Source organism: Danio rerio, chromosome 15 (assembly GCF_049306965.1).
Source record: "Danio rerio strain Tuebingen ecotype United States chromosome 15, GRCz12tu, whole genome shotgun sequence".
Lineage (NCBI taxonomy): Eukaryota > Metazoa > Chordata > Actinopteri > Cypriniformes > Danionidae > Danio > Danio rerio.
This window is the reverse complement of record NC_133190.1, coordinates 38,815,671-38,959,849: the sequence shown is the minus strand read 5'-3', so window position 1 is coordinate 38,959,849 and position 144,179 is coordinate 38,815,671. Positions and strand designations below refer to the sequence as shown.

Sequence of the window (144,179 nt, the reverse complement as noted above, 5' to 3'; positions counted from 1 at the left end):
TGTTTACGGTATTCTGGGGCGTCAAACAGTATTCAGGCACAGCAATTGCTTAATCCGATGTAAAATAACACTGTATAGTCTTCACTGTTTAATAAAATAAATCTATATTAAAGTTACAAATTGTGTAATTGTTTGTGCTTGAACACAATAAACTCTCCTGAAATCCTTACACAGGATTGAAAACACATGCACATAATAGACTTTGGTTAAACTTTGCACATATGACTATTGCAAATGTGCACATTAATATTCAACACAGTCTTATTATGCAGCCGTATCACCCTGCAGCCCAAGACCGGTTACTCACTGTAGCTAAGCAGGGGTTAGCCTGGTAAGTACCTGGATGGAAGACCACTTGGGAAAACCGCTGTTTAATGTGTTGCTAGTGAGGCCAGCAGGGGGTGCTCAACCCGAAGTCTGTTTGGGTCCTTACGCCCCAGTATAGCGAAGGGAGCGCTCTACTGTTCAGTGAGCAAAATCTTTTAGATGCGATATTAAATCAAGATTGTGCCTCTCTGTGGTCATCAAAAAATCCCAAGGCACTTATGTAAAATCATCCAAGTGGCAGACCTCCTATTTTTTTAATTTTGCTCTTTTGTGATCGCTGAATTCAATTAACAACAACAACAACCACAATAATAATAACAATAATAATAATAATAATAATTACGTACATTTTTATAGATCTTTTCTGGACACTCAAAGCACTTTACACATTTTTGGAGGGAATCTCCTCTTCCACCACCAGTGTGCAGCATCCAACTGGACGACGCGACGACAGGACCTTAAATGGAATGGTCCATTTGAGTATTAGAATGTCTGCTTAATATCTGCTGATACTGCTTCTTCAACAGACATTTAACCGACTTTAAGAAACTTTGCAGGTACATGTCAACTTACACTAACCATAACCCCAGCCCTAACAGTCTACTTATATTTTTTGAAGGACATACTGAGATTTGTTAATGACCACAGAGAGTCAGGACCTCAGTTTAACATCTCATCTGAAAGACGGCGCTCACTGAGCAGTATACAGTCCTATCAATATACTGGGGCATTAGGACCCACACAGACCACAGGTTGATCGCCCCCTGCTGATCTCACTAACACCACTTCCAGCAGCAACCTAGTTTTCACATGTGGTCTCCCATCCAGGTATTGACCGGGCGCAGACCTGCTTAGAGTTGCAGAGAGCTAGCCGCTAGCCAGAGACTTCGTATCTTTTTTTTTGGTAATTCCTTGCAATCCAACACAATTTAAACGCAAAATGTAAATTATCTCATAAAACATCCAATTAAAACCAATAATCAAATCAGATTTATTTCAGCTTACAGTAAATTGTGATTTATAAACGTTTATAGATGTTGCGTATGCAGCGCATATGATGTATTTGAGTAGCTCTTGTAAAATGGCATTTCTCCTGCCCCTTTACATAACCGTGAAGGACCCGGCAAAGCAATATCCTACATATTACATATAAGTGGAGAGAAATTGTCTTGCAGCATGTGCAATTAGCAGACGCAGATGAAGTGTCAAGCATGAGTGATTTACATGTTAAGTCAGTGCAAAGACATGATTAGACAACCTGCGGCGCTATTCGTTCAAATGACATGGATCGAAGTGAGCGTTTCGGCGTTGATGCACTTCAGACAGCAAAAGAAAGTAAGAACAAACATCTAACAAACGGAGCAGGGGAACAGACAGAAAAGCAAGCAGCTTACAATGATGGAGATTAATTCAAGATGAATTATTTTTGCTTTACATGTATGGCTGGGCACGTCACAGCAAAAAGGTCACTGTGTGGAGTTTGCATGTTCTCCCCGCGTTCGTGTGGGTTTCCTCCGCGTGCTCCGGTTTCCCTATACAGTCAAAAGACGTGCGCTATAGGTGAACTGGATGAGTTATTGGCTGTAGTGCATGAGTGTGTGGGCTGCAGCTGGAAGGGCATCCGCTGTGAGTAAAACATATATAGGAATAGTTGGCAGTTCATTCCGCTGCGGTGACTGCTGAAAAATAAGGGACTCAGCCAAAGAAAAATAAATGAATGTATGTAATTTGCATCAAATCTGTAAAGGATTTCTCTTAATATGCATATTCCATTCCATTCCATCACATCTATACAATGCAATTGAATGCAAACACTGAACAACCCTCTCACTTCACTTCTCTAGCACGAAAAGCTGTAGCTCTTAGCTTCCGGCATGTATAGATGTGTGTGTAGGCTGGGTGTTTTAAGTGCGGAATGTGAGCATTACCGAAACGCAACCCACCCTTGTGCACTGCCTCTGATTATGTGCTTGTGTTTCATTTCTTCTCTTTATTCTAATGAAACTATTAGATGATCAATGAAAGGACAGATTACGGTGGAATGCCTAATACCTTCCCCAGTCTGGCACCTACAACATAAACTTCAACAAGAACTTGCCAGATCTCAGGTGACACCCAGCGCCCAACAACACCTCCGCTCGCCCACACAGTTCCCCTCCCACATAATGGGCCTGCCGCCTCATCATGACCTAATCCCCTTTTCAGCCTCTGATTGGCTGATGGTAAGGTCATGTGATGTATTGAAGATGGGGGAAAGCCGCAGGTTAAATTTTTTAATAGACAAAGTGTTCTACAGGCGCAGCGGAGCGTGAGGAATAAAAGAGTTCCTGGAGGACTTGACAGGCAGCAGAGCACGACCGGAGTGATGTCTTTGTCTTTAATCCACTGCTGAGGGTGTGTGTGTGCCAGTGTGTGTGCGTTTAGGTTACGCTGTTCCCCGTCTAGGGTCATTCACTTGGGTGGTTAGTTAAAAATATGTGGATGCAGGTCTGCCAAATTGAAAAAAATAAATAAATAAATAAATGAGGGAGCATAATGTTCTGAGTGTTGAGAAAATGCTAGGGGAAAACTGACAGGCAGGTCAGCATGAAAAAAAATCTATCACCGTTCATGTCACTTCAGCTGCAAACACACTGAAGGCCTTAGCAGAAGGAAATAATCGAAGGATATAACCAATACAACTGTCAAAAGAGACCGTTAGAACAGTTTATACCTTATTAAAGTGATGAAAAATGAAAAATCTGTAATCTTTAATTTACCCTTCATCTGTTCAACACCTATCTTAGTTTCTTCTGTGAACTCAAAAGAATATATTTTGAAAAATGTTGGTAGCTGGCACCCATTGACTTCCATTGTATTATTGTCCTACTGTAGAAGTCGACAAGTGCTAGCAACCAGCTTCTGTGTTCAACAGAAGAAATAAATTCATTAGGGTTTGAAACCACACAATACAGATTAAATAAAAAAGTTATTTGTATTTATTTGTTTGGGTGAACTATCCTTTTAAGATGCAATTTTGTCAATCTGGGGTTTGTTCTTTGTACCTCGCTTAACTGATCTAAGATGATTTGGCAGATCCTGGATCTTTTAATCTTGATAACTGATCTCTGGCTAATTTGGTTCTTCAAACAAGTTCGCGAATCAGATAAAATGTCTGGATGAACTGATCTGAGATCTGCGTGTGATGTAAAGGACAGATCTATCAATTCCCGAAATCATGATCAGCAATGCAGCCATTGGCTGACGGCACATCAGCGTAATGACATCATCTAATTAATATTCAATTATCCATGCGAGCAAAATGACAACAAATTAGCATTAAACAGTTTGTAAAATATGACACGCAAAAACTTTCCACATTTGTTGTGAGCTGCAGGCTTTACACTTTCATGTGTCAAGACTATTCATCATGTATTTCAATGCATATCAATGTCTTTAGTTCTACATTTAGAGAAGATTTTTTTTATTATAGTAGCCTAGGCCTACTCAAGTGTTTTTAATTGGCGAAAGGAATAATTGTAAAAATTAATTTTGCATTAAAAAAGCATTTTGATATCGGTAAAGGTGTCTGCAACTTTTGCGAAGCATCAAATCACTGGTATATTAGCGGTTAAAAGACGTGGATGACTGCATAAATTATTATCCTTTTTAAAATTCTTTTTAATATTGTGCATGTGTGTGTTGTGTCTAAAAAGTTCATATCAATAAATGCTCTCTTTGAACCACCAGGTGGCAGTCTTTGTACTTTATTTCAGAGTGCAGATGGCATACGTTTTATTAATGTATATAATTTTTACTTTATATATATGTATATAAGGTAAGTATATATATATATAGTTAAAAAATATTTACTATTTTCCCAAGTGTATATAACTACTGTAAGAAAATATCAGCATTTGGTACATACTTTCATTATCTTTGCTTGAAATGACCCGATCTAATCCTGTTTATATGAATGAGCCTGCTCCCGACCAGGTTTGAGCTACCAGAACTGTTGCTATGACGGCAACTATTAGATGTGTTTTGAAGAACTAAACGATCCTGGATCATGTCAGATTGTCAATATCCAAATCCAGCTAATTGAGTAATCCACGTATGAAGAACAGACCCCTGATCACAGGAGAACAAGGCTACAGTAAATTCAGGTTTAAACAAAATGTTTAGACTTAAGACTTTCAGCCACAAGTCTGCTCTTCTTTTGCTGCTTTAAAGGGGTGGTCCAGAATGTATTTTTAAGGCTTTGTTGTGTTTATAGGGTGCAAAGCAATGTGTGCTAATGCTTCATTTGTAAAAAAAAATCGTGTTATTTTTTCATATATCCTACTTTGATTATATACAGCTACTCTGTTATGACATTACAGCGCCTCTGGCCACGCCCCTTCACTGCGCTTGGTGTATGTGCATACCTGAAGGGTTTATGACATCATTAACCAGATGTATTTTTTGTAGGTAGTTCCCAAACTTCATTCACTGTAGGCTTCACTACGTTAATTCTGTAAAAGCCAATGTTTCCCTTTGCATTTAACTATGAGATTATTATATTCAGAGATGTGGATTATGTTCACACAGCTACCTTACACATCAACTAAAGTTTAAAATATGATATCGTAGTGAACCACCCCTTTAAACTTTTACAATAAGCTTCTATTAGTTTAGCACAAATGTATTTACTAACATGAACCATAAGTGAAAAATGCTTGCAAAGCACTATTATTCACAGTTCAGCATTGTTCAAATCAAAAGTTGTGCTTGTTAACATTAAATGAGTTAACAAGAGGGACGTCACAGTGGCGCAGTGGGTAGCATAATAGCCTCACAGCTAAAAAGTCGCTGGTTGGCATTTCTGTGTGGAGTTTGCATGTTCTCCCCATGATTGCGTGGGTTTCCTCCGGGTGCTCCAGTTTCCCCCACAGTCTAGACATGTGCTATAGGTAAAATTGAATAAGCTAAATTGGCCCTATATGAATGTGAAAGCAAGAGTGTATGGGTGTTTCCCAGTGTTGGGTTGAGGCTGGAAGGGCATCCACTGTGTAAAACATATGCTGGATAAGTTGGCGGTTCATTCCGCTGTGGCAACTTATATAATATATCTATAAATTATCAACACTATGATGACCAGTTTTTTCCTGTACGAAACTAGGTTGTGTTTTGCATGATCAGAAAAATATGCAATATAGCAAAACTCAAATTAAATCCTGAGGACAGCTGCAAGACATTAAGCAGACAATAGTCTGACATACAAATTGTTTTTATTGCCATACTTAATAGTTCTATGAAGAGATTCACTGTTAAAAATTCACATATTGTCACAATTCAGAAGAACTGCGTTGTTTTAACTCATTTTTAATGAGTAGTTTAAACAAGCAGAAAAGGCCATTTTTTGTGTTCATATAGCAATCACACAACTCTGTTCTAATCCACAAAAAAATCCGAGAACTCTCAAATCTGCCCTCTTATTAAAATGAGCTGATTCAACACAATTTTCAAGTTTTCTAAGGGGACAACCAAATAGTTTCATGCTTAATCCATTTAAATTTGTAAAAACTAATAAGTTAATTTAATTTCTTCATTTCATGTTGTCCCAACACCAATTGATAGTGTGGAACCGAGCAGTTATTATGTTTATATATATATATATATATATATATATATATATATATATATATATATATATATATATATATATATATATATATATATATATATACATGTATGTATATATATATATATATATATATATATATATATATATATTTTTTTTTTTTTTTTTTTTTTTTTTTTTTTTTTTTTTTACAGTGCAAGTCTTTAAATCTTAAGGTCAGTAAGCTGAAATATCATGGGACTGAAAAAAGTGAACATTTATAACAAAGTGAAAAGTTCTCTTTATAGTGTTTAACAAAAAATTAAGTGATGCTGGAGACAATGAGTTTGTCCTTGTAACTGACAGCAGGTCAGGCTATAGCCGTTACATCACCATGCCAACAAAGACAGACAAACAAGCAGACAATGGCTTGGATAAATGTACAACATATTAAAGTTAAAAACTCAATGTGCAAAGATGGAGCGATATATAAACTGTAAAACCCAACAGTCAACTTTATCAAATAAAATGAGTGTAGTTAACTGAAAATTTACTGAAAGTTAATTCTACTAATTTAAAAAGTTTTACTTGTTGAAAGTAACGAGTTAATTAAATACCTCATTACTTCAACTTAAATGGAGTAAGTTCATAGTGCTCATATAGATTCCTTTTTTAACTCAAATGGTGTGTAGCAATCGGCTTCCACAAACGGTTTGAGTTGCCATAACTTTTTGGGTTTTACACCATATATTTTATATTATAATTATATATAGTATTTATTTATTTGTGTCCTGGTTCATTTATAAATGTGGTTAAGTGCATGTACATATACTCACACACACACACACACACACACACATATGTATATATATATATATATATATATATATATATATATATATATATATATATATATATATATGTATATTTCATCACCTTGGAATTATAAGTTTCTATCTGCGTTCTGAATGATTTTGAGATATTGAGCTTCAAAGTTTCTTCAAAGCTTATAAGTAATGCAAAAACATCAGAGCTTCAAAGTTTTTGCATTACATGTTACACACGTACTGTTTGCAATAGCATACACATACACATGAATACGTATACACATTCACATATAGTCTATAGCTTTGATATAGACTTTTATTTTAACTATACATATTTTAGCTTTAGACTATATGTGAATGTGTATACGTATTCATGTGTATGTATATGTATATATGAATGATTGTGTATGTATACATATGCATGTATGTATATGTTGGCATATATGCGAGAGGAGATCATGTGATCCGGAAGTGTATAAAAAGAAGCACCTGATTGTGATAAACATTGTCTGATGAAGAGCCAGCGGCTCGAAACGTTACACGCTCTGTGTCAGCCTTTTTAATTTAATAAATTTGTATTTTTGGTGCCTTGGTGTTGCCGCCTTTGATTTACATTTAATAACTCAATTTTGACAAAAATGTCAGATAGAACCTTATAATTCTAAGGTGACGATATATATATATATATATATATATATATATATATATATATATATATATATATATATATATATATATATATATATATATATATATATATTCAAAGATGATTCCTTGAATTTACTAATTTTTTTTACGTTAAGTGGTTGTAAACAATTTATTTGGGCTGAATTTAAACAAAAAAATTAAGCTGAACATTATTAAACTTAATTTGTTTGTTTAAATTCAACACAAAAAAATAGTTTGCAACAGTTCTGCGTGCAACACTTTTTTCAGTACATATATATATATATATATATATATATATATATATATATATATATATATATATATATATGAAAACGGTGAAAATCACTAAATCAGATAAGTTAGTTTAACTTGCAATTAAAAAAGTTACTTTTTTTACAAAATCAATTACAAAAGTTGATTTAATAAAAATAGTTATGACAACTCATAAACTGATTATATCAAGCAGAAATCAAGTGAATGAATTTTGAATTAAATAATTAAACTTTTTCGTGTTAATAATTTTAATTCTAGAAGCAATACCAAACCATTTGAGGAGCTACAGCATTTAGTTGTTTGGACTCAATGACATTTAGTTTCTGTAAATCATTGTAAAATGTATGATAGTATTTCTGTATGTGGAAAAAAAATACATTTAAAGTAATGTATATTTTTTAGTGCATTTATTGTGTATGGCCATACACCCAAAGCGCTTCACAATCATGTAGGGGTCTCTTCACACCACTACCAGTGTGCAGCATCCACTTGGATAATGCGATGGCAGCCACAGGACAATGGCACCAGTGAGCTCATCACCCACCAGCTATTGGTGGAGTGGAGAGACAGTGATAGAGCCAATTCAGTGGAGGGGGAGTGGGAGGCCATGATCAGTAAGAGCCGATGGAGAAAATTTGGCCAGGACACCGGGTTTAAACCCCTACTCTTTTCAAGTGCCATGGGATTTTAATGACCGCACAGAGTCAGGACCTCGGTTTAACGTCTCATCCGAAAGACGGCACCCACTGACAGTATAGCATCACCTTCACTTGACTGGGGCATTAGGACTCACACAGACCACAGGTTGAGCGGCCCCTGCTGGCCTCACTAACACCACTTCCAACAGGAATGTGATGGGAGTGAGAGTAGCTCCAAGACAAAGCAAATAACAGTTTTATAAATAACTATACATAAGCATTCCCACATTTAAAATACTATAATAATATGTAATAAATACTGCAACGTTTTGAATCATATAGCAAAGTGCATTATACTTTAAAACTTGTAATACAAGACTTTAATAATGAATACTACAGCATACTATAGTGGGAAAAAAGTACCGTGGTATACAAGCTTTTACCACAGTAACTTTGGTGTATATAATATACCCTATACAGTTAGTTAAAACTTGGTACAGTATTGAGTAATTTGTTTACTGCAGCTGTTTTGTTACCATAGCAACTCAAGAATCAACAAAACCGTACAAGGTAGAAACGTATAAAAATACAGACGCACAGATGACTGATGAAATCCAGCAAACAATAACATTAATTTCTTATTGATAAATTACTGCTATTGCACTTATATAGAACATTTAGGAGCCGTGTTACAGTGTACTTACCAAGAAGTGGCATATGCAAACTGCAGTAAATATCGCGATGGTTTGCAAACGAGAAGAAAAAAACCCATGAGATGGTTTGAATATAGTGGCTAAATCGTACGAATTCATACGATTTATTCACCGCCTTTAGATCACCTGTAAATTCATAGTAATTTGTACGAATTTACAAGTGATCTAAAGACGGTGAATAAATCGTACGAATTCGTACAACCCAGCTCGTACGACTTAGTACGATTTAGCCACTTGGTTACGTACGAATTTGTACGATTTCGCTTTTAGATAAGGTTGAGTTTTCCGATGTGGTCTCCCATGCTGGGACTGACCAAGCTCAGCCCTGCTTAGCTTCAGTGAGTAACGAGACTTGGGCTGCAGGGTGATTTAGCTGTAGGTTCAACCAAAAATGAAAATGACCTCATCATTTGTTCTCCTTTATGTGCTTTTACAAGTTTTTTTTCTTCTGTTGATCACAAATAAATATATTTTAAAGAATGCTTAAAAAAATTACTATGGAAGTTAATGGTTGCTGGTTACATTTAATTTTGTTAGAACTATCTCTTTAAACTTTCAAATAAAATAAAAATATTGCTGTAAAATATGTTGTCTGTCTTTGAGATAAAAGGTATTTATTGTTATGTTTCAAAATATCCCGATAGTAGGACTTGAACTGCATCTGAGGTTGATTTTTTATTATTATTATTTTTTTATGTTAACCTTTTAACAACCCTTACCAATTGAGCAACTTGTTGAATAGTCTGTTTTTCCTGAATGGTCTCGGGACGTGAGCATTAAGGATGATCTCCTGTCATTTATATGATCCGCAGGAGTGTCTCCAACACCTAATGACAGAGCAATTCTTCAGTCGGATAATCTGACATGACAAAAGAGTCCAGACTGCATGTATTAAAAGTCCTGGAGAACACGTGATCGCATAATTGATAGCTTGTAAGTCCTACACACTTGTTCTAAACGCAAAACAAATGGTGCCGAATGTGCCTTGACAGGGGGAGGATGAAGGTTTAACTGTCTCATCTTTCTAATCTTCCAGCATCATCCCTCTTGGCTCACCTCGCCTCTCTTTCTCCTCTCCATCCATTTCTAAACTCTTAACTCCTTCGTTAAATGCTATGCTGGAGAACTGGAATTGAGCTTTCACATTGTGGTGTCCACGGTTAAACGACACACACTTTCATGTAATTCTGAAAGGGCTCCACCCTGATGTTTGAAATATAAAACTCATTCTCAAGTGTTGGGTTACACCTTTTATGGATCATATGTTTCAATGATTTGTTGGCATAACAGAAAAATGTTTTGAGATGCAAAGGATTTGGAAGAAAGTAGAGCAATGTTGTTTTGTAAGTTCTATTATCAAAATGATGTTCTAAAAGGACTTAAGTTTAATGGGCTTTAGTAAACAAGCGCTGACCCAGAGTCAGATGACTTGTGGGAAATGTAGGCTTTTTAAGGGGCCTATTTATGGTGCTGAATAATTTGTTGAAGGATCTCCTAAGTTTTTTTTTTTTTTTTTATTTCATAAGGATTAAAAAAAAAAGATCTGTGGTACACATTCCCACAAGGACTGCAGATTCATCCGGAAAACACTATACAATTCTGTGTGTGCTTCCAACAGGTGAGTGAGCTTGACAAACCACCTGTAGAAAACACACATTTTCATCTCTCTGACACTTTAACCAAAGCATGCACCAGATATTACACATTTGCACCACACACTTTCTTACAATCACAAAAATGTACACTATACCTGACAAAAGTCTTGTCATCTATCTACGTTTTAGGAACATCCAATAATAACTTGACTTCTAGTCTAGCCAGAAGTGGCTTATATAAAAGGCAAAGGCCTCTAGATTACACTTATTTAACCAAAATAAAATCTGATCATGCCTTGATTTTTATTATTTTATTAGGACAGTAAGGTCTGACTTTGCTTAGACAAAAATCTTGTCACTTAACAGAAATAACGTACAGTATAGAGTATGAAGTCATGAGGCAGTGGAAAAATAATTAATATTGTGTTTGACTCCCATGAGCCTGGAGTATTGCATCCATACATCTCTGCAATGACTCTGTTACGAGTAGTGTAGTGTAGTCTACGCAACTCTCTTTTATTCCCTGGCACTGGGAATTCCACAATAGACGCAATTTTTGCATCAACTGGACACACATGTCCCTGACCTACCTTTTTTCCTATAGGTACACTACGGTGGCCTTGGCGAATTCACATTTAGCTAGATTTAAAGTTAGATAGGCATTTACCAGAGTTCATGGTGCTAAAGTTGAGGTTTAAGTTAGGTGGGTAGATACAAACTGCTTGTTTGCATCTTTTTGGTAGGGAGGTGTTACGAGTAGTGTAGTGTAGGCTTGTGTGTGGTTTCTTTCTCTCGCTCTCGCTCTCTCTCTCTTTCTCGCTCTAAGTATTGGCAGGTGAAGCGGATTACGTTGGGACGGACCATGATTGGCGCTTGGATTGGCGGCGGCTATAAAAACCTGCAGAGAACATGGGTTCGATGGCTCCCCGCTCTCTCTCGATTTCCCCGCTTGTACTCAGTGGAGAACGTGATCCAATGAGTGTTTGCTTGTATATCTTTGTGGCTTTGTGAGATGCGGTTGTGTTAATTTTTAACCGGCGATTGAAGCACGGTTTTCTGTCTCCCTGTCGGGCTTGGAGCATGTAGGGAGGTTTGGTGCCTTATTTGTTATTTTCGCTTTCTCCTGTGTTTGTTAGTAGGGAGGTAAGTTTTCTGTATTTTATTTTATTTGTTTTCTAGGGAAGTTTAATCTAATTTAGTTAGCTTGGTTTATTGTCATTTATTTTGGCTGAACCCCTCCTGATGTTATTTTTGCTCCTTATTTCTGTAAATAAATCATACTTTCTTGTTAATTCTTAGTGGTTGTGTTTTTGGTATATATTTTGGGTAGAGAGCGCGGGGGCACCAGGGATTATATTTTTAATGCCTGTTATTTTGTTACGTTTTGGTTAAATCTATTTTTGATTAAGGATTTTTAATTTAATTCGTAACAACTCAAATAACTTATTAATAAAGTCATCTGGAATTGCAAAGAAAGCGTTCTTGCAGGACTCCTAGAGTTCATCAAGATCCTTTGGATTCATCTGCAATGCCTCCTCCATTTTACCCCACACATGCTCAATGTTCATATCTGGTGACTGGGCTGGCCAATCCTGGATCACCTTGACCTTCTTTGTTTTCAGGAACTTTGATGTGGAGGCTAAAGTATGAGAACGAGTGCTATCCTGCTGAAGAATTTACCCTCTCCTGTGGTTTGTAATGTAAATCTCTCACATACCCCCATACTGAATGTAACCCTAAACCATGATTTTTCCTTTACCAAACTTGACTGATTTCTATGAGAATATTGGGTCCATTCGGGTTCCAATAGGTCTTCTGCAGTGTTTGTGATGATTGGGATGCAGCTCAACAGATGATTCATCGGAAAAGCCTATCTTCTGCCACTTTTCCAAATGATCAACTCTTTGTCACTGCAAGTCGCTTTGGACAAAAATGTCTGCTAAATGACTAAGTGATATTTAGTTTTAAAACAAAATGCTTAAAGTGCAAATTCGTATTTTCAGTATGTGTGGTGTAGATCACACTATAAGAGCTTTAATTTACCCTTCAATTGGAAAGATTGATGATGCTAACCTATTATTCTTTTGGGTTTTGTCAGATAAAACTACACTCACTGCAGGACTTATAATTGATTGTGACGGGCCTTAAACCTTTTAACCATAGAACATTTTCCCATTTAGACCTTTTTTTTTCAGTTGTGCAAACTAAAAAGTTTTGGGTTCATGTTCAAAACCGTAAATATTCTCATTCTTTCCTTTAATATTCATAAATATTAACTATTACATACTTAGTTGAGTTTGAGTAATATATAATTATTATTAATTAATAATATTAAAGGTTTTGATTGTAGGGATTTTTAAAGATTGTTGAAAGTCTGTTATGCTCACCAAAGTGACATTTATTAAAAAATTAGGCATTGAAACTGTAATATTTTTAAACATTTGTATGTATTTTAATGTGTATATGTAATTTGTTCATGCAATAACAAACCAAATATTTTCAGCATCGTAAGTCCTTTAGAAAGCATTCTAATATGCTAGTTTGCTTCTCATTCAATTTTATATTTGTTCCACTAAATATGGATACATTAATATTTTATTCAGAAATTAACAACATTTAGGCATATTACTTAAAAAAGACATGTAAACTGTAGTATAACCATGTATATTTAAGGAATAAAACAATGAATTAATTTAGGTTACAGCATTGCCATGTGATGTGACTTTGACACCATGTCATCTTCACTTAAAGCATATGCATGTATGATTAACATGTAATCATTAACATTTTGAATTATTGGGTATACTGCTTCTTCTCCACTAATAACAGGTGACAGGTTGATGTTTGTACACGTGTATCCATGTGTGTAGGTTTGTGTGTGTGTCTGTGTGTTTGTGTGTGTGTGTGTGTGTGTGTGTTTGCTTATTGGAAAGTAGCAGAAAGGGAGGGGGAGAAAGTTGAGGGAGTTCAGACTATTGGGGGTCTTTTAAGGGGGTCTATACCCCTTTTGTAAGAACACCCACAAACACATTTCGGTAGTTGGAATGCATTTTCACCCACACAATTATCTATGTGTTTTATGAATTCAGCTATTCCTAAAGCCCCTAACACAAAAATAAGAACACTTTTTATTAATACTCATAATATTTCACCTAAATGGATATTTAGTGTGCATTTTGTCTATGATTAAAAAAAAAAAAGAGCAGGACGCAAGCGAGATTGAGTTTGTGTGTGTGTGGCTCTATGCCGGCTGTCAGCGTCGCTCGGATGATGAATCTATTCTCCAATCAGAGCTCTTGATTGTTGTGCACTTCTTGCTTTGAGGGGGCCCTGGCATGGAGTCCAGCTGCACCCCATTTACCCCAAAACATACACCCCTCTCCAGTCCATAATGACACCCCAAACTAGGCTTTACCCTTTGTTTTTAATCATTAGAATGCTAATAAAATGTTGCATGATTACTTGGTGTTTAAAATATTTTAATTATGCCAGAATGTTATTTATGCTTTTTACATTATTAAGTGTCTGTTACGCTTATTGACAATGTTACGTCACTCATATTGACATTTTATTCTAACAAAAGTTGTGCAAAAAATAACAGATCATTTTATTTCATCCTATACTCCCAAGTGAATTTGATGTAGATACCAAAATGGGGCAACTTTTCATTGATGCATATTTAAGGCTAAATGAACATTTATGCATGGCTTTGTTTTCAGACTGGTTAACGTGCTTATTGTAGCTCATTATTATTTCATAGATTATTTCTGATTGTTTAAAGAGTCAGAAACACACACTGTAAAGGTAATCTTGTTACTGTTTAGCTAAACTTGGACCAAAGTTCACTACAATAAGTTAATTTCACATTTCACTTTTATTAAATCTTGTTTTCCAATACAAATATTTAAATTCAACATTCCTAATACTTAATTAAAAATGACTTATTAAATAATTTTTTATAATAAAATTCAATTGAGTCTAGTTTTCTGAAAAAGCAATATTAATTTAACATTATTTCTATTATTTATTATTTATCTTACATCATTTTGCTTGTCAAGTAAATGTATCTTGTTTTTGGATCTCAGGTTTAAAAAGAAAAAAGACAAAAATATTAAGGTATTATAGAAATGAAGTGTTATCGTTTAAGCTATTTTTCTAGTGCTATGTGTCTAAAGCAAAAATGTATGTGTGCGTGTGTGTGTGCGTGTCTGTCTTGGACAGCAAGTGTGCCAGTTTAAAAAGGGTGAGGGTCTGGAGAAGAGCCAAGCCTGAAGGGGTGACATTAGAAAGAGAAGGACAAAAAAAGATTCAAAGGAGAAAAAGGAACCAATCCAGAAATTACAAGCCTTTTGCGAACCTTATTGGAAAAGTTCCCGACGTATGCACGCGTTCACACACTCACGGGGCTTGAATGAAATGCCATTATAATGAGGTCGCGATGGTATGGCGTCATCTGCTGGTGGAAACAAGTTCTGCGTCAAACACCCTGACATCAATCGCTTGTGTCAAAATATATTTGCACAGAATAGCACGCCTTATTTGTTGATTTAAACCAAGTCGCTGTTATTGCGAATAGGCCTACATTAATTGAACATTTGGAAGAAGTCAATACTTTAGCACAAGTTACCCACTCGAAAGTTGTAGTTTTTACTGTTCTTGTTTGTTTAGGGTTTAAATAGTTGGCTAACTAGTATGATCTAGTGAATGAAATGGCGTGAGTAATCGCATAGCAACAGCTGACGACTTTCAAAAATAAACCATGGTTTTACTGCAAACAAAACCTAATTAATAATATTGTTTTTGTTGCCACAAAATGACCACGATTTTGCATCAATTAAGTGTTAAATCGTGCTAGTCGTCTAACACAGTGATTACACAAACAGTAAATAGGCTATACTAAAAAACAACATTCATTCATTTTCTTTTCGGCTAAGTCCCTTTTACTAAAAAAACAGGGTTGGCAAATTTACAGGCCTATGAATAACAACTTTACAAAATTGTGTAAACCCATTATTGTACACCTAAACATGTTTAAAATATTTGTATTGTTTTTGTCAGAAAAAAAGAAAAGAAAAGAAAAGAACAGATAGCAGACATAGAGTCTTAACAAACCCCACAAATTTGGACAAATTTCAATATCCTGGATCTAACTGTCATAGTTATTACCACTAGAGGGTGCCAAATATCATTTTCTAACTTGAACGGTGTAGGAAGTGATTATACAAATTGTCAGTTTGTATATATATATATATATATATATATATATATATATATATATATATATATATATATATATATATATATATATATATATATATATATATATATATATATATATAGATAAATATATATATATATATATATATATATATATATATATAGATAAATATATATATATATATATATATATATATATATATATATATATATATATATATATATATATATATATATATATATATGTGTGTGTGTGTGTGTGTGTGGTCTGTGTGTATGTGTGTGTGTGTGTGTGTGTGTGTGTGTCTGTGTGTGTGTGTGTGTGTGTGTGTGTGTGTGTGTGTGTGTGTGTGTGTGTGTGTGTGAGAAAGAGAAATTCCAGCATTATGGATGTGACAAAAAATGTAGAAGTGGTTTCTCTATTTTGGTGAAAAAAAAAAAAAACATTTTCCTGGCAAGGTTGACATTTGCATGGAATTTTATATATATATCAATATATATATATCAATATCAATATCAATATATATATATATATATATATATATATATATATATATATATATATATATATATATATATATATATATATATATATATATATATATATATAAGTCAAATGTATTAGCCCCCCTTTGAATTTTTTTCTTTTTTTAAACATTTGTACAATATTTACCCTATCCTAACATCATTAAACAATATTTACCCTAATTACCCTAACCTGCCTAGTTAACCTAATTAGGCCTTTAAATGTCACTTTAAGCTGTATAGAAGTGTCTTGAAGAACATCTAGTCAAATATTATTTACTGTCATCACGGCAAAAATAAAATAAATTAGTTATTAGAAATTAGTTATTAAAACTATTATAATTAGAAATGTGTTAAAAAATATATTCCCTCCGTTAAACAGAAAATGGGGGTGTAATAATTCAGGGGGGCTAATAATTCTGACTTCAACAATTTTTTATTTTATTTTTTTTATTATTTTTTTATTTTTATATGTATTTAGCCTTCTAAATTCATGATATCACATGGGCATGGTGGTTCACTGTTGTCTCACAGCAAGAAGGTCCTGGCTCGAGTCTCGGCTGGGTCAATGGCATTTCTGAGTGGAGTTTGCATGTTCTCCCCATGTTCGCGTGGGTTTCCTGCGTGTGCCCCGGTTTCCCCCACAGTCCAAATACATGCGTTATAGGTGAATTGAATAAGCGAAATTGTCCCCAGTACTGGGTTGCAGCTGGAAGACCAATCACTGCGCAAAACATATGCTGGATAAGTTTGCAGTTCATTCGAATGTGGCAACACCTGATGAATAAAAGGAGTAAGCCGAAAAAAAATGAATCAATGAACATAGGCTATTTATGTCCTGCAGTGTTTTTTTTTTATATTGCTTTCTATATGCAGTTTTTTAAAAATATCACTTCCTTGTTGTACAATATTACATTGATTTATATATCAGTTTTGTAGTTAAATTGAGGGTTCACAGAAGACAATGCAGGTTGTTTCAGTGCAGCTTTACAGAAATGAACGGGCAAAAGACGTTTCATACTTTAATTGTGAATCAGGTTCATTACATCAAGCACATTTAGTTCAGCAGAATGAAAGTTTTAGTTTGTACATTAATCTTCAGTTCAATATGAATGTCCCAGTTGAGGTACTCTATGTGATATTTAAAATTAGCTGAAACAACACAATTCTTGAGGGTTTTTTTGGGATAACTTAATGCTTTTACATTCAATCCACCAAAATTTGTAAGAACTAATATTCATTCATTTTCTTGTCGGCTTAGTCCCTTTATTAATCCGGGGTCGCCACAGCGGAATAAACCGCCAATTTATCCAGCAAGTTTTTACGCAGCAGATGCCCTTCCAGCCGCAACCCATCTCTGGGAAACATCCACACACACATTCACACACACACTCATACACTACGGACAATTTAGCCTACCCAATTCACCTGTACCACATGTCTTTTGACTGTGGGGGAAACCGGAGCACCCAAAGGAAACCCACGCGAAGGCAGGGAGAACCTGCAAACTCCACACAGAAACGCCAACTGAGCCGAGGTTCGAACCAGCAACCCAGTGACCTTCTTGCTGTGAGGCGACAGCACTACCTACTGCGCCACTGCCTCGCCTTAAGAACTAATAACATAACTTAATTATTTTGTGTTGTCCCAACACAAATCTCTGGAACCCAGCACTTTTTTACAGTATTGGGAGAAACCTCAATGTAAACAAATCGTGGTTGCCTTAAATTTTTAGGCTGAATCAAATTAACCTTATGCGTCCATTGATCTTATATTGTTAAACTGAATTAAAACGGCTTGTGTAACTTATAAACCGAAGTTAGAACATAATTAACTTAGTTTAATGTTACAATGACCTAAAAACATATGCTCAGGGCTAGTCTATCATAGAATTTTTTAACAGTGCAGGTCATAGTCACAGGACCAGTTCTCCTGTCGAAAACATATGCATTTATTAAGAAATTTGCTTTGACATGTATGTTTTTCATTCTAATATATGTTTGAGTGTATCTTCTGCACATACTGTAAGTGTGTGTGACAGTGAGCTTGAGTGCGTGTGAGCAATAGAATGATTGGCAGCGCTGAGGGCTTTAACACACTTCATAAATTAAGCCGTGTGTCAGTAAAGCTGTTTACAGCTGATTGTGGCTGTGATTCAGAGAGCTGCCCTGCGGCATCTCACTGTTTGCAATGCAAATCCATCCTGCCAGTAAAGAGCCAACAGGAAGCTTATACAGACCATCAAAACTGATGCGCATGTTGATTTAAGACATGCTTATGAACACACACACACTTATAAACTACTGCCTGGCCTTTAAACGGAGATGCACTCACAGAAAATGTCAAGAGCAAGGTGATTTAGCATGCTTTTTGGTAATTCTGGCTTAGAGCCTTAAAAATAACTGGTTTAAAAAAGAAAGAAGGTGACAAGGTGGCGCCGTCGTTAACATTGTCGCCTTACAGCAAGAAGGTTGCTGGTTCGAGTCCCAGCTGAGTCAGTTGGCATTTGTAAAGTTTCCATGTTCTCCACCGTGTTGGCATGGGTTTCCTCAAGGTGCTACAGTTTCCCCCACAGTCCAAAGACATGTCCTATGGATGAATTAAATAAACTAATGGCTTTATGTGTGTGAATGAGTGTGTATTGAATTTTTCCAGTACTGGGTTGCAGCTGGAAGGGTATCCGCTGCGTAAAACATATGCTGGATTAATTGGCATGAATGAATGAATGAATGACTGAATGAAAGAAAGAAAGAAAGAAAGAAAGAAAGAAAGAAAGAAAGAAAGAAAGAAAGAAAGAAAGAAGAGTTTATGGTTCCACTAAATAGGGTTTTCGTGGGGTGGTAAAAAGTCTTAAATTCACTGAATTAGTGTCTTGTAGGTCTTAAATCATTTTAAACAGGTCTTAATTGTCCTATGTCCATGTAAAGCTACAGCTGGGCTAACCCATTCAATCAACAACAATCTTTAAAATCAACAACAATTAAAATATGTGGCTAAGAAATAACTAATTATATTGTTTTAAAGGGGCAAGTAAAAAAAAACCGGTCCATTAGAAAAAAAAAAATATGTATATGTTTATGTATATTATATGTATAAGTAGGGCTGGGCGATATGGCAAAAAAAAATGATCACAGTAATTTTTTCATATCAATAATTATAACGATAAATGTCAAATCTTTATCAACTTTAAAGGCTTTGCCAATCCCTTTGTGCAGCTGATTTAGCACATTTTGCAAAATGCTTTAGCTTTCTGACAATAATAAAAATAAAACAAAAATACACAAAATAACAATCTTAACCATATTTCAGCATTTACTGTTCAAGTTTTCAACAAATAAAGACATTACCTACAAGTTATTGTATATTATTGCTCAACATTAGAAAAAAAAAAGTAAAACTTGGTTTGGACCAAGTAAAAGGTGAGCTAATGGTGATAGAATGGTATGGTAAATTTAGGGTGAAATATGCGGTCATATATTTTATTTAGGGATGCTAACGATTACTTGATCGATTGATTGTCGATAACCCTTTAATCGATATACCTTATTGATGACTGATTAAGCATTTAAATTTAAAGGTTATGCTTTGCACTGTGAGATGCACATTACACATTATAATCTGGAGTCACTCTCTTGATATTGCGAGACGCATAAAACCCTGTTTTGCGCAGAACTCTGTTATATCCGCGGATGATTAAACCAAATTGTATCTGACAGAATGGCACGAATATAGGCCTATGCAGACTCTAATTTAAAAAAAAATTGTGCATCACAGCCAGATGTGCAGAGAGCATCTCCATTCACACAACGAGTAATTATCACTATCAAATTATCGCCCAGCCCTATGTATAAGTCTGACATTTTTATTTATAATGGTCCTAAAAAGGTCTTTAAAAATCTTGCTAAACCCTAAACATTTTTTTTTATCTAAAGCAGAGATGCCCGAACTAGGGCCCGTGGGCCAAAGTTGGCCTATGATAACCTTTGATTTGGCAAGCCATCCCATCTGAGAAGAGAGGGAGAATGATAGAGATGGTTTCGAGATTGTCAATTCAAATTTAATGTAAATCTTTGTTTGTTTGTATTATTTTTAAAAACTAACTGAAATTAAATGTTTAAATTGAATAGTGTAAATGAATCAAATTTTGTTTAAATGAAGATACTGTCACTGGACAATGCAGAGAATTTGACAAATAAATCAAGACAAAGGCAGATTCAGCTTGACTAGTGTTTTCAGCATTAAACCCCACTGTCTGATGTGAATGTTTTTATTGCAACAAGTTATCATTTTATTATTAAGTTATCATAGATACAATAAATTATATAAAATTTATAGTAATGTTTTCTATTTATTCTGAAATATTATGAAATAAATTACTCATGGCCACTTCAAATGTAAAATAGTTTGGTATGTTTACCTTCGCGACTCTCAACATTATCTCAAATTGATATTTGGTTTTTGGCCCTTCATATGAAAAAGTTTGGGCAGCCCTGATCTAAAGAATCTTTTCCATTTTTAAAAAGGCTTTTTTGGAAAATAAAATGTATGTTAACAGATAAATGTAAAAATTAAACAACATCATTATTCTGACTTGTTATATATATATATATATATATATATATATATATATATATATATATATATATATATATATATATATATATATATATATATATATATATATATATGTTTTCTCTAGGATTTTTTCCAGCTGTGGCAGCAGACCTTTTTTACACAGATCTACCAACTGCCTGTGGCGTTATTTCAATGACAAATGTCGTGAGCGCAGTATTACAAGTCGAGATCGCATTCATGTAATAGCCTACGAGCATGCAAATCTCTTTGCTTGCGCGGCGATTTCCTTTGCTTATGCAAAAAAAACTTCTTGTACGCCTTCGTAAATATACATTGCTCAAGCACAGATCTTCTTGTGCGCTCTCAAATAAATGCTGCTGAAATGGAATTTAGTGCGTATATGTAACAAGTATGTCTCCAACATTTATTAGATTGGAATATTTATGAAGATCTAAAGAGCAGTACTAATGCGTACTGAAGTGAAACGGCTACACGTCGTGTTTGCTGGCCTCACGTATCAGTCAGCACGTACCCTAAAGGGTTAAATGAATGATGCATAGCACTACTGCGGTTATAAAAAAGTTTGCGCTGTTATATTTCACTTACCTTTTAATACGTTTTGGTGCAATTATAATTCACTATTAGAAAAAAAGAATGTTTTAACGTTTTGAATGTTTTAAATTAGGTGCTATGTAGTCGTGGCGGGAACAATTTTGGTGTTTGTTATATATATATATATGAATAAGTGCTTAAATGATAAAAACAAAACCACATGGTTGTTTGAGAGACAGTGACAAAGTATAAAGATGTAAACTAAGCATCAATGTGTATACTTTTATACTTATTTTAAACATTAAATAGTCTACTCAGTGCTATTTCAGTCTCCAATCACCCCAAAGCAATAACTCTTGTCTTTTAATCTCACAATCTCATATCTGTACTCTATAATCTTATTACATATTAAAATTTCCGTTATCATCTTCATCTATTGCAGACGTAGTCTGTGTGCATTATCACCTCCGCTATAATAATCAGCTCTAGTCATTAGTTTCAGCTCTTGTGGGAAACTATTTCCCTTTCACACAGTCCCACAAGTCGATCATCTTCATCCTGAAATTCTACTCAAAATCCGCCTCACACATTGCGAGTTATCTGATTGGCTCTGCAGCCACACGCTGCGGTCCATCCGTGTTTTTGAGGAGCCCTAGTGGGTTTCTGGGAAAGAGGAAGTATTACTGTTTTCCTTGTCAGCCGATGTTTACCCAACAATGAGCGCAATCACATGCCTCAGTGGCTCTACAAACTTCAGGAGCAGGACTGTACCTTCAGCTCTCTCAGTCCCTCTTTCATTACAATAAAGCACTATGACATTTTCATGATGAAAAAACTGTCAGATAAGTACCTCAAGATGTAAATGAATGTTTTTGATCTATCCTTTTGTGGTCGACAAATGAACCAGTGTGTTTTCTGTTGTTGTTTTTTTCTCTAATGGCATAGCAAAGACCTTAAATGCTGTCATTTTTGGAAATACAAATACAAGGCATTGTTCAAAAACCTAAATGGTCTAGGTTTATTTGCCTGTGTACAATCAAATCAAAAAGACATGCTTTGCAAAATAAAGCAAATAGTGTGTTTTCTGACATCTCAGTCTGTCAACTTACTTCTAAATCTAATATTTGACAAAACACAACTGAATTTATATAGAAATTGGGGGATTTCTATAAAAAATGGTGATTTTTAAAATAAATAATCTGTGGATATATAAACAGACACAATTTTTAATAAGATAAATTCAAGGCTCACATTGTGTAGTAAAATCTCCAGCTTTCCTCATTGAGTAAACCAAAGCTTTGAGTAATAATATTTACTTTTATTACCCTGGACTTATATCAGACTTGTAGTATACAGTACACATATACATACAGTTGAATTTTCTAATATTTGCCAAGTGCTGTTTAAAATAGAGATTAGTTTTTTCAACACATTTTAAATTTATTAGTTTAATAACTTATTCCTATATTAAGAATTCCTATTCAAATTTTAAGATATTCTTTATTAAAATAAATAATTAACTTACTACTTTGCAACACACTGGTATTTACCCTAGAATGCAATTAGGATAATTAGGTTAAGGAAAGTTAGTATATTTAGGCATGTCACTGGACAACAGTGGTTTGTTTTGTTATATATATATATATATATATATATATATATATATATATATATATATATATATATATATATATATATATATATACACACACACACACACACACACATACAGTTGAAGTCCGAAATATTAGCCCCCTTTGAATTTTTTGTTTTCTTTTCTTTTCTTATTATATTTCCCAGATGATGTTTAACATTGCAAGGAAATTTTCACAGTACTGTATGACTGATAATATTTTTCCTTCTTGAGAAGGAAAGTTTTATTTGTTTTATTTTGGCTAGAATAAAAGCAGCATTGAATTTTTTTTTTTTTACAATTTTAGGGTTAATAAAATGATTAGCCCCTTTAAGCTATATACTTTGTTTTGATAGTCTACAGAACAAACCATCGTTATACAAAACCTTGCCTAATTACCCTAACCTAACCTTGTTAAGCCTTTAAATGTCACTTTAAGCTGTATGGAAGTGTCTTGTAAAATATCTAGTAAAAATATTTACTGTCATCAAGGCAAAGATAAAATAAATCAGTGATTAGAGATGAGTTATTAAACTATTATGTTTAGAAATGTGTTGAAAAGATCTCTGTTAAACAGAAATTGAGGAAAAAAATGAACATGGGGGGCTAATAATTCTGACTTCAACTGTATATACATCTGCAGGGTGATTCAAGAAGAATACACAGCTATGAAAATCTGTATGGACCCTTTTCACAAGCTAAAAGTTTTTAATATTTAGATTTTTTTAAATGTATGAACATTTATAAATGTATTATCTCATCTTTGCGTCTATTTGCATTTGCGTTTATTTGCATTTGCATCTTTGCAAATTACCCCTTATGCAGGGTGTTTGTAACGCAGTGTCTATGGGGCTGTGAGTAAATTTGACATTATTTACCCCTCTGGCTGCGGTTATCAGTCTCACACTATTTTTTTTTTCCTTTTTCTGAAAGACTTTATAACGTCATGGTGGAGTTTTTCTTTTATTATTTTAGCAAATAAGATTGTAAAAGAAATATTTGTTGTGCTCTCCCATTCACTGCGCTCTAAGTTTACCCAGCTACGATGTTTTCCGCAACTAAAAAACCCGGAAATCTATTTAATCAAGGAAACACGATGGAAGCTTGGCTAATTAATCAATATGAAGACTACTTAAAGTTTTTTTTTTTTTCAGTAATTAAACAAGTTCATAGATGTTCAATATGACCCCCTCTGGACACTCGGGTGACATCAACCCAATACTCAAACTCGTTCCACACTCTCTGTAGCATCTCGGGTGTAACACTTTGGATAGCTGCTGTCATTCCTTCATTTAGTTCCACAATGTGAAACTTCAGAGCTTCCCTAAATCCTAAAATTTTTCGTCATTAAATAAATAGCTTTGCCATATTTATACATAAATGACACTAGTTTTGTACTAAAAACCCTTAAATTTTTCCATCTATTTTTTTCTCCCTTCTTCACCCTTTGCTTCATCCTCACTTCTCTCAGTGTGTCTTTCTCTCAGTGTGAGCCGTAACCTGAGGCACGGTGCTGGCTGTGCTTCCCCTCAGAATAAATGTGGGGAAACTTTAGATTTGGCCCTCTGGTGAGAGCGTAACCCCAATTTCCTCCCAGAGAAGCGGAGAGATGGAGCGCGGAGGTGGCCGGACGGGAAGTTTACCTTAAACTGGGGTAACCACTGCCCGTTTCCAGGGCGACAAGCCTCATCATCATTTCTCTCCATCTCTCTCACTCTGTGAGGTGGATTCAGTCCCCAGTGGTTTGGAGCAAGCGATTATGAGCTCGGATTGGGGGAAAAATGTGTCACGCTTAATTGCTCGCTTCTTTTTTTCCCATTCTAGTCAATTCATGTGTATTCGTATTCAACTCTGTCCTTCTGAAATAGTATTATTGACACTCACTATGCACACTTCATTCACTTAAATACTTTTTTCTGTTTTGCTTTTAGTTCTTCAGCAGCAATACATCAGTATTAGAGTTCACACTGGTGACGAGTGTATTCAATAAATAAGGCTAGACGACTAAAGCTAATTTATTATTATTTTAAAGCATCAGGATCTCTACACTATGCTAGTTTTGCATCAGAAGCCATATTTAACATTCAGAATCAAATAGGGCCCCAATTAGATGTGGGACGATAACCGTTTTCAAAGTATACCAAGGTTTGGAAAAGTCAAGGTTTTAAAATGACAAACAATTTCTGCTATACTGTTCCTAAGGTATCATTCATTCATGCATTCATTTTGTTTTCACCTTAGTCCCTTTATTAATCTAGGGTCGCCACAGCGGAATGAACTGCCAACTTATACATCATATGTTTTACGCAGCGGATGCCCTACCAGCTGCAATCCAACACTGGGAAACACCCATGCACTCCTGCATTCACACATATACACTACGTCTAATTTAGTTTATTTAATTCCCCTGTACCGCATGTCTTTGGACTGTGGGGGAAACCAGAACACCCAGAGGAAACCCACGCAAACACGGGGAGAACATGCACACTCCACACAAAAATGCCAACTGACCCAACCTAGGCTTGAACCAGCGACCTTCTTGCTGTGAGGCGAATGTTCGTAAGGTTTATATGTAAGATTTTTATTTTTTTTATTATTATTTTTTTTTGGACAGCAGTATCTCCAGCGAAAAGATCTCCAAAGATAAAGTTTTAAAATGTAATAAAACCTGTGTTTTTGAAACTAATGAAGACAGCAGAAGTCAATGATTCATTTGAATTGTTTAGCCTCACTGTTCCAAATATTTTAAATGTTTCTCAAAATAAAATATATTGTGCTCCTTTTTAACGATATAGGCACCAAATCTAAAGCGCAGGGCGCAAAAGCATTATGGACGTGTCTGAATCTACTTTTGCTATTTGCTATCTGCGTCGCAGCCCCTCGAGATGAAGGCATAAAGGCAGAGGTTTTTATGTTTATGTAGAAAGTAATAGTTTTTGGGTCCCACTTTATATTAAGTGTCCTTAACTACTATGTACTTACCTCAAAAAAATAAATACAATGTACTTACTGTGTTTATAATGTATTTGAGAACACTTGTGGTGCTTTTGATTTGGGATAGAGGTTGGGTTATGGACAGGTTTGGTGGTATGGGTAGGTTTAAGGGTGGGTTAAGGTGTAAGGGATGGCCAACAGTGTATTTACAAATCTAATTACAAAAGTTAGTTACAGATGTAATTACATACATGTATTTAATCAAGCATAAATACGAAGTAAATACATGTATTTACGCAATAAGTACATTGTAACAAACTATTAATTGCTGTGCAAGTACATATTAATTAAGGCCACTTAATATAAAGTGGGACCAGTTTTTGTAATATTTTATTTCTTTTAATTATTTTACATTTTCACATAAACTAAGTGCCAGATTGGGCAGCACTGTGGCTCAGTGGTTAGCAGTCATCTCACAGCAAGAAGGTTGCTGGTTCGAGTCCCGACTGGGCGAGTTGGCATTTCTGTGTGGAGTTTGCATGTTCTCCCCATGTTCGTGTGGGTTTCCTCTGGGTGTTCTGGTTTCCCCCATAATTCAAAGGCAATCGCTATAGGTGAACTGAAGAAACTAAATTGGCCTAAGTGTATGTGCATGTGAGAGTGAATGGATGTTTCTCACTACTGGGTTGTGGCTGGAAGAGCATCCACTGTGTAAAACTTATGCTGGAATAGTTGGCGGTTCAATCCACTGTGGTGACCCCTATGAATAAGTGACTAAGCCAAAAGAAAATGAATAAATGAATGAATAAAGGGCAGATTGATGCAAGAATGTTGACAACAAAAAAAAAATGGGAAGTCCTTTTATATCAATGTCATGTTTAGTTGCTTGTTACATTGAACATTGTTTTATATTCCTCTAAACAGTCCCATGTGCCACCAGCTGAGGACTGTTGTTCTACACCATCACATTTTCTTGTATCTAGAGCTTCTGACAGGTGCACAGAACCCAGCGACCGGCAAATTGACAAGTCAAGTCTCATCATACAAAGGTATTAAGTCAAGACTGGGAATGTCTCCGCTTCTCAGGGTCTTCTCACACAAAAATGAAAAAAAAAAAAAAAACACACACATGGTTTTTCTCTCAGTGGCTAAAACAACAGCCTGAGAAAACTATCTTGCAGTATCTGAGCACTGAAAAAAAAAAGCGGCTGCTTTCTCTGATTTTCGCCACCCTTACACCCTGTTTCGTCTTCTGTCCGGACTTCTCATCCGATCAGGTTTCCCTCCCAGAGTCGCTCTGCACAGCTGCACACTTCTTTTAATCCACCTCTCGCTCGTCTCTTGCACACACACACACACACACACACACCTCTATCAAAAGCATTTTAAAGCATCGCCAGGAAAACACAGAGCATATTTTAATAGAGAATCCCATAGATCCAATCCAAAAACGGCAATTGAAATCAAGGGAAAAATGTCTGTGATTGTAAACACGAGGGCGGAATTGCCATAGAAACTAGCTAGTCGCATTAGCGCTAACATCCTGACAGTTGCCACAATTACAGAGTGAACTCTGAAAGAAACTTGCCCCGAAAGTGACTCAAATATACCACCGAGGCCTTTCTTACAAGGTTGCTAAAGAGTGCATCCAAGTGACGGGCTCTTAATAGTTTTTAAAGCTGAGGTTATGTTCATACGAGTGCGTCCGGCTAGGCTATCAAGCGTAGCACATAAAACATAATGGCCCGCCAGCAGGAAACTAAATTTAGATGGTGTTTTGATTACGTGAAAATTGACATTTCAAAGGAGATTAGAATCAGGCCACTGAAACAACACAGAGCGAAGAGCCGGGAGGCAGAGAAGCCACCTTTACAGGCTTAGCATAGCATGGGCACACGCTCACTTTTTCCAGCTTGGGCTACTGTGAGTGTGTTTGTGTGTGGGAACGTCACTCCGGTGACAAGCTTGGCTACTCTCTTTCACGCGATCTCTAAGTGGTTGACCCTGTGACCCGCGTCTCCTTGGAGCGCACGGAAGTCCTTGGTTTGCTACGGCAGGTGGGACAGATGACATCACCATCGGAGAGGGTCCTGTTAATGACGAGTTAGGGGATTGGCTGTTTTTTCCGACATTATTCTGACATTACTCTTACATTATTGTTGTATTAGCAGTGTCATTATTAGGCCAGGTGTGTTTTCACAGTGAGCAAACCCTCTGAATGGACACAATGTGGGCCAAGATTGAGATGAGAAAGGGCGCCGGAGAGCCGACACGAGTCTTCTCACACGCACCATGATGCCACAAAAGTCAAACGGAGTTCATCAATGCATCATCTAATGGCCATGCATATGCATAATTGGGCATTCATGAATGTATGTATGTAACCCAGTTTTGGGTTGCAGCTAGAAGGGCAAAACATACGCTGGATAGGTTGTCGGTTCATTCCACTGTGGCGACCCCATGATGATTAAAAGGACTAAGCTGAAGGAAAATAAATGAAGATGATAAAAACTTTTTACTAAACTAAACCAAATATTCAACATTTTTATATATTAAACATGTAATGAAATTATGACACGTTGCTTATGATGATTAAGATTTTACTGTATTATTTTTAACATTATTTACACACAAACACGTTCATAAACCCGCAAAACTCAAACTGAGTTCATCAATGTAAAAAAGTGCTTAGGGGTACTTTAAATAATGTGTTGGTGTTCTTTGGACAAGGGATTCATCAGAATAAACGGCGAAAAATCAGTCCAAGGCACTCAAAAAATGTGAAAATGATATTAAAAAGCCTTTGTTTTGACATGGCTATTCCTTAAAACTGCACCTACACGTTTCGGCAAACACATGCCTTCATCAGGATACCTCGAGTTACTCATCAGAGTTCATCAATGCATCATCTAATGGCCATGCATATGCATAATTGGGCATTCATGAATTTATGCCTGTATTTAACTTTGTGTGCTGCTAAAAATTGTCTATGTCTAATTTTGTCATGTTATATTTATTAATTTCACTCTTTTTAAAATAGGAACATTTTGACTATTTAAAACAAATGACTTATTGATTATGATGATTAAGCTTTTACTGCATTATTATTTTTAATATTACTTACGCATGCACACAAGTACCATGAAGCCACAAAAGTCAAACTGAGTTAATCAATGGCCATGGGTATGCATAACTGGGCATTCATGAATGTACTGTATGTATGTATGTATGCATGTAACCCAGTATTGGGTTGCAGCTAGAAGGGCAAAACATATGCTGGATAGGTTGGCAGTTCATTCCACTGTGGCGACCCCATGATGATTAAAGAGACTAAGCTGAAGGAAAATAAATGAAGATGATAAAAACATATTTTACTTAACAAGAAAGTGCTAAACTAAACCAAATATTCAACATTTTGATATATTAAACATTTTATAAGCATGTAATAAAATTATGACTTAATTATGATGATTAATATTTACTGTATTATTTTTAATATTATTTACACACGCACTTGTTCATGAACCCGCAAAAGTCAAACTGATTTTATCAATGTAAAAAAGTTAGGGCAAGGGATTCATCAGAATAAGCAGCGAAAATCAGTCCAAGGCATTTAAAAAATGTGGAAAAAATAATTTGACATGGATATTCCTTAAAACTGCACCTATGTGTTTCGGCAAGCACATGCCTTCATCAGGGTACCCTGAATTACCAATGCATCATCTAATGGCCTTGCATATGCATAATTAGGCATTCATGAATGTTTGCCTGTATTCAACTTTGTGTGTTGGTGAAAATGGCCTTTATGTTTAATTTTGTCATGTTATATTTATTAATTTCACTCTTACAAAAAATAGGTATTCATTAGAGGATAAAAAAATATTTTACTTAACAAGTAAGTGCAAAATTAAATCAAATATTCAACATTGACTATTTTAAACATATTATATAAACATATTTTAAGCATGTTGGAAAATTATGACTTTCTCATGATATTATGATGATTAAGCTTTTACTGTATCATTATTCATTCATTCATTCATTTTCTTTTTGGCTTAGTCCTTTTATTAATCCGGGGTCGCTACAGCGGTATGAACTGCCAACTTATCCAGCACGTTTTACACAGCGGATGCCTTTTCAGCTGCAACCCATCTCTGGGAAACATCCACACACTCATTCACACTCATAAACTACAGACAATTAAGCCTTACCCAATTCACCTGTACCGCATGTCTTTGGACTGTGGGGGAAACTGGAGCACCTGGAGGAAACCCACACGAACGCAGGGAGAACATGCAAACTCCACATAGAAACGACAACTGACCCAGCCGAGGCTCGAACCAGCGACCTTCTTGCTGTGAGGCGACTGTATTATTATTTTTAATATTATTTTCGCATGCACACAAGTAACATGAAGCCACAAAAGTCAAACTGAGTTCATCAATGCATCATCAAATGGCCATGCATAAGCATAATTGGGCATTCATGAATCTATGCCTGTATTAATTTTTGTGTGCTGGTGATTTATATATAATTTGTCATGTTATGTTTATTAATTTTACTCTTACTAAAATAGGAACTCATTAGATGATGAAAAAATATTTTACTTAACGAGAAAGACAAAATGTTGAATAATTGGTTTAATTTTGCACTTTTTAAACATTATAAGTAAAGGAAATTCTGACTTATTGATTATGATAATTCGGATTTTACAGTATTATTCTTTTAAACATTATTTACACTATTATTATTTACGCATGCACACGTACCATGAAGCCACAAAAGTCAATCTGAGTTTATCAAAGCTTCATCTATTTGCCATGCATATGCATAATTGGGCATTGATGAATTTATGTCTGTATTCATTTTTGTGTGTTGGTGAAAATGGCCTTTATGTCTAATTTTGTCATGTTATATTTATTAATTTTACTCTTACTAAAATAGGAACTCATTAACTGATGAAAAAAATACTTGACTTAACATGAAAGTGCAAAATTAAACGAAATCTTTATTTTGATGTACTATTTTAAACATTTTACAAGCATTTAGTGAAATTCTGACTTATCAACTATATATTAATTATTTACATTGTTCATTTTTTTTACCATCTTATGTTCAATATCAACAAAATATAACGTGCATTCATGCATACATTGTTCTTAAATTTAATTTTCATCCTTTTTTATTCAAAATCAATCATAAAATCCATTTTAAAATAAAACAAAATTGTATTAACTTATATGAAACCATACACTACCTGACAAAAGTCTTGTCACCTATCTAAGTTTTAGGAGCTAAAATAATAACTTGACTTCTTGTTGATGATTTGGTATCAGATGCGGCTGATATGAAAGGCAAAGGCCTCTAGATTTCACTTATTTTTATTCTAACTATTTAATTAGGACAGTAAGGTCTGACTTTGCTTAGACAAAAGTCTTGTCACTTAACAGAAATAATGTACAGTACAGAACAAAGTCATGGTGCAGAGGAAAAAGAATGCATATTGTGTATGACTCCCATGAGCTTGGAGGACTGCATCCATACATCTCTGCAATGACTAAATAGTTTATTAATAAAGTCATCTGGAATGGCAAAGAAAGCGTTCTTGCAGGACTCCCGGAGTTTATCAAGACTCTTTGGATTCATCTTTAATGTCTCCTCCATCTTACCCCAGACATTCTCTATAATGTTCATGTCTGGTGACTGGGCTGGCCAATCCCGGAGCACCTTGACCTTCTTTGCTTTCAGGAACTTTAATGTGGAGGCTGAAGTATGAGAAGGAGCGCTATCCTGCTGAAGGTCTTTCCCTCTCCTGTGGTTTGTAATACTGAATGTAAGCCAAACCATGAGTTTTCCTTCACCAAATTTGACAGATTTCTATGAGAATCTTGGGTCCAGGTGGGTTCCAATAGATCTTCTGCAGGATTGGTGATATAGTTTAACAAATAATTCATCAGAAAAATCTACCTTCTGCCACTTTTCCAAATGATCAACTAAAAGTCAAGTTATTATATGTTGCTCTAACAACTAGGATCAACGACAAGACTTCTGTCAGGTAGTGTTTTCTTACCAGATTATTCATCAAAATAAAACATATGTTTTTTTTTTAAATCTTGCTGTTATTTTTGCAATATTTAGTAAACAATTAAATGTAAATTGATGCACAGCATTATTAAGAATTATTATTGATCAATCAATTCATAATGGTACATCATTACAATGAGCATTTATCCATGAACTGCAGTCACTTTTGTTTATGAAATGAATTGGGGAAAAAATCCACAAGACTGTGTAACTACATATTTTCGTCAAAGAATGTTATCAAGAATTTCTTGCATTAAGTCGCTCTCATTTTCATTTTTGTTGACATTTTTGTAAGAAATGTAGTTATGTTCATCGGTGCACGCGAGGCTTATCTAATTCTGGGTGCGTTCATAACTCCCCAAGTCTCTTGCACTCTCATGCGATGCCTGGATCACTGTGAAAGCTATCATGTTCAAGAGAGCATGGGGATCCTGAGAGCCGGGGCCAGACATGACGGTCTTCCTCTTTTAAAAGAGCATCGTCATGGAGACGCTTCCGACACCACACAACGTTCAATGGCAGAGATATTCACACACACGCAACTGCAAATGCCTGCAATTAAAAAGATGTTCTTCATTTCACATCCACCTGGACGCAAGACGATGGACTTGAAGATAAGCGATCGAAAACACTGATAGGATCTCACGCACACACACATCTTCATGTCTGATTATAGTTAAATGGGCTTGTGTTGAGTCTGGTCGCTATACACACAGATCTGGCCTCACCCAGAGGATTTTGGGTAACGGAACACTGCAGATCCACATCTCAATAAGTGTAGAAACAGGCTTCCTCTCTCTCGTTTCATCCCGCGTCTTTCTTTCAGTCCCTCACTCTTACTTTCTCATGCCATCATAATATATTTCTCTCTTCTTTCCTGTATCGTGACCAGAAGAGTAAAAACAAACGATTGATATGTTTTAACTAAAGAAAACAAGATATTATGAGCAGCTGATCCATAACATGAAGATACTTTTAGGATGCATGTAAATTAAATGTGATTTAAACTGTTTGCTTTTTGTGAATCTCTTTAAAGCACAGAGAGATTTCAATGTGTTGGTTGCTTTTTAAATGCAATTGTAGACTGATCAGACCTGATCAAAGGTGAATGATGCTAATTGGTGTAAATGGAGTTTAAATATTTCAGGTTTGATCACTTTTTAATACTTCTAGCGGCAGTTGAAAACACACTGGAACACATTGCTTTCACAGTATTAAGCTAGAGTAATCAAATGCATCAGGAAATACAGCTGAAGGTATGTCAATAGCAAATTCAAGAATTCACACTTAGCTGATAATCAATAAAGCGTATTTGGCATGCTGTCCTGGGAGAAAGCCCTGAGTTCGTAATATCCTTGAGTCCGGGGCTTCCTCCCAATAGAAGGGCGAGAGTGGAGTTGGAGCTCAGGTTGGTCTCTAAAACTCCCCTGCTTGTCGCAGTGTGAGAAGTGTAAACTAAGGTTGTCTTAGGTGATTATTTGGTTTAGTTAATTGGCTATGGTTTATGTTTATGGACTGTGGGAGGAAACTGGGGAACCTGGAGGAAACCCATGCAAACACGGGGAGAATATGTAAACTCCGCACAGAAACACCAACCAGCCCGATAGAAGGTTGGACCAGCGGTGTTCTTGCTGTGAGGCAACAGTCTAAGCCACTGGGCCATTGTGTCGCCCTATCGAAAAAGAGGGAGGAAGTAGGGGTGGAAGGGGGGGTTAAGCTTCAAGATAAAGATAACTGGAGTGGAAAAACACTGGTTATTTATATTGCTTCCTTAATCATCTGATAGGGTATATTACGGAGCTAATGAGGAGCCAGCCTTGTTGATCATAAGCACGTAATCCTCTTGAAATTAGTTTAGAAATAAACCACACTTAATGAATCACAACTGACCCCTTGTGACCTACAGTATATTAAATGCATGATAATACTAGGAATATGGTCATAAGTTTTGCAAACCAGTTCAAACATTTCACCTTAAAGCTCTCTTTAAAAATAAAAACGCTCGAATTGGTTCTACTAGACATTTATTATGTTTACATGGACACCAATCATCCGATTTTCATATGATTACGACAATACTCTGATTAGGAGTCTATGATGTAAACAGCAATTTTTGAGGACCTTAATCCGACTAAAGTCATAATCGAACAAAACAGAAATGGAGTTAAGACATGTAGAGTATGCGGATTTTCATTGCATTATTGAAGTGCAGTACAGACATGTAAACAGCGCATTCAAACTATTACATTAATGTAGGATAAGTATGTAATAAGATTTTCGCCGCATTTTGCTACAGGATAGTCTATACACACACGGCTGTTTGACACTATTCTCTGCACCTACTGAATCACTCAAGGACCACAGACATATGCATCGCAAGTTGCGGAGGGTTTTTTTCTATACAGTGTGCGGTATTAAATTCCATCAAAACAACACTCTTCCAGCAGTTTATACTTGCATCCAATATCTCGTTTGTCATGAGGGCATGCATGAAATGTTCTTAAATGAAAGTGAAAGTGCTAAACTACATGTAAAGTCAACAAAATAAAACTGAAACAAGCTAATTTACATAAAACTTTGGAGGAAATGTGGATATCGTGGTGAGGCAATGATGTTAATCGATCTATGTGCTATAACCTGTAAAATGGGATCATAAAAGAAACATTCAAAAAACATCTCATGTAAACACCTTAATCATATTATTGTCTTATTCAGATTAAGGCAAATAGTTAATTACTGATACCCATGTAAACGTAGTCATTGGTTCTTATAGACATCAAGTGGATTAGATGGGTTTGACAAATTTACATAAGTTAACCCTGTCTATTTTCTAAATTCATGTTACTGATTTCACAGTGAACAATTTATCCATGCATGTTGTATCTTTTGAAGGTTTGATTAAGAAATATATGTTTAAACTTTGCAACTTCTCCAGTAATTGTAGAACCTAGAATTCATTCATTAATTTTCCTTCGGCTTAGTCTCTGATTTATCAGAGGTCGCCACAGGGAAAAGAACCACCAACTATTTCAGCATATGTTTTACGCAGCGGATGCTTTTTCAGCCTCAACCCAGTACTGGGAAAACAATATACTACGGCCAATTTAATTTATTCAATTCACCAACAATGCATGTCTTTGGACTGTGTAAGAAAACGGAGCGCCCGGAGAAAACCCATGCCAACACGGGGAGAATATGCAAACTCCACACAGAAATGCCAAATGGCTGGGACTAGAACCAGCGACCTTCTTGTTGTGAGGCAACCATTGTGCCACCCCTACACCTTGAATGGCTAAATTAAAATTGCTCTGCTAGTTTGGTGATTTAAATAAGTGCCAATGCTGACACACAAATATTGGTGTGAACCACACGTGGACCAAGATGTCTAAATAGATGATCTCATTTCTCCTCCAAACAGACTCTGAATGGGTTTGAGTGAAACACTTGAATTTTTGTTCAAAAAAGTCTAAATGAACCAAAGACTAGTGCTGTAATGATGTCACAAGATGTGACCATGAAGAAGAATGTTTAAGCAAACTTGGGTTCTCAAGTAATGGTCACAATGTTGCTAATTACATTAACATACATGTGTTGACTGTTTCACATTCTTGACTAAGTACATGGTACTTTTTTAATACCACCTCAGATGAGGTTCCAAGTGAGACATTGCATGACACATTCACTCTGCTGGTCACTGATTTATCCAAGAGAACTAAACCATCAACACGACACAAGACAACAAACCCACTAAATAGTCAAGTAGTCTGCAACAGCCACTGCTATATCATTGGTTCGCATGACTACACAAAGAAAAAGACATCTGAAATGGCAGCATCATGATCAATAAAAGTCCAATGAAAAAGTTTTCAGGAAGTAGAGGCAGCACAACTATAGTGATCCCACACACTTTAAGAGGTACTAAACTGCAGTAGACATGCAAACCAAGCGGCGCTAAACCAAACCGAGTCATGTTGTGCTAAACTATACTGTACTGAGCAGTGGAAAGGTGGCTTAAGAGAACTAAAGTTGTGTCACTTTCCTATTTGAAGTGTTTCACATAAAACATTCTTTAACATCATGCATCACCAATATTTGTTTCCTAAGAAAAGATGAGTTACTCTACAAATGTCTGATCTTTAGAAGACATTTTAAACTGAAGTTTTTTTATGTTTGTTTTTTTTCTGGAATTTTTAAAAAATCCCAAAGTCTTTAATAAAAACTAAAATATTTCAGTTTGAGCTCGAATACAATTCAAATTAAATTAAGGCAAAACCAAATGAAAAAGGCATCTGAAATGGCAGCATCATGGTCAGTAAAAGTCCAGCAAAAAAGCTTTCAGGAAGTAGAGGCAGCACAACTATAGTGATCCCACACACTTTAAGAGGTACTAAACTGCAGTGGAAATGCAAATCAAGCTGAGCTAAACCAAACCGAGTCATCTTGTGCTGAACGGTACTATACCGAGCAATGGAAAAGTAGCTTAAGAGAACTAAAGTTGTGTTACTTTCATTTACAGTCCATACCAAATGATCCTTGAAAATGGAATTACAAGTGTGAATACTCCCTTAATCGTCAAAACCAGGGGTCACCAACCTCAGTCCTGGAGGGCCGGGTGTCTCTGCAGGGTTTAGCTCCAACTTGCCTCAATGCTCCAGCCTGGGTGTTTCAAGTATACTTAGCAAGACCTTGATTAGCTTGTTTAGGTGTGTTTGATTAGGGTTGGAGCTAAAATCTGCAGGACAACGGCCCTCCAAGAACATGTGAGGTGACCCCTGGTCTAAACCTTACAAACAAGCCGAAATTTGCTTCTGTTCAGTGAAATACTGCACTGTTACGATTTAAATACTATTTTCAATAATCAATTTCGAGTCTTTCACATAACACATTTCTTTACATCATGCATCTCCTATATTTATTTCCTAAGAATAGATGAGTTATCTCACAAATGTCTGATCTTTAGAAGACATCTTGAACTGTTTTTTTTTTTTTTTTTTTTTTGAGTTTTAAAAAAATCCCAAAGTCTTCAATGAAAACTAAAAGATTTCAGTTTGAGCTGGAATACAATTTGAATAAAATTAAGGCTAAAGCAAAGAATCAAAGCAGAGCAAGTCACGTTTATTTCAGCTCTACACAGTAGGCCTAAGGACTCCTTAGAAGATTAACTGAACATTCTACATCTATGAAAGAGCAATAAAATATTTCTGAGGTACAGGCGCATCTGATTGTATCTGTACACACACACACACACACACATGCACGTCTCCTGGCTTCCCCTCTTGGTGTCCTCTGATTTTCCAAAACATTTTACTGAGAGAGAGAGAGAGAGAGAGAGAGAGAGAGAGAGAGAGAGAGAGAAGGAAAAGTGAAAGAGAGAGAGGGATCATCGTAGGGTCTCTGTGGAAATTTTGGTGTGGTAGACAGGCCTGGCCGCTCTGCTCTTTATTTAACAGTGGGAGTAAAGAGAGATGAGCTCTGTGTGTGCAGATAAATATAGTGTGAGAACAGGCAGTCTGCTGGGGAACTCTTCACAAGTCAACGCCACCTGACTTTCTCAGACCGACAGAGACCTGAGCTCCCTTTTCCCCTGTTAGCGATCAAATGCAAGATGCAGGAGACCATCCATAAGCACGCAGAGGTTGCCAGATGCTCATAGTTTATATACATGCCAAAGAGACGGAGATAACTCCAATGTTTCTTATTAAACCTATGGAGTTTAAAGGTTAGAAGCTGACCTTCCAGGCACCTTTGGCCATCATTTCTGTGTGTGTGAGCCAAGAAAGAAGGACAGAAAGAGACACACATTCAAACGTGTCCAGCTGCTCCCTTGGGTAGCTATTTAGTTTGTAATGGTAATGAGGATGAGAGGGCTGGGGAGAGACGGCTTCAGGGCGAGCCACAGTGGAAAACCTGCACAAATGATGTCAGAGCAATCGCGACCACCGATTGGAGTGGAGATTCCCGGCGAGAGCCTATAAAACCCGGGAAAGACAACAGCAGGAACCAGCAAAGGCAGAGAACGTGAGAAATTCCAGGAACTGCACCGTGTCCATCTGTCCGTCCCCCTGTGTGACTGAAACCGAATCAGATTAAGGGTAAGGAGGCTTGGAGTAAAAAACAGACCGCATGTTCCTGTGAGTATATGTGTGTGTTTGGTGGAAAGGTGAGGGACAGGTGTATCTGAAGACATTTGAGGAAGAAGAATAACGCTGGTTGGTTGGTAGATAATCTGCGGTGTTTGATCTGAATTTGTTTGAGCTCCAGGGTTACAGATGAACAGTATCGGAAACATCCTGTTGAGGGGTTGCATTGCTGCAATAGTGACACAGAGGTGTGAAATCATGTCTGGTGTCAAGAGAGTGTCTTTCAGTGTATGTGTGTGTGTGCAGGGTGTCCAGTGAAGTGTGTGTGGGCAACGGGAGATGGCTGGAGTTGTTTATTTTTGGGGACGGAAAATGCTAAAGTTAGCCCATGTTGCTGGACAATGCATTTCCCCAGTCGTGGGGCAGGAGAGGAGACGCATCTGGTGCTCAGCAGACCTGTGAAGCTCCAAGGACGGGTCAAATGCACTTTGAAGTGCATTAAGGAATGATAATCTACTATTGTTACAAAGATATTTTAAGTGTTTAAAAATTTTTAGCAGGAATTTTTGGATTTTTTCTAAAAATTACAACTGACAAATCATGACAACAGACACTTTTATAGATTATAAAATCTGTAATCTGTAAGAAATCTTCTAAAATTTGTTGAACATAATTTTTTTTACCGATAGTTAGATTTTATTATGACTTATTAGTCAACTTGCAATAAATTATAATAACAAAACCAATAATAGGAATTTGGATTAATAAAACATAAGCACATACATGAAGAATAATATAGGAAGATTGAAATAAAACTCATAACGTCAATTTTAAAGCGAGTTCAAAAGTTTTAATATGGATAAGTTCAAGGTTTTATAATGGTGTGTTTTTCCATTGGTGATCTTACTCCCTCATTTTCTTTAATATATGAATGAGATATTTATGAGATCTATCTGATATTTATGAGATACATTTAAAATACATGAGATATCGGATTTATAGCAGTTTTATTATACTCCCTCAGTTGCTTTAATATACTGATAAATCTTAAACATTTGTCAAATTTGATCACTGACATACTGTACATGACTGAGATATTTATGAGATATATATGATATTTATTCAAAATAAATATTTATAAGATATATCGGTTTTAAAGCAGTTTAATTATACTCCCACAGTTGATTTAATATATTGATAAATCCAAACATTTGTCAATTTTGATCACTGACATACTGTACATGACATATTTATTAGATATATCTGATATTTATGATATATATTTATAATAGATATTTATAAGATATATCTCTTGTTATGAGGGAATAGTTCTTATTCCCTCAGTTAATTTAATGTACTGATAAATCTTAAAATTTGTTAAATTTGACCACTGACATGTTGTATATGAATGAGATATTTATGAGATATATGATATACTGTATATTTATAATAGATATTTATGAGATATATCTGTTTTATGGTAGTTTTATAATAGTTCTTATTCCCCCAGTTGATTTAATATACCGATAAATCTTAAACACTTGTATTTGATGATGTTTCATCACTGACATGCTGTAAATGAATGAGATATTTATGAGACATATTTACAACAGATATTTTTAAAATATATCTGTTTGATGAGGGAATAGTTCTTATTCCTTCAGTTGATTTAATAAACTAATAAGTCTTAAATATTTGCCAATTTTGACCACTAAAATACTGTACATAACTGGGTTATTTATGAGTTATGCCTGATATTTATGAGATATATCTGATATATATGAAATATATTTATGAATGATATTGTTTTATAGTAGTTTTATGATTTGATTTGTGATTATGATGAGTTGATTTAATATATTGATAAATCTTAAACAAATTTGACCACTGACATGTTGTATATGAATGAGATATTTATGATATATGATATTTATGATTTACTGTATATTTATAATAGATATTTATGAGATATATCTGTTTTATAGTAGTTTTCTAATAGTTTTTACTCCCTCAGTAAATGTAATATACTGATAAATCTTACACATTTTTCAAATTTGACCACTGACAATGTAAGTGACTGAGATATTATAAGATATACCTGATATTTATGAGATATATTTATGATAGATATTACTGAGATTATTCTTTAGTATTTTTCTAGTAGTTTTATGATTTTCTTTTTTAAGGTTCATCACAATGATAAACGTAAATCCAAAAATAATGTAATTGGACTTTGAATTTAAATAAAAAAAATAAATAAATAAAATTAAAAAAAACAATATATATATATATATATATATATATATATATATATATATATATATATATATATATATATATATATATATATATATATATATATTAGTTAAAGTGAAAATTATTGACCCTCCAGTGATTTTATTGTATTTATTTTTTTTATTTAAAAAAAATTCCAAATGATGTTTAAAATATCAAGGTATTTTTTTTACAGTATTTCCTTTTTTTTCTGGAGAAAGTCTTATTTGTTTTATTTTGGCTAGAATAAATGCAGTTTTTACTTTTTTTAAACCATATAAAGTCAATATTATTAGCTCTATTTTTTGTTTTTTCTACAGAACAAACCATCAAGATACAATGACTACCTATTTACCCTAACTTGCCTAATTACCCTAGTTAAGCCTTTTAGTAGGCCTGTCACGATAGGAATTTTTATTGTACAATATATTGTCACAGAAATTGTTGCGATAAGCAATATTATTGTCATTTTTGAGATTATTTTGTCATTTTTTATATAGTGATTATATAACAGCATAATAATGCAAACACCCATAATCACTTTACAATATTTATCAATCTTAAGGTTATTTATATTCTATAACTTAATGTTTAAAAGGTAAACATTCGATTATATGTACTATCAATTGTACTATTAGGTAAATAGCCAACTGTAAACTTTGATGATGAGGTCGATTGTAGAATAATGATGAGGTAGAATTTAAATGTCATTGTAAAACGGCTTTAACGTTAGTTGTGACTTTTTAAATTGCATCTGCAAAAATTTTTGAGGTCGATATATTGATTATTGTGATTTTTAAATGTCATCTTGAACATTATCTAGTAAAACATTATGTACTGTCATCATGGCAAAGATAGACAAAGGAAGTTATTAGAAATTAGTTATTAAAACTGTCATCTTGTAGTGGGTAGCACAGCAAGAAGGTCTCTGGTTTAAGCTCCGGCTGGGTCAGTTGGCATTTCTGTGTGGAGTTTGCATGTTCTCCCCATGTTCGCGTGGGTTTTCCTCCGGGTGTTCAAGTGTCCCCCACAAGTTCAAAGACATGTGGTGTAAGTGAATTGGGTAGGCTAAAATGTCTGTAGTGTATGTGTGTGAATGAGTGTGTATGGATGTTTCCCAGTGATGGGTTGCAGCTAGAAGGGCTGCGTAGAACATATGCTTGAAAAGTTGGTGGTTTATTCAGCTATGGCGACCCCAGACTAATAATGGTACTAAGCCGAAAAGAAAATGAATGAATAAAACTGTTTTCTTTAGAAATGTGTTAAACAGAAATTGAGAGAAAAATATAAAGGGGGGGTAATAACTCAAGTGGGCGAACAATTTTGACTTCAACTGTATGTGTGTGTATCTAAATAATATTTAAAGTAAAGTAGCACTAGTTTAAGTGCATTTTCTAGTTTAGGTCTATTGAAATTCCATTTACAGTAGTTCCTGGTGCACTGCAATTCAACACAACTGCCAGCAGACGGCAGTCAAAATGTAGATTTTACTGCAACATCACAAAGCTGATTGTGAAAAATAAAGACCTAAAACAATACTGTAGCCTTCTCTTAAATACAGTATTTACCTAAATAAACCGACCAGCACATTCACTCAAGCTTTGAGAGTCAACACTAGCGCACAGTCCCGCCATGAGGATGTTTTTTTGTGCAAGTGTGCTTAAGAGTGTTTTGGGGACACACAGGTAGGGGTGCAGGTCAGAGTGTGTGTTTGGGCTGAGTTCATGTGTTTGTGTAGAGGGTGTGTGTTAGAAGCATTCTCACACTCTCGCGGCTGCCGGACCGCCCAGTCAGAGTGTATTTTCACAGATGGAGTCTGGATGAATGTAAACACCGCCCTGTATCACAGTAATTCAACACGGTGCTGAAGCTGGAGTGTGTGTGTGCATGTTCAATTGACAATGCACTGAACACAGAGACGTGAAGACTGCAATCACTATAATTATCGATATATTTGGGATTTTGACATGCATTACGTTTAAAGGTTTTTTGGGTCTGTTCGATATTTGAGGTCCATCCAAGATTTGAAAGTATAATTTCAGTTGCTGGCGGCATGGTGGCTCAGTGGTTAGCATTGTGGCTTCAAATCAAGAAGGTCGCTGGTTCGAGTCCTGGCTGGGTCAGTTGGCATTTCTGTGTGGAGTTTGCATGTTCTTTCCTTGTTCACTCTGAGTGCTCCGGTTTCCCCACAGTCCAAAGACATGCGGAATAGATGAATTAAATAAGCTTAATTGGGAGTAGTGTATGTGTGCGAATGAGTGTGTATGGGGGTTTCCCAGTACTGGGTTGCAGCTAAAAGGGCATCCGCATATCCGCATATGTTTTTTCTAATGTAAAGCATATGCTGGATAAGTTGGTGGTTCATTCCACTGTGGTGACCCCTGATTAATAAAGCGACTAAGCCGAAAAGAAAATGAATGAATTCAGTTGTTCAGTAGGGACAGTAAATGTGTTTAAATTTTACATTTATTTTCAATAATTTTTACTAAAGAACCCTAAATACTATTTTTAGTTATAAAAATCTTGTATTATATTTTTATTTTTAGGATTATTTCATATAATTTAAATATTATTCAATCATTTTGATTTTTCAGTAATGTTGTTGTGTGTTTTTGTATTGTGTCTTTAATGTGACAATGTAGTTTATTAAAGTTTAGTTAACCTTAATTTTGGTTTTTGCAAATATTTTTAAATAATGGTGCTTTACAAACTACTAGAGATTACAATGTGTTAAAGCTGATATAAACTGTATTTCTTTTATTTAATTTTTGCTTTATGTAACAAAAGTGTTTTTATGCTATTAGTTTGTTTTTTTAACTACAACAACCGTGGTTTCCACAGCAATAAAAAGCAGAACGACTATATCAAATATAATCAATAGAACCAAAACATCAATAGAGCCACATTTTCATGTAAGAATTATTTATCAAAAAGCATTTTCTAGACAAGGTATAAACTATTTTGTTTTAAAAATAATAAGTGAAACTTAAGTGAGTTTTCCCACAAAACGACATAAATAATTTGTCATTTGGGGTATGTAAAATATTCTTATTTAAATTGAACTATAAAATTGTTAAAAAAAAAAATGAAAAACTCGCTTCATTTTGACTTATTACTTTTGAATACAACTTCTGAAAACTTTAGTTGTCTCTGACTTGGTATTTGGACTATTTTATCTGACAAAAGTCAGATAATAAAGAATAAAAACTAATAACATGACTTGTAGTTGATCATTTGGAAAAGTGGCAGAAGGTCGATTTTTCTGATGAATCATCTGTTGAACTGCATTCCAATCATCACAAACACTGCAGAACACCTATTGGAACCCACGTGGACAAAAAATTCTCACAGAGATCAGTCAAGTTTGGCAAACGAAAAATCATGGTTTGGGGTAACATCCAGTATGGGGGTTTGCAAGAGCTCTGCAGAGTGGATGGCAACATCAACAGCCTGAGGTATCAAGACATTTGAGCTGCCCATTACATTACAAACCACAGGACAAATTCTTCAGCAGGATAGCGCTCCTTCTCATACTTCAGCCTTCACATCAAAGTTCCTGAAAGCAAAGAAGGTTGAGGTGCTCCAGAATAGGCTAGCCCAGTCACCACACATGAACATTATTGAGCATGTCTAGGGTAAGAAAGAGGAGGCATTAAAGATGAATCCAAAGAATCTTGATGAACTCTAGCAAGAACGCTTTCTTTGCCATTCAAGATTACTTTATTATTAAACTACTTGAGTCATTGCAGAGATGTATGGATGCAGTCCTCCAAGCTCATGGGAGTCATACAAAATTCTACACTGTACATTATTTCTGTTAAGTGACAAGACTTTTGTCTAAGCAAAGTCAACCTTACTGTCTTAATTAAATAATTAAAAATTAAGGCGTAATCATATTTTATTTCGGTAAAATAAGTCAAATCTAGAGGGCTTTGCCTTTCATATAAGCCACTTCTGATACCAAATGATCAACTAGAGGTCAAGTTATTATTTGCTGTTTCTAATAGGTTTCTAATTGGATAGGCAACAAGACACACATACATACAAATACATGTACTGTATGTATTTATATATATATATATATATATATATATATATATATATATATATATATATATATATATATATATATATATATATATATATATATATATATATATATATACTGATTGTCAAAATGGCTTTGTTAATGTAATGCAGATGCTGGGCTGTGGATGTGTGCTGCTCTCTTGTCTGCTGACACTGACCTTGTTCCACTGCAGTGCCGAAAGCCTTCACATACCGCAAGGAAGACCAGAGGTAAGTTCAGGTCTCGCTCTGATATAAATATGTACTGTATGAGAGAGAGAATAAGGTTAGATTATGTGTTCATTTACACTCGGCCTGTCTTTAAAATCACAAACACATTTCACGTATGTTTTTGGATTAACTGAACGAAGTGACAGATGATAAACTGTCATCAGTCCCACTGCTCTATAAATACGGTGGGGTTTCCCCTAGAGAGCCTCTGCAGGAGGTTAGTATACTGTTATGAATATGAGCTACCTGTTAGCCCGTCTGAGAACTGACCCGCTGGATCACCCTGTCTGCCTGTCTTGTCATTATCCATATGTAATTGAAGGAAACAAATTCAGTTTTGCATCTGAAATGGTCTACAGTTGGCTTCAAAGGTGGTAAAGTTCAGTGCTCAGTAATATGGAATGCTATCGGGGTCAAAAGTCTTCAAGTGAAATTTGATAATGTCAACACAGAGTTTGAGCGCATCAATGTGTCAACAAGCAAAACAGCCAATGAAATTGCTGTATATGATGCAATGGCATGATCAAACTTAGCATGCATGGTGACAAACTAATTTTATGGTTTTTGTCCTCGATGGCCTTCCATATTGAGTGAAGTCTCTGCCTTCCTGTTGGTAAAATATGTGCCAGAGTAATTGCCGGTTCATTCAGCAATGTTGACCCCTAATAAAAAAAGGAAATATGCCAAAGCAAAGTGAGTAAGAGTGACCTTCCATACCATAATAAGGACTGCTCAATGACACTGATAAGAATTTATCGACACTTTAAAGGTGCAGTATGTAAGTTTGATGCCTAGTGGTTGAACTAGGTATTGCATTCCTGGATCAAAACAAACGCAAGAGTAGGTTGCCAGATTGGTGACCAATATGAGCGATTGAGTCTGATGATTGAGCCAAAAGGCTGATTTATATCGCGTTCTAAATAAAAGCAATGTTGATAGAAGGAATATTTTCTATATTAAAAGGAGTTTTTGTCCTAACTAATACCTCAAATTGATATATTAGATACGGCTTCTATTTCTTGCAGCTGTAAGAACAACTGAAAACTGACAATGATCACTTCAGGTACACCTCGTGTGCTTTATTCAGTGTTAAATGCTAATAATGCAAGTTTGAATGCCATTTTACATTACATTTATCGCCATACTACTGAAACCAGCAGCAGATAGTTCACCTCAGACCTTGAAAATAGTGGAACTTTATAACTGTGACTCAAAACCAGAACATATCAGTGATTCAGCATATACATTTAATAATGTTAAAGAGGCTTAATGTGTATTAATCAGATTATAAAGCTTACCATTTCTTTATTGAGTGGATATTCTGTCCTTCTAAATGGCTGTATTTAAATTTTGTGTTTCATTTTCGTGTTTCGTCTGGTGCAAACAGTCAAAATGCTTATCAACGCAAATCTCATCATGTAGCACGGGGTTACAATGTAATCTGCTCATCTAATGTTTACGGTTATACTTTTTCTCATAATAATAACCACCTCATGTGGAACTCTGAATCTGCGTCTAATTTCGGAGTCTGCTACTGTCCACCGGAGATCCCATTTCAGTCACGGATGCATGCTTTGAGAGTCTTTTCTGAATGAGTTAATTAATTAATTAATTTTCCAACAAGGCTGTGTTAAAATATAATTGGCTAAACTGACATTGGGTTGGTTAAAAAAAAACAATACAAAGACAGCCGTTCCAGCACGTAACAGTCATTTTTAAGACTTCATCATCGTTTTTCAGGCCGAACTCACACTATGTACAGTTGCCATGAACCGAAGCCGAAGCACGCTTGTCCCCCCTCCCGTCTTCCCCAATGTCCTGCACTCACATTACATTCAGCCCTGAGCACGCTGACTTCATCGATGATACGCTGTTCAATAAGAAGCGCTCTTGCTCAGCACAGTGGAGATTTCTTTAGTAACATTGTTTTAGTCTTTTGGGATGCAGTGACACAAAATTTTTCGTCGAACTGATCAACCACTTTTGACGCTCATAAACAATCATTAAGTCCTCGTGCTGCAGGAATTAGGAGGTTTGCTGAAGGTGCAGCTGTCGTGCAGTGAGGGGTTTACGTCTTTAATAATCTACAACAGTTTCTGTTTTATGCTTTAGAAGAGTCAAAAACTTCTAGTTTTATTATTCGACTTGCACTTGAATTGACATAAAAAAAATTGACATTAGCAAATTTAACATTGTGTGTATTAATTTCAAATACTAGTCTTATGCCTAGTTCAGACTGTGTGATTTTAGCCCAGATTTTGGCTCGCCGACAGGTTTTGAGAAATTGCAGACAAATGCCTGAAATCACAGGCAAATCGCTGCTCGTGCACCTGAGTGACAATCACACAGTATGAACTATTAAAGACGCGATCTGAGAGAATCGTTGATGAGTTGCTGATTCCTGTGAGATATTTGGCATGCTTAATATCTGGAGCTGTCAGCTATTCAAATCATGCCGTGTGAATTAAGTTTTGACTGAAAATAACATCGGCGATCGCCTACAGCCAATGAGAGAGCAGCATTCACTTGTGTGTGCAAGTGTATACCTGCTGCAGGCCAGTGGGAGGCTGGGGGAGAAGTTAAAAGCGCTTATTTTCGGTTTATTTGGACCCAAGAAATGGAGGAAAAACTAGTGGAGGTTTGACAGACTCAGGAGCAACTGTGTCTGTTTGACGTTTCATACAGAAATAAATTACTTTATTATCAACATTGAGGAGAAATGGCTAATTCCCTTTAAACCCAGGTGAGCAAATATTTATATTTTCTACCCCATTAAAGGCTTCTTTCTCATTATGCAGTTAATAACAAAAGATATACAACGTGTTTTTGGCTGTGAGACATAGTTTGGATGAACTTGTCGGCGATTCTTCCTATAGTAAAGTCATGCAATGTGAAAGCCCCTGTCGCCGATCCATCTTGGAGTGTAAACAAAGCAGCGACAAAACGCTAAATCAGATAGTCATGCAGTGTGAAAACATCTGTGACACGATTACTTTGAAAATCATGCAGTCTGAACTCTGCATTATACAAGCATCCTCATAAGCACAGTCGGGTATGTTTTTAGTGGATGCAAACAGTTGAGAAAAAAAATGTGTATCAGTATGTTGGATCTGTGTATTAAGTCTTAAAGTGGCAGCAGCCTAAAAACCTCTGCTGCTATAAAATTTCTGTTAGACAGTCTAGTAGCTGAAGAAGATGTTTTTTGCGGTAATGATTATTGCAGTTGGGAAAGTTCAATGGTAGCAATTTTTGAGTAATAATAAACCTATTTATTAAGCATTCAAAAGACAAAATCAAATGAAACAATAATTACAGGGTACTGCGCTCATACACTAAAAACAGAGCGGCAGCAATTTAAAACGGCGGCGGTATAAGCTCCGGCGGTAATGGTCACTTTGAACTCTTACCTACTATATTTATAATACTTTTTGTTATGGAGCAAGTGAAAAGGTTTTGAGGACAAGTAAAATAACTAAACTACATAACATTAGGGCTTTATTTTTTATTTATGGGGTGTACTTACTCTTGGCATGGTTGTCTTGAACCATGTCCACACACGATTATCCCCCTCCCCTCTCACCCTCGGCCTGCACTCGCATTTTACTTTCCGAGCCAGAGCACGTCATCGATGATACCACTGTTCAGTTTAACAGGAAAAGAAGCGCACTCGATCCATACAATGGAGATTGCTTTAGTTCTATCGTTTTGTATTATTTTAAGCCATTGGATATGCAGTAACACACAGTTAAATCTTTTGCTGAACAGATCCACCACTTCTGACGCTCATAAATGTTCATGACAATCATCGTGCTGCACGTATTAGGAGGTTTGATGAAGGTGACAGCTGGCGTGCAGCAGGGGGTTTGTATCTTTAATAAACTATGACAGTTCCTATTCATTAAAAAATAAGAAGGATTAATAAATCCATAATAGTCACTTAAAAGTGACTTTGGGTCTTAAGTTACACACTCAGGCGCTCACACTACAAGCGTTCCGCAGTAAAGCCCAACCGAACCTCGCTCTGGCACACTTCTTCCAACCGGGCCAGGGCTGGCCAACTGAATCGCACAAATTCAGTCACACTTGTCAAACAAACTGGGAAATGGGGGTAAAAGGTGCCTGGGCACAGTTTGGATAGCCTAATTCGAGTACACTTTTAGATTACCTAAATGTTTTACAAGCATGACTAAAGTCTCAGGCTGCATTTGAAATCAAAATCTTTTCTACCATATAGTACGAAAAAACAGTATGGGAGCCAAGTAGTAGGTCCAAATCCATAGTATTAAAAAACAGTAGGCGAGAAGTACCCAGTTGACGTACTAATTCTCAAGAGATTTTGAAGTGTGCATCCAGTCTACAGTTTACTATTCCTTTTTACACTAAAGCCATGCGAGAGCATCTATGAAGGGGTGTGAAGTGATGCAGCTTAAACGAGTAGGTCATGTGATAATGACAACATGGCAGATGTAGTACGTCCAAATTCCATTCATACTATACTAATTCATACTATACACTGTAAATAAAATGTTGGGTTCCACAGTTTCTTCATTAACTTAAATGTTAGCTTAATCATTTTTACAAATTTAAGTGGATTAAACATAAAACAATTTGTCTCCCCAACAAAACTAATAATTGTGTAATTTTAACTCTTTTTTTTTAAATTTTAAATAAGTAGTTTGAACAAGAAGCAAAAGTGATTTTTGAGTTTATAGAACTTACTTTTTAACGGTTGAGAAGTAAATTCATTTTGTGGTACCTACTCGAGTAATAAGCTATTTCAGCCTAAACTATGTCTACCAGCTGAAACCATTAAGCTTGAATCTACTTTTGACTATTAGACCGGCAAGAAACAATGTTAACCAGCTTACAGTGCCACCTTAAAATTGTATTAAATGTTCGTCAGAGAGAATAAAAACTTTGTGGGTTTTTGACTAATTTGAATACTGATTTTTAGAGCAACAGAACCACATTAAATAAAACCAATTATTTCCATGTCTTACTGATCTAGTATGTGGAATCTTCTGTCGTGGAGGGCCGCAGTGTCCAGCGAGGCCAAATGGAGCAGAAAACCTCAGGAGCACTGAGTGCTAAACTCCTCCTGCACGACCAGTTGGTTCGGCTGGAGAACGATGTCATTGAGACCAAAAGGAAACGAAGCTTCCCTGGATCCAACACGCCACTGGACCGTCTGTCAATCAGCACCATGGACCCTAAAAGCAACAAGCAGAGGTAGTGAAATAAAGAAATGCTGTTCTTCTAATTTGGAATTATATGACAAATATATATATTTAATTATATTATTATTTCATTAATGATCGCTTGATAATAATGAAAATTAGGGATGCAACAATACAGTTAGCCCACGATTTAATACATACCTCGGTTTTATACGCGGTTTTCAATTTGGTTCAGTTCTCATGGCTTGTTACATGTTGTTTTTAATTCTATAAGCAATAGGAACAGTAAGAGGTTAAGGAGAAAAAAAATAAAAACGATTTATTGCAATACTCATTTTGTTTTACTTAAAAGCCAAGACAAGTACACTAGTTCCTAATGTATTGTATAAAAACAATTAACACTGAAATCTCAGCTGCTGTTAGCCCATGCACAAACTGGGGAACACAAAAATTCCTACATTTTGAAAATAAACCTACATGTGAAGTTAATAAAGATAAATTGGGCATTTCAAATAAACATATTTCTACTTAAGTAAACATAAATAAACCATCCTAATTATCTCTGTGCTGAAAAAAGTGTGAGACTTTAGTCTGTAACGTGAATCGAGTGCTTTTATAAGATGACAAAAGCCCACATCTCCAATCACCGAAAACGGCTGCAAATCTTTAGCAATAAACACCCACACTGCCTTTGTTATTTTTATGTGTCTCTCGGAACCAGTTGGGTATGTTTGCTTAAAAGATTCAGCGAGGGATTGTTGCTATTTGGAGGATTATATTACCTTCTCTGCTATTCTGCCTTCAGACAGTGATATTGCTGGGTGATGGCGCTGCAGATGTGCAGTCATGTTTGTACGTGTAAAACAATGCTTGCACAGTTATTTTTTGTTCACTGTTTTTTCATTTATTGGCATTATACTTGCCGACAAAACCGAAATGTCCTTACACTGCAGATTTGAAAGACGCTGGCGCTTCCTCATACTGTTGCCTCACTTCGCACTTCCTTGTACTGTTGCCTCAGCCTCGCTTCACCGTCGCTTGCCATGTTAAAGTGTGGAATGATGGTTAAGCGTTCCTAACTTTAGAGCATAGTGATTTTATATTTACATGCGGGGAGGAATTTCCTCATCTCAGCTCATAGACTTACAGGCACACAATAAATTAAAGGAGATATAAAACGCACACAAATTATTTAAACGCAAAAACGAGAAAACTGCAAATCATAAGCGTGTATTGAACCGTGGATGTCGTACCGAACGGTTCAATATTATATTGAGAATCATGGCATCCTTAATGAAAATATTTTGAAAAATCAATTCAAGTCATCTTTATTCCTATAGCACATATTTTACAATGGAGATATTACATTCAATGCATTCGATTTTTACATTTAGGATTTGGTACTTTATTGGTTGATCTGTGATTCATACGGATCACAACCCTTAGTTCGGAACACATGGACCCACAGATTATGTCAATACATTTTTTTGTACTTGTAGATTAATCCTAAATTTGTAACGATCGCAGAGAGATCGCCTTTCGCTTCATTTAAATCCCATGTATGAAAGCATTTAGGCTTTCCTGTAAAATATAATGATGACAGAAGAAGTTGTGGTGGCTTATTCGAGATGTAGTGGGTTTCTTAGGTTATTAAAGGTGTTTTCTGTCACTACTTGTTTAGTTTGCATTAATGCATTCAGCGTAAACAGCACGATTAATCACTAAAAGATCGGGATCTCAACACCTACAACACATAAATTATAAATGATGGTGATTTGCATGTTTAATAATTCTAACTGAGTCGCTGAATTCAAATCGGTGTTTGAAAAACACAAAAATCAAGAAAGACATTCAGTCTTTAGTCTTTTGAATTAGTTCTGAAGTTACAAACAGTCAAATAACAAAGTAGTACTGGGATAACAGCTTAATTTAGATAAAACCACTGATGTTTATGCTAAAGATTAAAATTGCCGCCATATGCATTTAACTTCACGCTCAAAAATGAAAGTTGTAGGCAGCATTTGTATTATTTAATCAATAAGTGGCGACAACCAGCCATTAAAAATATGCCACTGAATAATTCTTCAACAGTGACACATCTAGCAATGAAGGGAAGTGAATAACTGAAACATTTAATGAAAATGAGACAAAAAATAAATATGTTTTCTACATTAAATGATTTCAACATTTAGCGTTATCAGCAACAGTAGTAGAACAGTGAATTTTTCACAGTACTGAATATTTTACTTTTTATTTTTATTCAGCTGTTTATTTCTTAATTTTATTTTATTTTTAATACAATTACAGCTTCTAAGTTCTGTTTGTTAAAAAACTTTTTTGTTAAAAGTTTCTTGCTATTGTTTTTTGTAATAAATGGAAATCAAATTACATTTGTCATCTCCTCTTTTTGGCTGATCGGCATGGTATGATCTATGACTAAAAAGACCATATGATCCGAACCATATGTTTTGTGATCTGTTACACCACTAGTTGTTAGAAATTAGTTATTAAAACTATTATGTTCAAAAATGTGAACAATCTTCTTTCTGTTTACCAGAAATTAGGGGAAAATATACACAGCGGCGCTAATAATTCTGACTTCAACAGTATTGATACCTACAGAATATTATCATAGCAATGTACGTTTTAGTGAAATCCATGTTTTAAAGACCTGTTTTGAAAACCTGAAAAGCATGATTTTCATTTGCTATGATCCCGAACAGATGATGTACCATAAGTAGCTTTCATTGGCCGTGGCTCAAACATATACAGTTTGTATTGGCTGTATTCTCTATTATGCACAGCTTGACAGTTTTATGTGAGCGTGTTTGTGTTTTTACAGTTCACTATGTGCAATTAATGTTTTGTCTGTAGCTCACAGTTAAAGTTACTTCTATTTCTTGGGTGGAGTCGTCGTTGTGCGAATTGGGGTTTAGTATGACATAATAAGTCTTCGATACTAATTTACGGGAATGGACAGTCCAACTGTGCTGATGACTGTAGCGTCAGACTTCCAGTCAATGATCAAAACGTGTTTTATCTCTGTGAATGATTTGATCTCCCTGCTGAACGGAGCATGCGGCGTAACTCAGCATGGCCTGAGGCTCGGACAAAGCCCTATCTAAATGATCCTTAGCACTTGATAAGATCAGGACAGAAGCCAAGAACAGCAGCGAAAGCACCACGCCATGCATTATCAAATCTTGGCACCAGAATCCATCTGTCACGAGTCTGATAAACACATGAAAGCTCACGAAACCTCTCCATAATGATGTGATTGTTCTATGACTACTCACAGTAAATTAAAGTTAGGCTAACAACTAATAGTATTGGGTAGTAATGAATTATAAATGCTCAAATTACTGTAATTGAGTAGTTTTTAATCACCAAGTATGTAATGTAACTTCAACCACCCATCACTATTTCATATATTTATTTTTTCTACAATGATTGGCTAAATAGAACATGATTACCGTCCGACTGCATGTTATGGATGAGAAGATGAAGGATGCCTAGGGTGATGACTGATCTCCAAATGGCCTTAAACTATAAGTAAATACACTACAGAATGTTACGTTTTCAAACACATGCACAAAATGCAGGAATTCTATAATCAGTGTCCCATGAGCTTGGTTTTTGGCACAGCTGGACACTCGTAGCTTGGGATTTAGGGTTCAAAATGCATAACATAAGCATTAACAAACAGTGACAGTTAGAGTTTTGCCCCTTAGGTTGGAATTCGCTCCGCATTTAAACACATCAACCTGCTTTCAGTTGGCTTATAGGTGAACATATTAATGCATTGTGTTTATACCTGCCAACATTTGGCAAAAAAAAATCTGAATTCCAGGAGACAGAACAATATGGGAGAAAGGTCTGAAAAACGGGAGACTCCCGGGAAAAACAGGAGTGTTGGCAGGTATGATTGTGTTCTCAACTTCTCATATTAAATTAATTTCACATTTAAAATCTGTAGTTTATGAATGGCAAATAATTTAACTTACACTTATAAACACCCTTACAATAAAATGGCGCTGATGTAAGCTACGCTTTTAAAGCGCAGGGTATAGACCTTATTCTTCAATGCGGAAGTGCGCTCTTTTTTACGGTTCAGTTGCCTATAGGAGAAATGACTAGGTATAATAAACTAACTTGCTCCACAAACAAGTGTGTGCATGACTATACAGACATAGCAGGATAATATAATAGGAAAATATCAGTTTGCAGCCAAGACAGTAGTTGCGACAATATGGAAGCCTCCACATTCTCCTAATAATCCTCATTGGATTCTTACCTTTATTGATATTGTGTATCTCGAAATGTCCACTGCTCGCATCCATGGTGCAAGAAAGGACACCATCAGACTTTGGGCACAAAACTTAGACAAACTTAAAGGTTTACTAATTTGAATCAAGGAGACATCAAAAAGCAGAAACTTATGGTTTCAGGCCTCATCATTTTTTAAATAAATAAATATAAATATATATATATATATATATATATATATATATATATATATATATATATATATATATATATATATATATTTTTTTTTTTTTTTTTTTTTCATCTATTAATTTTTATAAGTTATGTTATTCTTTATAGTAATTTAGGGTTCCCTGTTTGGGCCTCTAATAATTTTTCTTCATTGTCGTAGACCTCTTTCAGCATGGTTTTGAATACCTATTTCTATTTTTCTAGTACCATTCTTTTATTTACTTGATTTTAACTGGCTTAATTTTACCCTTACTTACAGATTTTGTAAAATGCCTTTTTTGGTTCAGAAATTTGTTTATGTATTTGTGTGTGTATGTATATATAATTTTTTTAATTTTTATTTGTTTTATTATGTCTTTGTCATTTACTCCTCTACTCTTCTTTTTCCTTTGTATTGTCACTATTGTTGTTGCTGGCACTATTAATAATACTATTATTTAACAACCCGTATATTGGTTATTACATCTATGCACATTGCAATATGCTGATTGTCTATGGCAGGTTTTTTTGTGTTCAAAAAAAAAAAAAAAGAAAATATCAGTTTGCAACATTAAGCAGCATAACAAGCTGTTTTTAATGTCTAAAAATGAATAGAAGAGAACAAGACAGGAAAATCCCAATGGCTGTACCCGCTCTTATGCAAAGAACAAGGTCAATAAAGTGGAATTATATTTATAATACTCACTACTCATGAGTAGTTTTGTTTAGAACAGAAATTTTACTAACAGTTTTTGCCAAGTAATGGTACTTTTACTCGAGCATGATTTTAAGTACTATTCCCACTGTATCTTACCACAGACTGATAGCTTCTGTCCACATTTATTGGTCTTCTATGTATTGTCATACATTTGTGAAAAAAAATCACAAGTCCAATGGCATAATGATTAGAAATCATGCCAGCAAATCTAGTTCATTTATCACACTGGAAAGGGGAGGTTTACTTGAGGTTTCATGCTTTAAAAAACTGTTACAGTCATCCAGACAATATTCTAAAGTAGCATATTTCCCAAACCCATACATGTTTACAAGAATGATCAAATAGAAGATTCCCTCAATGTTGGCATTGCTGAAAAAGTTTTGAAACTTCTATTGTGTTCATATTTTCTGTCAACATATTAGCTTGGTTGCAGTCTGAGTGCTTTGCTTTATTATTTTATAGTGCACTATAATATCCACCTTACATTGCAATGCAGATATAATCTACTTTATTTTAAGGAGATTTTTAAAAGTTGAATTGACTTCCATAGTAGGAAAAAATACTATGTAGGGCTAAGTCAACGGCTAGACCACCAACCAGCATTATTCATAACATCTTCTTTTGTGTTCAGTAGGAGGAAACTCAAATAGGTTTTGACAATTATTGAGGTAAAGCTGGTTTGATATTCGCACATTCAGTCTTTCTCAATAATAATGTAATCGCAGAAAAGTATTAATTGGAAATTCTAAATAGTAAAATCATATTAGCAGCCAACAACCATCAAAGTACAGCATTGTTCACAATTCACAGTCAATTAAATAACGTTATTGGTGATGTTGTTTTGAAGTCATACTTACATGTGATTTCAGTCCGAATATCCAAAGTACCATGGTAATCAATGTATGGAGCTGTCACTGAACGAATGTGTGAATATAAAACCAACTTTACCTTAAATCGACAATTGAGTAGGTCGGCAAAAATTTCATATTAGGGTGAACTATCCCTTTAAATAGTGAACGTTGGTAAAGATGATCAGGATGTAAACATGTTATGTCAACAAACATGTATCTTGTCAATGCAGCAAATGAATATGTGGATTCAGACATCCTTCATCAAACAGACATCTTTAGTCACAAAACAGTTTTGGTCTTTTAAATAGTAGAGAACGGTGTGATTTTGGATATGGAAAAATAAATAATATAAGTTGACACCGGAACTTTCCCATATTCACGTTAAATGGTGGGGTGAACTCGTAACGTTAAGCCTGTTTAAAATACATTCTTCTAATTTAAGCAAATATAATTTCGGTAATTCTGATAAATATAACATATGTAGAGTACATTAAGTATTGCCTAACGTAACGTTACCACCGAAATGTAACGAGCTGTACGTTAGCATTTCATTTTGAACATAGCCCTACATAAAGCCATTTCATTTTAAAAGTCTTTCCCTCCTCAATGTTTCAAGAAAATGGGAATATAACGAAAATCCATCAATGTGAGTGAGAGACAATTTTCAAAGTAAATATATTGATTTCTTCACCTGTAGAAAGGCTGTTGAACTGCCGCGGCGGCGAGTCAGCGTGCCGATTGACCGGATTGGTGTAGGCCGCCTTCCCAGCAGCCGAGGATAAGCTCCCCCCATGACCACGCCCCCGGCAAATACGTAAGATTAAGTGTATACTCTCTGAGATTCATGTATCATAAACAAATATAGAAAATGTATGTATATTGAGTGAAAATGAGTATATTATGCTGCAAATTATAATCAGAACAGTGTTTTGTTTGTCATTTGTTCCACAGAGGGGAATATTGCAGGTAGATGATATGCATGATAAGCACACCAGCCAACACAACTCACTAACCACTGAACGATCTCAGCGTCCTCAACACACGTTTAATCATCGCTGCTCCAGAGCTGTTCTTTCTCTTTAAATGCAGAATTAATATCTGATTACTATCAGTTTGGATCCATTATCATTTTATTTCAACATATAAACTGTTTTTAGAGTAGTGCAGGGAGCAAAACCTGGAAGATCATATTAGTTTCCCAAAGATTAGCATATATGCTAAGGTTTTACAATTGAGTTTTTTTTTTTTTTTTTTGGTTCATGAATAAAATAAAGGTATTATGAAATATGGGCTGTGTCCAAAAAGTTAGGCAGCTGACTTGTTGCCTTGCTGCACTATCAGTCACTCTGGAGGTACGTTTCTTTATCAAAACTGATTTCAGAGGCTGCGTCCAAAATCGCCTAGGCCTACTAATCAGTATGTACTGCATTTGAATTAAAATTTACTATTCGACCATTAGAAAAGTACATTCTATACAATATGAATGTGAGTAGTATGGATAGAACTCGGACATAACTACATCCGCCATTTTGTCATCATCACGTGACCTACCTGTGACAGTTACATCTTTTCTCTCCCATTCATGAATTTTTTTGCGGGGCATCATAGGATAGCGTAGCGTCCATCAGATGCGCACTTTAGAATCTCACTGGAAGTCATTTGGCTACTTTTCGCATACTGTTTTTCGAATTCTATGAATTCGGACATACTACTCGACCCGCATGCTGTTTTTTTATATAGTACCATAATGTGATGTAAGCAGTGGCGTAGCGGACGGGCCCGCAGGGCAAGCACCGCGGGGGGGCCCCGTGTGATTAGGGGGCCCCGCGTCGTCACGATTTTCAATAATTGAAAATCCGGCAACCGCAATAATCAAACTCTTGGGAACAACTGTGGTCGGAACCAAAGTTCACAGGTCTGTGTTCTCTGAACACCTCTCAAGCGGTGGACTACTTCATTCTGGTTGCTTGCCGCCAATGTTGCCAACTTAGCGATTTTTTCACTAGATTTAGCGACTTTTCAGACCCCCTTAGCGACAAATCTAGCGACTTTGTGTGTTATTGGAGATTTTTTTTAGACTGTCATTTGTCCATAACTGTACCGTCCCTACTCTTCTCAACGAGTTGCGTGTGATGCCGCCGGCCCCTCCCCCGCCTCACAGAACTGACAGGCGGCCCAGTCAGTCCTCTACAGCAGCCTCTCCCATCTGCAGCCCGAGAGCAGATCACCCCTCTGCGTACCGACGACAAATGATTTAGCACTGGCAGTGTGAAGGTATTTCCCTTGTACAGTCTAACCGATCTGCTTCTCCTTTATTTTAACAATTTAATTGGACCGTTTATTCTTTTTTTGTTCACAATCACAGATATTTTAGTGACAGTTTCTGAACTTGTCTGAGTTTATTACATATGAGAGATTACTGCACATTCACTACACATCTATAATGACATACTGTATTCAAACAGCAATAAATTTAGTTAAATAAACATGCTTATATAAAGTGTAGTGCAATTATAAATACCCCTGTAGTAACCATAGGCTGTTAAACAAACAGAAACGGAAGAACGTGATGACGTCAGTGATATGCAAATTGACGTATGACGTATCCCTCCCCCCACTTCATCAGGGGGCCCCGTCAGCGATCCCTGCAGGGCGGCCTCTGCATTTTGCTCTACGCCACTGTATGTAAGTATGCGATTTCAGACACAGTCAGACAGAGTTCTGACACCATATATATGAGCAATATCACATGAGTAGCAGTGCGACAGGCACGTGCACACATAGGGCTCTACCTGTGCAGTGCACATGCCCTTTTTAGGCTTGAATATAAAGTGCCCTTCCAAAATGATCAAAAGTGCCCCCGCGACGCTGCAAACCCTCCGTCCCGCCCTTCAGTATGCGCGCGACAACAACGTTCTTGAGTACGCGCGCTCAACCCCCCCCCCCCCCATCCCCACTTTACAGTATGCGCGCGGCAACACAGCCAATCAGAACGTGCGCGACAACACCGCTCTTCAGTACGTGCGCGACAACAACCCCCGCCCCTCACGACATCTGATCAGAACACGCGCGACAATACCCCCCCCGCTCTCATGCCCCCTCGCATTCACATCTGCAGCTGACGTCAGAACAGCAGAAGCCTTCACTTCAGAGCTAGTGTTTGAATGATTCTCTAGTGTAATGTCTAAAGTGATGACAAAACAGGTGATTTTGTGCAGCGATTTGAATCTTTTTGGCTTGAGACTTACGGTCTCATTCACTTCCATTTATTTTTAGACGTTAAAAACGAATCGTTTTGCTGCTTGATGCTGCAAACTGATATTGAATTATTATATTTTTCTATTTTGTCTGTATAGGCATGCAAACACTTGTTTGTAGAGCAAGTAGTTTGACTGTTTTCTGCCGTTTATTATTTAATCGGAAGTTCTAAAACAATCACAAAAAACGAGCGCACTTCCGCATTGAGGAATAAGGTCAATAGCAATCTAATGGCCCCTGACGCGCTCTAAGAAATTAAAAATATTTAAAATAGGCACTATCCTCATAAATAAACTGCATAGTTGCAATCTAAACAACTACATTCTCGAGTAAAAAATTCCACTGTTGCCCAACAGCAGAAATATTTTTCAAACTGTAGAGTGTCCTCTGCCTGTTGCTGCAAGTGGGAGGAGTAATACACAAAGGTGTAGGAGTGCTGCTACTGGCAGAATATCACACGGCTATCAGCCAATCAGATTCAAGAACCAGACAGAATTGTTCTATGAATTTAGTCATGCATGTACTTCCAAATTGACAGAGCTTTAGTGATAACTAAGCAATATTTGCTTACTGCAATACTAACCTCTCATTAAAAATGACAGGTGTAATCAAAAAGTGTAAAACACATTGGTCAAAAACATGTATTTACTTATAAAATGACACCCAAGCGGTGCTTTGAGATGACATTTTAAATGTTTTAAGTCACCTGTCAGAAATGTCATTCACCGGATTGTAGGATATCAAAAATAAGTACATAGGTATGCTGTTTTTATCATTTGATCAGAAGAAGGTACCTCCAGAGACAGGAAGTGAAGCAGAATTTGGATTTGGACATGTGCTTGATGCCTTCCCACACTGGAAAGCTGCCTCCAAAGGCCACAGCCATCAATACTTTTAACATGGTCCACTACAATGTGAAACAGAAACACCCATATCGAAAATATTCCTCCATTCAATAAAACAGGACAGGCTATGTGAGAATAGTAATAGTGCGATCATTTATTTATAGAACCAAATGTTAAATATCAAAGTTGTTTACCACAAGCCTTCTTTTACTTATGTAAAGAATCTTGACAGAATCAGCTAAAGTCTGTAAAAAACATCAGCAAAAGAGTCTGGAAACTTAAGCCACTTTTTGTCTAAAGCTAATGCTCTGGCTGTGCCGAGGTCATTTTTAAGTGGATGTTACTGAAGAATATCATTAGAGGAAAGTATTCAATATACTGCTTTTGTAGGAAATTGGCTTTTTATTCTCCAAGGTTTGAGATCTTCCCTGCACAACTCGATTCCATTAACGAATGAGTTTGAGTTTAGTTTGTGATGCTAGCAGCATTAGCCAATCAGAGAGGTGTTTGCTCATAGCTTCCACTGCACAACTCAATATTTACTCCAGTGCCTCACAACTTTTCGCTTGCTGTAATATACACAACTATTGTCATTTTCTCATTCTGACTGGAGGCGGATCAGCCTCGACAATAAAACAAATGAAAATACTTCTGTCTTTTCTCAACTGATTTTTCTCCCAATCTTTTATTTGTAGAACTGTCTTTGTGGGTAACGAGTTGACAGAAAGTCAAATACTAGTCACAGGTGAATGAAGCAAAATGTCCTAAAAGATTTATTTTATTTCAAATATACATCAGTGTGCAAATATAAAAATAAAATCAGTGCATTTCTTTAAAAATGTGGCTTTACACAGGAGTGTCACATTTTATAAAAGTATAACATTGAAAAGTTGTGCTTCGATTTTATATGCGAATAATCCATCAGTTGCAAAGTACTTGTACTGATAAGTATAGAAATATAAAAGTGTATATTTGATTATTGCTGTGTTCATTTGTTTATTTGGGTTAATGAGTCTTTTAAAAGAAAGTTCAAATGAACAGGATTTACTCAAAATATAAATCTCTGGTTATATGGTTGTCTTTACTGTAACTTTTGATCATTACAATGCATTCTTGCTAAATGATAGTGTTAATTTGTGTAAAGAATTACACTAAAGTGTCATTTGTATGCTCTTAACCCTAACCAGTTCTGATCATATGTATTTGGGATATTACATGTGTGTGTTAAAAACAACAGCAACAACTGTCATTTCAATAAAAATGTAAAAAGACTAAAGATCCAAGCACAAGTATAAAGCAGCTTGTCCTTGCAGTTATAGTTTTGACTGTTTGGTATGAGTTCATACCATTTATATTCTATTACTAAATACACAAACTACAAAGGTTCATAACTCAAGATTGAACCAAATAAAATAATTTGCACTCTTGAGTGTGTTCCTCATGAATAAAAAAACAGAAAACTGTTATTTTGTGGAAAATAACACACTGTAAAAAGAAATCTGTTAACTTATAGTTTCTGTATTTTATAATTCACATTTTTCCACTTATTTACACTTATGAATTGCATTATGGGACATTGATCTCTGCTATGTCATTTTTTATGTTAAAATTCAGCACTGCAGTTTAAAAGTGACTTTTATCAACATATTAGTAGTTTGAAACAATATATTGTATAAGAAATAATATATTCTACAGCTTGATTTTCTTGCTCTAAAAGCATTTGAGAGTTTCCTTGGCTGTGTTTTGCATCATTGTCTTGCTGAAATGTCCACCTGGTTTCATCTTCATCATCCTGCTAATGTAGATGTTGGACTGAAGCAGCTAATATTAATTTACACTGACGAAGGGCAGAGAGTTGCTGAAAAACTACTAAGAGATTTTAGTTGCTGTCTGGGTTTTCACCGCCTTTCTACACCCCCCTTTCTTCATGTGTTCAATACTTTTTCCCGGCGTCATTTCATTTTATTACGCATAACTTTATTTGTTAACTAATTAGATTAGTTTTCTCTGCATATATGGATTTCTTTGGTTGTTGCCAACATTTGCTGAATATTTTAAGCACCTTTAAAAATATGTTTTCTAAGAAAAATGGTCACGTGTTCAATACTTATTTCTCCTACTGTATGTAAGAATATATATGTACAGTTGAATTATTAGGGGGGGGGGCTAATAATTCTGACTTTAACTGTATTTATGTATGTATGTATGTATGTGTGTGTGTGTATATATATATATATATATATATATATATATATATATATATATATATATATATATATAAAATCTTTTCTTTTTTAAACAGAAATTGGGGGGAAAATTAAACAGGGGGTCTAATAATTTAGGGGGGCTAAAAATTCAGACTTCAACTGTATATTTGTGCACTATATTTCAACATATAACTACATATTTTGCACTATAATTTACTACACTAATGCAGGCAACACTGCATTTTAAAAATGCTGGGTTCCACTTAATTGGTGTTAGGACAACATAAAGAAATTAAGTTCACTTATTAGTTTTTTTTTACAAATTTAAGTTGATTGAACATAAAACAGTTGTCACTAAAAAACTTCAAGAATTGGGTTATTTCAGCTCATATTAGATAAGTAGTTTACACAAACAGCAAAGGTCTTTTTAGAGTCAATATATAATTCCAAACTATTAAAAATGTCAATAAAACACTTTTACAAACTTTTCCAAATCAAGAAGCATTGAAGAAAAGATCAAGGTCCCAAAATGCAAATCAAAACCATAAATAAAAGAAAAGAATCACAAAATACGGAAAACTCTTAATTCTTATTTGTCACAGTGTAGGAATGACCAAAAAAGCTGCTACCATTTTACCACACACTCACCACCAGCGCTCCGCATCCATGTGTGTGTGCAGCCACTGCAGATAGTTAGCCACCCGTGTGTACACTCCATACACCCTCTGACTGCCACACTCCTCTGGCCCGCCCCAGGACACCAACCCATGAGCCACCCACCTCCCGCTGCGGCCGTCCTGAGTGACAAACGCCCCTCCGCTGTCCCCCAAACAGGTGTCCTGACCTCCCTCGTAAAAGCCAGCGCAGAACATATTACCAGTGATATTATAGTTAACAGATCTCGACGCATAACTGGCTTCACATTCGTCCTGTGAAACCACCGGAAGCTTCACATATTGGAGAAGCTCAGAAACTGAACTGGAATCAGATGTTAAACCACTGCTAGAGGCTGAAGCATTGGCTGCGTTGATGCCCCAACCGGCTACAATACCCAAAGTGTTAGGGGTTAAAACTTGACTATCTAAACCAGGTCTTGGTAAACAAACAGGCCGTACTAACGCAGACAGCGCCACCTCCTGGTTAAGTTTAACCAAAGCGATGTCGTTGTTATAATTCTGAGGGTCAAACTGAGGATGGAGGATGATTTTCTCTACGGACCGATTTGTGGCTAAGTGTTTTTGGCGGACATCTGTAAGGCCTAAGTGCACTTGGATGTGTTCAGGATCGACCGGGACGACGGAAAGATCAAGGCGGTGAGATCTGAGGACGTGAGCGGCTGTGACGATCCAGAGTGGAGAGAGGAGAGCCCCGCTGCCGAACCAGCGAACCACAGGCACACGGTACACATCCTCCACTGAGAGAAGAACCTGCCAGGGGAACAGACCCGGAGATGCTGGTCTGCCGCCTACAATTCGCTTCTGATGGGCAGGGAAGGGCTGGGATTGCTCACCACATGCTTAAACACAAACACACAAACACACACACACACAAACACACACATGAAAGTTAACATGGACATGCATAGCAACACCTGATTGATTTATTAATATAAATGCACAATGGAATAACTTAAATAAAACAGGACTCCATACTAATCATGAAGAAAAAAAATCCTACTGGCTGCAAAAATTACATATGAAAACACAAATTATAATTCAAATTATTTTTAGATAATAGAAACTGGTTGATAGAAATAGTTGCTCTGCTGTGTGCTTTGATGAAGGGACATTTTTTGACAGATTATTCGGATTAATATTAAATAATAAGAAAAAAATTCTGTGTTATAAACACAGAATGTGTGTACTAGACTTGGTCTGTGTGTTAGCGGAAAAATCTTATTTTTAATTATCAATAAGCAATAATTTTAAGAAAAAGATTTAAAATTATATGCATTTCATATAGCATATACGATCAAAAGTATCAAAGGTTTGGGGTCAGAAGGATTTTTAAATGTTTTAAAACAAGCTTCCCCTGCTCACCCAGGCTGCATTTATTTCATCATAATTACAGTTTAAATTGTAAAATTGTGAAATGTTATTCACTATAAAATAACTGTTCAAAAGTAGTTTGACACTTAATTTAATAATTTATTTCAGTGATTTCAAAGATGAATTTTCAACTTCTTTACTTCTTTTTTAGCTTCATTACATTAATCCTTCAGAAATCACTTTAATAATAATAAAAGCAACAATGACTGAGGCAATAATTTCATTTGAAACTACATACATTTTAATAAATATTTAACACTTTTTTTTTACATCTAATGAATGCCACTTTGATGAACAGAAAATTTTCTTAGAAAAAAAAACATGAAAAAACAAAAACTGACCCCAAACTTTGGCCTGTAGTGTATATAATAGTTTTCTAAATATAGCAATATGAATATACTAATAAGTATATCTAAATATAGTAATATGTAGTATAGGTTTCAATCTTTATTTGATTAAAATTAAAAACAAAGGGTGTCAAATAGTTAAATTATTTTAATATTGTTTAATACCATTTTATCTATGTTGAAATATTTTTGTCAAAACTATGACTTATGTTTAATATGATTTCACTATAATTTTGTTTCCAGGATATTCTGGTAAAGCTAAAATTTTAAAGAACAAAACATATATTTTTCTTTACAAAATAAAAGTATTTTTGTATTATTCAACATATTTCTATGCATTATATAAATATTAGATACTTTACGTAAAATAACATAATGAATATGTAACATTTTTATTAATTTAAACAAACTTTAAGTGAACAAAATAATATGGTCACACTTTATTTTGATGGTCCATTTGTCGAATGTAAGTTACATTGTAACTAATTCTCATTAGATTATAAGCAGACTGTTAGATTGGGGTTAGGGTTAGTGTACTTGCAAAGTTTCTTATAGTCTGTTATATGTCTGTTGAAGGAGCAGTATCAACAGATAATAAGCAGACAGTCTACTACTTAAATGGACCATCAAAATAATTTTACCAATAATATATCTCTATACAACTTTCAAACATGATTCCTTTCAAACATGATATATCTAAAAATGACTTTTTTTTATTAAGTGATTCAGTTTGAACAATTCACTTTACTGACTGATACACTTTACTTCAGATTGACTCATTAAAAATAAGAATCAAATTTCTTGTGATCAGAATGTTACACTTCACTCTGTGTTCACCTGTTGCGGCGGTCTGAAGAATCCCATGCCAACGAATAGCTTTTAAATGACCTTTAATATAATATTCAAAATATTATGTTCAAAGCTTACCAAGAGGAGTGCTTGCAAGTGGCGTAGGAGATTCAGGACCGGCAGGCCTGCTCAAATTTCCTTCAATAACTCCTACCATAAATACATAAACAGAGACAGATAGTCATGTAGGTTAGTGCTACTGTAAGTATTCAACAACAAAAACTGTGAATTAACAAAATATAAACAAAACATAACAGAGCTTCATATAAACAGTTATGGGAAAAACGGTGTTATAAATAAACGCCATTACTGGCGTAATGTACTAAGTAATTTAATTAATTACTGTTTGCCCCGTTACAACATCGTTATCTTTACTGACAATTCCATATGGCATCAGTAAGGGACTCTGCAGTGACCACAGTGGACACAAAAGTCATTTACTACAAATATACCAAGATTCAAACATGAAACAGGTTGACATGTACAGTATCTTATGTAATCGCCAATTCTGTGTTTTAACCATGGAAAGATGTCAATGTTACTTTTTTTAAATAATACCGTAATATTAAAAGTCTATTTTTGTTACATTTCCAAAAGCTTCATTTATTTTTAGACTTATTTGTTGGCCAGTTGAGGTAAATTTGAAAAAGTTCTAAATCATCTGTTATGTTTTATTGTTCCACTAAAGAGATGGATTTGATAGATTGTCCCACAGCATCATTAAAATATAATCATGTAGAATGATTATAATCAGTTCTTTAATCAAGGGCTCTATTTTGACGATCCATGCACAAAGTCCAAAGCGCAAGGCGCAAACACATTAAGGGCGTGTCAGAATTTACTTTTGCTATTTTAAGAACGGAAAAATCCACTTTGCGCCGTAGCGCATGGTCTAACAGGGTTGAGCTTATTCTCTTAATGAGTTATTGGTGTGTTCTGAGAATAAATCAATCAGAGTCTCGTCTCCCATTCCTTTTACGAGTCAGTTGCGTCGTGCCATAGCGCATTTGCCATTTACATGACGGACTTTGTAAGCGGAAAAACTGAACTCTTCACTAGAGAGAAATCAGTTAAACAGAGCATCTACAGCACGAGTATGAGAGATGAGCCTCCTTATTCTTTACTTTCACTTTCACTCTCGTGGATAGGGAAAAAGATTTGTTTCAAATTTATTTCTAAATTTAGTTCTAATTTCCAATATAATGTTCTGCGTCTATTAAGCAATGTGTAAGCGAGGCGCACAACTAACGCACTCAGCGCTTGACAATAGACCTGCTTTGATCTTATCTACTGAACAGTCTATTTAAGTTCAACACACCTCCTTTTTTAGACCAGAGTGCCTATGGGCACACATATGAGCACAAATCGACCCTTGCGCCAAGCTAAAACTAGCAAACAACAATTGTGTCGCGCCTTTTGCACATTGCGCCCGGTGTATGATAGGGCTCTTAGTGTTCATTTCATTCAACATGTAGTTGACATTTTTCTTTTAAAAACACAAAAGTTACTTTCCCTGGTAAATCATAATGATGAGCATTTAAAAATCACCTTTAAAGTTGTCCAAATTAAGTTCTTAATGCATATCACTAATAAAAAAAGTTTTTTATACATTTACAGTAGGACTTTTACAAAATATCTTCATGGAAAATCTTAATATTCTCATGATTTTTGGCATAAAATGACATTTTATGAGACAATTTTCACCCAAAAAAAATATTTTTTTGTCTATTTCCACAAACATATCTATTCAACTTAAGACTGGTTTTGTGGTTCAGGGGCACACATATAGATTATTTAAACCTTTGTTAAACATCCGGGTAATTTGTTACTTTTATAATGAAGCAACTCAGTTACTAACTCAGCTACTATTTGTAAGTAACTAGTAACTATAACCAATTACTTTTTAAAGGTGGAGTACGTAAGTTTGACACCCAGTGGTTGAACTAGGTATTACATTCCTGGATCAAAACAAATGCAAGCGCAGGTTGCCAGATTGAGGAGCGAGTCTGACTTAAGTCATGTTCTAAATTAAAGCAGCGGCACGTGATAAAAGGAATATTGTGAATTTTAAAAGGAGTTTTTGTTCTAAGCAACACGTCGAATTGATATTTTAGAAACGGCTTCTATTTCTTGCAGCTAAACAACAGAAAACTAACAATGATCACCTCAGATACACCTCATGTGCTTTATTCAGAGTTAAATGCTAACAATGTGAGTTTGAATGCCATTTCACATGGCATTTATTGCCATCCGACTGAAAGCAGTAGGTATGACAATTGTAGGTTTTCATAGGGCTGTCAAAAGTCAATACTGACACCTGGAGCGGCGTTGTTAAGTATGTAAGCGACGCCACAATACCTCAACCAGACATAATCTGAGATTTAAAAAAAAAACAGGAATTGCATTTTTAGATTTCAATTTTACATTACAAGGGCAAAACATTTTCATTCAACACAAAACTAGCAATGTGTGCTAAAATCAATATGGTTAGTTTTGATTCCATGTGTACTTTAAAGCCACCTTTCCACTGCACACGACATTTAGACACGACTGTCTTAATATGCCCCCTTGTGGCAGTCGCACCGAATTTTCAGTTCTAACGAGCACCATGGGAAAGAAGCTGATTCTCAGTGTGCAAAATAAAGTAGTGCAAAAGCAAGAGCCATTATTCCCTGTGTGTTCACCATGGTTGAATGAATGAATGAATGAATGAATAAATACTAGAGACTCATGGACTGCTAAAAATATTGGAGTGAATGTGGAGACAACATAAGAAATTCTAAATTTTTTACTTTATTACTTACATTTATGAACAGAAATGTTTTTATATATATAGAGACTTTTTTTGGTTAAAAAAATAACCAAATAAACTACTATTTCTCATCTCGCGAGCATGGACCAGCTTGGACAACACTGGAATACATTACATCCGGTTGGCCGGTCGCATACGGTCTAGTCGCAGGAGTTCAAATATTTCAACGGATCCGAAGCTCAGTTCGGATCCGAATTCTCCACATACGGAGATGATCGGAACTCCACGCAGCTCCCAAATACTCTCCATTGGAAATGAATGACTTCCGGTCTGTCGCTTGTTGTGTGCAGTGGAAAGGGAAAGCTTAAGGGATTCTCAGGTAACACACCTTACCTGGCAGACAGGAGGGCAGCGGCATCCCATCATCACTAAGCCATATCCCACTCTGGTTACAGGTGTATGTGTCTGTAAAATGCCAGAGTCCAAAGTGTTTAATAGGACTCTAAAAAATCTTTCTTATATATTTTAAATGTATATAATATTCTATATTATTTTATATAATATATTTTCATTATTTCACATTGTTTCTATTTCATAAGCTTTGCAATAACCTGATTTATGATAAATTGTAGGTCTATAGGTTTGTGAATTGAATTTTGTATGTCTGCCCGAGTGTTATTTGGGTGTTTATATATGCATTGAGAGTAGGCATTGAGGTTATATGCGAGTAAAGGTGTGTTTGCATACACCGAGTTTATATGTATCTGCATAAGTTAATGTGGGTGTATATATATATATATAATGTGGGTGTGTATATATATATATATATATATATATATATATATATATATATATATATATATATATATATATATATATATATATATATATATATATATATATATATATATATATATATATATATTTAGGGATGCACCGATATGGTTTTTTGGCCGATATCGATAACCGATAATTATTCAGACTTGGAGGCTGATAGCCGACATGTATAGGCTGATAATTATAAATATAAATATTATAAATAATTATAAATATTTCAAAATGTTATATTTTTATACAGCAAAGTTCATAAAAGCTGAAACTCAGCTCTTTTGAACTAAATAGTCTATACTTAAAGCAAAAAAGCTATGATTTCAAAATTGCAAGGTGATTAGACCTATTTTCACAATTTCACATAAATCAGCATGCAAAAAATATATTATTTCATTTTCTTCATAGCAAGTGAACATACAACTTGACTGTTGCATAAAATTACAAAATGGGATTTAATCAACAAGCAAGTTAAATATATTTTAAACAAAATGAAAATGAAAGGACTAAAACCAGCTCAAATGTTCTTGGTATATGAACCAGATATGGCCGCCGATATATTGTGCATCCCTAATATATATATATATATATATATATATATATATATATATATATATATATATATATATATATATATATATATATATATATATATATAGTTTTAAACATCCAATAGTATAGATGCATATGCAAGTAATTGTTCTATGTGTATATGCACGTGTTTTATGTATGTGTTGATAAGCAAAGCTTGATTTAAATCTTACACAGCACCTCATATTCAGTGCATCAGTGACTGAATCAGTGAAAAACTCACTGTTGACAGCAGAGTCTCTGCAGCTGTACTGGATTTGGGATCCAAACACAGTGCTGTTGTCAGAGTTCACAAAAACAACCTCAGCCAGAAGTTCATCTACTGGACCACAGTCAACCTCTAGGGAAGATGAGAAAGAAATTGAATTAAAGAGCCTTGTTTTTGGATTTCATTAGAAAATATTTTGGTATGACTCTTATTTCTTTTTTATTACTTTTTACTTTATGAATAATAACAATAATGTTAAAATGTTCATACAATATTACATAATATGGTTGTAACTTAGATGTTTGACAGATTACAAATACAAAGAAAATTGACACAGAAGCAATGTTCACTCTGGAATTGCTAGTAAATGTCACAGAAATTGCAAAAAAAACAACAACAAAAAAACAGTAAATGACCCATTGATTCCCATTGAAAATGTAATTGCTTGTAAATGTAAACTAGAAAACTCCAAAAGAAAAAGGAGTGTATGGCATGGTATGAATCTAATTATTAGGATATGAATTATTAGGAATTATGAGGTGAAAATCATATGATACTAAATGTAAAGAATGAATTTTACAATAGGCCATGCATAATGTTGGAGGATTCTTGATGGAAGAGATTAGATTTGATGAGCAATTGAAGTATTTAAATAGTGAATATCACAATCATACCAAAAGTGTCCACTCTTCCACTTGAGTTGTCCATTGGCAACAGCTCCAGCAGTTTGTGGTCAGTCCTGTCTAAAAGTCTAAGTGCATTTACTGTATGTGTGTGTACTTCTGTCTCAAAATAAAGCCAAATAGTGAAAGGCATGAGTGTATTATATGTACTATGTGTGAGAGTGTGTTTGTTCACTAGATCATTTCAGCACAGAGACCTTTGTGATGAAAAACCATTAATGACCAGTAGATGGAAACCTTCTACTTAAAACCATTTCCCATTCTGAAAAAAGCACAATCATGTTTAGTATTTGAGGCTGAAGATGTTTTGCATAGATGTTTTGTTTAAATTGTTATAAATTTTAAATATATATATATATATATATATATATATATATATATATATATATATATATATATATATATATATATATATATATATATATATATACATATATATATATATATTTATTTATCCATTTCTCAGTGATCTTGCATTTAAACAAAACCGTTTAATTAAACAGATCTATTTATTAAAATAATATTTTAGTAATCAAACATATTTAGAAATTAGAAATTGAAAGATAATATAAGAACATTTAAGCAAAATTTTATTTGATATTTAATATTTGTATATTTAATAATTTTAAGTGTAATATTTTGTATTAAATTAGGCTTTGCTACTGTAGCATTTAGAATATTATTGTAAGTTATTTTGTTAGATAAGTTCCAGATCTGGCTAATGTACTGACTAATCTAATGTATATCCACAAACATAATATTGTAAAGCTTTCTATTAAAAATATGAACTTAAAAGATAGATTTGTAAGGGGTGAACTTATCAATTTTATATATATATATATATATATATATATATATATATATATATATATATATATATATATATATATATATATATATATATATATATATATATATATATAAATATTTTATATATAATATATATAATAATAAAATATTTATACACACACACACACACACACACACACACACACACACACACACACACACACACACACAGGTGCAATCAGAATTAATCAACACCCTTTGAATTTTTTTTCCTTAATGAAATATTTCCCAAATTATGTTTAACTGACCAAGGACATTTTCACAATATGTCTGATTTTTTTCTTCTGGAAAAAGTCTTAATTAAGGTATTTTGGCTAGATTAAAAGCACTTTTTTAATTTTTAAAGACTATTTTAAGGTCAAAATGATTAGCCCCTTTAAGCTATTTTTTGGATAGTCTACAGAACAAACCATTGTTATACAATAGCTTGCCTAATTACCCTAACCTGCCTAGTTACCCTAATTAACCTATTGTTGTATGTTATGTACTATCATCATGGCAAAGATAAAATAAATCAGTTATTAGAAATGAGCTTTTAAAACTTTTATGTTTAGAAATGTTTTTAAAAAAATATTCTCTTCCTTAAACAGAAATTGAGGAAAAAAATAAACAGGGGGGCTAATAAGTCTGAACTCTATATATATATATATATATTCATTTTTTTATATTCATTATAATTCATGAGTGTCATAGAAAGTGTTAAAGAAATTTGTTCAAATTTGAACAAATAAACAAATTTGTTCAAATTCTGCTCTAAGCAATATTCCTAAAAAAAAAAAAAAAAAAAAAAAACGTTTTGATATATTTACAGAAGGAAATTCACAAAACATCTTCACTCTACACGGAACATAATACGATTCTGATGAATTCTGTAACAATTTGTAAAAAAAATTATAATTTTATATATAATGTATTTTTGCCTATTCCCACAAATATATCCTAAAAATAAACTCCTTTGGGGTCCAGGACCATAAATATAGATAATAAAATCACTTTGTTAAACTTTTCAACATCAAAAGATGTATGATTGATCCCTCATAATGTAAAAGAGAAGTAAATAAACACTATTTCAGTGTCAATGATGCTCTAAAAAAGGCCCAAAAAAACAGTTGCTTTCCTTAGTATTTTTATCAAAACCCATATACATCTTTGTCACTATTACTTGATGAATAGAAACGTCCAAACCAGTGAAAAACCTAAAAACAGAACTATTTTGGAACATTATAAATTGCTTTACTGTCAAATTGGATCAACCTCTGCCACCAATAAATATATCTTAATAACCCCAACATTGTCAAAAGGCAATGAATATATCAAGTGCTACATCCATGCTGCACCATGAGCGCCGTAGTTGCCAGTCCCTTTAAGGATTTAACTCAGTATCTGATTGGTTAAAATGCTCAGCAGAGAACGACTCCTCCTTTGAGATTCCTTCTCTGGTGGCAGCAAAGAGAATTAGAATAAGAAAACAGTGAGAAAGGGCAAGTGAGGAAAAAAAAAAACAAGACAGATGGAAAACAGAACTATCTCTGTTAAAAGACTCACTTTTACACAGCGGGACGCCACTGCTCCATTTCCCATCCCTCAGACACTCGATCTGATAGTGCTCGAATTCTTCATCACCCTGTAAGAGAGACTGCGACCGTCAGTGTGTGATGTAAAACAGCGCTGATTTATCTCAATCATGCAACGGTCAGTGGCTTTATCAGCGCAAATGAATGGTGACCTTCGCCTAACCTGTCTCAGCAAGTATCCGGGGTCACAGGTCAGCGTAATGTGATCTCGGAAGATGTAAATAGGCTGCAGAGGCTCTAGTTGTCCATTGAGGAGCGGCGTTGGAGGAGAGCATTCAGGACCTGAAGACGGCAACATATTCAAACATATTCATTTCTGGAACAGTAGCCTGGTTTACACCTGATATTTAAAGACATAGTTCACTTAAAAAATGAAAGTTCTGTCATCATTTGCTTCTTATTTATGTTGAACACAAAAATAGATATTTGGAAGAATGTTAAAATCATTGACTTCCATAACAGTTTTTAATCTTTCTATGTATGTGAATGGTTACCGGTTTTCAACATTCTTCAAACTATCCCCTTTTGAGTTCAACAGAAAAAAGAGACTCATAAAGGTATGGAACCAAGAGTATTGACTTTAGCATATCAGCTCTCTGGCTATTTCTTTATGGAAAGCACGGATCAAATTTACAACATTTTATAAATATCATGTTTCTATAATTCAGGATTCATACACATTTTTACAACTAAAATCCCATGCATTTTCCAGAACTTTCAAGTACATTTTCATAATGTAATGTCTCATGTAACGTCTACATATACATGGTAAATAATAGGAAAAACAATGACGTTCAAATTTATTACAGCATATCATAGAACATAGAACTATTATTTTAAAATATGCTTTATACCTATGTAAAATAGATTTTGATCATGCTTACAAAGCACTAACAAAGCTTACAAAAGCACTAACAAAGCACTAACAATATGATTCATATAATAATATGAAGTTTTTGGCCAAGAACAGAAAATAAGTTTTGTCATCATTTGTTTCTTTCTTCTGTTTAACACAAAGGTGGATATTTGGAAGAATGTTGAGGTTTTATAAATATCATGTTTCTATCACTTTAAGTGAAGTTTCCCAAACTAATTTCGAGAGGAGCACGTGATAGAATTGACTACAGCTGATCCGTATCACTAATCACTAACTAGCCAATCGGATCACTCTAAATTTAATATAAATATCCAGCCTAAACTCCATTCCTCATCTTCGTTTTTGGAAGACACGGAAACAGCTAGCGACTCAAGCAAGCAAAAAATCTGCAAAATGGAAAAGCACCAAACGCTCTCCACCACCACCAGCAGCAGCAATAACAACAACAACAACAACAATCTCCACCAAGCTAATGAAAGCGGCGCTATCCTAGAAACTTCAGCCGAGGACCAGCATCAACTTACCCAGAGTGGGAACCAGCTTGAGCCCGAGGCTACAGTAAGAGGCCGAAGGCCAATCCGTTCAACAGCAACAAGGTTATCTCGCCGTCTTCAATCCTCATCCCCGTATGCTACAAATCTCCATCCACCTTCACCAGCCTCTTCGTACGCTTCCGCAACATCTTCACCAACCATCAACAGGAACATGACCGCAAACGAACTCCGCCAAAGCATCACAGACGCCGGCATTTCCATTCCAAGCCGATGCAATAAGACTGAACTCCTCAAACTGTACACATCCATTACCTCATCGACTCCGCCCACCAGGAACACTCGCTCCCGCCACGCCCCGTATCCCCAGCACAGCGCTTCTCCGCCAGCCTCTAACCAACCCGGACCAAGAAAAGCAACTGGAAAAACCAAGAACACCAAAAAACCACAAGCCCAACACCACCAAGATAATAGGAGCTTTACTGGAACCACATCTAATCAAACCAAGGACAATAACCCAGACATCAACGCTACCCAGCAAAACAACGCCACCTTCTTCTGGCCACAAGCTCCTCAATCTAGCGCAACTCCCAGTCCTCATCTTTATGCTACTAATCCCTTACAGTTTTCTCTTCCTTCCAACCTTCCATCTACATCTACCAACCTCATCCACTCACACGAGCCTACAAATATCAGTACTAATGCTCCTCTTCATTCTTCTTCTTTTTCTCCCTCCAATATTCCTTCATTCATGCCCTCTTCATCCCTCCACCAAGCACTCGCATCTAATACTAACCCTCCTCCGCATCCTCCTCTCCCTACTAACATTTCTTCCACTCACCCCCCCTTCACCCTAGCCACTGCCGTACCTCTTCCCATCCCTCAGAATGCTCCAGCTCTGGAACCTCCACCCGTCTCCAATACCATCAGGAATCTCATCATCTCAGGTGCTGACATAGATCTCTCCACACTTCTTTCACCCATTGCACCTCCCACGGCAGAACGCCAGATAGATTGCGGCGAATTTGCACTCATACTGAAACCATCCACCAGTTCTCAAACCCGCACTCTTTCACTAGCAGAATTTCACGTAGCTTTTTCCAGATACACAGAGGTAATTTGCTCGGTTTTTCCTCATAGGAGGCGCGAGCTCAACGATTACATGGCCATTATTTCGGAGCTCGCGCTCTCCTATGGGGGAACACATTTTTACACCTATCATAAGTTATTTTCAGCAAAATGCGCAATTCGCGTCTCACAATGGAATCAAATTCAATATTGGGGGGCTATCGACTTTGATCTCCATAACAGAGTCTTTCTCGGTTGCCGTAATCTATCCTGCGCGGTCTGCCGTTCCAGTCTCCACTCCACCACCTCCTGTCCCTTCGTCATCCCTCCCTCTGATACAGTTCCACCTAATCCAAGATCCACCAGCTACGTTCCTCGTACATCCACCTCCGCTATCCCTGCTCTTCTTCCTTCTCAGTCTTCTTCCCGAAATCAATCTTCTCATAATCCCTGCTTCAACTTCAATTCCGGAAGATGCTACCGACACCCATGCAAATTTCTCCACATCTGTAACTACTGCGGAGGCGCGCACGCACGCATTGTTTGCCAAGTCCAAAAAGCTAATAAAAAATCCAAGCAGTATCTGTCGACTCCTGTTAATATTTCTCAACTTGCTCATGAATTAAGTTTGCACCCTGATTCTAACTTCTCTGATTTTCTCATTACAGGTTTATCCAACGGATTTCACCCCGGCGTCTCTACTCTTCCGTCCTACAACCTGGCCTGCCCTAATTTAATGTCAGCCACCGCAGAACCAGAAGTCGTAGATCAACTGATCAAGAAAGAGATCGATAATAATTTTATGATCGGTCCCTTTCTTGCTCCCCCCTTCAGAGTATACCGAATTAGTCCAATCGGCATAGCTACCAGAAAATTTTCTGGCAAAAAACGCCTCATAATCGACCTTTCATCCCCTCATAATTCTTGCTTCTCTAGCATTAACAGCATCATTCCTCCAGAGGAATACGCGCTAAACTACCACGATATAGACCAAGCGATATCCCTGATCAAATTAGTCGGCCGCAACGCTTGGCTCGCTAAAGTAGACATTTCCTCGGCATTCAAAGTTATGCCGTTACACCCCGACTACTGGCATCTCTTTGGCATTAATTGGAGATCTAAATTCTACTTCGCCGTACGCCTTACCTTCGGATGCAGAAGTAGTCCAAAAATATTTGACATGCTTTCGGAAGCTATATGCTGGATCCTGTCAAATAACTACGGCATCGCGCACATACTACATCTCCTCGACGATTTCCTCATTATCTCACCCCCGAGTAACCCCGCAACAGAACACCTGACAATAACAAAAACAGTTTTCGACAATCTCGGCATTCCGCTCGCAGAGGAAAAAACTTCGGGACCTGGTACTTCACTAGAATTTTTAGGCATCAAATTGGATTCAAACAAATTCCAAGCCTCCTTACCTAAAGAAAAAATCGACCGCATCATCGCATTATCCTCAATATTTTTGGAAAATCAAAATTGCTCAAAGCGCGAACTTTTGTCCATTTTAGGACATTTAAATTTCGCCATGCGTATCATTCCCCAAGGACGTCCCTTTGTAACTCACCTTCTCCAATTAGCAGCATCGGTCCCCGGATTAGATGATTCTCTCTCTCTATCCGACCAATGCCGTCACGAACTCAGCCTTTGGATTTCCTTCCTAAAGTGCTGGAATGGCTGTTCCTTTTTCTATAGCGACCTGATAGAATCCCCGATCGATATTCAACTATACACAGACGCCGCTCCCTCAATAGGGTTCGGTGGATACTACCAGGGTCGCTGGTTCGCATCTTCATGGCCTCACCAAATGATCGAAATTCCCCCTCACCATCAATCGTCAGCACTATTCGAATTATATCCTTTAGTCGCCGCTTCCATATTGTGGGGAGATGAATGGTCCGCCTCCAGCATTCTAGTCCATTGCGACAATGAAGCCGTTGTTCAATGCATTAACAAAAGGCGCTCACACTCTCCCGCGCTAATGCCGCTCCTCCGCCGCCTCATTTGGACCTCCGCCAAAAAACAGTTTATCATAACAGCTAAACATGTACCAGGTTTTCATAATCAAATTGCTGACTCTCTCTCTCGTTTTCTGTTTCAGAAATTTCGAATGCTCGCACCAGAAGCAGATCTACATCCGCATCCAGTGCCTCCTTATTCAGAGATGATATTCCTATAAACCACCCTATGCATCACCTGCATCAGACGTCCATCTCCCTTATTTTAAATGCTGTTGCTCCTAGAACTTTACAAACATATCTTACTGCATGGAATACATTCAAACATTTCCATTTCCTGTACAACACATCATTTCCAGATTTTTCCTTGCTTACAATTACCTCATTCATCACATACCTCCATTCATACAAAAACATACAAGCCAGCTCCATCAGAAGCTATTTAAGTGGCATCCAATTCTTTCACAAGTTAATTCATGGCTCTACTTCAGATGATATAGCAAATTCGCAAACCAGCCTTCTTATTAAAGGCGTTCAAAAAACCCACCCCTCCCTCCCAGACTCTAGGCTGCCCATCACACACCATATACTGTCTAAATGTATCTCCACCCTTCGTAAAGGCTATGTATCCACACACACAGATCGTACCCTGGATGCTATGTTCATACTTTCTTTTTTCGGATTCCTAAGATGTTCCGAAATTTCTATAACTTCAAAATTCGTGCCCAGCATCCACCCCACCATATCAGATCTAACTTTGGTTGACGGGGAAACAATATCCTTCCTCATCAAGCAAAGCAAGACCGATCAATCACGCAAAGGACACCTAATTTACATATTCGACATCCCCTCCTCTACATTCCCGTTTCAAACACTCCTAGCATACATTCACTACAGAAAAACTCTCAATCCCACCCCTCTCTCCCCCCTTTTCATAGATGATTTATCTCGCCCAGTAACACGCTTCTGGTTTCAAAAACACCTTAAAGCAGTCCTTCGCCTTTCTGGCATTTCTCCAGAACCATACTCCAGCCACTCATTTAGAATCGGAGCCGCCACTACCGCAGCTCATAGAGGACTATCTCAACAGCATATACAGACATTGGGGAGGTGGACATCTGATGCCTTCAAGTCATACATTCGCCTAAGCCAAAGTCATCTTAAAGAAGCCCAGAAGACCATGTCAATGAGTCATAATACCAACCCATAACGTAACTATCCCCCCCCCACCCCCACCCCCGCCAATCCCCGCCCAGCATCACCACCACCCCGCTCAGAGGAGTCTCCATTTCCTCCCTCCTTCCCCGACTCCTGCGAAGCCAGCCTTTGATAGCTCAACTCCCGAGCTGTGACTACGAGCACGAGTCACGTCACTGCCCCCCCCATCAGCCCTAGCTTCTTTTATTTATCTTATTTTGCTTTGATCATTTATATACGCATATATGAGGAGCGAGTATAGCACGCCCACATAAATATATGCCTATATGAATAACAGAATCATATGCCCGCACGCGCCCACGCATGCGGATATATACATTTTTACATAGTGCTGTCACCCCTAAGCTCTGGCCACCGCAGGAGCGGTCCCAGAGCTTAAACCCCCTTTTTTCCCTCTAGAAGGAGTCTCCATCGGCCAAATTCCCCCCTTCCCGACTCCTTCTAGAACCAGCCTTTGATAGCTCAACTTCCCGAGCTGTGACTACGAGCACGAGTCACGTCACTGCCCCCCCCCACCAGCCTTAGCTTCTTTTATTTATCTTATTTTGCTTTGATCATTTATATACGCATATATGAGGAGTGTGTATGACACGCCTACAAATATATGCCTATATGAATAACAGAATCATATGCCCGCATGCGCCCACGCATGCGGATATATACATTTTTACATAGTGCTGTCACCCCTAAGCTCTGGCCACCGCAGGAGCGGTCCCAGAGCTTAAAACCCCTTTTGCCCTCTAGAAGGAGTCTCCATCGGCCAAAATTCCCCCTTCCCGACTCCTTCTAGAACCAGCCTTTGATAGCTCAACTGCCCGAGCTGTGACTACGAGCACGAGTCACGTCACTGCCCCCCCCCCCACCAGCCCTAGCTTCTTTTATTTATCTTATTTTGCTTTGATCATTTATATACGCATATATGAGGAGTGTGTATGGCACGCCTACAAATATATGCCTATATGAATAACAGAATCATATGCCCGCATGCGCCCACGCATGCGGATATATACATTTTTACATAGTGCTGTCACCCCTAAGCTCTGGCCACCGCAGGAGCGGTCCCAGAGCTTAAAACCCCCCTTTTTCCTCTAGTAGGAGTCTCCATCGGCCAAATTTTCCCCTTCCCGACTCCTTCTAGAACCAGCCTTTGATAGCTCAACTTCCCGAGCTGTGACTACGAGCACGAGTCACGTCACTGCCCCCCCCCACCAGCCCTAGCTTCTTTTGTTTATTTATTTTGCTTTGACTGTTTATATACGCATATATGAGGAATGCGCAACATGCCTACAAATATATGCCTATATGAATAATATAATCATATGCCGCGTGCGCCTACGCCGCGCATATACATTTTCACTAGTGCCGTCACCCCTAAGCTCTTCCCGAACTGTGACTACGAGCACGAGTCACTCCACGAGCTTAATTTGTTTTATTTTACCTATTCATATGTGCATATTAAAAAAAAAAAAAAAAAAAAAAAAAAAAAAAAAAAAAAAAAAAAAACACAGCACACGTGCGTATATGGATATATGCCCATATGAATAGATAATTATATGCCCGCATGCGGACATATACATTATTTCATAACATTTGCCTATTTTTACACTACCTCCATCGGAGATAGAGTCCCATCTTTTCCCATCAAGGCTCTTACAAGCCTGCATCTCCTCTACCTCTCTAATTTCTTCTCAAATCACTATATCCAGCAGCCGGATATAGCAATTCTAGCCTTTTGGGGGGCGTTCTTCGAATACACGGCTGCTGTCCCGACACAATGGCATTTATGGGGAGCTATCGAGAACTACCTGATCTCATATCCCTCCTAATGCTTATTGACCAGGCGGGAGCCTTGGGCTCATCTATCACCGAGCTCAGGGTTCTCTCCCGGGACAGCATGCCAAACTAGCTTAAATAGTCAAGCACTATCTAAGTGTGAACTCTTGAAGTGAAGTTTCCCAAACTAATTTCGAGAGGAGCACGTGATAGAATTGACTACAGCTGATCCGTATCACTAATCACTAACTAGCCAATCGGATCACTCTAAATTTAATATAAATATCCAGCCTAAACTCCATTCCTCATCTTCGTTTTTGGAAAACCCCCCCATCCTTCCCTTCTCCCTCCTCCTCAGTTCGGGCGTCACGGCGGCTCAGTGGCTAGCACTGTTGCCTCACAGCAAGGAGGTCATTGGTTCAACACTAGCTGAGCCAACCGATACTCTCTGTGCGGAGTTTGCATGTTCTCCCCGTGTTCGCGTGGGTTTTCTCCGGGTACTCCGGTTTCCTCCCACACCTAAAAAACCATGCAAAGTTAAAGTCACAAGCACATACTACAAATTAGCGCCAATAGTGATTTATTTTGGGAGCTATCGAGAACTACCTGATCTCATATCCCTCCTAATGCTTATTGACCAGGCGGGAGCCTTGGGCTCATCTATCACCGAGCTCAGGGTTCTCTCCCGGGACAGCATGCCAAACTAGCTTAAATAGTCAAGCACTATCTAAGTGTGAACTCTTGAAAAAAAAATATATATAACAATAAAAAAGAGCAACATAAAATAAAAATCAGATTTGTAAAGTTTATTTTGATAAAAATGTTAACATTTTAAAAGGATTCATGCTTAAAAATAGTTCCTTTAAAGGACAACTATTTTACCCCTTTTTCAAGATTTAAGATAAGTCTTTTGTAAGAATGTGTCTGTAAAGTTTAAGTTCTCGAGAGCTCCCCTGAGAGGGGAAGAAGAGGTGGATGAGGGGTTTGTTCTGTAAAGGAAGATAAGGGAGTAATTTTTCCTAGGCGACTTATAATGAGTTTGGATTAATCTGATTGGCTAACTAATGATTGTAGATGAGAGACCAGCTGCGGTCAATCATATCACGTGCTCCTCTCGGAATTAGCTTGTGAAACTTCACTTATTAGAATCAAAGATCCTGTGAAATGCTTTGAAATGTGCATTTTAATTTGATGTTTAATCTCAACCAAAAACATTAGGACAGGACGGGACTCATATCAGCTCCTTCCCTTTTTAAGAAACAACCAGTAGCTTTCTGCTTTCATCACAGCTCTGCCTGTGAGCGTGGTTGAGCTCAAGCGCATCACATTGAGAAGCAAATGAGAAATAGGGTATGAGAGATACTAAAGAGCATTTGATTGGTCAAGATTTGATGAGAAACGGAAGTATGAGGTGACATGAAAAAATAGTCGATCCATTTAGGCGAAATAGACAAACTGCAAGCTTTGGATGCTTGTATAAGTTTCATATCTTCTAAATATGAATTGTGTCACTGCTTTGGAGCTATCTAGACTGATGCTGACATCTACAAAACGTCATTTTAATTTCACAGGACCTTTAACAAATTACTTTGAGCAGACCATGAATAACCCCAAAATCTTGAGATGAGTCCTTCCACACTGACATTATAGATACATATTGAATTTTACTGTACTGTAAAGACTGGTTTAAAGAAAAGACTGGTTTATTTAAAAGTTTGTGATACTAATGTCACCTTAAAAAGTGCAACAATATTTAATAATGAAAAACATTAAAGCACAGAGCCACATGTACTGTATCACTTAGTTTGGAAGTACAGTGCAAATTTTAAATGCAGTAGTCATGGGTGGAAAATGGTACATAAAACATTCTTATATCTAGATAAGAATCTAGATTTATTCACATGTATAGATTCTTATTTCTAGGCCTCGTTTCCATCTGATATTTTCATTTTCATCCAAACACCAGTGGTCACAACATCAAATTAAACATATGATTTAGCAGATGGAAATGTTAATTAGTCTTGTCTGACCAGCTGTCATTGGATAACCCATAGAAGCATGTTAATGTCAAGTAGAAACACAGTCAAACAGTACAAAACATAATTAACCCACCTATGTTTTCAAGACTTCTAAATGAACAATCGTATGGTGCAGTGAATTTCTAACCTGTAGAGGTGTAAGTGAGTTTCCAGCCGAGATTCTCTCCGGAGTTGTCACTGTGAAACAGGATGTTGACGATGTTACTTCCTGTCTGGATCTTCCCAGGTGACTTCTCACCACAAAATGGACCAAACTCTTTCTCTCCTGCCTGAATCTGTGGATAAACATGATTGAAAAATATCATACACTACATATTTTATTTAGCAATGCACATATTTCTTTCCCCAAAAAACTTAAAATAATTTGTATTAAACTATTAGTAAAATTGATTTGAAAAGGAAACAATAAGTTTTATCTACTGCACATACTGTAACAGTATAGACTGAAAGACAATAACCCTTTTCTTTACATTAATCTGTTATTAAAGTAATAATATTTGAACACATTGTTTTTATGATTTATGTAAAAGCGCATTGAACACTCCATATTAAAATAAACCTATATTAATAAATTAACATTTAAAGGGGGGGCTGCACGGTGGCGCAGTGGGTAGCATTCACCTCACAACATTAAGGTCACTGGTTCAAGCCTCGGCTGGGTCAGTTGGCATTTCTGTGTGGAGTTTGCATGTTCTCCCCATGTTCGGAGGAGAACATGTCTTTGGACTTGTGAAGATCCCCACAAGTCAAAAGACATGCGCTATGGTGATTTGGGTAGGCTAAATTGTCAATAGTGTATGAGTGGGAATGAGTGTGGATGGATGTTTTCAAGTGATGGGCTGTAGCTGGAAGGGCATCCGCTGCGTAAAATATATGCTGGATAAGTTGGCGGTTCATTCCTCTGTGGCGACCCCAGATTAATAAATGGACTTGAAATGAATGAATGTTTAAAGGGAACCTATTTTACCCCTTACAAGATAAGCATTTGGTGTCTCCAGAATGCATCTGTCAAGTTTCAGCTCAAAATACCAATCAGATTATTTATTATAGCCTCCAGAATTTTGTAGCCTGTGGCTTTAAATGCAAATGAGCTTCTTCTCCCCGCCCACTGTTCCACGTGCATATCTGCATCTCCTGCGTTACAGCAGATAAACAGAAGTCAGTGACAGAGACAGACACGGATGAAGCTGAAATACAGCTCATTAGTCAGAAATATCAAGTAATTCATGTATTTGTGGTGGAGTTTAATCAAGCCTTTCTGAAATGATGAATCACACACAAATGCCACCACACACATACATATAAAAGCGCTTTTACTGACACCATGCAGCCGTGGTGATTATAGCGGTTAGGAATTACATAGCAATTTTACTGTCTTTACTACAAACATGCTCTGTTTTTAAAACTTAGAGTTGGAACTGATTTTTTAATCCTGGTTTCTTTGCAAAAAAGTGTTCTGTGGACATGTGTATACATGTTATTATAGAAACATGGCACCTGTCAATCAATTCGGTGGGTGGGGAAAAACACACTTTTAAATGTCACGTTGCGGTGGGCCTCAAAACCACTGAGATTTGTATCCTATTTAAGCGTCAGGAAATTTTAAAAAAGAGATTCGTTGGGTTATTTCACTCCAATATGACAGTGGACACACTATACCAGGGGTCAACAATCTTGTTACTGGAGGGCTGGTGTCCCTGCAGTGTTTAGCTCCAACTTGCCTCAACACACCTGCCTGGGTGCTTCAAGTATACCTAGTAAGACCTTGATTAGCTTGTTCAGTTGTGTTGGATTAGGGTTGGAGCTAAAATCTGCAGCACACCGGACCTCCAGGAACAAGTTTGGTGATCCCTGTACTATACCTACACACAGTTCAGTCAAACTGCTGACAGAAGTTGATTTTCATCATAGGTGCTCTTTAATATAGTGCAAATATTTAGGATAATGCTTTTCTTTAGAGTAATCTTTTATTGTTAACTACAAATTATGAAAAACAGAATGACTTACCTTTAGTATGTATATATAAGTGGCATTATATAACAATAAGCTATAATAAATTATATGATCTAATTATACGCTATCTGTAACTCTTCATTAAAAAAATGATCAAATGCCATTAAATGTGCAGTAGCAGTAGAACAGTACATTAATTATATACCAAAAATTATTGTCAGGTGTATTTAGAATAATTATTTACCATTCAGTAGTGTCACCACAAACTACTTATTAATTTTTCATGTATATGTTTATATTTTACACTATCATTTAAGGTTGTACAGTTATGTTGATAACATGTTTTAAATTTTTTTAAATGTAATTAAAATGTAGTACATTTTTACATATTAAATATGATGAGAATATTGAATCGCTTTTACATAAATTTCTCTGCCACACTGAATTATGATGGAATATTATTTTAAATATTTTTACAAAGGTTATTATCAAATATTACTGTCATATTTTAATATATAATGTCATACTTTATCAAACACATTAAAATAGTCATTTAAGAGTGTTATGATTTCAGTGTATATATAAAAAAAATAAAAAATCACAGTCAATTTATTTTGATGCTATCTCGTTTTTGACCTACAGTTGAAGTCAAAATGTGAATTAGTTTTTCTTTTTCAAAAAGAAAATGTTTAACAGAGCAAGAAAATTTTCACAGTATTTCCGATAATATATTTTCTCCTGCATAAAGTCTTATTTGTTTTATTTCAGCTTAAATAAAAGCAGTTTTGAATTTTCATAAAACCATTTTAAGGTCAAAATTATATGCCCCGTTAAGCAATTGTTCTACAGAACAAACCACTGTTACACAATGACTTGCTTAATTACTCTAACTTGCCAAATTAATCTAGTGATTAATTTAAATGTCACTATATAAGTTGAATACTAGTATTTAGAAAAATATCTAGTCAAATATTATTTATTGTCATCATGGCAAAGATAAAATAAATCAGTTATTAAAAATGAGTTATTAAAATGATTATGTTTAGAAATATGATGAAAAATTATTTCCATTAAACAGAAACTGGGGACAACAATATACAGGGGGACTATTAATTCTGACTTTAACTGTATATTCAAATATTCATAAAAAAAACACACAAAATATTCACAGAAAAGCTGTAGGAGTCTCACTTTGATAAAGTCATAAGGGCAGGAGACTTCAGGGTGGTCTTCGATATCAAACGTGTCATCAAACTCCAGACTGACTTGAAAACCTTCCTCCAGCTCAATGCTGTACTTGCACTCAGAGCTTTTGGGGTACGCTTTTGGGAAATCAGCACTGGTTATTTCTCCAGAGCGCTCCGTGTACACATTCTTATTGCACTCCACTGAAATTACAAACACAACCTTTTAGTTTTCAGCATCATTCGGAATCCGAAGCAAAAATGTGCATGAGCAGCAGTCGTAAAATTACAAAACACCAAGTCTATCTACACTACAATGGCTTTTAAAATCCCTCCGAAATAAGAAGTAAACAATTACATTGAAATGCATGTAAGCGTCAGAGCTTGCAACTGTTCTAATCGAGTGTTTGAAGTTCACAAGTTTATCCACAACTCACTGACCACCACAATGTAAATATTTAGCTGCTGGTGCTTGGCTACAATCAGTAGAGGAGAGGGCAAAGGCCAGATATAAAACAGACACACATTAACTAACACTACAACATATTACAGCAACATCTCCAAACATTATACAAACGTGCACATTTTAATTAGTGGACATGCGCAACACTGTAAAAATTCTAAAGCACTGCTTTTTAATTAGAAATTCCATCAACTAATCCTAGATAATCCAATGGTATGAGATTTATTGAAAAAAATCTATGCAATTCAGAGCAAATTCCTGACGGCTTGGTTTTCATGTGTAAATATGCATATATAAAAAAGTGATTTATAGGACAGTTTTACACACATGAAGACAACATAAAAACTCTTGCTGCTTGTAGCTTGTGACTTTTAATTTTAAAAGTATTTACACTTTTTAATGGAATTATAAGATTTCAATCTCTGCTCTGACATCTTGTGATGTTGAAAGTGGCTTAAAGTCCCTTTTATTAACATTATTAGAAGCCTGATACAATATATTATCTGTGTTTATGCAAGTACAGCTACTTTTTCTGCTATTTTATAGATCTTTATAAATACTGTACATTATTTCTTAAAAAACTACCAAAATGTCAATAAAAGTTACTTTGTTAAATAAATTCTCAACATCAAAAGTTGTAAGGGGTCAAGGTCCCATATTTTTTTCATAATTTAAAGCATAAATACACAGAAAACTATTATGAATCATGAGAAATGGGCAACACTTAATTAAAAAGCAGTTTTATAGTGCATAAACACACACACACACACACACACACACACACACACACACACACACACACACACACACAAACACACACACACACACACACACACACACACACACACACACACACACACACACACACACACACACACACACACACACACACACTCAAAAGGAATGATCTTTTTAGTTGTGACGTGAACTTAACTGACTAATTAACATTTTCAGGGGTATTAGGAGAATTAAAGGATTTTCTTCATTCAGCCACATATAAACAGTGTTTAAACTGCCATTGTTTAGCAGCAAAGCAGAAAAGAAATGGGTCAAACTTCTGTTCTAGGGACGTGTAAAAACACCAATACTATTTGGTCAGTAGTTCAGTGATTTGCTGGATATTTACTCAAGAAGGTGTGCAACGAATCATGGTTTGGATGTTATTATGATTCCTCAGTCAGAGATAGGATAATTTATCCAGATCAGCAATAATAATAATAATAATAATAATAATAATAATAATAATAATAATAATAATAATAATAATAATAATAATAATAAAACTTTACATATCTGAATTAAAACAGCAAAATGAATACCAACCTAAGCTGTGGCATTGACACGATGCTCAATTGGTACTAATGGGCCCAAAGTGTGCCAAAAAATATAACCCACACCATTACACCACCACCACTAGCCTGAACCGTTAATACAAGGCAGGATGGATTCATGCTTTCATGTTGTTGATGCCAAATTCTACGATCCTACGATCCCTACGATCCAAATATTGCAGCAGAAATCGAGACTCATCAGACCAGGCAACGTTTTTCCGATCTTCTATTGTCCAATTTTGGTGAGCCTGTGCGAATTGTAGCCTCAGTTACCTGTTTTAAGCTGACAGGATTGGTACCCGGTTTGGTCTTCTACTGATAGCCCATCCGCTTCAAGGTTGGACATGTTGTGCATTTAGAGATGCTCTTCTGCATTCCTCGGTTGTAACAATTGGATATTTGATTTACTGTTGCCTTTTTATCAGCTCGAACCAGTCTGGCCATTCTCTTCAACAAGGCATTTGCGCCCACAGAGCTTCCGCTCACTGGATATTTTCGCCTTTTCATACCATTCTCTGTAAACCCTAGAGATGGTTGTTCATGAAAATCCCAGTAGTTCAGTAGTTTCTGAAATACTCAGAGCAGCCCGGCACCAACAACCATGCCACATTCAGTCACTTAAATCACCTTTCTTCCCCATTCTGATGTTCAGTTTGAACTGCAGCATGATCCATGTCTACATTCCTAAATACATAGAGTTGCTGGCATGTGATTGGCTGATTAGAAATTTGCGGTAACAAGCAGTTGAACAGGTGTACCAAATTAAGTGACCGGTGAGTGTATCTGTCCAAACCCAAACAATTTCAGAAAACTCAATTTGCTATTTGGGCACAATATGAGGGATCTCTTTCTGCTAAGAATCAAATCCTCTTTTGTTTCTTTTTAAAATCATGTGCAACTTTCAGTGGTACAGACAAATTATATAATCTGTTAAACCCAGAGTGTAGAACACACAAGTACAGAAAAATCTAGCAATTTTGCACTTTTTGGGCTCTAGAAATGTCATTAAATTCTGTGATTCTCAAACTCTACCTTTACAGGTTCTGTTGTCGGAATGAAGCAGGAACCCAAAACGACAGGAACAGTAAAAGCCGCCAATGTAGTTGTGGCAGAAATGATCACAGACAAGATCTTCATCATTTCTGTCTCTGCATTCATCTACATCTGCAGAAAGATAAAATGAAGAGAAATTTCTGTAAGAAACTAGAAAGCAAACATGATTATGTTTATCGATACACTCACCAATCGCACTGAAGTGAGCCTCAAATCCAAAGTAGCGTTCCTCATTGGAAAAGTCTGAACGGAAAGCCACACTGAGCACGTTTCCTGGAGACAGGATGATATCTGATGCAGGAACCCGTTCTGTGTCAGTTTTCTCTCTTCCACAAAAAACAGCCAGTTCCTCGATGTCTGAATATACCTGTGTGAATGCAAATTACAGCAATAATGAGCCCAGTCTCAGTCTGATTCTGACTCTCAGTCTATACGTGTTTTTCTCAATATAGTAAATATACATTGTAACAAGTGTTGGGTACCACACAATAGATTTGTGTTAAAACAACATGAAGGAATTAAGTTAACTTATTAGTTTTATACAATTTAAGTGTATTGGGCATAAAACAAGTCAAGTTATCCCTAAAAATACTTTTGAATTGTGTTGTTTCAGGTCATTTTAAATAAGTAGTTTGAACAAACAATAAACATAATTTGAGTGTACATGCACTGTAAAACATGCTGGGTTCCACATAATCAAGTTGTGTTGAAACAACATAAAGGAATTAAGTTGTCCCCAAAAAAACCTAGAGAATTGTGTTGTTTCAGCTCATTTTAACTAGTTACACCAAACAGTAAATATCATTTTTGAAAGTGTGTAATGTAACAATATGCTTATTATTTATTCTTTTGAACTTGCTACTCATTAAGACATTCTTATAATAAAAATAGAAAACAATTTTCAGAAGATTTTTCTGAAAGATCTCATGACAATAAAGATTTGGTAAAGATTCACAATGTTCCAGTTTTTATTCTTTCATACAAAATCAGCATTGGTGTGCATTAGACACTTCTAAATATTATAATGTTTCTTTATTTAACCAGATAAAACAAAAAAAAAAACACTGAGATCGAGATCTCATTTACAAGTTTGGTTATTCAGCCATACTGTCAAAAACACATACATTAAGAAATATAAAGGATAGAGCGAATTTATTTAATCAGGATGAGCTCAGACATTTTCATTTCAGACTTGAGTGTATTCCAGGATGAGGGGTGGCATGACTAAAAGCTCGCTTCCCTATTTCAGTTTGAACCCAAGCAACAGACAAATGTTCAATTTTACTTGAACGTAGGGCACAGTGGCTTTTTGACCTATTAAGAAGGCACCACACCAGGAAGAGTTTTGTAGACTAGAGTCATCCAGTAAATATACCTTCTTACATTTAAGAGAGGCCACGCAGCTTTGGTATACAGTTCATAATAATGAGCTAGTCTATGACAGCCTGTAACAAACCTTAAAGAGCTGTGATAAACAGAGTTTAAAGGCTGAAGACATTTGGTTGAGGCATTCATATAAAACACCACTATAGTCAAGCCTTTATGACCATAGTGGAAAATGTTGTAGACACCAAAAGGTTTACGAGCTTTAAGAGAAAAGCAGAATCCATTCATTCATTTATTTATTTATTTTTCATCCTAGTCCCTTTGTTAATCTGGGGTTGCCACAGCGGAATGAACCACCGACTTATAAAGCATATGTTCTACGCAGCTGATGCCCTTCCAGCTGCAAGCCATCACTTGGAAACATCTATACACACTTATTCACACACACACACACACACACACACACACACACACACACACACACACACACACACACACACACACACATTATGGACAATTTAGCTTACCCAATTCACCAACCACATGTCTTTGGACTTGTGGGGGAAACCAGAGCACCCGGAGGAAACCCACACCAATACAGGGAGAACATGCAAAGTCCTCAAAGAAATGCCAACTGACCCAGCCGAGGTTCAAACCAGTGACCTTCTTGCTGTGAGGCAATTTTACTACGCACTGTGCCACTGTGTTGCCCAAGCAAGAACGATTTCGATAGTAAAACTCAAACTCTTAATTTGCAAACCAAATTTTGTGTGCTTTGAAGAAAAGCTCAGGATTAAGTAAAACGCCGAAATACTTTCGGAATTCTCTTATTATATTTTGGAATCTACTTATGTAGCTAAAATTGACCAAACCTGTGTTAAAGTATCAGTATTTTTGCATTTGCTAACCAAAATAATATATTCTAATATGTATAATGAATATCATTCATTCACTCATTCATTTTCTTGTTGGCTTAGTCCCTTTATTAATCCGGGGTTGCCACAGCGGAATGAACCGCCAACTTATCCAGCAAGTTTTTACGCAGCGGATGCCCTTCCAGCCGCAACCCATCACTGGTAAATGAATATCATAATATCTAATATATTTATACGTATTTCCTTTTTGGACAAATTACAGGGACAAAATTTCTGGACCCCATTCAGTCTATATGTGTTTTTCTATACAGTAAATACATGTAATAATCTACTCGTTCACACTTTATTTTGATGGTCCGTTTGTTAAATATAAGTTACATTGCATCTCCTTGCCAAGACATTCTCATTATATTATAAGTAGACTGTTAGGTTGGGGTTAGGGTTAGTACAAGTTCACATGTACTTGCAAAGTTTCTTAAAGTCAGCTAAATGTCTATTGAATGAGCAGTATCAACAGATATTAAGCAGACAGTCTACTAATATTCAAATGGAGTATCAAAATAAAGTGTTTCCATATACTCTTTTTAAATTGTTATTTATCAAGAAACTCTTATTAAAAACAGACGACAGTTTCAACAAAACTAGTTTCCTAAAGGCTCATATGAAAATGAAGTTTGGATAATGCTTATCTATATTATTTTTTATTGTATCATACAAACCCATAAGACTTTCACAAATCTATTGTACCATATGAAGCACATAAGACAGATTTGCAATACTGGGAATATACTTCATTCATTCATTTTCCTTCGGCTTAGTCCCTTTATTAATCAGGGAACGCCACAGCGGAATCAACCGCCAACTTATCCAGCATATCTTTTACACAATAGATGCCCCTCCAGCTGCAACCCAGTACTGGAAAACATCCATACTCAGTCTCACACATACACTACGGCCAATTTAGTTTACTCAATTCACCTCTAGGGCCAGACGAAATCTGCGGACGTTTTTTGCTATTTCTGCTGAGAATTTTGGGAGTATCGTAAGTAAAACCTTAATATATGAAATAAAAAGTAATACCTTTTAAAATTTTATTTAATGTTTAAAATGCAAATCCAATTAGATTTACTTTATTTGGTAAACAAATCAAGTCTCTCATATAATATCTCCACTAAAAGACAGAAAATATGACTGTACACACTGCATTGTACATAAATCTGATGAACATTTTCATATTAGTCAATAATATTACTTTAATTAATAAAAAAAAATGAATAAATACAGATTTACACACATTTACTCAAGTAAATAAACAGAATTAATGATGGCTAAAAATCTGCGTAATTCTGCGGAAAATCTGCAGAATTCTGCGCGTGCAGATTCCGTGTGGACCTACCTATACTGCATCTCTTTGGACTGTGGGGGGAAACAGGAGCATTTGGAGGAAACCCATGTGAACACGGGGAGAACATGCCAGATCTACACAGAAATGCCAACTGAACCAGCCGGGACTCGAACCAGCAATATTTCTGCTGTGAGACTAACCACTTAGCCACCATTCCACCATGTATGGAACTTCTAAAATTAAAACATTAACCAACAGTGAGCAACAGTGTCGCCGGGGATTTACTTACATAGCTAAAAATGGACGCACTTATATTTAATATCAGTATTTTTGCATTTGAAAACCAAAATAATCTACTCTGATATGCATAATCACTATCATAATGTCCGATAAATTATCGCAGGCAATTTGTTTTTCCATTTGTGTAACTCCGTATGCACATTTAAAGTGATAAATCATCCACAATTTACTCATTTCCATGTTGTCTCTATTTAATTGTCATTTTTCCATTATATGCAGAACGTTGATGGTGCCTTTTCCCACAGCATTTCATCTTTTTTTCACAAAACAAATAATATCAAAAGCATCAGTGAGAGTAAAATGCTGAAAAGATTACCACTTTCTAAATATACCTGCATGAACATATAAAAGGCCACACAGTTTGAACACTCCCAGTCTCTCCTTCTTTGGATGAACCCGCACAAATTACACCAAAGAATGCTGCCAAACCCTCAATTTAAGAAATATCTGCACAAACACAAAAACTGGCATCCGCATCAACACAATTACACTCAGCAGACAGCCAAACTGTCAATCAAACATGCAAACACTGCAGACCGAGACCACAGCCAAGTCTTCATTGTGCTCACAAACACTCACACAAGCACACGCAAACAGCACTAAACATGTCTCTTATCTGGCTCCCAGCTTGAGTGTTTACTTTACCCGTGTCAGTGAACGGACGGTAACCCCCAGTTACCAAAGATGTGTGAGACATGCTTATGCCAATGCAAGAATCCTAATTGCACAGCTATTTCACCAGACACACCTCAAGCTAAATGACTGCACAACAGGCAAGGTTATTAGCCTTTTTTAAAGGAGTTCAAATGTGGGACACGCTGCATTTCACTGAATTTCTGTGTTTTTGAAACTAATGAAGACAACAGAAGTTAATGATACACACTAACCGGCCACTTTATTAGGTACACCTGTCCAACTGCTTGTTAGCGCAAATTTCAAATCAGCCAGTCACATGGCAGCAACTCAATGAATTTCAGCATATAGACATGGTCAGTACGATCTGCTGCAGTTCAAACCGAGCAACCGAATGGGGAAGAAAGGTGATTTAAGTGACTTTGAATGTGGAATGGTTGTTGGTGCCAGACAGGCTGGTCTGAGTGTTTCAACCGAGTTTCTTATTACAACCGAGGTATGCTGACGAGCATCTCTGAATGCACAACACGTCCAACCTTGAGGCAGATGAGCTACAGCAGCAGAAGACCACACCAGGTGCTACTCCTGTCAGCTAAGAATAGCAAACTGAGGCTACAATTCACACAGGCTCACCAAAATTGGACAATAGATGATTGGAAAAACGTTTCATGGTCTGATGAGTCTTGATTTTTGCCGCAACATTCGGATGGAAGGGTCAGAATTTGGCATCAACAACATGGAAGTATGAATCCATTCTGCCTTGTATCAATGGTTCAGGTTGGAAGTGATGGTGTAATGGTGTGGGGGATATTTTCTTGGCACACTTAGGGCCCATTAGTACCAATTGAGCATCATGTCAACGCCACAGCCTAAGTATTGTTGCTGACCATGTCTATTTCTTTATGACCACAGTGTACCCATTCTCTGTTGGCTACTTCCAGCAGGATAACGTGTCACGTCATAAAGCGTGAATCCTCTCAGACTGATTTCTTGAACATGACAATGAGTTCACTGTACTCAAATGGCCTTCACAATCACCAGATCTCAATCCAATAGAGCACCTTGGGGATGTGGTGGAATGGAAGATTCGCATAATGGATGTGCAGCCGACAAATCTGCAGCAACTGCGTGATGCGATCATGGTAATATGGACCAGAATCTCTGAGGAATATTTCCAGTACCTTGTTGAATCTATGCCACAAAGGATTAAGGCAGTTCTGAGGGCAAAAGGGGGTCCAACCCAGTACTAGTACGGTGTACCTAATAAAGTGGCAGGTGAGTGTATTTTAATTATTTAGCCTGACATGTTTACTGTTCCAAAATATTTCTTAAAATAAAAAAATATAGTGCTCAATGGGGAAAAAGTTATTGTTTTTCGCCCAAAAGCAACTTATCTTAGAGCAGTCATCAAAATACTGTGATATTTTTATTCAAGGTTATCATGCTGTCAGTATCACCAGGAAATGTCTAAACTCTTCTTTAAAACCCTGTATGCATGTTCACATGTGCAACAGTCATTATGTGTGTCTGTAAACTTTTTGTCTGCCACCCGGTTTTTTGGTCTGCTGGCTTGTTTCCATAGCAGGTTGCTGTGGGGCCCACTGAGAGTATTTGAATATGAATATGCCCCCCAGTAGTGTGGGCATCACACTGGCTCTTGTGAATTAAATGCCATTAACTCTATCCACCCAGGATACCAGGGCATCTGCCACAGACCTGTCTACCAAATGCTATTCTGACCCATTGAAACAATAAAATTCCGAGACTTGAAGTAAGAGGCTTACAATAAACATAACAAAAGATCTTTTAGGCACGTCTAGACGGATCTATGTGCTCTTTAATTGTCTGAAATGAAGAGCCTTCGAAATCAATACCAACAAAACAGGATAAAAAGAATAATAATTTCAACTTTTGAACTAAAAACATACACACTGAGACCAAGTATTACCATGTTTTAAACAGTGGTGTTCACACTAACACTGTTTTTTGTAAAAACTCAAAACTTTTGATCATACCATGTTTTGGAGACCTGAAAATGCAGACTTGCAAACAGGTCTCACAGTGCAAGTTTTTGTGTGTGTGTGTGTGTGTGCCTGTTTGCAGGCATGTAGTCAGTGCTGCCAAATATATTCAATGAAAGGTAGCCAAAGCTTACTTAAAAGGTCAACAAATGATGACGTTATCATAATGTCATCATGTCGTATTCAGGCCATTTTCATTGGTTTTGATTTATACAGCCTAGTCAATATTATTTCAGCCAAGTTCCTCAGAAAACATTTTTTGTGTTTCTGTTGACAGACAATGCAGACCATTAAGATTATATGAAGTCAATGCTCTGCACTAAAATCTGAGTTTAAAAACAAAACGTTGCCCCATACATCTCCACAAACAAGGTCTTTAAATAAAATGAAAATCAATAATAAGAGAACAGGGGTGCGTTTCCTAAACAACGACATAACTGGTGGCTAAACTATCATAGTACGATGCATCATTTAGCAAAAGAACGATGTAGTGATGTGTGTTTTCCAAAATTGTTTCTCTGTCGCAGATCCTTTGTTTAAACCATGTTAGTTATAACTTAAAACATCCATAACGATGCTCTAAACCGGAATTATGGAGAAAAAAACCCATACTTTTGGTGCAAATTATATTATTTTACACGCATTTAAAAACAAAATCCAATATTAAATTTGATAAAAACATGCACTCGTTTTCCATAATAATTTAAACATACAGTATGTAAACAGCCCATATAGGGCCTATGTTTCCTTTACTAATATATTGATAACAATCCCTATTCTATTCTAAAACAAAAAACCACTTAGCTAACATAAACCTTATCTCATATATAAATCATATAAATCATTAATGGTTGTAATTTACAATAGGCTATTTATGAAGAAATGAAGAAAAATACTACTCAATCATAATTATTATTAGTGTTTTTATTATTAGGTAGGATCTTGTTTATTTATTTATTTTTATTTTTTTATTGTAAAACACATTCAAGCCATTGCTGATATGTTCTAACCAACAGGCCCATGTCATGTACAATACAGATACATTTCTTAATAAATAATAACCTACTATAAATTAAAGTCATTGAAGTATGCTATATTTTTTGTTTTCTCAAGCTTTGAAGACGTAACATAAATTCTGCTTTTAAATAAAAGGTCACCTTTAGCTTTCGTCATGAGCCATGGCTGTGTTCAAAATGGCATAATGTTTTTCGAAGTGCACTGCGTAGGGAACGCACATGTCAATATGAAGATTGCTAAAACTGAACTGTAACAAATTACTTAAAGCAAATTACACCTAAGAGAGATGACCTTAATGTTTTTTTAACCATTCCAATTTAAAATGTTAGAATATTCCAAAAGTTCTAAAATAACTGGGAATAGAACACAACCAGGAACTACGCTTCTAACTACAGCTCTAGATGTGTAGTTGCAATCATACAAGTTTGAGACGCAGTTCGTTGGAACAATGGATTTGAGAAACGCCAAATCAAAGAACTATGTTTGTAATGACGCAACTTGCGACGTTACTTGGCTAACGATGGTTAAATAAATATATATATATATATATATATATATATATATATATATTTTTTTTTTTTTTTTCTGTTGTTTTTTTATTTATTTTTTTTTTTGATTCAATATTTTTTTATTGAGTTTCAGTTTTTCAAATATGAAAGAACAACAATAAAAACCCCAAACCCATACCAATCCAACAGCGGGATAGCGCTCACATTAGCCAAAAATTAGCAAATATACAATTGTACATGTAGGTTTAAATACAACTACAAAGAAATAATAATTATTATAACCATAATAACAATAAATAAATAAATAAATAAATAAATAAACATACAAGAAAAATTAATAAAAACATTAAAAAAAAATTTAAAAAAAAAAAAATTAAAAAAAAAAAGAAAAAGCATTTATTCAGCTAACATATAACCATACAGACCATATGTATAGAAAAATCAAATTATTTGAGATTTTCCACAAAATCAATAAAAGGTTGCCACACCTTATAAAATTTTCCCTCCGACCCTCTTAATGAAAACCTGATTTTTTCTAAATGAAGACAAGACATAATTTCTCTAATCCACTGAGCATGAGTGGGAGGATTAGAATCCTTCCATTTTAGCAAAATAGCCCTACGTGCCAATAAAGTCGAAAATGAAATGATTTTACATTTTGAAGAAGGCAACTGTATATCCTCTGAAGTAACCCCAAATAGTGCCACCTGTGGATCTGGATCCAGCTTGTGCTGAAGAATCACAGATAACGTGTCAAATATAAACTTCCAGAAATGCTCTAAGTTGGGGCAAGTCCAGAACATATGAAATAAAGTGCCTTCAGCACAATTACATCTATTGCACAAAGGACTGGTACCTGGAAACATTTGGGCTAATTTAGTCTTAGAGATATAAGCTCTGTGCACTACTTTAAATTGAATAAGGGAGTGTCGGGCACACATTGATGATGAGTGAATTTTTTTAAGAATATCGTTCCATAGATCATTCGAAATTGAACCACAAAGATCCTCTTCCCAAGCACTCTTAATGTTATCTGTTAGGGTAGATGATTGGTTCAGAAGTAGATTATACAACATAGAAATTGAGCCTTTAGCTAGTATATTACAAGAAAGAAAATAATCTATTTATTTATTTTTTTTGCCGTTTTTTTTTTTTTTTTTTTTTGGTTTATGTTTGTTTACAAAAACACCAAATACAGTGGTTCGGAAAGTATTTAGACCCCCTTAAATATTTCACTCTGTTATATTGCGGCCATTTGCTGAAAACATTTAATGTACATTAATGTACACAAAGCACCCTATATTGGCAGAAAAACACAGAATTGTTGACATTTTTGCAGATTTATAAAAAAAGAAACATTTAAATATCACATGGTCCTATATTTGAATCATCAAAATAGGTGCTAGTTTTGTGACAAAATGCAAATATAGTACAGTTATTTGTGCTAAGAATAGATAAAAATGCCATTTGTTAAAATAGAGATAGATACATAACATCCACTTACCTTTAGGTAGTCGTACTCACATAGGTATGAAGGCTCTATGTCAAAGTGCATAAAATAAAGTCGGATTTGATATCCATCGGGTACAGTTATATTCCATTGTAGATCTGTTTCTTTAGGATAGGGTTCAGGAAAGTTTGGAGACTTGATGGTCCCATACATGTCTGAGAGTGGGATGACCTGAGTCCACAGGGGCCACACACACTGGGCCAGGATCACAAAGACACTGCAGTGAGCAGAGAGGGGGGTTTATTTCAACCATTAGGCTACATTGCTTTGATATTTAAACAAGATTAATCAAAAGTGTGTCATTATTCATTAAATAATAACTTAATTAAGTGGAATTAATATTTAAAACTAGTTTAGGGAGTTATTACTTATCACAAATAGCATAATTAGAGTTCAGGAACACAATGGCTCGAAATGTTATGTTAAAAAATGTAACGTTACGCTTGCTAGCAGAAAAGTAGCGTAACGTTACGTTCGTTTATTGGTAACCAAGCAACAGGCTTTCACCTTTTTCCGCTAGATTCTGTATCGCTCGGTTTATAGACGTATGCAATCACATCATAAATTAGCACATTCTCATATTGCAAGTAGCACATTAATAAACGTTTAGGTTAAAGTGCTTACAGTGGGCTAATCTCTGCTACAGAAACTTAAATCAAAGGACTAACCCAAGTAAATGGATAACTATTGATTGGATGGCCGAACGATCAGTTTGACAGCTTCTTAATCTAACGTTTATCTTGCAGGCTGTTTTACTGACGGAGAATAATTAAAGGTGTCAACTTAAAGAGATGTTCTTACCGTGTAAGCTCCATAACTTGATTTATTCCTCTGTCTGTTGGAAAGATGCTGTCGCCGTCCCGTCTGAACTCGACTTTTCCTCCACCACACGTCACATTGCAACTGTTTACACCGAGTGCTCTGCTCTGCTCTCCCCCGCGGACTGTGTGTGTCGGAACTCGGGGCGGGTGCAAGTTTGTGTTTTCACGCAGCTATAGCACGATATGTTATATTTCAGTATAAACAACAACCAGAATGCGGATGGTGTTTGTACTAAGTGAATAGCAATTTGCATATAATGAAACGCATGGAGCCATGACATATTGTTTCAATCTAAAATGCACAGTTTAACATACTAGCATTTGTTCTTGCATCGTCAAAATAAATAAAAGAAGAAAAAAAGGAAGGGGTAATTAAAAGATATTAGTATCTTAACAGTGTGGTTATGCATACAATTTAGTGATTTGGATTTGATTTGGACAGTGTAGCATACAATAACAAAGATCTAGCTGCTTTAATATTTAAAGTTGAATAAAATTAACTTTACAAGTCATTCCAGTGTATTAAAAAAGGGATAAGTTTATTAAAAAAAAAAACAGAGAGAAAAAACAGTTGTCATCATTTACTTAGCCTTTACTAGATTCAATCAAGGTTTTTTTTTTCTGTTGGACACAAAAAAAAATTAAAAACCTGTAAGCACTGACTTCCACGATTTTTTTTTTTGTACTTGACTGTGTCAATGGTTACATGGTTATTCAAATTCTGTAATATGTCTTTTGTGGTTAAAAAAAAAAGAAAAACCTCTGGAACAAGTCAATGGTAAATGATGACAGAATTTAAATGTGTAAATTAAACTGATTAATGTGTAAATTACTAAAAAAGTTGATTTGTTAGCATGTTTTTTTTATTACTTAAAATAATAATTTTAATTAAAATAAATCCAATTTATTTGAATATAACTTCAAAATGTAAAAGTAAATTGTTTTCGTGACTTACTGATTGTATAATTTGTTAGAAGGTACAAAACATTTGAAATATCTTTTTACTTTTCTGAAATACCTTTTTTTGTCATTTGTTGTGCAATAAACTTTTCTAACTAAGACCAGAATTTGCTTTAGAGGGGCCTCCAAATCCTCAAGCCAAACATTAAAACCAAAGTTCCTCCTTTCCTGTCTAATTGATCATGCTTGTCCATGATCTTATTTTGTTTTGTTTTTTTACTGCTCTTTTAAACCACAGATGTGATCATACTTTGACATGCAACTTGACATTATTATAATAAGGTTTAATTCAAATATGTGTATGATTGTCAGCCGAACATAATAAAAATAATTGAAAATAATTAGCCTACAATTAGATTTAAGTTCTGGTATTTGCAATTAATTTTTAAATCCAAGACCAAAACAATGTCTTAAAGAATTGGTGGAGTCTATTATTATTGTTTTTTTTTAAAGCAACTGACCTAAATTAAAGTGAAAGATTAAAATTGATTTTAAAAATTATGAAAAAGAAAGAAAAAAATCTTTTTTAAATCAATTTGAACCATTTGGTACTTGTTAACATGAATGAAAGCCTGCACATGCTGAAAAGAATAATATTTCTCATGACATTTAGTTATGAATTACATAAACACAAGGTAAGGATGCAAAATATTACACATTCAACTATACTGCGCCAGTCTTTAACAAACAATTTTTCAATTAAATTCCACATGAACCAGATGTTGCTGCAGATTTTTATGATGGCTTATTTCCAACTGAAACCAAATACTCAATAGGGCCAGGATTTTATTTTTGCTCTCATTTTTCCCTCACAGCAAACTAACATTTGTTGGGGCTTTTCATATTTCACACAAGCTGTCAAACTGACATTGTTAAAAGCACCGGTTTGTCAGGGTTCTGCCACTCTGGTCTTTGTAAATTCTTGTTTTGGTGGCAGAGCTCTGACACTACCCATGTCCGGTCCTGTTTCTGTCTCTGTGTGCGCGCGCACCGTCGTGGGTGTACGCAGAGTGTGCGCGCTTCTGCTTGACGCGGCCGCGCGCGCGCTCTGCGTCCCTCAGACGCGTGCGCTCTTGTACTCGTGTTTGTGTTTTCGTCTGTCAGCAGCGTGGTGTTTCATTCCCAGCGTCTCAGTCTTGTTGGTTTCGGTTTTGGTCGGCGCTGGGATGAAGCATGCATGCTGCATATGTGAGCGCATGGTGAGTGTTTTCATTCATCGTGTGCTCGTGTCTTGCGTCTTTTGTCAAAGCACATGGCTCGGTGTTTACATTGGTCACGTGCTTTTGTCGTGTGCTTCAGTGTTGTGTTATGTGAGCGCATGGCTTGTATTGTCTCTCTGTGTCATGCGCTCTCCCGTCTATTGTCTAGTCCCACCCTCCTTGTCAACCTATTATTAGTTAATTGTGTTCACCTGTGTGTCAATTTACTTTTTTGCTTTATAATCCCCCTCATGTTTTCAGTCCTTTGCGAGTTCGTTGTCTACACTCCCCGTGTTCCTGATCCTGTCTTGCCTTGTTCTTGTTGAGCCAAGTTTGTGTGTTTTGTTAATGTTTTCCCCCTCGGGGTAGTTTTGTTTTGCTTTTTATTTTTATTTTTATTAATAAATACCCATTGTTTCTTTGCACTTGAGTCCTCGCTCCTTTTCCCCACCTTAACCGTGACAGTACGAACTCGCCATAACAGAGGACTCAGCAGAAATATGGGTATCTTCCTTTTCCCATCTCCCAGTTCACGTCCCTCTGCATGCCAGCAGAAGGAACGTTTGGGCAAACTCTTTGGTCTTCATCAAGGGGAATCTTCAGTCAAGGAGTTTGCCTACCAGTTTGTCTACGCAGCAGAGGGGCTTGAGTTTACCACCACAGCACTGAAGGAGGCTTTCAATGCTGGACTCAACAGCCCCCTTCAGGCCTGGGAGATGGGGATGCTGGGGATACTGTCATTCTGGCAGTTTGTGAGCTATTTGTACCACAGCCAGGGAGACGGTGGCCTGCCTCCCCTTGGCCCACCGCCAATCCCGCTCACAGACTGCCAAATCCCCAGTCCTCCGATGACCCACCAACGGAGACGGAGGAGGAAGAACGGGCCCTCCTCACCTGTCACCCACCTAGAGGTGACTGAACCCACTGCAGCCCATCCAGCAACCACCCTGGCGGCAGCAACATCCCTCGAGGTGCCCGAAACAGACACTGCAACACTGTCAGAGGTAGTGGAGTGCCCAGCAGTGTCTGAAGAGGTGGCCAGCTTCCCGCCACCAAAAATAAGGAAGCGTAGGAGGAGAAAGGGCTCCTCCACCATACCGGCTCCAGCCCCTGAGCGCCCTCCAGTGTCGGCTCCAGCCCCTGAGCGCCCTCCAGTGTCTGCTCCAGCCCCTGAGCGCCCTCCAGTGTCGGCTCCAGCCCCAGAGCGCCCTCCAGTGTCGGCTCCAGCCCCAGAGCGCCCTCCAGTGTCGGCTCCAGCCCCAGAGCGCCCTCCAGTGTCGGCTCCAGCCCCAGAGCGCCCTCCAGTGTCGGCTCCAGCCCCAGAGCGCCCTCCAGTGTCGGCTCCAGCCCCAGAGCGCCCTCCAGTGTCGGCTCCAGCCCCAGAGCGCCCTCCAGTGTCGGCTCCAGCCCCAGAGCGCCCTCCAGTGTCGGCTCCAGCCCCAGAGCGCCCTCCAGTGTCGGCTCCAGCCCCAGAGCGCCCTCCAGTGTCGGCTCCAGCCCCAGAGCGCCCTCCAGTGTCGGCTCCAGCCCCAGAGCGCCCTCCAGTGTCGGCTCCAGCCCCAGAGCGCCCTCCAGTGTCGGCTCCAGCCCCAGAGCGCCCTCCAGTGTCGGCTCCAGCCCCAGAGCGCCCTCCAGTGTCGGCTCCAGCCCCAGAGCGCCCTCCAGTGTCGGCTCCAGCCCCAGAGCGCCCTCCAGTGTCGGCTCCAGCCCCAGAGCGCCCTCCAGTGTCGGCTCCAGCCCCAGAGCGCCCTCCAGTGTCGGCTCCAGCCCCAGAGCGCCCTCCAGTGTCGGCTCCAGCCCCAGAGCGCCCTCCAGTGTCGGCTCCAGCCCCAGAGCGCCCTCCAGTGTCGGCTCCAGCCCCAGAGCGCCCTCCAGTGTCGGCTCCAGCCCCAGAGCGCCCTCCAGTGTCGGCTCCAGCCCCAGAGCGCCCTCCAGTGTCGGCTCCAGCCCCAGAGCGCCCTCCAGTGTCGGCTCCAGCCCCAGAGCGCCCTCCAGTGTCGGCTCCAGCCCCAGAGCGCCCTCCAGTGTCGGCTCCAGCCCCAGAGCGCCCTCCAGTGTCGGCTCCAGCCCCAGAGCGCCCTCCAGTGTCGGCTCCAGCCCCAGAGCGCCCTCCAGTGTCGGCTCCAGCCCCAGAGCGCCCTCCAGTGTCGGCTCCAGCCCCAGAGCGCCCTCCAGTGTCGGCTCCAGCCCCAGAGCGCCCTCCAGTGTCGGCTCCAGCCCCAGAGCGCCCTCCAGTGTCGGCTCCAGCCCCAGAGCGCCCTCCAGTGTCGGCTCCAGCCCCAGAGCGCCCTCCAGTGTCGGCTCCAGCCCCAGAGCGCCCTCCAGTGTCGGCTCCAGCCCCAGAGCGCCCTCCAGTGTCGGCTCCAGCCCCAGAGCGCCCTCCAGTGTCGGCTCCAGCCCCAGAGCGCCCTCCAGTGTCGGCTCCAGCCCCAGAGCGCCCTCCAGTGTCGGCTCCAGCCCCAGAGCGCCCTCCAGTGTCGGCTCCAGCCCCAGAGCGCCCTCCAGTGTCGGCTCCAGCCCCAGAGCGCCCTCCAGTGTCGGCTCCAGCCCCAGAGCGCCCTCCAGTGTCGGCTCCAGCCCCAGAGCGCCCTCCAGTGTCGGCTCCAGCCCCAGAGCGCCCTCCAGTGTCGGCTCCAGCCCCAGAGCGCCCTCCAGTGTCGGCTCCAGCCCCAGAGCGCCCTCCAGTGTCGGCTCCAGCCCCAGAGCGCCCTCCAGTGTCGGCTCCAGCCCCAGAGCGCCCTCCAGTGTCGGCTCCAGCCCCAGAGCGCCCTCCAGTGTCGGCTCCAGCCCCAGAGCGCCCTCCAGTGTCGGCTCCAGCCCCAGAGCGCCCTCCAGTGTCGGCTCCAGCCCCAGAGCGCCCTCCAGTGTCGGCTCCAGCCCCAGAGCGCCCTCCAGTGTCGGCTCCAGCCCCAGAGCGCCCTCCAGTGTCGGCTCCAGCCCCAGAGCGCCCTCCAGTGTCGGCTCCAGCCCCAGAGCGCCCTCCAGTGTCGGCTCCAGCCCCAGAGCGCCCTCCAGTGTCGGCTCCAGCCCCAGAGCGCCCTCCAGTGTCGGCTCCAGCCCCAGAGCGCCCTCCAGTGTCGGCTCCAGCCCCAGAGCGCCCTCCAGTGTCGGCTCCAGCCCCAGAGCGCCCTCCAGTGTCGGCTCCAGCCCCAGAGCGCCCTCCAGTGTCGGCTCCAGCCCCAGAGCGCCCTCCAGTGTCGGCTCCAGCCCCAGAGCGCCCTCCAGTGTCGGCTCCAGCCCCAGAGCGCCCTCCAGTGTCGGCTCCAGCCCCAGAGCGCCCTCCAGTGTCGGCTCCAGCCCCAGAGCGCCCTCCAGTGTCGGCTCCAGCCCCAGAGCGCCCTCCAGTGTCGGCTCCAGCCCCAGAGCGCCCTCCAGTGTCGGCTCCAGCCCCAGAGCGCCCTCCAGTGTCGGCTCCAGCCCCAGAGCGCCCTCCAGTGTCGGCTCCAGCCCCAGAGCGCCCTCCAGTGTCGGCTCCAGCCCCAGAGCGCCCTCCAGTGTCGGCTCCAGCCCCAGAGCGCCCTCCAGTGTCGGCTCCAGCCCCAGAGCGCCCTCCAGTGTCGGCTCCAGCCCCAGAGCGCCCTCCAGTGTCGGCTCCAGCCCCAGAGCGCCCTCCAGTGTCGGCTCCAGCCCCAGAGCGCCCTCCAGTGTCGGCTCCAGCCCCAGAGCGCCCTCCAGTGTCGGCTCCAGCCCCAGAGCGCCCTCCAGTGTCGGCTCCAGCCCCAGAGCGCCCTCCAGTGTCGGCTCCAGCCCCAGAGCGCCCTCCAGTGTCGGCTCCAGCCCCAGAGCGCCCTCCAGTGTCGGCTCCAGCCCCAGAGCGCCCTCCAGTGTCGGCTCCAGCCCCAGAGCGCCCTCCAGTGTCGGCTCCAGCCCCAGAGCGCCCTCCAGTGTCGGCTCCAGCCCCAGAGCGCCCTCCAGTGTCGGCTCCAGCCCCAGAGCGCCCTCCAGTGTCGGCTCCAGCCCCAGAGCGCCCTCCAGTGTCGGCTCCAGCCCGGCTCCTTGCCCTGCCGGCGCCACCCAGACGCCTTGCCCAGCCGGCCCCAGCCCGGCTCCTTGCCCTGCCGGCGCCACCCAGACGCCTTGCCCAGCCGGCCCCAGCCCGGCTCCTTGCCCTGCCGGCGCCACCCAGACGCCTTGCCCAGCCGGCCCCAGCCCGGCTCCTTGCCCTGCCGGCGCCACCCAGACGCCTTGCCCTGCCGGCGCCACCCAGACGCCTTGCCCAGCCGGCCCCAGCCCGGCTCCTTGCCCTGCCGGCGCCACCCAGACGTCTAGCCCTGCCGGCACCAGCCCGGCTCCTTGCCCTGCCGGCGCCACCCAGACGCCTTGCCCAGCCGGCCCCAGCCCGGCTCCTTGCCCTGCCGGCGCCACCCAGACGTCTTGCCCTGCCGGCGCCACCCAGACGCCTTGCCCTGCCGGCTCCCCTCTGGTCTCCTGCCCTGCCGGCTCCCCTCTGGTCTCCAGCCCTGCCGGCTCCCCTCTGGTCTCCTGCCCTGCCGGCTCCCCTCTGGTCTCCAGCCCTGCCGGCTCCCCTCTGGTCTCCAGCCCTGCCGGCTCCCCTCTGGTCTCCAGCCCTGCCGGCTCCCCTCTGGTCTCCAGCTCAGCCGGCTCCCCACAGGCCTCCAGCTCAGCCGGCTCCCCACCGACCTCCTGCCTTGTCTCCCCTGATAGACTCTCCCTGGGTCGTCCCTCCTGCTCCTCCCTGGTGTTCCCTCCCTGCACCCTGGACGGACCCTCCGGCTCCACCCTGGCTCCCTGCCGGGGCCCCCGACCCACTGAATCCACCCTGGACTGTCCCTCCTGATCCTCCCTGGTCTTGCCCTCCCATCCCTCCCTTGTTTGTCTTGTTGGGTCTGGCTTGGCTTCCCTCCCTCCCTCCCTTCATGTCGTCTTGCCTGTTCACCCCCCTGTCTTATGTCTGTTGATGTTGCCTGTTTTGTTTTCTTGTCTGTCTTGTACCTTGTTGGATGTTCCCTTTAGGGACGCCAGGTGGCGTCCCTTTTGGGGGGGGCTAGTGTCAGGGTTCTGCCACTCTGGTCTTTGTAAATTCTTGTTTTGGTGGCAGAGCTCTGACACTACCCATGTCCGGTCCTGTTTCTGTCTCTGTGTGCGCGCGCACCGTCGTGGGTGTACGCAGAGTGTGCGCGCTTCTGCTTGACGCGGCCGCGCGCGCGCTCTGCGTCCCTCAGACGCGTGCGCTCTTGTACTCGTGTTTGTGTTTTCGTCTGTCAGCAGCGTGGTGTTTCATTCCCAGCGTCTCAGTCTTGTTGGTTTCGGTTTTGGTCGGCGCTGGGATGAAGCATGCATGCTGCATATGTGAGCGCATGGTGAGTGTTTTTCATTCATCGTGTGCTCGTGTCTTGCGTCTTTTGTCAAAGCACATGGCTCGGTGTTTACATTGGTCACGTGCTTTTGTCGTGTGCTTCAGTGTTGTGTTATGTGAGCGCATGGCTTGTATTGTCTCTCTGTGTCATGCGCTCTCCCGTCTATTGTCTAGTCCCACCCTCCTTGTCAACCTATTATTAGTTAATTGTGTTCACCTGTGTGTCAATTTACTTTTTTGCTTTATAATCCCCCTCATGTTTTCAGTCCTTTGCGAGTTCGTTGTCTACACTCCCCGTGTTCCTGATCCTGTCTTGCCTTGTTCTTGTTGAGCCAAGTTTGTGTGTTTTGTTAATGTTTTCCCCCTCGGGGTAGTTTTGTTTTGCTTTTTATTTTTATTTTTATTAATAAATACCCATTGTTTCTTTGCACTTGAGTCCTCGCTCCTTTTCCCCACCTTAACCGTGACACCGGTTTACCAGGAAGTGATGATTTTGTTCACTCATTGGATGAAGAAGTGCTTTATTCACAAATTTATTTATGCAATTGTGAGCTAAAAATTTTTCTCATCTTTGTATGCAAACAGATAACAGCAAAATAAACAGTATTTTTTATGCAGACTTTCAAATTTAAGTGCTGCACTGAATTCACATTTGACTATAGAGTTTAGCTTCACCTTATTTTAATTGATTGGCCTTCTATTATTTTACTTACTGCTCAATTAAAGACCAGCCTAAATATTTCACTTTTAAAACATGGTGACATCTCAATAGAGTGATTAAAATTCACCACGATGTGTTTGATGACCGCTAACATCAGCTTGTTTGAGGTCATTTCTGGTGTGCGTGTGTGTCTAATCCAGCCTTCTGATGGTTTATCGCTGTGGGGGACTGGAGTTGATTAATGTGTTTTTTACAAGAAGTTCTTTAATTCTAGAACGATCCATGCCCTACTGTTTTCTCACTCAGAGAGAGGTAATTGGACTGTTAGACCAACAGTGTCATAGCCGACAGATGGGTAATGAGCTGTGTGTTAGAAAGCCAATGAGATGCAAAGGGTACCAAAAGTATTATGGTTTACAAACATGTCCATTATAAAACTGGCCACAATAAAGCAACCTCCTTTGCAAATAAAAACTTTGTAGGTCGTCTGTTGCCCAAGTAACAGGTGGAGGAAGGTCCAGTAAGTTCACATTAAATGTAAGACCTTAATTCATATTGTTTACCATTGTACCCCAGGCATTCTAGGCACATGCCTACAGTCGCACATTCATGGAGGCCAGGAAATAACATTTTAAATATAATTTTACTCCATTTAAGTCTTTTATGTCACAAAAAATAATATTGATTGTTGCATTCATGGTATTAATATTGATAATATTAATATAATAATAATATTGATAATTAATATTATTAATATTGAATACTGCACTGTAAAAAATCCAGCTTAAAAATTGTTAACTCAGTTTAAAATTGTAAGTTAGGTGGACATATTTTTGAGCTCAGAGTTGAGTTTACTCATGAAAACGATTTAACTGCATGTTTGGAACTGTTTGTTCAATGAAAGTAAAAAAAAAAATCAGTTGAGAAGACTTTGAATTTTGATTTCTTCACTTGAGTGTTAACCACTGTAAAAAAAATTAAAAGTTTAGTTGACTTAAATTTTTAAAGCAGCTGGCTGCAATGAAATTTTGAGTTTATTAAGCTTCAGTGGTTGAAGTCGTGCCAAATTATTCAGTAAAGTGACTTAAACCAGCCACTTCAGACAACTTAAAAAAATTATTTTATAAAACTTAAACCACTGAAGCTTAATAAACTCTAAATGTCTTTGCAGCAGGTTGCATTTATATTCTAAGTTAACTCAACTTTTTTTTATTTACAGTGTGATTATACTAAACAGATGCTTATTGATTTTCGCTGTAACTCTATTTCTAATGCTGCTACTACTAAAGCGGTATGGTAGTTGAGACAGTGAGCGAGTATAAATACCTGGCCACCATCCTTTATGATAAACTGAACTTTAAGGCCAACACTAATTTTATATGTAAAAAGACGAATCAAAGATTGTTTTACTTGAGGAAGTTAAAGAGATTTAATGTGGATAGGCCTCTTCTTAGAACATTTAATTCTTCTTTTGATATTCTGGTGCTAAATATGCTGATGTGGTAATGTGAGGGTGACAAGTAAAAACAGACTTTCAGAAATGATTAATCTGTCTTAAAAGACTTTGGGCACAAATCCTAATAGTATTGTACATGTGTATGAGGTGACAGTCATAAAGAGGGCTATTTCCACTTTAGCAGATGAGAACCACGCACCTTATTCAAAGTTTTGCCTCCTGACATCAGCCAGAAGGTATACTTATTCTAGACATGCAGGGTCCTACAGATATTTGCATTCATTTGTTCCAACTGCAGTTGGGTTACTTAACAAGCTTAGAGGTTTTTTTTTTTTTTTTTGCCTATAACTAATTTTATTGTTCTATGTTGTCGAGTGTGACCTGTTATCTGTCAGCTATTGCTGTAAACCTAATTGCCCTTCAGGGACAATAAAGACATTCCAAACCAATTCCAATCCCCATTGAGGTAAAGTTGGTTTATATTCGCACATTTGGACTTTCTCCTTAATAATATAATTTTAGAAAAGTATTCTTTGGAAATTTAATATAGTGGAATAGTAAATAAACAGTGCTGATGTTGTTTTCAACATTACCGGGAGGAGGTCTTGGGGAAGACCCAGCACACACTGGAGGGGCTATGTGTCTCGGCTGGCCTGGGAACGCCTCGGGATCCCCCGGAGGAACTGGAGGAAGTGTCTGGGGAGAGGGACGTCTGGGGTTCTCTCCTAAGACTGCTGCCCCCGTGACACGGCCCTGGAAAAGCGACAGAAAATGAATGAATAAATAACTTACTTGAGTTACTTAAGTTACTTGAATGATTTCAGACCGAATATTCAAAGTGCCATCGTAAATTAAACAATATTGGGAACATGTTGTCACAGAACGAATGTGCAAACATAAATTTATTTAATCTCAGGTGGTTTCAAAAACATTATCACCCTGGATGAAAAATGTCCTGCAAATGAAGTTGTTTTTTGGTAAATACAGTGGATATGTAACAGTCTCAATACAGGAGAAAAGCCTGCCATTAGTCTTTGGAACTCTAGAGGGGGGTGTTGTCCACCTCTGCAGAGTTTCCGAGCTCTTGGTCGCTTTTCGCCAGACTAAAAACCTCTCTCTGTTCCTACAATGCTTGCGGTTTGCCTCATGAATTTGAATTGGTTTACGTGACTGGACACACAAGGAAAGTTATCAAGTAACGTCGGCATTGCAGGATTAATATTTATGAGCGAATTCCCGTCACACAATGGCAGCTTCTCATAAATGTTTATAGAAAAATTGTATGAAAATGAAAAATGAATAGGAAAATGTATCACTGATGAAAGAGGTGAAAAAATACAAGCTCCGGAGTCTTGTTCAAGTTTCAAGTTTAGGGCTGCTTACAAATCTAGTCACCAAAATACAACTAACGTTAGGCCGACTCTGCACTGAAAGTAATTAATGACAAATTTTAATGGAAACCCACACATTCTTACTCTAAATCGTTGGATGTTTTGTTTTAAAGTGATTTCCGCGCCATCTTCAAGCAGCCATTGTGCATGTAACCTGATTAATCCCCGCCCCGATTCTCGTCATAGTTAAAAAGTCACCATGTAGCCTATACATTGGCTAATATGTGCGGGCCGCGGTGATTTTATTTATTTATTTGTTTGTTAGCTTATTTAATAACCGACAGACAAAATTGATACTGTATGGGGGTATACTGTATCTGTTAGGCCTGTTTACAAAGATTTTGCAGATTGCAGTCTGCTGTGTTTGAGATTATTTTGAATGAATTAATAGTTTTATGTATTACAGACTTTTCTAGTGATAGGTTGAGGCTGGAAGGGCATCTGCTGAGTAAAACATATGCTAGATAATTTGGTGGTTCATTCTGCTGTGGCGACCCTTAATAAATAAATGGACTAAGCTGAACAACTACTGTTTTTACAGTGCTGTGATGGTTGGGTTTAGGGTTGAGGAGGGGGTAGGCATTAATAAAATACAATAAATGAGAAATCTAATAAATAATATAAATAATTCTCGATAACTCCCGGCTGCAACCATATTAGATCTAGCAACAACCGTATACTGCCCGAAAGGCGTTTCAAAAATAACCGTAGGGTGAAATGAATTGCCTTAAAGGGACTTTTTAGAATACAGCCGGGATGTCCAGACTCTGTCCTAGAGGGCCGGTGTCCTGTAAAGTTTAGCTCCAACCCCAAACAGACACAGCTGGCCTAGCTAATCAAGCTCTTACTGGGCAGTCTAGAAGCGTCCTTGGATGTGTGTTAAAGCCAGTTGGAGCTAAAATCTGCAGGACACCGGCCCTTTAGGACCGAGTTTGGACACCCCTGGAATACTGTAATGCGTTACTGTGAAATGCATTACACCCAACTCTGATACAGACATATGCAGTCATATTTTACAAGCTTAATCAAGCTTATGGACTATTGTAAGCAATTTGCTAATCCAATAAAATTGCTTTACCTCTTTGTTTCATGTTTGATGGATAAAAATGTCAATGGTGAGTGGAATAATGTTACTAAAGTGTAAATATTAAGTGAAAATACATAAAATTGCTTTCATTTATTCATTTTCTTTTCAGCTAGACCCTTTATTAATCTGGGATCGCAATAGCGGAATGAACCACCGACCTATCCAGCATATGTTTTATGCAGCGGATGCCCTTCCAGCTGCAACCCATCTCTGGGAAACATCCATACTCACTCATTAACGCTCATACACTACGGACAATTAGGCTACCCATTTTACCTGTATAACATGTTTAGTTTTATAAAAATTGCTTTTATAAAACTAAACTTTGTGGAGTATTTACAGTTTCAAGGAAGTAAGCAAGTAATAAAAGTAGGTATTTATGTATATGTAACGGGGAGACTGACACAGAGGGATCCATTTGCAGGATTTATTAAGTCACACTTTACTCAACATACAGAACGCACGTCTGTGCGAACACACAACATACACATCAATGAATATGGGCTGGAGATTGACAGACACAGAGTTATAACCAGGCATGGGTCAGAGGCAGGCAGCGTGATTCAGAGTCCGTGTAACAGGCTTTGGTCGAGGGCAGGCAGCGAGTATCAGAGTCCGTGTAAACAGGCTTTGGTCGTGGGCAGGCAGAAGGCAGAGCAGAATCAGGAAACGGGCGGAAGTGGTAAACGGGAGATCAGGCAGGATAGAACGCTAAGTAATGCTGGCCGGGGCTAAACAAGACTTCGCACAGGTGAGTGTGTGTGAGCTGCTTATAAAGGGTACGTGGGTCATTAACGGAATGGAGATCAGGTGGGCTGGAATCAGGGTGAAAGGATGACGTAATGTTAGAAGTCCGGAGATGGTGGCCTCTGCTGGCCAGCGAGGGGAATGACTGGGACCGAGTTGGTGACAGTATACCAGGGATGCTCAACCCTGTTCCTGGAGATCTACCTTCCCGCAGACTTCAGCTCCAACCCTGATCAAACACACCTGAAGTAATTAATTTGGACCTGAGCAGTACTGGATAATTACAGGCAGGTTTGTTTGATTTGGGTTGCAACTGAAATCTGCAGGAAGGTAGATCTCAAGGAAGAGGGTTGATCACCTCTGTTGTATAATGTTGACCTGCTATTACTTGTTTACTTTAGTGGAGATGTGTGCGTATTCAGACACTGAGGTTGTGTAAGGTAATTGACTTCAATATTTTACCTACACACTCTTAATTAGCAATAGGTGAGGTTTTTACTATTACCAAAGTTTTGTAAAATTCCCAACTCTACAACTGTACCTCTCTTTAATTTCAAGTCTACACTATACCTTTTTATTCTTTATCTCTTTCATGTCCCACCTAGGGCACATTTAGAAAACTTTATTTCCAAACTCTACTGAAAACTAATTATTCTTATTACATTGCTAAAGTTTAATTGCACCTAATGAGCTGTGTGTGAGTGTGTGTGTGTTTGTGTGCGTGTGTGTGTGTGTGTGTGTGTGTGAGTGCAGGGCTGGAGATCTTTAATCTATCTTACCACACATTAAACTGACCCTGCTTGCTTCAGAAGTTTAATACTTTAATCAATGAATATCCACGATAAATGACTCCACAGCAGGCCAGCACACACAGTAAACAGCGCGGCTCAATATTCTTCTCATTTTGAGTCACGGCTGACTTTATGAAATGAATCACACATTACTCACATATTTAGTTCTGTCAAACACTATCAGCGAGATGATCTTTCAGCACGATCTGCGTGTGCGTCAGTGGCCGTGAAAGTGCAGGTAAAGTGTTTGTTTTATTTCATCGACAGCCACAAGGTTTTTTGTTGTGAAGGATTATGGTTGTGTCCATAACCATTATGAACACGGTAAGTTTTTTCAATATCTGTTTTCAGGCATTCATTACAGCAGCTTCAGCAACTAAAAGAGATGATTGGCATACAGCTCTCACCTAAATACACCAATTCTTAAAGCAAATATTGAGAATACACTGACCGGCCACTTTATTAGGTACGCCTTACTAGTACCCGGTTGGATCCTCTTTTTCCTTCAAAACTGACTAAATCTCCCATTTTACCACATTCCAAAGGTGCTCTACTGGATTGAGCTCTGGTGACTGTGGAGGCCATTTGAGTACAGCTAAATCATTGTCATGTTCAAGAAACCAGTCTGCGATGGTTTGCGTTTTGGCCATTATTTGGCCATTTGGCCATTATCCTGCTGGAAGTAGCCATCAGAAGATGGGTACATTGTGGTCATAAAGGAATAGAAATGGTCAGCAACAATACTCAGGTAGGCTGTGGCATTTACACAATGCTCAGTTGGTACTAATGGGGCAAAAGTGTGCCAAGAAAATATTCCCCACACCATTGCACCACCACCAGCCTGAACCATTGATACAAGGCAGGATGGATTTATGCTTTCATGTTGTTGATGCCAAATTCTGACCCTACCGACTCATTAGACCTGGGAACGTTAATCTAATCTTCTATAGTCCATTTTGTTGAGCCTGTGCGAATTGTAGCCTCAGTTTCCTGTTCTTAGCTGACAGGTGTGGCACCTGGTGTAGTTTTCTGCTCAGTTTGAACTGCAGCAGATTGTCTTGATCATGTCTACATGCCTAAATGCATTGAGTTTCTGCCATGTGATTGGCTGATAAGGAATTTGTGTTAATCAGCAGTTGGACATGTGTACCTAATAAAGTGGCCATTGAGTTTAAATAAGACTTAATATATAATATGAGCAGCCAACATGATATATGTATGTGTGCATATGCTTGACGGAGTCTGCATTTTTCATATGCATGCTCTGTGTTTGTGTGTGTATGATAGCTTGTGTGTGTGTGGGAGGATTCAGGGTTAAAGAGCCGTTCTATCAGCAGGCTCCTGCAGCAGTGGTTGCATTGTCTGCCTGAATGCCTGAATTAAAGGACTTTGTCTTCTTTGTGAGGGTAATGGCCTCCTTCACACAGACAGCACAACAATTGAGAGCGAACAGAGAAACCCCATCCCTCACCCTCCATCCACTCCCAGCTTATTCTTGCTCCCTCGTTAATCTTCCACACCTCTCCTCATCTGCATCATTTTTACCATTTTAGGAAAGCATGACATCAACCAACACTTGTTTACATAAATATTTCACTCCTCTCTGTTCTAATGTGTATGTATTAGATTCATTTCTCCTTCCTGTCATGTTTAAATTGTTTTATATTGTTATATTTATAGCATATACAGTAGGCTTATTTATTGGGGAGAAAAGTGCAAATTCCAACAGGGTTAAAATAAAATCCCTCTGGGAGTAAAATAATTCCTACAAATTATAATGACAGAATATTGATTACTGATTAATAAAGACTTATTTTTGCACAGCTCAATTTTTTAATAGTATGACCTCAAAACAATTTTAACACCATGCATGACAGTTAAACGTATTGTACTCAGCATATACAAGTACACCCCTCACAAATCTATCTTTTAAATTCACATTTTTAATGTGTGGACGCTATACAATATTATATTTGTGCATATACATTAGATTAGTCAGTACTGAAGCCAAATCTGGAGCATATCTAACATAATAACTTATGATAATGGTCCAAAAACTAATACACCCAAATGTATACGTTATAGAAAAATAATACTCACACATTTTAAAATAGGAGTAAAAAATAAAAATAAAAAAGCAAAAAAAAAGTAATAAAATATTCTGAAATTTTGTAGGTTGTAATATTTTTTGCAATATTTTCCTTGAATTTAATTGTATTATCTTTCAATGTCTAAAGATGTTTGGTGACTAAAATATTATTTAAAAAAAAAAATATATATATATCTGTTTTGTTTAAATGCACCAAAATACATTGCCTATATTCACTAAGAAATGAATACAAATATTCATTTTCAGAACGGATCACTTATGCTGAGCACTTTATATTTTGATGTTTACGTACATCAGCTACCCAGCTCTGCAGTGACCTTTCAAATGTACTGTGTAGACAAAATTTGTTTTAGTAATTCAGTAATTGGTTAATTCATTCACTGTCTCCTCTTTCAGTCATTGGTTGGTTCAATTGTCGGTAAAGCTTTATTTTGATGGTCCATTTGAGAATTAGTAGACTGTCTGCTTAATCTTAATATCTGTCGATACTGCTCCTTCAACAGACATTTAACTGACTGTAAGAAACTTGGCAAGTAAATCAAATGTACTACAAATGGCATTTGTGTGAGAATCATCGCGAATAAACTCCACCACAAATAAATGAAATAAATCACTGAGCTGTATTTCAGCTTTATCTGTGTCTGTCTCTATCACTGACTGCTGTTTATTTGATGAAACACATGATGATTAGAAGCATACATGCACATGGGAACGGTAGGCGGAGAGAAGCAGCTCAACAGCTACAGTATACTCGGACACCAAAAACGGCCAAATTTTGGAGGCTCTAGTAAATAATCTGATGAGTATTTTGAGCTGAAACTTTACAGACACATTCTGGAGACACTAAAGGCTTATCTTACAACTTGTAAAAGAGGTAAAATAGGTGCCCTTTAATAGTTTATTTATTAACTCATTCATAGTAAGTAATTTCTTATAACATTGCACTTATAAAAGAACAATATGTAAAAATGAATCATTCAAATATCTAACAAGAACTGGAACTAGAACTTCTTCTCCATGTGATCATGACCCGATGAATCAGAAGTGGTGGAATGAGGCTTAATAAAAGCTCTGCTGCTTTCACACTAGTTTCTCGTCAGCAATTGCTTCAGAGCTCTTTTACATTAATGTTTTTTCTGCTTTACATTGCTTCATAATGACATGATAACAAGTTTGTAATTTACAAGTTATTATAGATTATTAAGTAAAAATAACCTCCTTGCAATGTTCTTTTAAAATGTACCTGGAAACCGGGACGCATTTTGCTTGCATTTTCCGTCAACGTTTAACACCTCGTGACTAAATAAAGGGCGCCAATGTGATCGTGCACACCAATGCGCCAAACGGCAGGCGCAAAATCGTCCTTTTTAAAGAAACGCCTCATGCTCGTTTTTTTCCTTTTCCACCAGTCAGATTGGCACTTTTGATGTGCACGGAGCTGCTGAAGTTACAGTAAACAGCACTTGTAGGCGCTCAAGCTCAAAACTGTCAATGCGAGCGCACACTGAAGAAGATGCGCAGAAGCGATATGAACGTGCTGCTTATTGCACTGGTGAACAATAATAACTTCTTCAGAGCTGGAGCTGCTACTTGAACCATCCATGCTTGTTCGAATCGCCAGTAACTTTAACAACAAGCAAGCCAACCTTCTGTCTTCTTCTTCTGTGTTACAAGCAGGTGTCAAGCTTAAAGTTGTGTAGCGTCATTTAACATCAAGAAGTGATTTTGCATAATCTTCTGCTCGACGCCAATGAAAATCGCAACCCGGGCTCATTGTGGAAACGTAGCCCCGCGGACGTTTCTGTGGGCCGCGAGATACGTCCCGGGAGGTACGTATTCGAGCGGTTTTTGTTTTCGCGGATCCACGAGAGGCCGCTGTACGCGCTTTTTCGCGTCTCTGGCGCCTCTCTGGAGCGCGCGCCGTTCGCGCCCGCGCCGTTCTTGCGCGAAAAGTTGCCCCTCCTCCTTCCCTAAACCCGAGCGACGGTTCGCAAAAGCCGTCCAGAAAAAATAAAAAAAGCAAAACCCCTCGTCTTCGATTTCGACCGCGTTTTCGGATCCCGCCGCGTTCTCGCCCTAAATTTTCGGATTCCGTTTTTCGCCTTACCTGATTTCCAGAACCGCTGTTCCCCGGACTCGATCCCGGTCGTCGTCCCCACGGCCGGCTCCTCCTCCTTCGGGGCCTTTGCTCCGCCGAAGCAAAGCTGTGTGCTAAGCGGACAAACTGGTTGCATCAGGAAAGCCCTCCACTCGGAGCCGAGCCGTCGGCCGGCGAGCGCGAAGAGGAGGGACGGAGCGGCGCCACACCGCCCCGCAGCGTTCGCTCGAAAAAAACTAAACGCGGCCTTACGTACCTCCGGCCACGTAAATCACGGTCTCCAGAAATGTCCGCGGGGCTACGTTTCCAGAATGAGCTTGGGTTGGAAAATCGCTTGGGTTTAAATCCATAAAAACGTCTCGAAAAATGCTGACGACAAACGCTAATGAAAAGCCTTTTCTGTACTGTTGAACTTGACTGTAAAAGAACCAATTCATAATTTGTTTGTAAATCAGACTACTAGCTTACTGATTTGTATGTCATGATTGAAAGAATCGGTTCAAAAGAGTCACTCATTCGGGAATCTGACTGCATTACCTGCACTTTTTATTTTTGATTGAATAAAAACAACCAGCTTTTTCTGTTTGGAAAGCAGGCTAAATTCTGCAAACTCACCATCACATCTAAGATGAAATATATGTTTTGTATGTTTCACCAAAGATTTCTTCTACTGAAAAGCATTATGGGAAATGCTGTTTTAAATAAGCTTCTTGAACATTGCATGACATCATAACTCAGTAATCCCTTTTAAAAGCACCGTGAATGATGCCATCACGACACATAAATCTCTATGGTATTTCTGACCATTCCGTCTATGATTTTTGTCCTGTTCATGTCTTGTCAAATGAAACATGTCCATTAGCTGTATTTACATATCATTTGCATATCCATTATCAAAGCTGACTAGAAAAACATTGTGGGTAATAGACAGCATCAGCGCCAGGCTGGAGATCCTCATTTCCACACAGCATGTGTTTAACTGATAAAGAGAGAAGAGGAATGGCTTTCTGTATGAGTGTTTAACCGATAAAAATGAAGATCATTCTTGGGGGTTTCTCAGAAATAATGACTTCTCTATTTGCAGTAATATCCTATTGTAAATAAGTAATAAATAAGCTCCAGTGGATCCACGCTCTGACACAGTATACATTAACAGACAATTTAACCGTTTTAATCTGGAATAAAACTCTATGTTCTTAAAGGGACAGCTTCCCCCAAAAAGAAAAGTCTAACATCTTTTACTCTCCCTTCATTTTTTAATAACCAGTTTAAAGTTCTGTATTTGTTGAAGATATTTGAGATCATCAATCATTAAGAATGATGGACTGACTTGATTTTCATAGTAGTGCTTGTTCCAAACCAGGCTGACTGGGAATATGTGCCCAGGGCTACAATTTTAGAACTGAGAAATATGTACGCTGGGCTATGTGGTCTTGAAGTTGTTTTGTTACGTTTTCATAAACCTACTATAGGGCATTGTGTACATTTTTGACAATCTTAAATACATTACTGGGGCACATTTTCTCTTATGTGCCATTTCTCGTAATCAACATGTAATTGTTGTGTACATTTCTGCTGATCTCAATGTCCGAAAATTCAACAGACTTGTTTGTTGGCGAATGAATCTTAGGGCCCTATCATACACCAGGCGCAATAAGGCACACAACGCGTTTGGTGCGATGTATTTTCAGACCAACGCAACCCTAATTTAACTGTATCGTGGCACGTTGTTTAAATAGCAAATCTATTTGCGTCACTTTGTGGACTCATGGGTGTGCTGGTCAGAAAAGGAGGTGTGTTAAGGCGCATTGTTGGCGTGTTGCTATTTTAAGGAACTAAAATAGACTGTGCAATTGACCAACTGAAAGCAGGTCTAAAGTCCAGCGCAGAGCGCATTAGTTGTGTGCCTTAAATGCGTACACATTGCTTAATACTTACAAGATAGCAGGGCCACCCCAATATGATTTAGTTGTTGCTATTATTAATTTAAATGTACTTACGTAAATTCACAATATTTCAATAAATAAATAGAAATCAATTAATAAATATAATTTCTTATGCATTAATGATATAGCTGATTCACTGAGATTGCACACTTTTTATTAAGAAATTATTATTTTTGAAATGAAAAAGTTGTGTTTAATCTGATTGAAAACCAAAAATAAAAAATAAAAACAGATGCATTTTGAAATCATCTTTTCAGAATCTAGTTTATTTAGCAACTCCATTACTTTGTTGGTTTGTTTAATAATTAATTCATTAATCTTCATCAATTTTAGACATGGCATATACTGTATGTTGTACAATAAATGTATGTGAAAAAATAACTTGCCTGAAAGGTGTTTTTAAATGAAATTTTAATTTTTATTTGCTTTGCTTGTGTACTTGCTGATTTATTTCAATGAATAAATTACAATATTTCAAGAGTTTTTATTGGAATTAATTAAAAATTCATTGTTTCATTTACAAGAAATGTGAATGTGTGCCACCCCAAGATTTGGTTTTGTCTTACTTGGCCACCCCTAAGAAAATTTTCTGGGGGCGCCACAGAAGGATAGTAATGCATGAATATCTTTACAAATGAAAAAGAATTAAATGATTAAAATATTACAAAAATTAATATTTTATACATTAATATAAAAACCACTGCCTTTCTTGACAGCCTTTTTTCAGTTTATTCATGTCAACTTGCTTTTGTATAATGTTATTATTGACATTTGTATTATTTATTATTTGCATATTTATAATTGTTTTAATAAAAACAAACGTAGTTTTGTCCACCTGTCGGGTTTTAAACTGGGGATAAGAATAGAATGTGTGTTTGGATATAACACATTTTGCTGACCACACTTCATTGTTAATTTTTTTTTCATTGTTTATTTATTGCTTTGCTGGAAATTAGAGCTGATTTTAGAAATAGTTTTGAAACAAATATTTGCACTTAACAAAAAAAAAATTAAATATGTAGGCTAATGGATGTCTTCAGTGGAGTGCGTATAACCCCCTTTCCTTATCCACGAAAGAAAAAGAAGAAAAGAGTAAAAGTAAAGAGGCCGAATGGTGGAGGCTCATTCTTTTCCTCGCGCTGCAGATGGTTTGTTTAACTGTTTTCTCGTTAGTGAAGTGTTCAGTTTTTCCATTTTCAAAGTTCACCATGAAAATAGCAAATGCACCATGGTGGGCACAACTGACTCATAAAGGGAATAGGAGATGAGACTCTGATTGGTTTAATGCACAAAACACACCCATAAGTCATTAAGAGAATAATCTCAACCCTGTTAGACCATGCGCCGCATCGCAAACTGTATTTTTCCATCCTTAAAATAGCAAAAGTGGATTCGAACATGCCCTTAATGCTTTGCATCATGGCTTTAGACTTTGCGCCTAGATCGTTCAAATAGAGCCCGTAATCTTAGTAAATAAAGCCAATCAAGATCCAACAAGAGGCTTATCGTGGATCTGTCTGAAGATGGTTAGGACAGGGACAATGGTTAAAATAGCATATATAGATTGAGGAAGACATGTTTTGAGATGTTATCTAACAGGGCACAAGGGTGAGATCATCAGATATTTGTTCTTACCCTTATCTTCATGTTGTTTTCAAGAAGCATTGGACAATGATGTGAGTGCAGATGTTCTTGACCTTGAGAGGATTATGGGATCCAGCGAAAAAAGAAAAAAAAAACTGAGGAGAGGGTAGAGGTGAATATGTTCATGGGGAGACTTTAAATAAAGCAGAGAAACCCAAATAATAAAGAGGAAAAACAAAACGCAACTTTTAAAAGAGAGGATATGTAAAGTGAGCCTGTGAGTGATCAAATAAACAAACAAGTCAATTAATATAATGAATTCAATAAAGAAATGCTGTGAAATCATTTGAAGTTCGGCTCTAAAATGTTTAAAAGTGAATGATCGAATGGAAATTTAATTCATAGTATGTAATTTCCACCACTAGAGGGCGTGTATTCACAGCAAACAAAGGCATCATAGAAGTTCATTACATCCTATGGGACTCTTACAGAAATCATGTTCATTCATCTCTTGGTCTCCACAGCAGAATGAACCGTCAACTATTCTGTATATTTTACGCAGCAGATACTCTTTCAGATGCAACCCAGAACTGGGAAACCCATACACTTTCACACTCACACATGCCACTGAGCCACCCAATAAGCTATATGTTAAACATTAATTATGACAATGGCTATTTTTCAAAGTGTAAAATATGGACATTCTAGAATGATATCAGAGATTTCAACGGCTAGTTGATACACTCCTTTAACAGACCGGAAGTGAGATTTAATGAGTTATGAGGAAAGTATGCCATTAGGACTAAGCGCAAGGGGTGCTAAGTCATCAGCACACACACACCCTGCGGGCCACTGCCCCCCTGAGAGCTGCTAATGATGGAGAAAAACGCAGACAGACAGACCTGGTTGCATTTTGCAGACTACATATGCAAATATGCACACACACGCACATGCTGAGGCTCTGATTGAGTATCCAGCTCTCTGTAGACATCATTACTAACCCATCATAGATTTACAATCTCATGATTACACTTTGTTTGTTTCTGCGGAGTGTCAGAGAGACCATGTTCATCTGTTCGCATTATTTAAAAAAATGGTGTAACCTACATGCTTCTCCACGAGAACTCACACACCCGAAGGCATTTTCCTCTTATTCATACAGCAGTGTCATTTACTGAGCATGTTGCTGACTTTTCTTTCAGTTTGGAGTTCGGATGCTTTACTCTAGGGTTTTCTCTCATCTGCTGGTCGCTCACTACAATAAAAAAAAAAAAATGCACAGAAACTTCTCCACACTTACATCCAATTATTCTGATACTGGCAGATTTGGCTCTCAAGAGAGGGATTCAGCAAATTTAAATAATCAGTCCTGAACCACCCCCAAAAGAGAGACTGAGCTGCCCTGGGGCAAGTGCAACATTAGCAGGTCTGAAGAGTTTTAGGTGAACCTGAATGTCCTCCCATGTTTCAAGGAAGTAAACATGCCATGAAGAAAGTAAATTCAAAATATTAGTATGTATGTGTAAGAGAAGTTGCTTATAAACTGCTGGTAAAAATGCAACTTTATTTATTATGATTGCAAGTTCATCGTTTTTTGTTTTTTTTTATTTATTGTTAATTTCTTGCAGTTCTGAATTTATTCTAGCTAATTTCAAGTGTATATCTTAAAGTTGTTAGATAAAAAATTTGAAATGCACAATGTAAGACTTTATGCCACATCATTCTCAAAATTCAAAATGATAAATTGTCTATTTTTTGTTTAATCAGTGTTTCAGTGCTGTCTGGAAATCTTTGTTTACATTAGGCAGTTTTTTCCCTCCAAAAAAAAAAAAAAAAAAAAAAAAACTGCTACATTTATTCATGAATGCAAATTTCAACCATTTTACCAAGTTCCTTTTTGCACTTATTTAAATTACATTCAGCACTTTGCGAGATCTCGTTTTTATGGCAACTTAATCAAAGCTAAACAAGCAAAACAAGGAATTGGTTTAGTGGGAGAGGGAGTTTGGAAAAACACTACATTGGATGAATGAACATGCTAATGTCTTTGTTTACTCGAAATAATCATCACTCAAGTATGAAATCAAAATACACACATATTACAGACATTACATGGTGCGATTTAAAATCAAAATGTGGACAATTACATCAAAACAAACTGCATAATGAAGACACATTGTTTACACACCAGAGAGTCTAAAGCTCCGAGATCTGCTTCAACCGCTGGGGGCTAATGGACCGGGCCATATTACGTCATTAAATGAATATTGATTTTTTTTTTCTTGTGCAATTATGTAAATCTCCAGCAGTGTGAAGAACCTCAGATTCCACGTCTTTTGATTAGTGCAATTGCACAATATTTTATACAGTACTAAACATTGGGATTCAATTTAATGATACAAAAAGGTTTTGTGTTTCTTTGTCATGAGTTCTCCGTGTTATTCACTCATTTTCTCTTGGCTTGGTCCCTTTATTCATCAGGGGTTGCCACAGCGGAATGATCCGGCAACTTATCCAACATATGTTTTGCACAGTGGATGCCCTTCCAGCTGCAACCCATACACACTCAATCACACTTATACACTACGGCTAATTTGGTTTATTCAATTCACCTGTACCGCATGTCTTTGGACTGTGGGGGAAACTGGAGCACTCAGAGGAAACCAATGCCAACACGGGAAGAGCATGCAAACTCCACACAGAAACGCCAACTAACCCAGCTAGGACTTAAACCAGCAACCTTCTTACTATGAGGCAACAGTGCTAACCATTGAGCCACCGTGCCGCCTCTTCTCAGTGTTATTAATGCTTCATTTTATCTGATCTTCGCAGATAATGCTATTCTTACAGGATGCTGTTAAAATATAAAGGTTCTTGGACTCAGCAGAAGTTGTTATAGTTGTGTAAACTCAGAACGCAGTGAATGGGAGAGTACAACTAATAATCATTTTTTTGTATTCCTATTTGCTCAAATAATAAAAGAAAAACTCAATGACTGTTTCAAGACTTTCAGAAAAAAGGAGAAAAACAGGTTGAGACTGATAACGCAGACAGAAGAGAGAACGGTTATAGACGTCACAAATTTATGCAAAGATGTATAGTATATTATTATATTATATATTGTATATATTATAAAGTACAGCTTGTAAGCACAGTGGCACATTGGGTAGCACGACTGCCTCACAGCAAGAAGGTTGCTGGTTTGAGCCTCGGCTAGGTCAGTTGGCGTTTCTGTGTATAGTAAGCAAGTTCTCCCTGTGTTCGCGTGGGTTTCCTCCGGGTGCTCCAGTTTCCCCAACAGTCCAAAGACATGCGGTACAGGTGAATTGGGTAAGATAAATTGTCCGTAATGAATGTTTGTGAATGGGAGTGTTTGAATGTTTCCCAGTGATGGGTTGCAGCTGGAAGGGGATCTGCTGCGTAAAACATATGCTGGATAAGTTAGCGGTTCATTTCGCTGTGGTGACCCCAAATAAATTAAGGGACTAAGCAGAAAAGAAAATTAATGGGTCAATAATTGTCACATTTTTTCCAGTTCTGGGCTGCGGCTTAAAGGGCATCTGCTGCGTAAAACATATGCTGGAATAGTTAGTGGTTCATTCTGCTGTGGCGACCCCTGATAATCAGACAGGGAATAAGCCGAAAGAAAATGACTGATTGAATAGTTGTCACAGTCATTTTGGATTCTTGTTTACTTTATCTCTCTCAATTTGTCAAAATGTACAATAACATTCTAAAATGTGTGATATTTGTAAATTTTTTGTAAAATTCTATAAATAAAGTTGGGGAAAATCTGAATTTTAAGCGAGTTTTAAGATGCTGATGACTTGTAAATGTGTCATAAGCATCTTGTGAAAAGGATCCACTAGTTCCATTAAGAACCTTCAACATCCATGAAACCCTTTCATTCCAGAAGTTTCTTGGAAGTGGTGTTAGTGAGGCCAGCAGAGGGTGCTCAGCCTGTAAAGTGAAGGGGACGCTATACTGTCAGTGGGCGCTGTCTTTCAGATGAGAAGTTAAAAACCAAGTGCGAGTTCCTGACTCTCTATGATCATTAAAAATGGTAAAAAGTAGGGTTGTAACCCGGTGTCCTTGCCAAATTCCCTCCATCAGCCCTTACCCATCATTGCCTCCCAATTATCTCCATTCACCAAATTGGCTCGATCACTGTCTCTCAACTCCACCAATAGCTGGTGTGTGGTGAGCACACTGGCAATGTTGTCCTGTGGCTGCCGTCGCATCATCCAAGTAGATGCTGCACACTGGTGGTGATGAGGAGAAACCCCCCTCATGATTGTGAAGTGCTTTGGGTGTATGGCCATACGTGATAAATGTGCTACATAAATACACATCACTTTTTAATTTACATTTACAGTGGAAATGTTCTTTAGAATTCTTCACACCATGAAAAAAAAATGGTTCTTTAAAGAAATTTTCAGTAAAAGGTCCTGAAATGAATGGTTCAGATAAAAGAGCCTCCAGGAACAGGGTTGGGAAACACTGCTTTAGGGAACCAGAAATGTTCTTATATGGTTCATCTCTGTTAGTTCTTCCTGGACCTTTATTTTTTTTTAAGAGAGTGAAACACAAACAATCTCTTAAACGATTAATAACACAGTCTCTCCCTGACTCCTTCCGGAAAGTTAGAGTGTGGTGTCATTAAGCAGAAAGACGAGGCGGGGTTGTTTAAACTCTCTTGCCATTAATGCCCCTGCAGGAAATATCAAACATGCGGAAAGAACAACCCAACGCCCCCTTCTGCCCCGGAAATGTGCCTACCTTTTCACACAACACCCCCAAAAACGAATTAGCCACTTAGGATGCAATATTGGCACTTGTAGATTGAATTAAATGCGACAGACTCTTAAGACTTTTTTTGAGGTCTTTAATTAGCTCTAATAAATGGAGACGCTGCGCAGTGTCGTATTGAAGTGCATTGAAGGCTTGCTAATCACTTTAAAAGCTCAGAGGCAGATGTCAGGATTGGTGTGACGCGTGGCAGGAAAATGTGAACAGCTTAAAAGGATTTTTTTCCGTCTTTGTGCATATTTGTGTGAATGGTGTAGATACTGACGTCTTATCAATGAGAGATATTATATGTGGGTGGGTAGATATGAACCGACATAAAAGAATAGGAAGGATCTTGCCACACTCACACACACACACACACACACACACAAACATTTTCACTGGTGCAGCAAATGTAGCAGTAACTGGGGTTGGGCTATTGGTATGATTATTAGTGTGTGTGTTATATAATATATATATATATATATATATATATATATATATATATATATATATATATATATATATATATATATATATATATATATATATATATATACATACATACATATATATGTGTGTGTATATACACACACACACACACACACATACTAACTCACCGGCCACTTTATAAGGTACACCTGTACAACTGCTCGTAAAAACAAATTTCTAATCAACCAATCACAAAGCAGCAACTCAATGCATTTAGACATGTAGACATGGTTGAGACGATCTGCTGCAGTTCAAACTGAGCATCAGAATGAAGAAGAAAGGTGATTTATGTAACTTTTTTATTGAAGAATGGTTGTTGTTGCCAGACAGACTGGTGTGAGTATTTCAGAAATTGCTGATCTACTGGGATTTTCACACACAACCATCTCTAGGGTTTACAGAGAATGGTCCAAAAAAGAAAAAAATATCTAGTGAGTGGCAGTTCTGTGGGCGCAAATGCCTTGTTGATGCCAGAGGTCAAAGGAGAATGGCCAGACTGGTTCCAGCTTATGGAAAGGCAACAGTAACTCAAATTACCACTCGCTACAACCGAGGTATGCAGAAGAGCATCTCTGAATGCACAAAACGTCCATTTTTGAGGTGGATGGGCTACAGCAGCAATAGACCACACCGGGTACCACTCCTGTCAGCTAAGAACAGGAAACTGAGGCTACAATTCGCACAGGCTCACCTAAATTGGGCAATAGAAGATTGGAAAAATGTTGCCTGGTCTGATCAGTCTCGATTTCTGCTGCAGCATTCAGATAGTAGGGTCAGAATTTGTCGTCAACAACATGAAAGCATGACTCCAATTTAGACGTTAGGGTTAGGGTTAGGTATTTTGAAATATATATTTTCATAAATAATTACATCAGTATTTACATAATTCATAATCAAATTGTTTTGATTAATATTGCTCCATTATACAGTGTTTATTTTTTAAAATGTGATACACAATCATGCAGTATATGTTCTCACAGACATTTACGTACAGTATGTATATAGTTTCTACTATAGGCCTGATGAACTTTCCAAAGTGTGCAGTTATTCTAGAATAAAAAAAAATAAAACATCCAGCATAAAGTAGTTGCAGATAGGTCTCAACTGCTTCACAGCTCCATATCACTACATCAAATAATTTCATTCATTCGTTCATTTTCTTGTTGGCTTAGTCCCTTTATTAATCTGGGGTCGTCACAACAGAATAAACCTCCAACTTATCCAGCACATTTTTACGCAGCGGATGCCATTCCAGCCGCAACCCATCTCTGGAAAACATCCACACACACATTCACACACACACACACTCATACACTACAGACAATTTAGCCTACTCAATTCACCTGTACCACATGTCTTTGGACTTTGGGGGAAACCGGAGCACCCGGAGGAAACCCACGCGAACGCAGGGAGAACATGCAAACTCCACACACAGAAACACCAACTGAGCCGAGGATTGAACCATCGACCCAGCGACCTTCTTGCTGTGAGGTGACAGCACTACCAACTGCTCCACTGCGTCGCCCCCAAATGCATTGTGCCTTATTATACAAATATGTTTTTATATTAATAAATAATATAAATATAAAATCTAAAAAGTGAGTGCTTATAGCCAATATATATATTATATATATATATATTAGTACATATTAATAAACAATTATATTAACTATTATTTTTAATAGTAAAACAACATTTAAAAAAATAATGTCATGCTATTCTACCAAAATAAAGTGTAAACTGATATACAAGTAAAATAAAAATCCACATATTATAGTTTCCCTTTTTTCATTGTGCATACATTTAAAAGAGATGTTAGCAATCTGAGACCAGCAACCAGGAGGAAAAAAGAGGCAGTAAAATCACTATAAAGTGAACTCCACCTGATGTCCTATTTTCAGTAAATGTCAGATATAATGATGCGTTTTAAATGTAACTGCACATACACTGAACGAGGCCAGTAGGAGCATGGGGCCATATGTGTGTCAAATGGAAAAACAAAAAGAATCTGAACATGACACATTCATGATATAGAGCAGAAGTCCTCATTTAGACATCCAATTGAACTCTACCTGTCACTTTCACAATCTGTATTTCACACACACACACACACACACACACACACACACACACACACACACACACACACACACACACACACACACACACACACACACACACACACCAGACCAGGCTGCACAGAGAGATAAAACACACACAGAGTGGGCAAAGGACCTGTCAAATGGCAGGCAAAGACGCACACACATAGCATAATTGTTTGAGAGCATTCTTAAATGAATCTCTTAATGCTGAAAACGAAAGGTTATTAAGAGCCTTTGTGATTCGGCAGCCAAAAAGAGTCTCTCTGTGTTTCTTCCACATTTACTCTCAAATGGCTCTGAAACATCATGCAGGTCATCATTAAATTAAAGCTCATTGATAAGCTGCCAAACTCACACCTGCTAGCACTTTTCATTTCGGATTATAGTTTAATAGATTTATTGATTATATAAAAACATCTCTGTTTCTGCAAATAGATCTGTTGAGGGCTGCATGCTTTCATGCATTTACTTTGTATATAGTGTAACTGGATGAAGTGTGTGTTGCTGGGAAAAAAGTTGCATTATGCATTGGCTCTGAAACATATATTTTATTCAAACAAACAATTAAAAATAGTGATATCTGCTAAAGTACAATTAAAAGCAGATTTGCACACATTCGTACAACATTCTTTCCGATGACACATCAATATAGCCTCGGTGAGAGCTACCATCGTTGTTAGACGACAGACGTTTTCTTATTTACAGTTTGGTTAGGATGAAGAATGTGAAAGACGTGGGGAGAAAAAAATGAGTAAAAAAGAAAAGAAAGAAAAAGTCAAAGGGAAAAGCTTTGCCATAAGGGATTAACACGACGTGAAAGTTTTCCAGAAGAAGTTCTTGCATCCGGCTTTGCGCTCGCGGGGTGCGAGCATGGGGCCGGCGGCGCGCTCGAGCTCCAGACGCACATCATCTTTCTCGGCGGCGCGCGACAGATCCTCTGGCTCCAGCGCCTCGTTTTCTGCTTGCACGAGGTCTGAAAGCAGGTCTGCGAGTGTGTATCTGGCGAGTTCCTGACAATTAAAAGAATGAAAGAGAGTTGAAAACTTTAGGATATTCATTCACATCACTTGCTGCAACTCAAAGTGCGTCAGATTCAGGCTTGTGCAAAGCGTACTTTCATTCATTCGTTTGCTTTTGGGCTTAGTCCCTTTTTCAGAATTGGCGGTTCATTCCGCTGTGGCAAATCGTATGTATTTATCTAAAATTTGTATTTTGGACATTGAATTAGTTGTATATTCTTTTTAAAATGTAGCATTAAATAAAGCCAGGGCTTTAAAGGGATTGTTCACCCCCCCCCCCCCCAAAAAAAATGAATTTCTGTACTAATTTATTCACCCTTGACTTGGTTTTCTTCTGCTAAACACAAAAGAAGATATCTTGAAGAATGTTGTGAACCGGTAACCATTGACGTTCATAATAGGGAAAATAAATAATATGGAAGTTAGGTTCACAACATTCTTCAAAATATCTCCTTTTGTGTTCAGCAAAACAAGCAAGTCGAGGGTTTGGGGAAAATTATGACAAAATTGTCATTTTTGGTCGGGCTTTTAATACATTTATATCACTTTTACCTCAAAAATCTTGCTTTTTATGAATCTCGTTAGTTCACTTTTCAAAAAATGAAGACGTTATCGGCTTTAAAGGTTCCATAAATACCCTAAAAAATAATAATAAAATCGCACAGGTAACTTTGTGTTATTCAATACGAAAAAAATCAATTCAGATCAACTGTACTAAACTGTTTTTTTTTTTTTTTGGAAACCAACATATTGAAAAATCCCTTTCAGAACCTTTCCTTTAAAGAATATTAGTGTTTTGTAGGTTGGTTTTATTAACATTTTTCTGAAATCATAAGTGTTACATTACACGCATTACAGCTTCAGTTTGCTTTTTATTTCATAGGACATTTATATTTGGTACAGTTTTCAGATAACCAAAGCCCTGAAACCAGAATCATAAACTTTAGTTATAGTTCTCATCATCATTCATCACGCTATGCACGTTCAAACAATCTCTCTCTATATAGCCCCACACATTCTAACTTGACCGCTTATGTCGATTTCAGGACCACGGACAGCGCTTTTCATTCTTATCAAATCTCATTCAATTACCATTCAAATAATTTATAATATCTATCACATTACATTAGTCAGACGTGCAGTGTCTGTAAGTGCTGTTTTACCTGTTTTCCAGCAGGGCTGAGGAGAGATCTCTGCAGAAGTTGGCGGAGTTTGGCATCTGACGGCGCAGCTGAGACGCTGCTGACGGCGAGCGCGAGGGACAGGAGCGCCAGTGCGCACTGGATACGCGTGGAGAGCATCTTTTATTAAAGTGTTTATTTGGTCTCAGAGTAAAAGAAGAGAGATGCGTCGGGTAAGTTCTCTTTGCTCCTTCTGTTGCAGCTCATTCCTCCAAAGTTGCCTTTTAAACGATTCGCCTGACGTCAGGAGGCGAGGGGGGTTTCCTCCGCGTGCGCTCGAGTGATGCTGAGTGACAAAGATGACACCGATTAGGGGCGTGAATCCTACCGGAGGTGAAAGGGATTAATGATCGATTTAACCTGCAACCGTCACCGCAACCCTGCGCACACTGCTATTACTGTCTGTATGTGTATGTGTGTGCCAGAGTTTGCCAACATTGTCCAAGTGTGTCCATTGTAACACATTAAAAGATAGTTCACCCAAAACTGAAAATTCTGTCATCATTTTCTCATCCTTTACTTGTTAAAAACCTTTGCTATATTCTTTCTTCTGTTAAAATAAATATATATTTTGTATATGTATTTCTTTTTCCGATGGAAGTCAATGGCTACAGGTTTTCATATTTCGTCAAAACATCTTATTTTGTGTTGAACAGAATAAATAATTTAAGTAAACAATGATAAACTAAGTAAATAATGAGGAGTGTATATACATTTTACATAAAGTATTTTACATATACATAAAGTATCTTTACATATCTTTTAAACGGTCTTTAGCATGATAGAAAATATGTGAGTATCCTACAATTGTTGCTGCACTTGTGAAGGTCAGACTGTTGAAATGTTGTCAATAGGAGGTGTGAGCACTTGGGAAGACATCTGAAGTGCTCTTATCAGGTACAAATGCTAGAATGACTAATAAATAATAGTTTCATTTTAAGTACTTTAATATTAAGATGTTTGTGTGAAGGTTAGAATTCAGAAAAAAATAAACCCCATTGACATTGTTTTGAAACCAACATGCATATTTGCACGCATTCAGAGTGTGAATGAGACATGATTACATCATAATATCTGCCTATCATGAAAAAGCATTCAAACAAAGATGTTTAAATAGTAGTTTGGTCCTCGTATATGACAGTAAATGGGAATTTTTTTAGCCATGTTAAGTAATTAATCCAGTAGGTGGCAATGGATTATGTTTACAAATGAGTCCACAATTCAACTGATTCACTCAAAAAGCAGAATAATTCAATAATATCAAAATTGCCTATTGATTCAAACTGATATCAACTACAAAATTGAAAATTTGCTGTTACTCACCCTCAGAAAGTCGAAGATTTGGGTGATTTTTTCCTTCAGTATAGGACATTGAAGATTTTTAGCTGAAACTGTGGTGCTTAATGTATATCAATGGATATTTTGAGAATTAAAGGCAAAACAAAATAAACACACTAATGACAATACATTGAGGTCTAAAGTAAACCGATTAAACTATGTAGGAAACTGAACATTATTACATTTAAATTATATCTTTAATCCACAGCCTTTGCAAATGTAACTTGATTTTCTTGAACTTTCACTGATGCTATTCAACTGATTTGTTTAACTGATGGTTTGAATCATTCGGTAATTATGTTTAGTTTCTGGCTTGGGTATGTTTGAATACAAAACATATTTAATTACTTCTCCAAACTGTAAGTTAGAGGTTTACTGAAATTACTATACAACTATGTTGGCTCCTTTCACCAATGACTGCTGATGTCATAAAATAAAGGAAGAGCTGTTTAAAATTTGGTTAAAGTGAGAAGTTTTGTACTTACACTTTGTAAAGTCCAATCTGACAAGGCGCATCTAATGAAATTCAGCTTATATGTTAAAAGTGTTTGTTGCTGCTATAGTTTACTACAAATACCATGGTTAAAATATGGTAGTGTAAAAAAAACATGGTTACCATGATTTAACAACAACAATATAATTCTTGTTTGTTGTAAAACCATGGTTAATTTGCGTAGGGGGCGTTTAAAACAGATCTAGTTAAAACAAAGTACAATTATTAGCATCATGTTTATTTTTTATTTTTTTACATTGGCAAATTAATATTGTGCATTCCAGTGCTGGTTGAATGTGGTTCCTGTGGTAACCTAACCAACACGCCTATAGGGCAAAACAATTCGTTGCTGCTGGTTTTCTTTACACAGGCTCATGAGTGCACGCATTGACGTCAAGGCTTCCGAGAAGAGCCTCGTTTTCTTCTGCTTTCCCCGGGCACCACAGACAGTGGATATGTTTGCCCCTCCATGGGGGTTCTCAGTCTCCTTCGTTCCTCCAATTAAGACACAATCTACTATTAAGCGACGGTAATGGCCAGCCATGATCCACGCGGCGTGCGCCTTCTGATCCGTGATGTGTTTGAGAAGAACTCGCGCTAATTCCGCTGAACCCACCGGGACGGATAGACGGCCTCACCGGCTCATGGACCGCGAACCCGGTGACTTGGGACGCATCCGAAGCTGCATTATTTACGTAGTTACTATTTTTCGCACACCAGCACGCCGCGCATGCTGTTAAGTGCAAATGAAGCTCAGACTAACCTTTACCGACAGTATTTTTCACAGCCTGTGTTTTTCAACGCTAATTGCAATCATGTGTGCGTCGAGCGCGCGCACTGGCCTTTGGCGGTCTGAGACTACAAACATATTTAGACACACCGCTGATGGCGCTTATTTCTGCAACGTGTGACCACAAACTACGCCGAGGCCTTCTAAATTTATATACGTGCAAATTAAGAAGAATATTATTCTGGTACACAATAAATTATTGCCAGTATGCAAATAGTAGCCGAGATACAATAAGGAACCCTGAAAATCTGTTGGACAAAGGGATAGTTCACCCAAAACTGAAAATTCAGCCATAGTTTACTTGTATTTGTCACAAACCTGTTTTTGTTTCTTTCTTTGTTGATCACAAAACAAGTTATTTTGAAGACTGTTGGAAACCCTTAACTTTTGAGTTCCATAGTACTAGTTTTCGATATGGGTGTCAATGGTTAATGGTTTGTAACATTTTTCAAAATAACTTTTGTGTTCAAAGACATTCATTCATTCATTCATTCATTCATTCATTCATTTTTCTTTAGTCCTTAAAGAAAGGCTTAGTCCTGTTATTTATCAGGGGTCGCCACAGAGGAATAAACCGCCAACTTTTCCAGCATATGTTTTACGCAGCGGATGCTCTTCCAGCTCCAACCCAGTACTGGGAAACATTTATACATACACACATGCACTCACACACTTATAAAGCATGTATTTGGACTGTGGAAGAAACCAGAGCACCCGGAGGAAACCCACACCAACACGGAAAGAACATGCAAACTCCACAGAGAAATGGCAACTGACCCAGCCGTGACTCGAATCAGCGACCATCTCGCTGTGAGGAGGCAGTTCTAACCACTGAGCCAACATGCCTCCTCTGTTCAACAACAACGAAATAAACTCAAAAATCTTTGTAACCACTTGACTGTGGGTAAATGCTGGGTACATTTAAATATTTTGGTGAACTATACCTTTAAAAACACTTCAAGTATGGAATCATTTTTGTTACAAATATAAAAACCAAGTGCAATTCATTTGAATTAAAGGAAAATGTTTACAATTGATAGTTATATAAATAACATCAATAGAAAAGTAGAAGTCAAAATATCAAAGAAAAATTAAGGAAAGTGTCAAAAAAAATCTCTATTTGTTTAATGAACTGGTTGAGTTTGAGATTTTTTTAGCTGAATCAGTGGTTTTTGGCAATTCATAAAAAAACATGCAGGCAAAACCAAATGAATACAGGTTAAAAGTTAATTAAAAGGTGAGGTAAAGTTATACTCTCAAAAATAAAGGCTCACTGCTGATATTGATAAAGAACCTTTAACATCCATGGAACCTTCATTTATTCATTTTCCTTTGGCTTAGTCTCTGATTTATTAGGGATCACCACAGCAGAATGAACCGCCAACTATTCCGTCAAATGTTTTACACAGTGGATGCCCTTCCAGCCGCAACCCAGTACTGGAAAGCACCCATACACACACACACACACTCATACACTACGGCCAATTTAGTTTATTGAAAGTTATTTATTATAAAAAATGGGTTTCTTATAATATGAAGTTTGCAACAGTTCTTCATGGAACCACATCAAGCATTTTTAAAAGTGCTTTCTTTGCTATCAATTCATAAAAAGGTTGAACATTAAGAGTGTATTATAAGTGTTCAAATAAGTTTAAGCACTTCAGGACTTGCAGATATAGACACTTTTACCAAGCACTCTCCATTAGGTTAACAAATCTGCAGTGTTTTAATTAAAGCTTTGGTTTATTGAAGGCCATTTACAATCTCATTTTCTCATTCTCTTTGTAAAACGGATTCTGGACTTTTCTCATTATAATGAATGTGCTGATTGAAGTTAAAATTGAGCGGCTGAAATCCTACACTGCAGCACGAAAAGGCCTTTCTGATTAACTGCACAAAACCGAAGAATTTTTCATTTTTAGCTTAATAAAACAGATCTCTAATCAGAACTAGTCAGCTGGTTTTTCCATCACTTTTCTCCTTAATTGTAAGTTAGACTTCAGGTTTGGGAATTTTAATTAAGAGAGCTTGCTAAGAGTAAGCAACAGTTGGCATACACAATGCTTGTTTTGAACCTCTAACATTAAGTATTTTGCAATCTACAATCTGGCCTATTCTGTGTATGTCTAGGCAGATTAAAACAAATGCAACTGCATTCCCAATCAACAAATGTGCAACAAAATTATCCCTAAAACAGGGATGTCCAAATCAATTCCTGGAGGGCCGCAGCCCTGCACAGTTTAATTCCAACCCTGCTCCAACACACTTACCTGTAGGTTTCAAACAAGTCTGAAAGACTTAATTAGTTTGAGCAGGTGTTTAATTAGGGTTGGAACTAAACTGTGCAGGACTGCGGCCTTCCAGGAATTGAGTTTGACATCCCTGGTGTAAAATTTATGTAACCAAAACACCACCTAGCTACTTTATCAAGCAAAATGCTGATTTAAAAGTTCCCAATTTTGTTTACTAAAAGTTTACACCCATTAAAGGTATTAAATAAAAGGTCATTTATACAAATTGCAGCCTCAAGTATCTGAAATGGCTAGTTCAAGGATCAATTCTCCCTAAACCCAGCCTTTTAGAGAGCCTGCTCTTCTCTGATTGGCAGATGTTGTGATCGCCAGCAGTGTTTTCTCAGCTGGAGATTACTTTCGGTGTTCTTACCGAACTACAACTCCCAGAACTCTTTGCACTCACCAGCTCCTGCCACAGCTGATAATAATCCAAACACTCACACACACACAGCTGATACACATGATTACTGATTACCTAGACTTTGTATACATCTCACTTTCACAGATACTTTGCTGAGTCTTGTTTTTCCTTGTGTAGCATTACGAAGTGTTTTTTTCCCTGTTTATCCTGCTGTGGTTTTAATCTTTGCATTGTTTATTGTTCCTTTTGATTCTTTGCCACCTGTCCTGAACTTTTGCCTGTTTTTTGACCTCACTCTTTGGGTTATCTGTATGCCCCTCTTTGTACCTGACAACCATTGCCTGCTTGACTATTCTGTGTTAATAAACAATGCACGTGGATCCACACATCTGTTGCCACACTCTGTCCTTACAGCAGGATTGTCCAATAAGTAATACTAGAATTCCAGACTAGCAGCTCAGAATTAGTTCTTTCTTTTGGGACACAATGGCTATTTCTCAACAAGCATTTTTAAAGGTCCCGTGAATGCTTTGAAATGGGAAGACGCATTTTAGCCAACTTTTGATGTAAATCTCAACCAAAACACGAAGAGAGCATGGAACATAGAATAGCTCCTCCCCTTTAAAAAACAGCCAATAGCATTTTGTTTTATCACCGCTCTGCCAGTGAGAGTGGTTGAGCTCAAGAGCATCAAATTAGAAACGCCTTGAAGGGGGCGGGGCATGTCAGACACTAGAGAGCATTTGATTGGTCATAATTTGATGAGAAACTGAAGTATGAGGTGACATAAATAAAAACGTTGATCCATTTAGGCGTGTATCATTGTATATCTTCTAAACGCGAATTTATTCACTGTTTTGGCACTAACTTACAGGGATCCTACAAACAAACAGTTCTGATAGTAACATCTAAAAAACTTTATTTTTATTTCATGAGACCCTTGATCCTGTGTCCTTGTTATCTCAGCCAAAGTTCAATTTCTTTCTTCATAGTTAATTCTTCAGAGGTAACATCGTCTCCACGATCTGTTCTCTGTGTTCTTGGTATTCGGAAACAGCCAAGGACATAGATTTTACGTTTGAAATGTTGGTCCTGATCTTACATTAAAAACAAAATGGAGACATTCACATTCCCAATCATTTCAATTGCAGTTGCTAGGCTGGAACAACTAGCTAATAATCTCTGCTAATGGGTGCTCAGGTACAGAAACAAACAAATAAAAAACTCCAATAATTGCCTCGATCGATCGAACTACAGAAAGCAATCAGCTAAACCTCAGAAATCCTTGAGAACTGCGTAGCCGCCATTCCAAAACATAAAGAGCAATGTCTGTTCGACTAAACCACTTGTAGTTTAATTGGACTTTACAAAGAGAGATTTTATTTAAATATTTTTTCAAGGAAGCTGTGAATTTTTGAAACATGGAGATGTTTGAGTGATTAGGTGCCACAAAGACTCATCTGTTCTACTGGAAAGGCCGTTAACCTCTGTCAAATGCAGTCTAAAACAAAATGGGGTCAGGTGTGCGCAGTGCGACTCCAGGTGGCCAAAGCAATCTGGACACATCTGTCCATCATCCCGGAAAATCTGACAGGTCTGTGCGCAGAAAACCTTCACAATCATTTGTCCAGTGGTGTTAGTCTAAATCATATTTTAGAATAAAGTGTCAGCCACCTAGACACACATACATATATTTGTGCCACACACGCACATTCACACATGTTGGAGGTGATGATGAAGTCTTTGATGGCCATCTGGCTAAGAATGAGTGTGATGTGTATGTGGAGGAAATGGGACGTGTCAAGGTGGATGTGTGGGATTTAGGGGGACAGCGGCTTGCACACTCCATTAATTTTAAGTTTAATCATTTCCATTTTCCTCCCTCACTCAGCCTTTGTTTTCCTCACTTGCATCATGTCAACTCCCTTATGTGTTTCTCCACCTTCTGCCATCCTCTTTACTCCAGTGCATCATTCATCTTTTTCATTCATTCATGGAATGATTTGTTATGATAACCAGGAGCTGGAGTAACAGAAAGAGAGATCAATATCAAATTTAAATGTACAGTTCACCCAAAAATAAAAATGTACACACTATTTATTGACCCTTAAGTGGTTCCAAACCTTTTTAAGAGTTTCTTTCTTCTACTGAACACTAAAGAAGATACTATGAAGAAAGCTGGAAACCTGTAATTATTGATTCCACAGTATAACATGGAAGTTGTTGGGAAAAAGGAATTATAAAGGAATTTTTTTAACATAATTTTGTCTCTTTTTCTTTTCTTTAAACAAATTTATTTGTATTGCTTAAAGGTGATATATAAACTGAACTTCTGTAAGAGTGTGATATGCTTTGCATACAAATTAAGCATGTTTTGCAGAAGTAGATGGAGCTGATAGAGATGCAAAGGCCTGGTTGTCTTAAATTAAATTGAGCTCTGCAGCTAAACTTACTTTCTGCAGAAATGTGTTGACACTGAACACAAAATATATGTGCAGTTGAGAAAGGCTTATGCTTTTAATGTTGTGTAGAGAATTTGAAGAAAAAGAGGACGTATGTATGGGTGTGGCCAATGGAGGACTGGAGAGTGATTGACAAGTGATGAATTTCACTAAACTCCACCTGCTAATTTCAGCTACCTATATTATTTGAAGTCAGGAAATGAAAACCATGTGCACTCCTTAATGCGACTCTTGCATTGCATTGAAAATACCAAAATTCTTTGAATAGGATTATTCATTTGTATTAAATAAATTATTAATATGTCAAACCTTGAAAAAAAAACTTTCCTTACTTTTTTTATTGAACATGTATGTGATTGACTAAATATTCCAACAAAGTCAATGGTTACAGGTTACAATATCTTCTTTAGTGTTTAACAGAAGAAAGTCATAAAAAGGTTTGGAACAAGTAAAGGGAGGGTAAATGATGACCTACAGCAGTGTTTCTCAACCACGTTCGTGGTGGACCACCAGCTCTGCACTTTTTTTCCATGGCTGTTTCTCAATTTGCATTCTTCAGCGATCTTGCATCCTCGTGTTCTCATGTAATGTTATCATCAACCACCAAAGTTCAGTTCCAAAACACAAGACCGTAAGAACGGAGGAACTTCAGAAAGACCAGGAAGATAAATATGATATTGAATTAGAGGATGCACCGATGCAAACTTGAGCACAAAACTCACTTGAGAAGTTCCAGAAGTCATTGCGGCTGAATAAAGGAGGTGGGGAGCGCAGCATTCTATACCTGTTTACTATAGGAGTTCAGAGAAATAACTCCTTTACTGTATCTCAGGAGTTTCCCTAAATGAGACGGTGAAAGTAAACATTACCATGAAAATCTTAAAAGAGGCATTAACACATTAAGGGTGTTTGTTTGCTGAAATTCATATTAAAATCTGTTTTATTTGCATTCTGCAAAGTATATTTGTGAGGCTGAAATAAGGAAAAACAATAAATGGTTGTATGCATGGTGTAATGTTTAAATTATTTTCCATTTAAAATGCGTGAAGGTCATGTGACCATCAGGAAGAACGCAACATCTAATTTCTTGTAGGATGCATTCTCTGTTCTCGGGGTCTCCCAAGTTTGTTCTTCTGGGGTAACCTGGCAAGAGCGGTCTTCACAAGAACACAAGTCCCTTCTCTGCTTTCTTAGAATTGACATACAGCCCATATCTCCCTAACCAAAGACACTTGATTCAGGTAATCAGCTTAATAGATGTGACAGGCAAAGGAGACATTCAAAACATGCAGTGCTGGTGGTCCTCCAGCAATGTGGTTGAGAACTACTGATTTACAGTATCTATCTGTCTATCTGTTTTCTGTTACTAGATTTGACCTAACACATAATCGAATTAAAACTGCAGCTGGAATTGCTAACCATCTTAGCTCTGAACAGGGTACTCATCAGTCTTAGCATATGTGTTTTGAGATTTAAGAGAATTTGCACTGAAAGACCCAAACATCTCATCAGCAGAAAGAAAAAAAGGCTGGACTAACTGTTGCTGTGAAGTCTTATTGGAGGATCTTTTCTGCAGCTGAACTTGGGTCTAAATGGTAACATGAATGCAAATTCCTCATATAAACTATATTTATATAGCAACTCACTGCAACCAAGGGACAGCCCAAAGTGCTTTACAACAATAAAACAAAGTTACACATTAAGACTAGTAAAGTCCTGTGAGAGACTACTGGATGTGAGCTGCCGTAGAAACTTAAACCAAGCATCTGAACAAAAATGACACATTTTTTGACTAAAAATGTAACCTTCAGACATTTTCAACACAGGCTCATTGTGAAAACGTCCCCACGTATACATTTCTTGAGAATGCAAATTATGTAGCCACACAGTAAAAAAAAATCCTTAATTTTACGGTTTAGCTGGCAGTTGGGGTGCCGGAAATTTCTTTTTAAATAACGGCCGTTAAAGGGCCATGAAACCCTCTCGTTTCAGCAGGGTGTTTTCACACCTCTACTTTGGAAAAAGTCAGAAAAGTGGGCGTGTCCAGCTCTGTTTAGGGGGGAGTGTCAGAGGAACTAAAGAGGCATGGTGTGGGAGTGTCTATTTGGGCACACGCTGAGTTTCAGAGTCAAAACACACACACACACACACACAGGGGAGAAAGTGACTGTGTTTACTTGGACATCTGTAGTCGAATTATTTGCCAAATTATTAAATGGTGGACTTTAACTGCAGTTTGGCTCTTTCATTCAGGGAATTCATTCCTGCCCCTCGCGACAAACGAGATATTTGATTCGAGGAACTGCTCTAAGCCTGTATTTTTCATGCAATGTTTGATACCGCACGGCGAATGAAAGAATTAAAACCCTCCGCATTTCCCGGAAACTTAGATGCACACGGCAGGTAGTGTCAGAAAGCCGCGTGTGTTATTCCGGTCATAAAATGCGGTGAAAATCCTACACGAGGTTAAAGTTTGGTTGTAGTGCTAACATGTTTACACTCAACAAGTTGCAATAGTTAGTTCGATATGAACAAACTGAATAAGCAAAGAGCACTGGTCACTCTCTTACCAAATCTGTAGAGACAGGACAATCGCCAGCAACTAGAGCCGCGACTTTATTAAGAGGAGACTACAAGCCAATCCGGATCTCAGCATTTGCAGATGAGAACAGCTCTCAGGTAAACAATAATCCTCCTTAGACACGTAAGTTATGGTTGTCGCGCGTCGCGTACACTGTAATCCACACGTGACGCCAGCTGCGCTCTCACAGAGAGAAAATGAAAACAAAACTTAACTGCAGCAAACTATAAAAGCAACACTTCACGCTTGTTTTGCCAACACAACGTGGCGTCTCTGCCGTCTAAACACTGTGAAGTAATGAATATTAATGAAGTTACAATAGAGTGCGCTGATTGGTTTGAACCAAGCTTTACACATGCATTAATGCAGCACACTCTGAGACGTAATAACACACGCTGGAATACATGCTATTATCTCATGGCCGTGACGCAGCTTCAAAAATTAGTTTTAAACCGGAAGTACAAATTTGCTTGAAATAACGCAAAAACAACCAATTTATACTTTTTAATAAAATATATGTGTCCTAATAGTGTTTTTAGCAGTGTGGGACACATATACGACTGTCAACAGCTCAAAACATGTGTTTTGGTGTTTCAAGACCCTTTAAATTTACTGTAAAATAATGGACATGAAATTACAGAAATTTTCTTAAATTTAAATTTCTGTAAATCAACCTCTGTTATTTTACAGTAAATTTTTGTCATTTAACTGCCATTATTTTATGATTTATTTTCATCACCGCTTTTCTTACAGTGGATTTTTTTACAGTGCAGAGCAACTGTAAGATTCCCCTAAATTAGGCACCAGATTCAGCAAAGTTCATCAGGTCGACCCGGAGACATGAGAAGAGACCAAACTGTAGTTAGAATGGTTTATTCTGCAAGCCCAACACACACAGGATGAGCAGGGATAGATATACATAGTGGGCTGACCTTTAAAAGTTACACAACGGAAGGAAGACACTCTTAATATGGGCATACTATACAAGCAACATAAAGAGGAAATGTATAGCGCGGGACTTTTCACTGGGGGAGCAGCCTGCAAGATTGAAACCAGACGTTGACCTTCAGACCTCCGATGCACACACACACAAAAAACCACAGACACTTCTGCTTCTCATGCAAGCACACTTAAAAGAGGACAAAATGTTCTCTCAGTCCCCTCTTTTAGGCCAAAGGCCTAACACAGAGGAATCTTATCATATCGTTGACCCATCATACTGTCCATTGTGGCATAGATTCGATTCATTAAACATTGCAAGAGAAAAGGACCACAACAACAAATAAGAAGGAAAATAATACATACAGGAATTATCATAGTAAGGAAAGGAGTCACCCAGCCGAACAGACCCATCATCCAACCCCAAGTTGTGTCGGGAACATAATCTGAAGTCATGGCAATTTTTAACCCTTGGAGAGTAGACATAGCAGTACTCATTTACATACCCCCCCCCCTGGGATGCTGTTAAGAGATCTAGAGCCATTCTATTTTGCAAAACCATGGTACGTAGATTACCCAGCTCCTTATTCTGGGCCTCATTAATTATTTTTTTTGAGGCATTCAGAAATAGGCCCATGCGATAGTCCAGGGTCTCAATTCTTAGTAGAGCTTTTCCCACACCTATTTGCGGAAATAGAGCCAATACCATTTTACTACCAGTGGTCCATAATTTGAAATCCTCGGGCACGTCAGTACCCCATACAGAGTCATGGGGCTTCATTTCAGGGACACTGCGTTTAACTCTTCGCTGCGCTGACAGGACCTGGGCTGTCACAATAAAAGTGTGATCAGTCACATGCACAGGGGCACACTGCCCCGTCCAGTTGGCCGGTAGGGACATGTAGGCGTTTTTCCCACACAACCACCACCCACCCTGGACCACATAAGTGCCGTTTGAGGGTCCTGACACATAAACTGGGGCCCCTTCTCCCGAGGAGGCAATTTGTTGACAGTTAACAGTGCTTCCCATGAAATGAGAGCCCATGGTCTGGTTATAACACACAGGGTGTGTAATAGAATGGTTAATAAAAACCTTGTGGCTAATAGGTGAGGGTTTAGCATGGCCAAATTTTACCCAAAATAGAGCATCACATGTACCATTTCTAATGCCAATCCGGTATGGATCGTAGTCATCGACAATTATATATGGGTCCTGGTACCCTGATCCTGCAAAACTGGCAAAACATTTAGCAGAGGTCTTATTCATGGGTTTGGCATAAAGAGGGGTTTGTTTGGCTGAATGAGGCATAACAGAACATACATAACAACCAGATACATTATATGACCTAGCTAAAACTCATTTACATATTGATACCACATATTATTTCAATTGGATTGTCAGCCCCATCCTCTGCCCATCCAAATTCATGATCATGTGTCCAGCGTTTCAGCCTGGCTGCATTAGCTTGAGCAACAAGAAAGAGAAACAGTCCCAATGTCCATAGCCACTTCATGCTGATCCTTCTAGTAGTTATGCTGCGTGGAGGTGCTAGCTGATGTGGGGGCCCCCAAAGTATCTGTAAAACAAAGAGAGTCTGCAGACAGATTATCATTGTACAAAACTTATACATTTTTATTATTCAATAGGTGCTCGTTTTATCCTGGTTGCATGGATCCACTGTGTAGAAGAGGAGGTTAAAACGGCGGTTCTGGTTACAGCCACGACATCCGTCGGGGGCCATATTTGGGGTCCCCCAGTTCTGTGCTCATTTTATTGAACTGTCTAATCATTACTCTGTCACCAGCCTTAAATGGGTGTGTTGGGTCTACCGGCATCGGGGCTGAACCAGAATGTATGTTAGTCCAGTATGCATGCAATGTTGTTAGTAGCTGTTGTGCACATTCACTCATATGGATATCCAAAGAACCGTCACCCAGTGTGGTACCCCCTTGCCTCCATGGTGAGGGAAAGGGTCGTCCCATCACAGTCTCATAAGGAGACAGACCGTGAAGACTTTTGTGAGGAGACATCCTCATGTCTGCTAAAACGACAGGTAGCAAGGCGAGCCAATTTGAGTGCCCTGCATGTTGCATAGCCTTTCTTAATTTGTCCTTGATGGTCCTATTAGTTCGTTCTACTATACCAGATGATTGTGGATGGTAAGGAATATGTAGCTGCCAATTAATTTGTAATTCTTTAGCCAGATTTTGTATTACTTTCGCAGTAAATGAGGTTCCCTTATCTGAGTCTATGGCACATGGTATACCGTATCTTGTAATGATTTCTCTTGTCAAACATCTGACAACTGTATTAGCATCTTCTTTACTGCATGGGAAGGCTTCAACCCATTTTGAAAATTTGTCCACAAAAACCAATAAATATTTATTAGGACCCCTCTTTGGCAGATGTGTAAAATCTACCTGCCATTCCTGAAAAGGTGTTTCAGGGAGGGGCAATTGCTGATGTTGAGCTTGAGGTTTAGTGATATTATTTTGAGCACATATCAAACATCTATCTAGCGTGTTATGGTGCTGTAAATTATTAATGCATAAAAAGGAACTCATTGTGTCTATTAACTCATTGTGTCTATTAACTCATTGTGTCTATTAACTCATTGTGTCTATTACCCCTCTTCGGCCGCGGTGTGTAACACCGTGAAACTCGCGGACGAGAAAAGGTGCACAGGATGATGGCAGGCATAAACGGCCTTTGCCATCTAGCATTATTCCATTAGGATCAGTTGTGGCGTCACATTCAGACCAGTAAGTATGGTACTATGTATTTAGTAAGCTGCTGTTTTAGATGTATTAGGAGCTCCTCCTGATCATCTTTCCACGCGAGGCGTGTTTTTATACGAGTACGTGTCTTTTTATCATCTGTTTCTTCCTTAACAGTTTCTGTGTGTACTATATCATGCTTGGGATCAAGAGCAGGTATTTTTTCTATTATTTCGTCATCGTCATAGGACAAACCCATTTTGATTTGAAGGATAAATCGATAATCTGCCCCAATTAGTTGGCAGTGACGCGAGCTGCGCAACAGCATGTCTACAAATTGCAGTGGTTTGTCCACTTCTGGTAAAAGAGATATGAGGTCCTTCAGAACAGAGGGTGAGGGCGGAATTATCTCTATCCCTCGTGGTTTAGCAACCCATACAGCAGCC

At 37.7% G+C, this 144,179-nt stretch overlaps 4 protein-coding genes and 1 long non-coding RNA gene across 9 annotated transcripts in view; 1 reads left to right on the top strand and 4 right to left on the bottom strand.

Moving 5' to 3' along the window:
- Positions 1–31,246: 31,246 nt before the first annotated feature.
- masp1 (MBL associated serine protease 1) lies at positions 31,247–98,969 on the bottom strand. 4 transcript variants are annotated; one of them, XM_073922594.1, is made up of 15 exons: positions 98,809–98,925; positions 98,002–98,224; positions 88,661–88,838; positions 88,451–88,582; positions 85,632–85,828; positions 82,615–82,762; positions 73,221–73,339; positions 73,029–73,107; positions 69,967–70,083; positions 68,718–68,789; positions 65,651–65,722; positions 62,977–63,844; positions 49,797–50,006; positions 44,745–44,830; positions 31,247–33,020 (listed from the first exon to the last, which is right to left on the bottom strand). In XM_073922594.1, the coding sequence occupies exons 1-13, from the start codon at positions 98,820–98,822 to the stop codon at positions 49,988–49,990; spliced, it is 2,238 nt and encodes a 745-aa protein (XP_073778695.1). In that variant the 5' UTR covers positions 98,823–98,925; the 3' UTR covers positions 31,247–33,020; positions 44,745–44,830; positions 49,797–49,987. The 4 variants fall into 4 exon arrangements, with proteins under 4 accessions (XP_073778695.1, XP_073778696.1, NP_001373185.1 ...); XM_073922595.1 differs by lacking the exons at positions 31,247–33,020; positions 44,745–44,830; positions 49,797–50,006 and having other exon boundaries at positions 62,407–63,844; positions 68,713–68,789; NM_001386256.1 differs by lacking the exons at positions 31,247–33,020; positions 44,745–44,830; positions 49,797–50,006 and having other exon boundaries at positions 62,427–63,844; positions 98,809–98,969.
- Positions 38,143–60,769, top strand: ostn (osteocrin). 2 transcript variants are annotated; one of them, XM_068213441.2, is made up of 5 exons: positions 38,143–38,235; positions 44,698–44,796; positions 49,805–50,025; positions 56,716–56,832; positions 56,944–60,769. In XM_068213441.2, exons 2-4 carry the CDS (start codon positions 44,698–44,700, stop codon positions 56,798–56,800), a joined length of 405 nt encoding a protein of 134 aa, XP_068069542.1. In that variant the 5' UTR covers positions 38,143–38,235; the 3' UTR covers positions 56,801–56,832; positions 56,944–60,769.
- A 29,116-nt stretch (positions 98,970–128,085) lies between the features above and the next one.
- Positions 128,086–129,955, bottom strand: sst1.1 (somatostatin 1, tandem duplicate 1). Its single transcript, NM_183070.2, has 2 exons — positions 129,740–129,955; positions 128,086–128,567 (listed from the first exon to the last, which is right to left on the bottom strand). Exons 1-2 carry the CDS (start codon positions 129,875–129,877, stop codon positions 128,361–128,363), a joined length of 345 nt encoding a protein of 114 aa, NP_898893.2. The 5' UTR covers positions 129,878–129,955; the 3' UTR covers positions 128,086–128,360.
- Positions 129,956–140,933: 10,978 nt separating this feature from the next.
- LOC108179332 (uncharacterized) overlaps positions 140,934–144,179 on the bottom strand; it is a 4,324-nt gene continuing 1,078 nt past the window's right edge. Inside the window, exon 2 of the long non-coding RNA XR_011006498.2 lies at positions 140,934–142,592. This is a non-coding gene — a long non-coding RNA (uncharacterized lncRNA). The remainder of the gene's footprint in view (positions 142,593–144,179) is intronic.
- LOC141377889 (uncharacterized) overlaps positions 140,934–144,179 on the bottom strand; it is a 4,324-nt gene continuing 1,078 nt past the window's right edge. The window contains exons 1-2 of the mRNA XM_073923955.1: positions 143,644–144,179; positions 140,934–143,592 (exon numbers count right to left, since the gene is read on the bottom strand). The exon at positions 143,644–144,179 is cut by the window's right edge and continues 1,078 nt beyond it. Of these exons, the coding sequence (XP_073780056.1) occupies positions 143,771–144,179 (409 nt within the window). The 3' untranslated portion in view covers positions 140,934–143,592; positions 143,644–143,770. The remainder of the gene's footprint in view (positions 143,593–143,643) is intronic.

Excerpts from the sequence above, each read along its gene's own strand:
- ostn (XM_068213441.2), top strand. The coding sequence starts at position 44,698 with ATGCTGGGCTGTGGATGTGTGCTGCTCTCTTGTCTGCTGACACTGACC. Across the intron at positions 44,797-49,804 it reads TACCGCAAGGAAGACCAGAG|TATGTGGAATCTTCTGTCGT; the intron begins GTAAGTTCAGGT and ends TTACTGATCTAG. Across the intron at positions 50,026-56,715 it reads CCTAAAAGCAACAAGCAGAG|AAAGGCTGTTGAACTGCCGC; the intron begins GTAGTGAAATAA and ends CTTCACCTGTAG.
- masp1 (XM_073922594.1), bottom strand. Across the intron at positions 85,829-88,450 it reads CGACAACAGAACCTGTAAAG|TGGAGTGCAATAAGAATGTG; the intron begins GTAGAGTTTGAG and ends TTGTAATTTCAG. Across the intron at positions 63,845-65,650 it reads ACTTGCAAGCACTCCTCTTG|CATGTGGTGAGCAATCCCAG; the intron begins GTAAGCTTTGAA and ends TTTGTGTTTAAG.
- sst1.1 (NM_183070.2), bottom strand. The coding sequence starts at position 129,877 with ATGCTCTCCACGCGTATCCAGTGCGCACTGGCGCTCCTGTCCCTCGCG. Across the intron at positions 128,568-129,739 it reads TCAGCCCTGCTGGAAAACAG|GAACTCGCCAGATACACACT; the intron begins GTAAAACAGCAC and ends TTTAATTGTCAG.